General features: G+C 44.8%; 8 protein-coding genes and 1 long non-coding RNA gene across 15 annotated transcripts; 5 read left to right on the top strand and 4 right to left on the bottom strand.

The window, feature by feature from the left end:
* Nucleotides 1-10,813: 10,813 nt before the first annotated feature.
* LOC133892438 (transcription factor MYB3R-1-like) lies at nucleotides 10,814-19,813 on the top strand. 2 transcript variants are annotated; one of them, XM_062333221.1, is made up of 13 exons: nucleotides 10,814-11,220; nucleotides 12,185-12,373; nucleotides 12,459-12,513; nucleotides 13,184-13,241; nucleotides 14,018-14,112; nucleotides 14,237-14,340; nucleotides 15,362-15,490; nucleotides 16,016-17,477; nucleotides 17,689-17,873; nucleotides 18,528-18,618; nucleotides 18,825-19,016; nucleotides 19,278-19,412; nucleotides 19,527-19,813. In XM_062333221.1, exons 2-12 carry the CDS (start codon nucleotides 12,240-12,242, stop codon nucleotides 19,410-19,412), a joined length of 2,640 nt encoding a protein of 879 aa, XP_062189205.1. In that variant the 5' UTR covers nucleotides 10,814-11,220; nucleotides 12,185-12,239; the 3' UTR covers nucleotides 19,527-19,813. The 2 variants fall into 2 exon arrangements, with proteins under 2 accessions (XP_062189205.1, XP_062189197.1); XM_062333213.1 differs by lacking the exon at nucleotides 10,814-11,220 and adding an exon at nucleotides 11,835-12,077 and having other exon boundaries at nucleotides 19,278-19,813.
* Nucleotides 19,814-20,376: 563 nt separating this feature from the next.
* LOC133892454 (uncharacterized) lies at nucleotides 20,377-23,561 on the bottom strand. Its single transcript, XM_062333248.1, has 7 exons — nucleotides 22,963-23,561; nucleotides 22,537-22,868; nucleotides 21,675-22,014; nucleotides 21,368-21,516; nucleotides 21,194-21,287; nucleotides 20,775-20,846; nucleotides 20,377-20,655 (listed from the first exon to the last, which is right to left on the bottom strand). The coding sequence occupies exons 1-7, from the start codon at nucleotides 23,500-23,502 to the stop codon at nucleotides 20,611-20,613; spliced, it is 1,572 nt and encodes a 523-aa protein (XP_062189232.1). The 5' UTR covers nucleotides 23,503-23,561; the 3' UTR covers nucleotides 20,377-20,610.
* A 153-nt stretch (nucleotides 23,562-23,714) lies between these two features.
* LOC133892449 (TOM1-like protein 9) lies at nucleotides 23,715-30,975 on the top strand. Its single transcript, XM_062333236.1, has 10 exons — nucleotides 23,715-24,367; nucleotides 25,523-25,601; nucleotides 26,177-26,275; nucleotides 26,355-26,468; nucleotides 26,685-26,827; nucleotides 27,509-27,590; nucleotides 28,274-28,359; nucleotides 28,805-29,038; nucleotides 29,342-29,841; nucleotides 30,040-30,975. Exons 1-10 carry the CDS (start codon nucleotides 24,267-24,269, stop codon nucleotides 30,738-30,740), a joined length of 2,139 nt encoding a protein of 712 aa, XP_062189220.1. The 5' UTR covers nucleotides 23,715-24,266; the 3' UTR covers nucleotides 30,741-30,975.
* A 16,457-nt stretch (nucleotides 30,976-47,432) lies between these two features.
* Nucleotides 47,433-54,914, top strand: LOC133892421 (uncharacterized). 3 transcript variants are annotated; one of them, XM_062333193.1, is made up of 7 exons: nucleotides 47,433-47,631; nucleotides 48,604-48,721; nucleotides 50,542-50,969; nucleotides 51,048-51,173; nucleotides 51,252-52,369; nucleotides 52,797-54,518; nucleotides 54,639-54,914. In XM_062333193.1, the coding sequence occupies exons 2-6, from the start codon at nucleotides 48,606-48,608 to the stop codon at nucleotides 54,402-54,404; spliced, it is 3,396 nt and encodes a 1,131-aa protein (XP_062189177.1). In that variant the 5' UTR covers nucleotides 47,433-47,631; nucleotides 48,604-48,605; the 3' UTR covers nucleotides 54,405-54,518; nucleotides 54,639-54,914. The 3 variants fall into 3 exon arrangements, with proteins under 3 accessions (XP_062189177.1, XP_062189186.1, XP_062189168.1); XM_062333202.1 differs by having other exon boundaries at nucleotides 48,467-48,721; XM_062333184.1 differs by having other exon boundaries at nucleotides 48,451-48,721.
* Nucleotides 54,915-57,947: 3,033 nt separating this feature from the next.
* LOC133892390 (uncharacterized) lies at nucleotides 57,948-60,167 on the top strand. Of its 4 annotated transcripts, none has more exons than XM_062333152.1 (3): nucleotides 57,948-58,312; nucleotides 58,403-58,543; nucleotides 58,757-58,894. In XM_062333152.1, exons 1-3 carry the CDS (start codon nucleotides 58,121-58,123, stop codon nucleotides 58,823-58,825), a joined length of 402 nt encoding a protein of 133 aa, XP_062189136.1. In that variant the 5' UTR covers nucleotides 57,948-58,120; the 3' UTR covers nucleotides 58,826-58,894. The 4 variants fall into 4 exon arrangements, with proteins under 4 accessions (XP_062189136.1, XP_062189144.1, XP_062189127.1 ...); XM_062333160.1 differs by having other exon boundaries at nucleotides 58,403-58,640; nucleotides 58,757-58,842; XM_062333143.1 differs by lacking the exon at nucleotides 58,757-58,894 and adding an exon at nucleotides 59,798-60,167 and having other exon boundaries at nucleotides 57,953-58,312; nucleotides 58,403-58,495.
* Nucleotides 60,168-60,316: 149 nt separating this feature from the next.
* Nucleotides 60,317-62,764, top strand: LOC133892411 (uncharacterized). The gene is made up of 3 exons (XM_062333172.1): nucleotides 60,317-60,716; nucleotides 60,849-60,989; nucleotides 62,306-62,764. Exons 1-3 carry the CDS (start codon nucleotides 60,642-60,644, stop codon nucleotides 62,363-62,365), a joined length of 276 nt encoding a protein of 91 aa, XP_062189156.1. The 5' UTR covers nucleotides 60,317-60,641; the 3' UTR covers nucleotides 62,366-62,764.
* Nucleotides 62,765-63,289: 525 nt separating this feature from the next.
* On the bottom strand, nucleotides 63,290-85,544 carry LOC133892384 (putative E3 ubiquitin-protein ligase LIN). Its single transcript, XM_062333123.1, has 15 exons — nucleotides 84,252-85,544; nucleotides 83,884-84,153; nucleotides 82,481-82,572; nucleotides 81,176-82,372; nucleotides 80,932-81,076; nucleotides 80,583-80,831; nucleotides 80,203-80,509; nucleotides 79,995-80,119; nucleotides 79,792-79,908; nucleotides 79,586-79,717; nucleotides 79,379-79,501; nucleotides 64,153-64,263; nucleotides 63,913-64,059; nucleotides 63,580-63,828; nucleotides 63,290-63,494 (listed from the first exon to the last, which is right to left on the bottom strand). Exons 1-15 carry the CDS (start codon nucleotides 85,197-85,199, stop codon nucleotides 63,477-63,479), a joined length of 4,230 nt encoding a protein of 1,409 aa, XP_062189107.1. The 5' UTR covers nucleotides 85,200-85,544; the 3' UTR covers nucleotides 63,290-63,476.
* Nucleotides 85,545-88,952: 3,408 nt separating this feature from the next.
* On the bottom strand, nucleotides 88,953-90,883 carry LOC133909737 (bark storage protein A-like). The gene is made up of 5 exons (XM_062352296.1): nucleotides 90,564-90,883; nucleotides 90,319-90,386; nucleotides 90,030-90,185; nucleotides 89,681-89,932; nucleotides 88,953-89,587 (listed from the first exon to the last, which is right to left on the bottom strand). Exons 1-5 carry the CDS (start codon nucleotides 90,790-90,792, stop codon nucleotides 89,216-89,218), a joined length of 1,077 nt encoding a protein of 358 aa, XP_062208280.1. The 5' UTR covers nucleotides 90,793-90,883; the 3' UTR covers nucleotides 88,953-89,215.
* Nucleotides 90,884-91,293: 410 nt separating this feature from the next.
* On the bottom strand, nucleotides 91,294-92,659 carry LOC133909736 (uncharacterized). Its single transcript, XR_009908430.1, has 2 exons — nucleotides 92,504-92,659; nucleotides 91,294-91,803 (listed from the first exon to the last, which is right to left on the bottom strand). It is a non-coding gene; the product is annotated as an uncharacterized LOC133909736 (long non-coding RNA).
* Between the last annotated feature and the right edge of the window lie 17,522 nt (nucleotides 92,660-110,181).

Genomic DNA, 110,181 nt, shown 5'->3' with positions numbered 1-110,181 from the left:
ATTAAATGCAAGAATGAGATAATGGGTGAGGGTAGCAGGGAGATGCGAACATGAGCGAATGCTACTGCTTGTAGGTCCCCTCCTCGGACTGAACCTCCCTCTCCTTCCTGCTTGTACACTATGACAGTACAAAATGCTTAAACATATCATTAAGCATTTATGTTCATCATAATTGAAGTTTTGAGCAAGTAATTAATGCAATCAAAGATTAAACAAAAATGGTTGAGTTTAATAATAATTGATGCCTTGTGAAGCAACTCACAAAATTTCTATAAAACATAGGGTTGGAAATAATTTTAGAAATTATTCCATGGCAAGTGGACAATATTAGTGATTTTTCCAAATTTTTGGGAATTGTTTTGAAGCCCTAAAAATCTATGAAAGTTAGAAAAGGTTGCAACTTTGAAGAATTTTAGTTCAAAATTGGTAAGGATTTTTGGGCCAAATCAATTCAAATGGGTTGCATATGAATTATAGTTTCACACAAAATTTGTCCCACAAATTTAACAGCCTTGGAAGATCTCCAAATGGATCAGAATAGAGGAGGGAAGATATTTGCCTCGATCAGTTACTATTCATCATGGCCCACCGGTCATCCCCTCCCTCCCTCAGTCTCGGCTGAGCAGCTTCGACAGAGGCCGACCAGTGAGCCACATAGTCGGCCACTGAACCACAGTGTCGGCACCGCCTTTACCAAGATGTGGCCACCGACCTTATCTCCCCCCTGGCCGCTCATCCCTCTCTCTCGCAGTCACTTCTCTCTCGCATGCTTGAACCTTCTTGTAGCTATTCCTTGCGCGAATCCGTCGTCTCCCCATCGGATCGAGCGCGTCATTGCCTTCTTCCTCGTCTCCGGTGCCATTCTCCACCCCTCATCGTCGAGCCACCTCACTGATGCTTCTCTGACCCAACCAAAACCGTGGTGAGCTTCCCCATACCCTCTTCTTCCTTCCACACGCATAGTTTTCCCTTCGGCCCGTCGCCGATGCGGTCGTCCACGGTAACCGAGCCACCGCTGCCCGTATGTGCTCGTCGCCGGTTGAGCCGCAGCCATGCTCATCGGCCAATAGCCACGCCGTTGAGTTCGTTAGCACACATAGAAGCTCTAGGTGCCTTCGGCCGGCCGTGTCGGTGTGCAATCATGACCTCAAGGCTGTTTTGACCGAGTAAACTGGGCCCCAGCCCCACTATCATGTGTTGAGCTAGCCAGCTATGGGTGCAAAAAGTATTTAAGCAGAAAGTGCGAAATTGATTTATTGTTCAACTATTAAATCGGCTGAAACTTGTAAAATGCATAGAAAAAATGAATATAGTTCTAAAAGTAATGAAACCAATTTTGTTAGCTTCATATGATCATTCTCTACATGTTAAAAATACTAGGAGCCATGAAATATGTGCTGAGTTTTCTTTAATTAATGAAATTGGTTTATGCTTCATTAATCATAATTAATTATTGGTAACTCTAAAATTGGTCAATTCAATTTTGTTGATTTTATTATATTATACCCTATTCATTAAAAATTCTCACCCTCATGCTATGTGTAATTAACTATTGATTTAGGGTTAAGCTTAGTTTAAATCTTAATTAAATCCATAAATTATTAAATGATTAACAATAATTTAAATTAAAAAAATCCTTAATGATTTAAACTCACGTCGTAAAGCATTGAATCTCCGATATTGTCATACACTGTGGAGCACCATTCATTGCATGTCATCATACTCATTACGATGCATTGTCATATTTATTTAGAAACCGAAGATCCAGAGTGTCGCATGGTTGAAACCACAAACGAACGAGCGAAGTTCTGTGAGTGTTGCGCATGAAGCATCAGAAAAATATCTATCATATCTCTCCTATGTTTTGGTGAATAGTTGGTCAATCTGTTAGATTTTACTATATGTCATAGATGCATGTGATAAGGAGTCGATGTCGGGAATCGGGTAGATCCTATTTGTTGCATTGTACCTACCCTGATGAAGTTGTTAATACTGATCCTTGTAACCTGGATATTTTCATGACATGGTTCCACTTAAAAGTGATGCGGTAATTGCTTAGCCTTGCATAGGTCATCGGTAAAAGTCGAGCGATGGATGTCACCGTCGTTCGCGAGCTACAGAAATTTCAACTACAGTTACAAAGAATTGATATGTTGGGATGATGAGTTGGAAAAATTGAGACGAGATGTGAGAGGGTACTAGGGGCAATTCAGGAGAGGAGACCCAGGTGTCATAGACCGCTTGCATCGTTTAAGCACCGTCCGTGGTGTCATTTGGCTTAAGCACTTTTCGTACTTTCACATGTCGATCTAATGGTAAGATAAGCCGATTATCGTATGCCATGCTGATGCTTGACTTGCGACCCTATGATGCGAAGAAAAAATATGAGGAGATGCAAGGTGGCAAGGAGGACACGCTCACAGTAACAACGGTGCCATAGGGGTATATGTAGGTGGATAGTTCCGGGTATGAGAAAGGTTGTCTCGGGAGCTAAGAGGATGGACCCGAGTAATATGGGTAAAGATGTACCCCTTGCAGGGTGTAAGAACAATTCAAATTGCCGCGCTCTCGGTTATGAGTATGCTTATGTCCATTGAGCAACATCGTAGAGTTTCGTTCAGTTTGGGAAAATGAAAAGTATGTGGGTTTTCGGAAAAAGCATGTGATGGTACTAAATTAAGTTGAGCAAGTTTACTTTATTGAAGATTATATTTATTGTCAGTTTATGCTAGCGGTTCATGTCATTACATCGGTTAAAGTACTTTTCGCTGAGTCAACTTAACTTTATAGCTATTCCTTGCTATTCAACTCGAAGCATTATCCTTAGAGTCGGGATAGTATATACCCATATTGTGTAAGTCTTGTGAGTACCTTCATACTCAGGGTGCTGCCCTTAAGTTGATGCAGGTAAAGATGAACTCGTATGCGGGTACTTTTATCCTGCTGATGCTGGAGATGGCCAGGTGTAAAGATTGAATGTTTGAGCTAGTCCCAATGGTGCCTTATGAGCAATGGTGCCACTAGTCTTTTATTTTATTAATATCTTTCCACTGCGTTTGAAAACTCTGATCTAAGTAGAAAATGGAACTTGGAACAAGGTCTGTAATAAAAAGTAAAACTTTTGTATTATGTTCATATCTTGTGATGAAACTATATTGTAAATGGTATATGCTATGATCTTAGACTTTGTTGAGCATATATCGAGACTGCCGGAATTACCTCCGTTTTAATCAACTTAATTGTCAATTAAGCCAGATATAATTTGGATAGGTCTGACATACACCACTCCTTGAATCAAACCTCCTTCTCCCCTCCTTCATGCTTGACCCTCCCTCCCTGTGAGCGCAAAGCAAAAATGAATTTGAAAAATGGGAAGAACTAACCTTTGCTATATAGGTCGGCAGCAAGGAGACAACATGAAGAGGTCGCAACTCTTTTGTAGGGGTTCTGATAAGGAGCACAAAACAGAAAACTAATCTCCTGATTGGCTGACCGTATGAGCACATGATTAACCACTGAATTGATCAAGAGACATGCCAAAACAGAAGAAGCACAAAATAGGAAACTAATCTCCTGATTGGTCAATCGCATGGGCATGTGATTAACAACCAAATTGGTTGGGATATATGACGAAACAAAGGGAGCACAAAACAAAAAAGTAATCTCATGATTAGATGGCCGCATGGGCACAGGATTACCATTACAACGACTTTTAAATGTTACGAATAATATTTATTTTACCCCTCAAAATAAATAGAATACCACAAAATCGTACAAAAACTTCAGGGAACTACGGCCATTTTCAACTTTCTTCAGAGAACTATTGCAGTTGCAGGGCTACCAGAGAATGCCACTATAGCAAAAGATCATACCAGAGTCCTAGAGCCGAAGATCATCACCATTACCCAATAGAAAATAAAAATAAAGAGCTTAGCGTTGGCAAATAATGCGCATCAACATAGTAGTTATGGCCGTCTTCCATCCCAGGGTGCAAAGAGAACAATAAGGCAACATCGTATATGTTACATGGATATAGATATATGCTACATAGCATACATTACAGGGTTGCCAAGTCCATTGTGGTAGACCAAAGAAAAAAGCTACAATAAATCCGGCCATCAACAATAATATAGTGCATCTAACAAATTTCATGAGGTGATTTTGTTCCACAACAAGACAAATATATATTTGAATCCTATATTGCATAAAGACAAGAGCAATAAAAGACAACATCTTACCCAACTCTAACAATATTACCGAGTCACTGATAATGCATGAAAATGGAAGTGTAAGAAATTATGTTGAAAGATCAAACAATATCATTCAATTTTAAAGTCAATTTAAGAGCTAGAGAGTAAAAAAACAAATGATTGTTAGAGATAATTTTGAGAGAAAGAAATTGACTCACCAGTCAATAAAACTGAGATTTGTTTCGAGGAGATAAACATACACATAGTGAAAACTGTGCAAAGGTACACAATTGCAACCACAAGCAAGAGTTGAGGTCTCGAAGAATAAATCATGAAAGAAAATGAGATGAAAGCAAACCAGGATATGTACCTATCAGATAGTAACACAAAATGCCGATTAAAAAAACCAAGCAAGCTATACTGAATAGTCTGGTAACTATACAGAAGGCATATAGAATAGTAACATAAACACCGAATAAACAATTGATTATAAAAAAGATAGTATACCATGCTTTCTTTTGTGACAGTACCACAAAATAAGATCAGTATGGAGTCTGATACTCCAGTTGAATCACAGATGAAGACAACAATCACCTTTGATATCTCACCAAAAACCAGGCATGGATATGGAATGGCCTGGTACTTTGCATTCTTTTGAAATGCTCATTAAGATCCAGAAGACTAGGCTCATTGCAATGCCATAATCCCACTATATCACAAAGTGGTCGTCTTCAACAACACACTCACAAACACAAGCATTTTAGAAAAAGAAGTGCATAAGTTATTAACTTAGAGGAAAACAACATCCAATATTATACAAACCTCTGGCAGATGATTTTAAAAAACTACAAAGCAAGAACATGGGGATTACTGAAAGGAATTACTTGTATCTACAAAATTAAACAATCATGTGGTCATAATTAAGAAAATGGTATCACTAAACAAGTTTGAAAGTTAGAATGCAGACCGTTCAGTTAAGCCATATTCTGCGTATGTATTTGAAACAAGCAAGCAAGCAGTTACAGACAACGAATGTTTTTTACTTGATACAATTAGTTGGTCTAGGTGTTTAGCAATAACTGTTGCACCATATTTCTTGAGCAACTACAATATAACATTAGATGATGATTCACATTAAGAAACTGTATCTTGAAACTACCAAGGTTGAAGATGTAATAAGAAAAAAAAACATAGACACGCCTTTTTGTTTCCACACATAATAAATCATACACACCCCTTAAGCACCATCCATTTGCAATGCAAGAAAGATATTTGATCTTGACATTGAATTGCATGGACAGATGGACTCACCTCTCTTTGCTACCGCTTGTCGTCCAGGTCTGGCCTGTAGTTTGGCAGCGGGACCTTGCTTGCGGCAACGACTTTCCCATACATCTCACTAACATTCCACCCCCCCCCCACGTAAAACAGCATACACAACTTAAAGATTTAGTTTTTCCCCTAAACAAAAAAAAGCCTGATAACAGTAGAATCCGGAGGGTCTGAGTTGAACTCGGAACCTCCGGGTATCGGAACCTCTGAGTGAACCTCCGGGTGAGGGTACTCTATTAAAAATTGCTTGGATTAACCCAGAAACTCCGGGTTGTAACCCGGAACCTCCGGGTTGTAGCAGAACGCGAGTTTTTCGATGATTCTTCGATCGATTCGACTTACATGTCTCTCTAAATTGATGATAAGTATGTTCGAAACTAATGCAAGGATTATAGACCTCAATTACTCACTCCACAAGCATGAATCACTAGCTCTATCGTATCCAAACTCCTCATATTTGCCCCATTTCAACACGAACAAACGACGCTTTGCAACCACATATTCGTAGCTAAAAAACCTACCCAAAATCGAACTAAAAACGTGCATTATCCCCAAGGGTACCTAGGAGACTTACCCAAGACCCTTGCCAAGGTTTGAGACAGTCGGTTGGGGGAAGAATCCAGAGAAAAAAGCCTGGAGAAGAGGAACCAAGTTGCTGAAATTTTCAGAGGAGGGAGATGACGAAATTGGTTGCAAATTCTTCAAAACTTCATGCATGCAAGAAACGAATTGGATGGATAGAGAGCTAGAGAGATGAGGAATGCAGTGGTATAATATGCATACCTTGAATCCTTGTTTTTGAGTGGGATTTTGGGTGAGGAAATGGAGAGTTTGAGGGAGAGGAAAGAGGGTGCTGCAGCTCTTGCTCTTTGGCCGGTTGGAAAAGAGACAAAGTGGGCGTGGGGGAGAGTGAGGGGGGAGGGTGGGGCTGCAGGTGAAGGGAGAGGAGGGGGTGTGGGCTGACCAAGCTCAAGTGGGCCTCACTTGCTAGTGTTTCAAGCCTATTTCAGCTGAAAATCATTTCTATTCCTCCTCAATTTTTCCTCCCCTTTTGTTCACTCAAGAGAGGTGGCTCCAAAATTCTAAGTATTTTTGTGCATCTAAAACAAAATGTGATGAACCCAATTAAATTGGATTCACCCAAAAGCTTAGGTGAGACTTAAACTAACGATAGTGCTAACATCGGTTAGTTTCATAATTCATAGCAAAAGCCAAACCACCAATTGGAATAACAAATAAACCATAATGCTTAACATTTAAACATGATGCTAAATTATGCTTAATGACATGATTAGGAATTAGGATGTGACAAACCTCCCCCCTTAAAAGAATCTTGTCCCAAGCTTCAGGTGAGTTTAGGCGAGAGTAAGGGGGAAACTAAGAACTTCAAGTCTTTTGCGGTAAAGGAAAAATACCACGTTGTGAGAATGGAAACGAATGCATCACTCACAGGTTGGAGACAAACTCAGAATAATCGGCACGAAGCCGATCTTCACGTTCCCACGTCGCTTTATCTTCGAACGCGAACAGGATGCTCGTAATAAGAAAGATCGGGTTGAAAGTCTTGGTCACCCATTGACACAACTTCAGTTGGAATGAGGAGACACTTCTTCAATTGTGAAACATGAAAGACATTACGCACAGTGGAGAGGGATGAAGGTAGCTCCAGTTGATAGGCCAGCTCGCCATGCTTGGCAATAATTTGGAAAGGCCCAACATAACGTGGCACCAACTTTCCTTTTATTTGAAATGGAACCACGGTCGGAGACTATCTTCATAGGAACACCATGAAGACAAATAATTCGGGTGAGGTATAGCTCCGCATATTGCTTGATAGAGTACGTGGTTTTGACGGAAAGAAAATGGGCCGATTTAGTCAACCGGTCCATAATGACCCAAATCGAGTCATACCCACAAGAGGTCTTAGGCAGCCTGGTAATGAAATCCATACCGATTTTCTCCCACTTCTAAGAGGGAATAGATAAGGATTGGAGCGTACCAGCCGGCTTGAGATGTTCCGCTTTGACTCTCCGGCAAATATCACACTCGGTGACATAACGAGCGATCTCACGCTTCATGCGGGTCCACCAAAATCTCCGCTTGAGGTCTTAGGGGCCGTTTGGTAGAGCTCTGGGAGCTGATTCCGCCCCAGAATCGGTGGGAGTGCTACCAAACGCCTGCCGTAGAATCGATTCCACGACAGAATCAGAGAGAATCACTCCCACGTTTTGTATTGCGAGGTGGGAGTCAAAAAATCTAGCTTCCACCGATTCGCGGCTGATTCTCCTCAATTTCAACACAATTTTCTCTCAGTAATCACTTCCACCACTAACATACCAAACGATTTCACAAACATAATCACTTTGACCACATAATCTACTTCTACCACAGAATCACTTCCACCACAGAATCAGGAGTACATTTTGGTACTCTTTGGGTGAATGGATAATAAAGAATTATGAGCTTCATCCAAAATTTTCTTTCTTAGCTCAAGAACCTTATGAACTACTAGACGTCTTACGAACCACAAAGTGCCTTGATCATCCACGGAAAAGCATCTAGCTTGCCCTTTCTCAATCTTGTCATGAATTTTCTTCATGCTGGCATCTTCCTTTTGTGCTTCCTTGATTTGGTCGATGAGGGTGGATTTGATATACAACTTTGTAAGAAATCCTTCCAAGATCATCTTGAGTCCAAATCTCCAAAAATCATCATAAAGTGTGGCATTTCCGGACTTGACCATAAGATAATTGCACCGAGCCTTTTGGCTCAAAGCATCAGTAACGACATTTGCTTTGCTGGAATGATAATGAACCTCCAATTCATAGTCCTTGATCAATTCAAGCCATCTCTTTTGCCTTATGTTGAGGTCGGCTTGAGCGAAGATATACTTAACACTCTTGTGATCAGTATAGATATTGCAAAGATTTCCAAGTAGGTAGTGACGCCAGATTTTTAGAGCATGAACAACGGCTGCAAGCTCTAAATCGTGGGCGGATGGGCGCGGTAGTGAGAAGACTCTTCAAGGTTTGGAAAGCTCGCTCACAAGCATCAGACCATACAAACTTCACACCCTTCTGCAAGAGTTTAGTCATAGGCTTGGCAATTCTGGAGAAGTTCTCAATAAACCGGTGGTACTGTCCCGCAAGTCCAAGAAAACTTCATATGTCGGTGACGTTCTGTGGTTGCCTCCAATTACATCTTGAACATTGCTTGAGTCGACAACGACACCATTTTCGGATACGACGTGGCCAAGAAAGGCAACTTCTTTGAGCCAGAATTCGCATTTGCTAAACTTGGTATAGAGACGATGTTCACGGAGCCTTTTAAGAACGACTCAAAGATGTTGGGCATGTTCTTCTTCAGTCTTGGAATAAACAAGGATATCGTCGATGAAGATTATAACAAACGAATCCAACTCCTCCATGAACATGGTGTTCATTAAATACATAAAGTAGGCCGATGCATTGGTTAGGCCGAAGGATATGATGGTATACTCATAGAGTCCATAGCGGATAGAGAAGGCTGTTTTAGGAACGTCTTTCGATCAGAATTTTATTTGGTGATAACCGAACCTTAGATCAATCTTGGAAGAAATGAGCAGCAGTCAATTGATCAAACAAGATGTCAATGTGGGGAAGAGGATATTTATTTTTTATAGCGACTGCATTGAGAGGATGATAATCAACACACATCCTCAAGGTATTATTCTTCTTCTTGACGAAGATAGCTAGGCATCCCTATGGTGAGGAGCTTGAACGAATGAAATCCTTCTCAAGCAATTTCTTCAACTGCTTTTTTAACTCTATTAATTCATTGGGAGACATACGATAGGGCCCTTTCGATACCGGGGCCATTCCGGGTGCAAGTTTGATGACAAATTCAACATCCCAGTTGGGTGGCATTCTCGATAATTCTCAGGATAAACATCTGGGTACTCGCACACCGCTGGTACACTCCAAAGGTCCGTGGTTGCGGTACCCTCCAAAGCATAAAGATAGGGACCATCCTCTCCAAGATGGAGGGGGATCCGAACATTGGCCGAATTCTTGAGAGAGATGATCCTTCGTGGACAATCGATGAAAGCATCATTTTTGATTAACTAATTCATCCCTAAGATAATATCTATCCATTTGGTGTCGATCAAGATCAAGTTTGCGAGAATAGAAACCTCATCGATGAGAATTTTTACCATCGGAACTTTTTGATCGGTATGCATTTCTGCACCAGGCGCATCTATATGGAAAGTGGTGGAAAGAGGTTGGGTGACAAGATCATGACGCAAGACATAATCGCCCTTGATGAAAGAATGAGATGTTCTGGAATTAAAAAGTATGATGGTGAGTTGAGAGTTTACAAATAACGTACCCATAAGCATACCATCGTCCTCTTGAGCTCCTTCAGCAGTGATGTGGTTCACCCGATCACGCTTAGGAACTTGTGTAGCCTTTGATGCCTGCTAAGAGGGTTGCTCAGGTAGTGGCGGTTTTGGAGCAGCCACCACGACTCCTGGCTTCGGGAATCGACAATCTCGAGAGAAATGTTCGACACATCCGTAGTTGTAATATGGGTCGTCGGGACCACTAGTCACACTTCCCTAGGATTCGCCGTCGTCATATGTATCACCCGTGTGGGGACAGATCCCGCGTGAATCGCGATAGGATGAGCACAGGGAGGATGACTGGGGGGAGGGAGGGTGAGAGCGGGGAGGAGGGGGCTCAGTGTCGTCGACAACGGCGACACGGGGGCAGGGGTGAGGATGAACAAGGGGAGGGAGGGAGCTCGTCGTGAGCGTCGCCTCTGCAGGGGCGGGGGGTGTGGAGGGCGTGTGCAGGGAAGTGGGGAGGAGGACCGGCGTGAGCCGCGGGGCAAGGGCGGCGTGTGCGCGTGCTTATGGGGTGAGCAGGGGCATTGATTCTATTGTGGTGCCAAGTTGAGATAAAAAGACAGAAAAATATGATATATTGTGGTGGAGTGAGAAGACCGTTGAATTTTATCTAAAAAGTTGGATAGAGTGCTTGACACTAAATACATTTGTGTCTTTATAGTTTAGATCTGTGGAAAGACATGGTTAGATCACTTAATCCGGGGGTCTCAGCCTCGCCAGCGGGGTAGAAGAAGATTGAAAAACTAGCGAAGCGAGGCAAACGGACGGCCCCGATGCGGCGACGTAACCATCACACAGCGTCCGACTCCCCTCCGCACTGCCACTCAAGCGGGCGGCACCCACTGGACCCACGGCAGTATAATAGAGGGGGTCCCCCGTTGGAAGCATCGTCTCCTCGCCTCGCGTGCGTTTCAAATTTGGGGCACGCCAGCCAGGCCAAGCCGTCGAGAAGAAGAAGGCGTGGCGGCTTGCTTGCGTCTCCGGTGGATTTGGAAGCGGTTAGGTCTTCCGGCGCCTCCCTGTGCTAGTCGTCCCGTCCCCCGACGCGCACTCCCTCCTCCCGCCAACCTTGCTGGATCTGGACGAGCGGGCGGAGGGGCTCCCGCTGCCCAAGCCGAGCCACGGCTGCCCGTCGGGGGAGAAGCAGGCAGCGCGCGCGAGCTCCCGCGGCCCGACCCAGCCGCCGAGCCGTCCGCCGGGATCTGCACATTTCCATCTCACCGACGGCATGAAAGAGGAGAACCGGTGAAGGGCTCGAGAAGCTCGATGTCCACGACGCCGACTGCCGAGACATCGCGCACGCTCTCGCAGGCAAGCACCCCTTTCTGCTCGTCCTCCTCGCATCTCTCCGGTTCCCTTCGCCCGCCGGAGAGGATAGAGCTCGTCGGAGAAGAAGGTGCTAACAGAGTGCTGCACGGAGGGAGGACGGGAAGGAATCCGGTGGTATTTTTTGCAGTAGGCAATAAATATGATGTTACCGCAGCAAAACGGTTCGGATTGAGTGTTATGAGGGCAATTTTCTTATGAAAAAATTATCGGAATGTCTAGGTAGGCATCACTTGCCTGAAATCGGAGAAAATTTCTGTCGACGAGCTCTACTGTTGATCTTATTGTGGTCTCCAAGTGCTCGTCTTCCTCCTCTCCACGCCGTGCAGCTTCGCTCCGCCGGGCTAGAGTTTGGGGGTTTAGGGCTCAGTTCACCCGGGCACCCAACCTTAGAGGGAGGGAGGGAGGGGGGGGGGGGGGCGGCAGTGGCGCCACTGACCGCCGGTTGGAGGAGGGCGGCGGCCGCGGGCAGCGTCCCGGGTTGGCAGCGCAGATCGGTAAGGGCGGAGGTGGAGGTGGGGCGGAGGGCGAGACGGTAAGGGGTTCCGGCGCCGCCTTGTCGCCGGTAGCCGCTTTGAGCGGCGGTAGGGGTGGATGAGGCGGCGGCTGAGGGCGGAAATGCGTGGGCGGGGAAAGGGGCGGCGGTCGCTGGTTTGGGTGAAAAGCGATAGGGTCGCGCGATTGTAGTGGGATGAAGAGAGAAAGAGAGAGAAGGATTTGGATGGTTGGATTTTAATCCAACGGCCATCACAGAAGTGACTGAAATTTGTGGTTTTTTCAGTCAACAGATTAGGAGTCACGCCCTTAACTTATTCATTTGTAAATGCGATGTTCTTCTGAAGGTAGCTTGTGCTCCCTGTTGCTCAACAATGGCTCCAGAATGCATTCTGAAAATTTTCTGTTGTTACTTCTTGTTGATATGATCTTAATTCCATCCTTTGCGTTGCAGCCTACGGTTGCTTCTTCCTTGAAGCCCTTCCTGAAAGGCCTGGCTTGACAGTGTAATGACCGTTATTTCAGTCATGTCAAGTGATAAAGGAAAGGTTGCGAAGAAGGGTGGAGAGGCTTCTGGACTTCTGTCAGCTCCTCGTGAGGGCGAAGTCAGCCATGAGCCACAGAGACAACGCTCGCTCAACGGGTAAAAGACTAAAAAGCTTTTCATATAAACATGCACAGTTTGCTGTCCTAAATTTTCTTACGGTTTTCTGCCCATTTACCTATAGGAGGACCACTGGTCCGACCCGACGTTCAACCAAAGGAAATTGGACCCCCGAAGAGGTATGATCACACAAGCCTCGTCTTGTGTTTTTTGTTTGTAAACTGCTATTAATTATCCAAATTGCTGAATAGCGATTGAACATCTGATTTTATATGTCGATTTGCTTGATGAAAAATTTGAAGTCTGATGTAACCAGGTCTAGTTTGAGCATGATGTAATCTGATTTAATTACTTTTTGGAACTTGTGACTGAATGGTTTTATTTCAATATATTGGAACCTTGGTGTTTTGCCCTTTGGTTCTAAAAATAATGGAAAATGCGTGGATTTTTCTTTCTTTTTTGTTTTAATAAAACATTTGATGCAACATTCTGGCCCTTGTGTGGCTCATTTGGTGGTTTAGTTCACGGTTTAGTCGCACATTTGATGGTAAATGTGAGAATCGCTAGCATAGAACACCAATGGGGCCACCCACAACAACTGATGTTAACCTGTATCTGGGACAATCATGCGCTTAGAAGTCTTTAATGGGATTTCCTGCTTCTTTTTTCGTCATGAACTCATCTGCTATTCTGTTCCAATGCTATGGTTGTTGTGTAACTAGTAGCGTGTATGGTCATTTTGCTTAGTGCCTCACTGATGTGTGTTGGACCCATGCAAAATCTCACTTTGTTTATTTACTGACTGTCTATTGTCTAACATTGTGCATGATGTATGCTATTCGAATGTAGGATGCTATACTGTCCAAGGCAGTTCAGACTTACCAAGGGAAAAACTGGAAAAAGATAGGTACTTTCTACAGATCGATACTATATGTGGAAGACTATGAAGTAGTTCTATATGCTCACTCATTCTCATAGTAACTCTATCACGTCTTCTGTCTCTTCATATCTACTTTTATTCAAAATTTGTTCTATGTTGGAATTTCTTATGTGCAAACATAAATGACCATATAAATCCATGTACGATATTATCTTCAGCTCTTTTTAAAGGGGAATGGTAAAGAAGCACACCACTGCATAAGAAAGAGTAAGCCAAAAGAGTGGGCATGGGGGTGTGAACACAAAATGTTAGATGGACACGGGTTGGTGCAGGGAGCCGGCCTTTCCACTATATCTATATGCATTTGTATGACGTTTTGATCCTTATCAAGAACTGCACTTGGTACCATGATGTTAGTTTACTTGGAGTCTCCTGTTCTTTTGTGCACGTTTGCTTTATGGTTACAGAACATGCTTTATCAGTATGGAAAATTGTCAATAATGCTTGTTACAGGAACAATGTGGCATTTACATTGTATTATTATCCAGGATATCTAAAATGCAATTTGAAAAGACTGTTCTCAACATTGTTACCATAAGTCCAAGCCATGTGCAGGGTTCATGAACCAAGCTGTGTATTTTTCAAATTTCGCTTCTATATTATGTCAGCTTATGCAAAGGAGAGCATTGCCTTCTTTCGTTAACTTACGCTTCGTTACCATTTGTTTCCATTCCTGTCAACAAGAACCCCCCTGCCTCTTGCCATAAGTCCAAGCCTTGACAAAATACCTTCTACTTTTCCAGCGGAATGTTTTCCCGACAGAACCGATGTACAATGTTTGCACAGGTGGCAAAAGGTTCTAAATCCTGAATTGGTCAAAGGACCGTGGTCCAAAGAAGTAATCACTCTATTTGAATTTTTTCGTTTCAGTTTTATTTTTTTATTAATATTGATTAGACATCATATGGACACTTATTCAACATTATATATCCACACTAATATGTTGTTTTCTCTCTTAATAGGAAGATGATATCATCGTTCAGATGGTAAACAAATATGGGCCAAAGAAATGGTCAACCATTGCTCAAGCTTTGCCAGGAAGAATAGGAAAGCAATGTAGGGAACGGTATGGCATGGAAAGTTTCTTGTTTATTTCATCAAGCTTGCATCTAATAATAGTTTAATTCCTTTGCAACCATAGTCTATAAAACTTCATGTTGAACAAATGAATAGCAACGATAAGCGCATGCAATGTTGCTTTGACCCGTGATACTTTTGCACAGGATTATTAATATAAGCTGCCTTTTCTATCCCAATGCTAATGATACCGGGATCACTAGCCCTTTTGTAAAGCCAATAACAGCAGTACACAGTGGTGGCATTACTAAACTATTACACTTTTGAACTTTAGTTTAATAGAATGACATCTAAACTGTTTCCATTTTATTTGTTTATGAAAAACATTTTTGTGGGGCTCAGCAGAGTGGCAAATAAAGTACACCCTGCTGCTTTCATATGCTAACAATTAACTACTGCTGTGAGTTTTTTCACCATATAACCTAGGGCTGTAAATTTTTTTAGAAATTAGTCCATCATATAAGAAGAATATTAGTGAACTTTTCTAGTTTTTTAGGATTTTATTTGAGGCCCTAACAATTGTTAGGAGTTATAAAAGTAGCCCCTTTTTTGGAGAATTTTAGTTTAAATTCTACACAGTTCTTTTTGAGTGAATTCAATGAAAATGGGTTTCACATGGATTATGTAACACGCTCAAAAAGTTCTAGGATTTTTGGATAAATATAAGACCATTTTTTTAAGTGAATCTAATTAAAATCGGGTTTTGTGTGAAATTAGTGCGTAATACTTATAGTTTTGTGTTGCCATGCACAATACTTGTAGTTTTGTGTTACAAATAGCACAATACTTGTAGTTTTGTGCAATTCACTCTATTTTTTATATTTTAAAAATGCAATCTTATTTAACGCACTCAGCTTTTGGTATTACAAATGTCTTGCTAACTCACTCAGCTCCGTGCATTATAAGTATATCTTTGTTAACTTACTCAGCTTTGGGTATTATAAATATGTATTTGCATACCTTCTGATAACTGTAGAGGCTTTAACGTTGGACTACCATATCTGATTCAGGTGGCACAATCATCTTAACCCTGCCATAAATAAGGAGGCGTGGACTCAAGAAGAGGAAGTTACTCTCATTCATGCTCATCGAATGTACGGAAATAAATGGGCTGAACTGACAAAAATTTTGCACGGAAGGTAAATAAATGCTTTCCTTAAGATCCCCTGGTAAATCTATATTGTTGAAATATATATCCTACCAGGCCCAGCCTATATACAAAACCCTAAATTGGGTGAGTGGTGGCTGGGGATGCCGGGCTGGCTGGGCCTGGCGGTTGGGCCTGGTAGGATATATATTTCAACATATATGTATGATGGGAAAGCCCTATCCTTCTTTTCATCCAGGGGCAATTTTATCCCTGATAAATTCTCAAACTGTAAAGTGAAAATTGGAAACCAACCTATGTTCTTTTGTATCAAGTGATAAAGATCAAACTTTACGCCAAGCAAAGAACACATTATGAACACACTATGCTTTACTGCCAATTGTGTTTCTGACGCATCTTTTGGACTATAACGGCCTTGTGTTCTGCCACTGTTTGCAACCAAATGTAACTGAGCTACAAGTTACCATTGCATAAATAATTCTTATTGTTAGGTAAATAATGGCCTATTTTAGACTGCCAAAATGATTGAACTTGTAATTTCTATTTCCCCTACCAGGACGGACAACGCAATTAAAAATCACTGGAACAGTTCGGTGAAGAAAAAAGTTGATTCATACATATCTTCAGGCTTACTTGCTCAAGTCCCATGCCTCCCTCTGATTGAATGCTCTGCACATTGTAATTCTTCATCTGCAATGAACCAACAAAACAACAAAGATAGTGGTGACAATGCTGTTGGGGAGGTAGATGATTCATCATGTAGTAGTCAATCATCATTGGCCAAGATTTCTTGCTCCCAGGTGCAGAACACTAACGTGGCTTTGAGCTGTGATTTACAAGTAAATGTGGATGCCAACAAGATAGAGGCACAGGACTCTCACTCTTCCATTGTATCTTCCTCAAACAAACACTTGCAAAATGAGTTTGATCAAAGAATGAATCAGCAGATGAATACCGGTGAAGTACCAAGTAATTCTATGTTCGCGGATAACCAAACTCTTTGTAGCACAGCAAATCAGGCAAGTTCTTTGGTACCAATGGATGTAGCACAGGAAATGCCTATCTCTATGTTATCAAATGTTTCTGGTGCTGAGCAAAAACTGCATTCAATTTCTGAGGATGACTGTCTGAAATCCGACCTTTGGCAAGATATTTCCTTACAAAGTCTGATTTCAGAACCTGATACTGTTGGTGCTGATTCTTCTTCCAGACTAAATCACCAGCCAGATGTATATTCTTCTAAAGCGGACACCGATTTTTTGGCACAGTCCAATCCATCTGGCATGATGGGTATTGTGTATGAACAGAGTCTAATGACGACAATATCTCCCCCTTTTATATGTTCAGATAGTTTGTCTGATGCACCCGAACATAGATCCAAGCCAAGAGAAATGCCAGATTCTCAAGCAGAGATGATCACACACTCAAACAATTCTTTTGGTGATGCTCAGAAGTCTGCTAAACTTGGCAGCAGTGATGGCAGACCTGGGGCTTCGACAATGATGGAAATCATAACAGAATGCGGGGACCAACAGTTGACAGATGCTGAAGAACCTGTGGCCAATACAGAAAAAGAACAATCATCGAAAGACATTGAGACTGCACCAGATGAAAAGAAGGATGAGGGAGCCCTATCCTACAAACCCCTTGTCTTTCCTGGTTTGGATGATCCATTTGTCAGTTGCGATCTTGTAACACCTGATGACCAAGAATATAGTCCCTTTGGCCTTAGGCAGTTGATTCTGTCAACCATGAATGTCCCCACTCCTTTAAGATTATGGGGCTCCCCAACACATGAGGAAAGCCCTGATGTTGTGCTAAAGAGTGCTGCCAAAAGCTTCCGATGCACACCATCAATAATGAAGAAAAGACACAGAGATCTATTGTCTCCTACTCCAGATAAAGGAATTGAGAAGAAATCTGGGACTGAAAAGGATTGTAAGATGTCAGTCACATCCTGTATGAGTACTGCAGCGTATTCCAGTAATGCCACCAAAGATGATATACCAGGCAATTTAGTAAGTACATTTAAACAAATTATTTGGTGATACTTAGCCAGTTGGTAGTATCATATTTCTTTTAGAAGAAAATATAGCAGTTCTTTAGTTTCTGAGTGCCAAATGCAATGGGTTCAGTTACTACAGAAATCTGTCTCTATGGCATACCAACTGGCTAAGTAAGTTTTTCCCTTGATCTTCTTCGTAATCTTACCGATATTGTGTAATGCAGCAACCTGCAGGTATTCCTGTTGAGCACAACAGCAATAATCTCATTGCCCTTGGTCATTATGCAAACCCTGAATGTTTACCAGCCTGTAAGGAAGTAATTAGTTCTAAATCAAAGCCTGTGGAACTAATTGTTGAAAAATCATCGCCATGCATCAATGCGAATCACAAATATTTAGCTACTGACATGTAAGATTTTGCACTGGTCTCACTTGTGTTCCTTTGTTTTAAATATCAGTTTTTTTAGTTAGCTAATCACTTCAGACTTCAGATTATATGTAAATTAAGTTGTGGCAGGCTTTATAACAATTGACAATTGGTAAATGACAATTTCCTCCTTTTTTAGTTACTAGCAAGCATCAGTGTGCTGAACTATAACCTTGCAGTTTGCATACTTTTGTATAGTTGTGAAGTCTACTTAACTATGACACTGGGACCTGGCAAATTGTCATCATTTCATTTTCATGCTCAGTTTCATTCATCGGTGGAAACTTAATTAGCATGGATATCTACCTAGACACTTTATTATATGATTTGCAAATAATGACAATTCTTATATAGGAAATCAGAAGATCCTTTAACTGATTTTATCTTTCTGAAACTGAGCAAAATTTGCCGACTAAAATTATCACAAGTCATTGAGCTACTGGCTCGCCTGTGGAATTAACAGTCAATTTCGAATGTTGAAGAACATTTTAATCTTACTAATGAAAAATGTGTCTAAGACAGTACAAATTCAGAGATCACAAACATAGATGCACAACTTATGAAGTCTGAAGAACAGTACCATTTGGACATTTGTTCATTTTGTTAATTTTTACTCTGAATCACTGCTTTTGCTAGATTGGCTGATACCCCAGGTGTCAAAAGAGGACTGGAATCTCCTTCAGCATGGAAGTCCCCTTGGTACATAGATATGCATATGCACTTTCAGGTAAATTTACCCTTATTTCTTTACTTTTATTTTCTTACAGCCAATTTGTGTCATACAGATAATTTGGTGGACCATTTTACTAATTCTAAGGGCTGATTGGATAGGGAGATTTGATCCATATCTATAGAGTTTAGTTCAAATTTGAACTAAATCCTAAAAGTTTGTTTTGATTGACATCTTTGTTTGTGCCCATATATTCCTACCAGGGTTTTAGCCCAGGCGGTAGAACATTTGATGCGTTAGGGTTAGCAAAGCAGATAGGTGTTCACAGTCCTGCTGCTGTGGTGGAGGCCCGTGATGTGCTAGCAAGCGGCAACATGAACTCTGATAAGGAAAACAAGGAGAATATTGATGCCAAGACGGAACCAGGAACAAGCAAATTGCAGACCAAAATCATGGTGCTTAATTCTCACTGCTTAATTTAGTATTTTGACTATCATGAAATTAAATTATCTTGGAGACTATAGTGTAGTTGTTTGTCATTTTAATGCCCCCCCCCCCACACACACACTTAAAACTATTTTGCATAGCTATTTGAATTATCTTGCAACAGTACGTACAGCAATTCAAGTCATCGTCTAGGAGCACTGATTGCAACCATTAGTATGATCTTGTTTTTACTCAAATAACAAACATTCTAATTCCATTTAATATTGCAGGCCGAGGCCAGAGTCCTGGATTTCAACGAATGCACCACACCTGCAAGAACAGCAGATAAGAAACTTGGCAGCAGTCGCGGGAGATGTGTGAGCTCACCTATCCTTTCCTCCCACAGCCTGAAAAATTTCCGATAGGTAGACTTGTGAGAGATACATCAGATGGTTTAATAATATATTACCTGTATGTACATGCACATTCCTAGACCTCATTGTTGTCATTCATTGCTGTGTATTGTCACCGTTATGCAGCGTACAGTCTCAGCCCAGAAACTAGCTTCCAAAAGGCGTCGGGAACCGTGGACTGTTAAAACTTATGTATCATTCAATTCAATTTTAATTCTTTTTTATTGGTTAATAGTTTATATTTGAGATGTTTGGGCCCCCTTGGCATTCATTTGTACTTGTACATCATACATGTTGATGCTGGTGCAGGTTCGGTCGCTCCGAGTGTCCAGATCAGTCTACTTTTGCGTTGTATCGGTCGGTTTTGTTGTATCCTTTATGCTTGGGGTATAATATTGCGAGTCTCCTTTATTCATGGGTAGAGAGCACCATGTTTTGCAACAGAAAACCAAGATTTTGCATTAATTTTTCATATTGCATCATGGACCTTTTAAACCAACATTTGGCCGAGCTTGTGTCCAAAGGAGAAGGGGCAACGCGGTGCACCAATGTTGCACTGAGTGAACCAACCAAATGCTAGTGCCATCAAAACATTAGCCAAACGCCATTGAGAGTATGGAACTTGGATCGGGATTCTTCCCTCTATCCCAGATGTGTAGAAACAACACTGTTATGTTAGCAGTAACAGAATGTAACAGGCCACCTGAAGCACCAATCCTACGCACATAAAAAATGGATTTTCGCATTCTGATGCACATGCCCCACTTGTAGCCTCAGAATGTAACAGGCGCATGAGTTTCACCTGACGAGCAACAAATAAACACTACATCTGACAGAAATGGAACTACTCAACTTCGCATCATACCTGGGCCAGCAGTTCAGCACCAAGTCTATTTCACAAACACATACATGCAACACGATTGGATTGGGAAATGTCAATCCGAGCTTGGGGAGATTATAGCCTCTCGATAACAAGTAGTCAGCAACGAGATCATTCATGCATGTGGATATGCCCCATCCAGGCAAATGGAAGAGCCACATAAGTATCACAATTCAACTAAAAGCCTGAACGAGTTGCAAGCTAGATTTGGGCAAAAATGAAAATACAAAATGATCGGTTCTTAACTAAGTGACATGGAGTACAAAAGGCACAAACATAACTCGGTAATACCAGCCACCATTAACACCCCCTCCATGATCACTACCAGGCTCAGTCAAAATGTACTTTCTCCAATTCACCAATCATTTCCTCGAACTGTTGGACATCAAGGGGAAAAAAGTCAGATTAGATATCGGGACCAATGAAAATTTTCGTAGATATTGGAACCTGCTAGAGGAAAGAACAAATTGGCAGGAACTGGCATGCACGAATACCTTCAAAATTTGTCTCAAAAAGTAATCACCATGACGCTTAGTAGGTTTAGACTCCACAACATGAATACTATCCTGCATCATTACAAACAATGTATATGTAATTAGACATACTTAACTAGGAATATTACAATGAGCTGTACATCATGCAAGTCAAAATGCAGAGTTTTTGCATTTTGAATAGGCACAAAAAATGAGGAGTTTTAAAGATTGTGTAGAAAGAAGTTACACACATCACAAAAGGTCACGTATTCAAGTGCATCTCCATGGGAAGAGCTCACGGCAGCTCAATGTACTAGCTCAACTAACTAGTGACTTGGTGCAAAGTTAATCACAAACAACACAATTGGAAACAGCAAAAAAAAGGTTTGAATTCTGAAAAGAAAATTCCACATATTAACAGACTTGTACTAAAGCATTACCTCAATAATGTAGAAATCAAAGTCTGCATTGGATACTATCTTTCCATCACTGTCAACTGCATGCATTTTGTGCTTGTATGTCATCAGGATTGACCTGTCCAAATATTTGAGCTAATTTATCATACACAACCACAAAAAATAGCAACAAAAGAGTAAACTACCGATCATGCAGACCTTAGTGTTGCTTCATCCACTTCCATATATTGGGCAAGTTTGCCAATGGTTATTGTCGAATATAGTTTCAGATAACTACGGATCCCAGAAAGCAACTGCTGCTGCTTCACTTCATAGAGAAACAACTTCAACTGAAGACGATATGCATCCTGTTAAAGAAAAGTAAAATAATTTAACAATTGAAGATAGGCCATGGGGCTAAAGTAAAATTTACAGTGCGTGGCAACGAACCAGAAAGGTCTTAAAACGTAAATATACTCATGGGGCAAAACTACAGAAATATTGTGATTTTGATCAGAAACAGTACCTGGTTATAGTTTGTGAGCGGCTGGTCTAGAACTGGAGGTGATGGAGTAATGAACTTGGGGCAAGCATACGAAAATAGTTCATCATAAGCAGCATATGCTTCATCATCATACCTCTGCATCTTTGTCATTTTGTCATTATACTTTTCTTTCAGCTGGGTGCTAACATTTTCATCTATAAGCTTGTTCTGTGGGCACAAAGACAGGCAAATTGCCAACAGTGCATACATCTGCTCATTTTTCTTCAGTATCTGGTCATACTGAGGGGACTTCTGATGGTACTGCTTGTACTTGAGGATATACAGCAGAATCTTGTTGAATTCACGTATGGCATCAACATACCTAGATTTATGCAGAAACATTTTATATCAGCTAAAAGAATTTGCATCTTGGGAAATTCACGACAGAGAAGATCCAAAACAAATGCAGATGCTGATTTTCCATTCCAAGAAAGAGTGTTGAAATCTTGGATGCAGTTGCATGAGGATTCGAATGCCTAGGTGGCCAATTTAAAAAAATGGTCTCAAAGCATTTAGCATTGCTTAGGTACTAATGCACAAGAGGAACTAAATTAGCTGATGATGTTACTGCTGAGAATAGCATATAAGGCTAGTGAAAGACAAGCACAATGCTTCAAAGTAGTGCAACCTAACGATATGTTTACAATAGATATTTAATCATTCTCCAAACATCCCCACAGCAAGCACACCTACAAGTTTATTAGAACACATACATAAAATTTGACCAAAACGAACCACATACTGGGAGTTTCATCACTTCCACTAAGGGCGGTAAGCTAGAATGTCTAAAGCAGCGTGACTAGATATCCAGGGGTCAATAATAGTGAAGCAAGTAGGCTCTCACCTGCGCATCATAAGGTTTGCGAACCCGTAGTGATAGATCGTGGAGATGTGACTCCCAATTACAATGGTGTAGACCCCTTGCTGGTTAAGGTCAATAGGTGCGAGGCACTTCAGTCCAGTGTGGTAATCCCCGAGGAGGCAGTGTATCCTGAGCAGCCCAATCATGCTGTAGTAGCCAAGCACCTTGAGCACATTACTCCCACCCTCGTAGTCATACCCGTCCGTGGCGGTGAACTGCTCCAGGCCTTCCTTCTCCCTCTCCAGGATCTGCGTGATCATGGACTTCTCCACCAGCGCCTGGAGGTAATTGAGAACACCGTACACATTCCACGCCTGCACATTCAGCAATCACAACAAAGCTTTAGCCTTTAGGCATGCATTCATTGCGAGGTGGGGTAAGAAAACTAGTAACACATATGTCAAGAACCTTGTCGAACTGCTTGAGCTGCTGTAGTTCGTCTTCGGTCTTGTTCTTGAGCTTGGCGCGGTACTGGCAGAAGCTCTGGAACTGGTAGACGAACTCGTCGACCATGTCCCAGAGCCACTGGTTGGGCAGCTGCATGTTGACGACGCCGTGGAGGACGACGCTGAAGAGGTCGCAGTAGTTGGTCCACGACTCGGCTCGGTGCGCGGCGGTGAGCGGGGAGAGGCGCGCGTGCGCGTGGCGGTACCAGAGCTCCCGGTAGAGGAGGAGGAAGACGTGGTCGCCGTCGCAGTAGGGGGCGACGGCCTCGGCCGAGGGCCAGGGCGCGTCGCGGAAGAGGCGGTCGGAGAGGCGCTGGAAGCCGCCCTCGTACATCTGGTGGATCTCGTAGACGTTCTTGTCCCGGATGTGGCGGTAGAGGTGAACGACGAACGTCTTCACCGAGTCCGGGACGTAGTTGGGGTCGTAGGCGTCCGCCGCGCCCGCGGCGTGGGGGGGAGGAGGCGGCGGCGCGCCGTCCTCCCGGTCGTAGGGGGCCGCCATGGTGTGGGAGGGGGAAGGGGGGAGCAGGAGAGAGAGCTTAGGGTTCGGGGCTGCGGGGAGGGGTGATGGGGTTTGAGGGAAGCGGCTGCGTGGGCCGTGGGCCGGTTCATCTCGCGCCGTTTCGGCCCGTGAGGTCGCCGTTGGTTGTGCTGGTGCGGGATGTGACTGGCCTGTGGCGCGGGCGGAGGGAGCTTGGGAAGTTGCACGGGAACGGGGCATGTGATGTGGGTGTGGGAATGGCTGCCGCGCTCCCGGCAGAGCTCGGCTGCCGGGTCGCCATCTCGGCCTCCTCCCACGCAAATGGCCTCACAGTGAGCTCAAACTTTACTCGGTCGCAGATGGCTTTTGGCTCCTGGGGGGAATGTGCCGCCGACTGATGACCGACCAAGAGAGCCGCTCCGACGAGGTCATTAAGCTAAGCCTGAGCCTCTGCTGTGGAAGAGAGAAGAGAAGATTCCAAGAAGCTAAAGACCCACCCAACAGCTGCCAGATCCATCGTCACCCAACTGCACTGCACGACGGCATTCCATCCTCAGCAATCGCCACCTTTTGGCCTCAGCACAGCGCACACTGTACCTAATTCTGCACGACCCACACAGAAAGCAGCGAAGAAAATCCACCAAAGGAACGCGGCCAATCTGGTGCGGTCCTGGTGGTTTCGAGCTCCGCCCAAGTGCTCGCCGCCGATCCCAATCCGGCCAGTATCCGCCGCCGGAGCTTCGGTCGGCTGCCCCCCCCCCCCCACGTCGCCAGAGGAACCAACCATGGCAGGCTCCATGGTGGACCGGGCCACCAGCGACATGCTCATCGGCCCGGACTGGGCGAAGAACATGGAGATCTGCGACATCTGCAACCGCGACCCCGGGTACGGCCCCTGCTGCCTCTCCCTCCCCGATCCCTGCCAGATTCGAGCTCTTCGGTCCGCGCGCGGATTCTCTGTCCCCTCCCCCGCGACATTCGGTGCGTCATGGCGCAGCTCGTCTGGTCGGGTTGGCTGAGCTTGCCGGAGACGGGGTGCGTGCTAACTGCGGGGCAAAATGGATGTTCGTGCTCGTCTGGTCGGGTTGGCTGAGCTTGCCGGAGTCGGGGTGCGTGCTAATTGCGGGGCAAAATGGATGTTCGTGCGCCGGGGAGCAGTGCCCTGGGCGTTTCTGACGACCGCCGGGTTTGGTCTCAGCTGGACGAATTGCGATTTTATGTCATACAACGGCGTGATTCTGGAAATGGCGGTTTTGGTGAGACCTCGATGCAAGCGAGATGAGTCCAAACGCCTCACAGTTTCATTCATTCACATGGAATTGGGTGCTGAATCTGCTTTGCAGGATCATGATTTGCGGGTGCTGAATCTGGTTGCCTCGCTTCATTTGCATTCTGATTTCTATGAAAATGGTGCAATTTCCAATCATATAGTGGGAGTTGGTTCTGTTGTCATTGTTGAATGATAATTGGAGAGTGGTGAAAATTGCTGGTGATTACTGTTTCATGCTTAGTGCTTCATTGGGTGATTAGGTGATGTGGCAAAATGGCATTCTAGAGGCGAAGGGGCCTTCGCATCCTATCTGCTGGTTGGTTTAATTTGCCAGAGCTACGTAGTCATGGACTCTTTTGTTATCGCTCCGCATGTACCATGGGAAAATGAATCAAAAGGTCATTTTGCAGTGAGCAAAAATTTCTGTACTGGGCTGGTGGTAATCACTAGTCAGGAAACCGGTGGGGATCCAGGAAAATACTAGAAAGCAGTTTTTGTATTCCAAAGTGAAATGCTTGAATTGGACGAATGGAAATGATATTTTTCAGTTTTGAAGCTATGATTCTGCTGCCCAGTGGTTTATACTTACGAATGAAATTTGTTTTACTTAATTCATGATCAATTATTGTGACTGGAGGTCGAATGATCTAGTTAACGCAAACGAAGCATCTTGCATATATAACTAATGCTAAGTTCCTCATGCACATTTTATTTCTGTCTATTGCCCATCTATTATCAGTTATTGATGGTTCATATCCATGCTGGTAACAGGCAATCAAAAGATGTCGTGAAGGCACTCAAGAAAAGGATTGTGCATAAAAATCCAAAAGTTCAACTTCTTGCACTAACTGTAAGTCTATCTGCAATTTGACATATACTATTTAAGTGTATGGGCTATTTGTAGCACTCAGAGAAGAAATTTCTCTTTTCCATGATATTTCTATAAAATCAAACTTAACTCCCTGGCCCCCTGCTAGGTTACACATTTGCATTTTTCTTATGTGTTTCAGTTATGTTCCAGTTTATATTTGCATCGTTTGACCTATGTTTCATGGGTTACTCAGTTACTCTCATGTAATGGTACCCATACATCCTGGAACACCATCAGCATAAGTGATCACTAAGATCATGCTGAACATTGTTCCACTATTTAGTGGACGATTTCGTTTGATTCTGACTTATACATTTTGGTTTGTTTGTTGAATCCTAAAAAACATCAACACACAATTAGGACTTTTTTTTTCGATTGGTTGAAGTTCGAGAACTCTGTTACTTGTTATGGTTTTTGGAGGTCCAGGAGATCTAGCTGGTGCAGGGCTACTTTTGCAGGACATGTAGTAAACAATGTTTTGATGATGTTGTTTGTCTATTTCAGCTGTTGGAAACTATTATCATTGTCTTGCTGATGGTATTTCTCTATCTCAGCTGTTGGAAACTGTTATCAAGAACTGTGGGGATATACTCCACATGCATGTTGCAGAGAGAGATGTATTGCATGAGATGGTGAAGATAGTGAAGAAAAAGGTTTAATATGCTTTATGCTTGTATAACTGTAATAATTATCAAATGATCTGCCAACTTCTGATGGCATTTCCTTTTACAGTCTGATCCGCGTGTAAAAGAGAAGGTACTGGTGCTAATAGATACATGGCAAGAAGCTTTTGGGGGACCACGTGCAAGATATCCACAATACTATGCAGCATACCATGAGTTGGTGGTATATTTTTTAAACCCAATTCTATTTGTCAGGTTCTAATTTTTCACTTAGCCCAATTGGTCCGCTGTGACTTGTGAGAACATATTACTAAAAATGTTCTTTGACCTTATGATTGGGTTTTGAGATTTTCTAGGCATGAAATTCAATTATAATATTTCAACTATGAGCATTTGCCTTTTTGTTTGACATGTTTATGATCTTATTTCTGCCCTGCAGCGTGCTGGAGCTGAATTTCCCAAGAGGTCTGAGAGACCTGCACCTTTGTTTAACGGCCAATCTGAAGCAACGAAGAATATGCGTAGTCCTGATCAACAGGATGAAGCTGGATCTTCTGCTGCCAATGGCTTTCCTGCTTTGAGGTGTGCCTTGTTACTTTTCATTTTCCATTTCTCTGTTGACCTGTCATTTTTTATCTGTTCTCTGCACGGAAAGAGCCTCTCATTTAATTTGTTTCAGTATTGTCTTACTTTGATAATCTACAGCAATGCCAATGTGTTTTTTTGTTCCACAATGAATACTAGATTTGGATAAGGTTATGATAATGTGTAAACTTGATTTTTTTTTGGCTAAATCTTTTTGTACTATGATTTCGTATTATGAGGTTGAGCTAAATGAAATAGTAGAATTACTGTGTGCTATGATCTTCAGATCTTTTCTAGTTTCTACTTAACTTATTTGATGACTTATCAATGACTTGTTTTTGTTAGATGTATATCTGGTATACCTGTATTTCCCCATTGTATAAGGGGGGTGGTGCATATTTGCCTACCTGTACATGTATATATATGGGCCTAGAGCCCCCACAAAGAATGCTAGTGCTATTCATAGCAGTTTCATGCGCTCAACATAGCATGAGTGTTCGTGTAAAAAATTGAAATTATTAGGGGTGCTAGATTGAAAAATGAAGGGTACTATTATCTTTGAGAATAATACATCCACTTTATCCTAGTTTTGCCTGCCGTTTTACCCTCATTTCATATCCTAACCTGATGTTATTGTTCATGAATGAATTCGTACTGAATGCATGCTTATGTTTTCAGCATGTCAGAGATTCAGAACGCTCGTGGTATCATGGATGTACTAGCAGAGATGCTGAATGCCTTAGCCCCTGGAAACAGAGAGGTACCAAGTACTCTTAGCGTGCCTTCTTTTACTGAAACTTGCTGCACGGAAAAATGGAACTCATATCTGTATAGGGTTGCAACCAGCAATGGAGGTTGTTATTTCAGGGTTTATCAAAAACATTCTATCCTGTTTTGTTTTGAGAAATATGTGCTGACTAGTTTTAGTTTTAGAGATGGCCTTGTTATAACAACCTGTCTTACTGTGACACGTTAGAGTCATGAGTAATTTATGACCTGAGGTGCCTTGAGTCTCCAGGACAGATCTTACAGGTACCCAGTATGTATACCTTATATAACTTATAAGGTACCCAATGTGTATTGGATCCAAACAACATCACTTGAAACACTGTTACCTGCTATGTATGTCACCATAAAGTGTATATGGTAAGGACTGGTTCTGGAGTATGCAAAACAAATTGTAGCATACCTACTTTTAGTTTTGTATTTAGGAACATCTTTCTCTTGTTGAAATTACAAGTTGGCCACACCTTGTATTTTAGCTAATATGTTTGACCCATTTAGATTGGACTCGGAAACAGAAGTAGAAAAAAGAGTTGTAATTTAAAATGCAAGTACTTGGTTTGCTTACAATTTTTATGTCATACTCCAGTAATAATGCCCCAGCTATTTACTTAATTTGTTAAAGTTTATTGATTATATTTTCAAATACTCTGCACATAGGGACTAAGGCAGGAGGTAATTGTGGAGCTTGTTGATCAGTGTCGTAATTACAAGCAGAGAGTGGTGCAGCTTGTGAATAGTACCTCGTGAGTGGACTTCTCTGAATTTCCTTATTTTTGCATTTTGAAGGTTGCTTAGTGCAGCATGACTTATGTTAGTGAACAACATTTGCCCCCTGAGAGATGGATCATTTTGCATGGCTGAGAGATTCCTTAAGCACCCTTTTGGATGCTAAGAATCTATCTGGGAAGAGGACGATTAAAGGAGAAAGTCCAAATACCCCCACGCTGTGTTTTTTTCGTTTCTGAACCTTCACCTTTTGTGTTGTTTAAACCTTGAAATCCAGAACCCTCTACTTTGTAAACTGGTGCAAATAACCTCCAACACTGGTTTCATCTGTCCTTTTTTCTTTTTCTTTTTGGCTCAACAAGCGGTAACATGTGTATTGTACGCTGTAGATATGGGTGATGCTGAGACCACTGAACACAATAGCCGTGCTCATACTATTATGTTGCTTGCCACATTCTGCAGGGATGAGGAACTTATGTCACAGGGCCTTGCACTGAATGATGATTTGCAGCGCGTTCTAGCAAAACATGACGCAATAGCAGCAGGCATCGCAGTTCGAGTGGAGAAAAAACCAAAGTCTCTACAAGCACTTGTAGATACCAAGGATTCTGCAAACCAGGACTCTAATAAAGAGATGGCACTCGTAGATATTGAGGATCCCACAAGCCAAGATTCTAAAAAAGAGCCAAATCAAAGGTTTTAATGTTCTCCCATTACTTTTGCATATTCTTAGTTTTCCATGATGTTTATAATGATTTAAATACACGAATGTGTGATTTTGTGCATAAATGCTTGAAACATATTCAAAAGTATTGTTTGATCATATTTTGGACTCAGTAATTCTTTCATGTGTTGACCTTCATAGCTAGGCATTTTACAGTCTGAACTAACAATGCTATATAATATATCCAATTTCCATAATTTGCTTTTTGCTATTTATTAGTTCTTCCATATTACTGCACTAACTACCCTCTCTTTGCATGACCTGTCTTGTAACAGTACAAGTGACCAATCTCCTTTTGAGCAATTAGCGCTTCCGGCACCACCAGTGTCAAATGGCACAGCAACCTCTGCACCAAAAGCTGATCCTGTCATCGATCTTCTTAGCTGGGATGATACCCCAACTACAGCAGAAAATCCACTTGCTCTTGTTCCGGTCACTGATCCACTTGCTGACTCTACTTCATCAAATCATAATGCACTAGCAATTGTCGACATGTTTTCACAAAACAATACCACCAATAGCAACGCTAATGCAGCTAGCCCCTTTGGTCTCAATTCAAGTTCCACTATTCCGGGATCTCAGCCGTACAACACTCCAACTCAGCATCCTTTACAGCCACAACAGCCTCAGCAGACGGCGCTTTATCCAAATGGGGGTGCTGTGAACCCTGGAACATCTTACGATCAGGCATCCCAGTTTAATAACATGAGTTCTGGGTGGAATGGTCAAGTTGCCAACCCCATGGCACCCCCACCACAGCAAGCACCGAACTATGGTATGGCGAGTCTTTTGGACCTTTACTTTTCTGTACCTGGTTGTTATTTCTTTCTGAAGTATTACTTCATTTATCGGTGAAATTGTTTTTAAGCGCATCTTTTTATGCATCGTATCTGTCTTCAATCAGAACTTCCATACTGTTTTCATTTTATGTTCTGCTCGAAGAAATTGTGATAGTCAGATCTAAATTTTGTAGAAGATCAAAGTGGAACCCTTCCGCCACCTCCCTGGGAAGCTCTGTCAGCGCCAAGCAATGAAGTGTCAAATGGCCAATTGGGAGGTATGCAACCTCTCCCAACACCAGCCGGTCAGATCGGTGGGATGCAACCACTGCAACCGCAGATTAACCACATGGGAATCCCACAAACCCAGCCAATGTACAGCAACCAACCAGGAGTCGTGTTGCCTCAAGCGATGCAACCTGGCCAAACTGCTGGAACACAGATGCAGCCAGGCTTTGGGAACCAGTTTGGTTCGCTACCACCAAATTCCATGCCAGGCATGCAATTCACCAGTATGCAACCTCCACAGATGCTTGGATCGCAACCAGTCATGATGTATCCGCAACAAATGCCAGGTGCACAGTATGGAGCAGTGCCTCAACAGCAGCAAATGTACGGTGGTCAGCTGGCAGGGTATATGCAGCATCCTGCTGTGGCTGCTGCACATTACTACAATCAGGGAAGGCCAACGTACGGGTACCCTGGTGCGAACGGCCTCTCTCAGAGGATGTATGGTCTCTCTGTGCAGGACAACTCGTATATGGGGATGAGCTCGTCCTACCAGACAGCACCCTCCCCTTCACCCTCCATGGGGCAACCTATCAGGCCAATGAAGCCAGAAGACAAACTTTTTGGTGACCTCCTTAGTATTGCCAAGACGAAGAAAGCTTCATGAGACGATGAGTTGGAGTGTGGGTGGTCTAATATATTCTCTCTATTTTTGCGATTTTTCATGCGGTTTGATCTTACACTTGTAGCATTATTTGAATGTATAAGCTTCAGTTTTTTTTCCTCCCTAACTGTGGCCCTATTGATTCCATTTGATTCGTTATGCCGTGTGTACTGATCACGCCAGAGAGGACGCTGGTAAATGATGATTCAATAAAGAGGTGTGCAGTACTTCTCCGTTTCCTGATATGTTTGCTTACCAGCCATTCATGTTGATGTATCACATGAACAGAAAAAGATTGTACATCACTTTCTACCTTGTGTCGCCGTGAGACGTCCATTTTGTGGGTGTTCGGTCAGACGTTTCTTTGATGCGTTTGGATATCCGTGGCCACACCAACAACATGCGCAGCGCAGGCAGGTACTTGTGCAGCCAATATTGGGATCGGGCACTTTCGGTGTTCGTCGTTGATGGATGCATGGTCGATGCTTGTGATTGTGGCTCGCGAGTCTGGACCCATTAATGGGTGGGTCAGTGCGACCAGAGTGGCTCGTGTTTAGTACTGGTAGTTGTAGTTTTTTTTTTCTTTTAACAAAAGCTGCACGAACACACTCAGAGCTGTGCAGATGCACATGTACAGGACTTTTCTTCTCTCTCTTGTAAACTGGGGTACTTTCGAATTTTTTGGGACCTTGAAATCACATATAAAGGACACTGCCGTTCGTGAGCTCTTCCATTTCAATACTATATATATATATATATATATATATACACACACACGACAAGTCTAGACGTAAAATAGGCTTGCGTTGTGCCACTACAATCACATAGTCAGTTTCTTCAGTTACAACCCGCTAAGTAGATCAGTTATAACCATATGCAGATCCATCCTATTCACCAGAGCTACATGCAAGAGATTTTTTTTTTATTTGAATAGTTAAAATACAATATATCTGGAACTATGTATCCGATTTTTGATCCGTTTGAAGCATATTGTTGGAAAAAATACGTTTAACAAAATAAGATCTATGAAGGCTATATTTTGATGAAATTTTATAATCGTTATACAGTTATAACATGATAGACATCCATGCGATTTATACTATACTGCAGTTACAACTTAGGATCGTAACTATATTGATTTTGGATAGTAAGTAGGGGTGTGTGCAGAGATGAACAAGTTACGATCACATGACAAAAGGAACATAATTATGACTAGAGAAGGTATCGAGTTACGACCAGAGAAGGTACTGAGTTACGACCATATATATTTATAGTAACTGACATATCTTATGGATTACAACTATACTTCTTTTGGGATCATAACTGAAGATGTACTTAAATATGAACAAGTTACGATCACATAATAAAAAATACATAATTACGATTAGAGACAGTTACCAAGTTACGACTATACATATTTGTAGCAATTAACCTATATTATGAATCGCAACTATACTACTTTTGGAATTGTAACTGGAGGTGTGCGCAAAGATGAACAAGTTACTGCTTGTGCGCAAAGCTGAATAAACAGTATAGTTACGACCATGCATATTAGTAGTAACTGATCTATCTTATAAATTGTAACTATATTATTCTTTAGTCGTAATTAAAATGTGGCGTAACAGTAAACTGTATTACGTCTAGATACATAATAGATATATAATATATATATATATATATATATATAGATTAGTTTGATACATATACTTCATAGGTAGTACCGTGGGAGCACGCACTATCAACGAGCGATAGCACACAGGAAGCAGGCCCGTGCGGGAGCGCACGCGGGAGCACGCGACAACGCGCGGGAGCGGGAGAGCGCGACGCGGGCTCATGCAGGGAGCGAAGCGGAACACTGAGACGAGCGGGATTTCCAGCAGCGAGACGTCGGACGAGCGAAACATAAATCCGTATGCATTTTTAAGTACTATATATATAGTGGCACTCCGTACTCCGTAGTGGCTTTGCCCCCATATTAAAAATCTAGCTAGGTCGCAATTTCTTTTGTTTAGAAAAATCTAAAGCGAAGGTATAGGTTTCGCTGGAGACATACCAACCAACTCGATGAAGGGACAAAAGTCGGAGCTACCAGAAGCAAACGATGTGGATAGGCCCCTCTGCTCTACTACTCCGGCGGCCGGAGCATTATTAATTTATGAGCTCTGATCCGCTCCATCCATGGTGGTTGTCTCGGCAGCCGGCAGATTTTTTTATTTTAGCTTATTTAAAACTAATATTTTATTAATAGCATATGGAAAACTAATTTTTTATTTAAAACTAATATTTTATTAATAACACGCGAGAAACTAGATTTTTATAAACTAGTTCCGTTGATCACGTCAAATGACCTCCCACCTGTGTCACGTCAATCTATTTGGCGTGACCAAGACGCCACACTGGCACAGCACTGTGACAACCAGCCGACGTGGCACGCTTGAGTCGCACCAGTAGTTTTGGCGTGATCGGTTGTCATGTCAAGCCTATTAACGTGACTGGGGTATATACAGAGGGTCGCGCCAACCCTTCCCTCCCGCACATTGTTCTTCCTCTCCGAGGCTTGTTTTCTCACGTCTTTTCTCTCCTCCAATTGTTTCAACAAATTCAGCAATTTTGGACCCAAATCAAAGAAGATTTCACTAGAGAATATTCATTGAAGGTAAATACTCCATTCCATCCATTCAATTTCAATTTTCGCTATATTTTTAGTTGGCTTTGGGTACCTAGGGTTTGGAGATTAGTCCATATGAAAAATAAAATTTTGTAATATAAGCTATTGTTTGTTTGTTGTTGTTTAATATTTAATATAGCATGTTTATTATTCTTGTATAGGGACCATTTCACTCTTGTATGTGGTGGTGTGAAATTTACCATTTCTAATATAGTGTGTAGGATTTGTTAGTGTTGAATGTATAAATATTTGGTGCATGTTGAAATAGTAATAATTTGGTATTCATGCAGTTGTATGGTATGACTTTTAATTTGTGGCGTAAGCAAAAGTGAACACACATCGGTAAAAAAAACATCCCGATGTTAGTTGCAATTATGCCCCTGTTCCTCCCACTCTTACTATCCTGACCTATGATTGTGGCAAACATATCGTGGCCCTTCAGTCGTTACATGAAGATATTGCTAGCCACTCTTACTACCTGTGTAATGATTATCGTGTTAGTATATATTTATTTTGGGTTAGGGTAGAAACATATCTCATTACTTTTGCTCACATTATGTTTCATTGATTTGTAAGAGTGAGAGATGTGCTTCTTCTTTCAATGGATTGATGGATCTGAGATGTATGACCCCAGGATTTTGAAGGTGAAACGATTTACTCAGTATCCGAAGCCATACGACAAGTTTGTTCATTGGGTTCCTCCTCCACCAAATCCTCCAAAAATGACGGATAAAGAGAAGCGTGAAGTGCGTAGAAGATGTCTAGCGGATCTTCTGTTATGCAACTGCGGGAAGCATAGCATGCTGTGTGAACCTTCTGGGGGATCTCCTTACTTCCATTGTGAAGGGATGATAAAGGTAAAAACTGCGCATGTTTGGTGTTTACAATTTGAGTGATGTAGTATTACATATCATATACATTATATCATATAATTGAATGAAGTACTATGGTGCTAGTAACTATCGTGATTTACTGTATGATCTCGATGACGAATGGATAGAGGACCACGATCAAATTAAGGGGATAGGGTTATAGAACCATGTCATCCAAGGAAGTGCAATTGTGGTGTCAATGCTCGATACAGGATAGTATCCTCCGAACTTGGTGTGGGATATTACTGCGGGCATGTGGCTTGCAAAGATATGGTTAGTTTGATGCATATCATCTATATTTTCTGTTTTGATATCCTATGTTGGTTGTACCTTATTAATGGGAGTTCGAATTTGTTTTTGGGAATAGAGTACGTGGAGATGCTCATGGGAGAAGTACCTTGATAAAAATGAGGTGGATCATAAGATCACATGGAGGAGTTAGCGTCATCTGATGGTGCTGTCATGCTATCTGGTCAACCATAAGAAGGCAACTCGTGATTTTTACCGTGATATGTATCCCTAGCACAAGAGGAGAGTCATGGAGGTTGAAGAGGCAGTGACTAATGCGGTGCAAATGGAGACAACGAAAGCTCTTGTTGCTAATTTGCCTATGTTGTCCCAGATGATGATGATGATGATAATGATGATGCATTGCTCTATGAAGGATCGGACGATTAGTATGCGGGGTCAATTTGATGGGTATATTTCTGGTGTCCTATATTAACGTATTATGTTAGGAACTATTTGTGAACTTCATTTGTAATTGTCGTCTATTGTACTATATGAACTATATGGATTATTTTATTTGTGTCTTTGCTAAGTTTAGTCATGTACTGTTATAGTAATTATGCGTAACATCTATGGATGGTTTAGAAAAATAAAATATTCCTCGACAATCTAGACTAAGCATATTGGTCTTCGATAATATGAATTCTTCTTACCATCTGAGACAAGACACCATGAGGGTACGATACATATCAGCAATAGAGTAAATGTATCGATCTACAAAATAGAAAAATAAAAAGTGGTGAACATTGTGTCACGGCAGGTCTTTTGGGTGATTCACTGGTTATGTCACGTCAGATCTATTGGCATGACACATTTGATCTGTCACGCCAGAGGCACCCCAATTGCAGGGGCTCACTGGTATCAATGGGGGAGGAGAAGGGCCGATCGAAATGAAGCACTTCATTCCGGGATTGAAATGTGAAATTGCATCAAATATCCTAGGCACCCTTGTGTATGCCTCTTTCCAATCTCCTTACAGTAATGCCATCACATGTTACTTTGCCCTTCATGCCTTGCCATACAACACCCTGTAATTGGTAAACCCAATTATAGACTCAATTAGAGAGACCATAGTCATGTTCGAGTCTGCCCAAATGATGGTGGTGTTGCACCGACTAAAATACCTCGTTGTGCATTGCGAGTGCACTTGTTCTAGCCTTGCTGACCCACAAGTATTGGGTTGTTTCACATTTTTGACCTTCCATCTTCGGTCGTCACTTGGAATTACATGGACCCATACATACAATCCACAACCTTTCTGGCATTTGATAGTGTTCCTCTCCTTCACATAAGAATGAACCACATCGTAATACCTGTGGTATCGCACTGCATAGTCCATAAACCAGAACTTCACTTCATCAAAACTAACAAATATCATCCCCTTCTTAATAAACTCCTTCCTAGTGTTTCGCTCCTCCTCCATCGACATTAAGCTATTATCACATAGAGCTTTCTTGGTCAATGAAATATCCGCGTACCCCGACACCTCAAACATATACACATATACAGCCTTCAATATCCTCATCTCCTGCTCCGTGTAAGTTCCATTCCACCAAGCCCCTATTTCATCCTCGCTCGTTTCTCCTTCAACCTCAGGACCAACATGTCGTTGCTCAACACCAGGCATATGTTCTACTTCTTCTACCTCATCACCTTCTTCTTCACCCTCACTATCCGAAGAGAAGATTGAAATTTCTTCAACATTTCCTTGGATCTCCTCTTCCTCAAAAAAACCATCATCGAAGTCATTATATATAACATCAAAATCTAACTTATTAGAACCACCGGCAGCTATCTCCTTAACGGAGGCACAAGGTACCTTCGGTATAGTAATATCGGTAAGATCAGAGACACTAGCAACCTCTAGGACAACAATGGTAATTTTTTTGAGCCAAATGCTTAACAGGCTCCACTTCGTGGCTATGTCTACCCCACACTTCTTAAACCGATGGCATCGAGCTTCCACAAATACCCACATCAACTACAATCTCCGTACAACAGACTTGAGAACATTCATACAATCCGTGTACAGCTTCCAATCATCTCCGACACTAACTCTATGACAACATAGTGAGACCTACCACCCCGGCCAGCATCAAAGCTCCCACATATGGTTACATCATTTTCATCCACATCAAGATTCATAATTGACCTAACACGAGCAACAATTTCATTGAAACAAGGCAGACTCCCAAATTTCAACACATGCCCCCTCATCTTATCGAACTCCCCATTTGCAATAGCCGTGCCATCACAAAACACAAGAACAATCCAGTCTATCTACACAAACCATCCAAACATTTCACATATGCAAAAATACATGCAAATTCTACATATAATCAATTTCAATCTCTACTACTCATCATTTTATCACAACAATTCAAAATTACTCATATATATAGAAGAACATGCATTGCTCATATACATGGAGCCTAACCATATATGCCTCAATTACCTACGCTTAAATAATTGTATGCAACAAATTCCACACGATACAAATACCTAATTATACACCATAGCTCGATATTTAAACTCCGAGATCTAAGCCAAAACGTACGAATTTAATAGATCATCATCACAAAATACTAAACCCTACCTACCATTTCACCTAAGAATGCAAGCAAAAAAAAAACCAAAAATAGATGGAGGGAATGGATAAGCTACCTTACTAGGACACTTCCCCAGAACTCTGCTTCGAATTGGGTCCAAATGGTGGAGGATCGGCCAAGGAGATTCTCGTCGGCACGCTCGGTTTGGGGAGACGGAAGAGGAAGAACAACGTGTGGGAGGGAAGGGCCAGCGCGGCCCTCTAAATACACCTCAGTCACGCCAAGAAGCTTGACGTAACAGCCAGTCACGTTAAGACTCCTGACGCGACTCAAGCCTGCCACATCGGCTAGCTGTCATGGCATCGTGCCAGCATGCCGCCTTGTTCACGCCAAAGAAATTGGCGTGACATAGGTAGGGGATCACCTCAATACCTTTGGCATAACCAAAGAAGCTATTTCTAAAAATTTAATTTTCCATACGCTGTTAATAAAATATTAGTATTAAATAGACTAAAATATATAAAAAAATCCGCAGCCGGCCGACCGCTGCCTCCGCCCATCGCCACAGCCATGCAGCAGCTGCATGCTCACATCACATGCAAGAGTACAGTGGCTGCGAGCAGCAGTCACGACCTGTGTGTGCCATGGACGTACGGGCTGGACCAATCGGCAGCTGGCTGCACGTCGCCAACCTAGCCGGGCGCCGTATCTACCTGCAGGTCCTGTACGACGTCGCGGCGTATGCGTTGCCTAGCTCGCCTGCATTCCCGCGGGCACACGGCTCCCCGTCGCCTTCGGACGACCGCCCCTCCCGTGTCACGTAGGCATGCTGGCTGTCACGCCTCGTGCTTGCCGGTGCCCTCGGCTGTCCGCCTGCGAGGTGCACGGTAACCTCCTCCTCCTCCTCCTCCTCCTCCTGCTGCTGCTGCTGCTGCTGCGCGCAACGACGACGCGACGTCGATCGCTTTTTGGGTTTTTGGGCGCCCATGCGGGTACGCAGCGGAGGCATGTGTGAATGCATGCGTGCACATATCTGGCCGGGTACGTTCATGACCAGATCGAGTCGCCGATGGGAATAATTAGTAGTACGCATGCATGCCTTCGGACATCTGACCGCGACTTCAGTTAATTCCAACACTGCATGCATGCCAAGTTCCCCCCGGCCGCTATATGTGACCCGAATTTACCACACTGTACAACAATGATTTACGACACATTGACAAGCGATTTACTATAAATCGATGGTAAATATGATCGTAATTTATCGTAAAACATTGTGCAGTAAATATGTGCTCATATCGTCGTAAATCCCTACAGTTGTGATCGAAAATTTAGGTGGCTACTGAATAAACCTTTCGGGTGTGTATATATATAAGGTCGTTTTTGGCACGTTAAAAATGTTTAATATATATTAGGTGACGATTGATTGATTTCTTTCATGTGCATACAACTAGCTTATTCTGCGATAACCAAGACCATAAGGATTATACCGCGTATTGAATCATATAACTATGAGGATGCTTTTTTTAGATACTAAATTTTCTTTTTCAGGCGACGATTAGACATCCAACGGCTCACGGTCGTCTTCAACCTTACATTGTCCGCACCCATGCACAACATCGGCTCGTTACCCCGCCTTCGCTCTCCTCTGAATGTCTCCAGCAGCAGCTCTATCATCGGATCCGTGGCCGTCACCCCTCCCTCACTAACCTCCAGTCTCTGCTCACCTCACCCTACCCCACGCCCACCTCCTCTCACGGACTGGTCTGCTTCTCCAACTTCCTTTAAATCCGGTAGCTATGGAAAAACCAAATCTTGAAACTTCTAACACTAACCCCGCTGTAGGCCGTCGGAATCCGTAGCTTATCTCAACTTCTAAATTTCATAAGAAGTGTGTATACCTATATAACTTAAGCGCGGAAACGTTCCAGCCTTGCAGGTGCCCGCCAGCTAGCATGCATGTGTGCTTCATATATAAAGCTAGGTTTAGTGATTATTATTGCTGCCGTTTTTGTTGCTTCTTGCTAAGTTCGTTCTTGTAATTAAGTTCTCACAATTAGCAGTATATATCAGGTTAAGCATTATACCTTATATATCGAAAAAGTTATAGCAGGTCTTATCATCATGAGTTGATGAGAACAACTACAAATTACTTACGTGTCTGCACCATCAACTAGTATCATGCATGCATATAGTAACATGTCGTGTCTCTTATTTTTTGGGCTACGTAACATATGATTCCAATTTTGCATAACTTATGATAACAACCAACAGCAAGTTCAATACATCCGCCAAAAAAAATGACAGGCTCGTGTTCAGAGACTTCGTCAATTAAGCGGGGCAAAAAGATATCTTCAAAAAAATAACATAACTTTTCTTCAGACGAACAGAAAATATTACAAGAAAAAACACATCTTGCTTACTGCTTACCCTTCCAAAAAAATCGAGATATCATTATTTCACACACTAGTTATGTACAGATACTTTTTTCCCAAAAAGAAAAATACAAGCTTCATCGTTAACATATCTTCAGCAGTGGAGGACTGATTAGTGATTTACTCGTATACTTTTTTTTTATTTCACTGACATCAGTTAAGCTAGATTCCCATGTCAAGTACACTGAAAAGTGAAAACACTCTCTGTGCATGCCTGACCATGGACCAAACAAAAACCAATACCCATCAGCGCCTCGGACGTCATCTGGTCGGCTGCAGCTAGCTACTTGATTACTTTGCTGATTAAGCTGCCAATTTGGTGTAGTAAACAAAAACCAGCAATGTATATTAAGCCTTAAAAAATTGATTAACCTAATTGCATAGCCTGCATTAAAAAAATAAGCGTGTACGTGCGCATGATATGATACCGTCCTTGACCACTACTTCACATCATTACGTCAAATCAGTACGCTTCATACAACTTGTGTATATATTATTCCACCTTGCTTATGGAAAATCGTACGCAGTAGGATCGAGATCCAACGACCCATGTTTACTAGCTACCGTACCGTATTTTGATCATCGTGTACTATATGATCTATCTATTCTTGATCATCTCGAGTAGGAAAAATAAAAGAATATAATCCGTCGGTGCTACATGATTTTTTAAACAAAAGTGGTCTCTCTAGATCTTTCTCCCCTCGACAATATTTAGAGATCCACGAATAATAAGTCTAGCTAAGCTCCCTTTTCGATTTTTCTAGTCTTGTCGATGGGACGTTGCAGTTTATCTATTCCTAGGTTTTTCCACCGTGCTTTAGGTACCAAATATTGAACCAATAGTTGAAAGTTCAAACTTAACCTAATCTAATCAATTTCCTTGGATACCTGTTAAAAAAAAAAACTTGATTAATTTGAACCCAAAAACTTGATAGTTGGTTGCAAGCAGTATGAAATAATGTTCTAAAATGAATGTTCGATGGACTTGGATATCCAAAGATTAGTGTAGTGTGGCGTAATTTAGCTATATGCTGCTCTTTATAGCTGGTACGATCAATGCGATGACTCAACTTGGTTGTACGTGCTTTTATAGCTAGTATGATCACTTGATCAGTACAACGACGAAACTAGGCTCTGTAGCCAGTCTGACCAATATATTGACGTAGCAGTAGAGGTAGATGTTCGCAAAAGAGAGAGAGAGAGAGAGAGTAGATCGTCAATTGACATGTAGTCTTTTGCGTAAAAGTCCGAACGTTTAAGGAATTTACAAGATATCCAAAAAATATGGAGCTTTAATATAAACAGATATAATATTTGAATCCAACAGCCGACCGAGAAATAGGATGCATGTAGATGCGTCACAATTAGTATATATGCTTACGTAAGTCTAGCGATTCCTTAAAAATACATAAGTCCAGTGATATGTATAACCAAAATACTGTAACTCAAATTTGGATATGATATGCGTGATTTATAGCTAAATTGTTCAATATGATGACACAATTTGGCATCACGTGCTTTTATAGCCGGTATGAATGTGTCAGCGTAGCCCCAAAGGGCAAATATATCTAGAGAGATATGATCAATTGATCCACGGTCTTAATTTTGCATAAAAGCTCAAAACCGTTTGGGATGATTCACATTAATAGTCCAAAAGAAATATTAATCTTTCGTGGAAACGGACCCAAGAGTATAAATTCTAATCAAATCGATCAAGCAATGACGCTCGTGACATGTAGATGTGTTGAACCTAGTATGTGATAGCATGTTAGTGTCTCATGGTACATCATTGTATGGATTTGCAGTAGCATTGTTACACCCTCGTTGATTACGAAGAGCATTGCTAGGTTTGGATCCTTAGTAGTTATGATGGCCCTAATATAGGCAAAGTTTGTATCAACTATAGGCAAAAATGATAAACATGAAAAGTACATGTGTAGATAGCCCAAAAGAAAAGATAAATTTAGGTTTTTGCCATCATGTCAATTGCAGTTTCGGCTTTTGCTATCGCTTTTGTAATTATTTGGTTCATGCCACTGGTTTCAAAACTTGTTAGGCTCATGCCACTAGTTGGACCAAACCAGTGGCATAAACTGCAACAAGTTTTTTGGTTCAAACACTAGCATGAGCCTAATAATTAAAAAAAACAGCGACAAAAATTGAAACGGTAATTGAACCAGTGGCATATAGACCTAAATTTTCCAAAAGAAGATGACCTTTGCTCAAATATACGTTGTTTGGAGTAGTTTCACCATGGATGGATCCGCACAACACTTCACTATGCAAACAAGTTGTGCAAGCATGAGATGAAAAAAGTCGAAAGATAAGCTAAGGTCTGCGTGGGATAAGAATGATGGGCTATCTTTTAAAGAATGTGTACGTGAAGTGGCTAAAAACATAAAAGATTATGACAAACGAAAGATCGGATGGAGTTGTCGATCAAATGGTTTATAGAATTTTGTTTACAACATAGTAGCACATGCTAAGAAATTTTCATGCATTGAGAAAATGAAAACCCTGAGTTTCTAAGGTTAAATATGGTTGGTTATTGCCCTTCTTCGTTTCGATTACTCCCAAATGCCAGATCATTTCTTGTACAGAGCCCGCTAGCTAAATCCTTCGATATAAATTGTGCCAACCTTATATCTCTAGGTCACTGTTAATTTCCGCTATTACTGTGGCCAGTATAGGTTTTCTTCTGAGGTGCAGCGGTGGTGTGCGCCTAGCAAACGTAAAAAAAAAACCCAGCAGCAAACCACCACCATTATTTTGTCTTTTTGCTTGACACAGCCCCCCTCACCTTGAATGCTCCAAAGCGGGGCCCACAGGCACTTTCAATTGCTGGGCTGGTCCCACGTCTGGTTTGGTTAGCTAGGGTTACGTCTCGTCTGGTCTGGTTAACCCACGTCCTCCTCCCCTGGTTAGTGGTTAGGGTTAGGGTTAGGGTTTCCTTTTGGTGGTAGCGTGAGCATGTGGTGCGGCCGTCCGTACCTCCTGCCTGCGTGGGTGGGTGGAGTAAAGAAAGATAGTGCGATGGATGGATGGATGGATTGGGTGGCGTGGCATCTGATGCGCCTCTCACCCACCCATTCCTGCTTCCAGATTCTCTGCGCTCTAAGCTCTGCTATTTCATGTGTTGCTTGCTCACCACAATACTCTACCACTTCACTATATATATGCGCCTCACAAATAGATATCGTTGCTTTTCAAAGGGATATGATCGACGAGGCACAAGATATTTCTTCTCAAAAACTGGGTCTTGGGTGTAGAAAAAAACTTAATATTGGCACATTTGATTTGAAATAGGTGTGGTGAGAGAATATTTATTTAATTCATTTGTTTAAAAATTCACGCATCTCTAAATTTGTAACTGAACAGGTGGAAGAATTTTTTTTGCTGTAGTACGTTAAGCAGAATTAATTATGCACTAGGTAAAAAAATTTAACAACGTTTTTTTCCATTCCGCCTTATGAACATATTTTTGGTGTGGATGCGGCGACATGTTGCTTCGCATATCTTTAATGAGTTGCATATCCCTTTCTACCAGAAAATAATTGGTACTTGTACATCCACATACTCGCATTATCACTAAATGTGTGCCTCATATTATCAAATTCTCTGAGTCCCTAAGGTGATATATCAATTTCAAACTTAGAGGTGTACATGCACAAAAAATTAAGAGGTTACTTATGATTCTAGGTGCATTTCACATGACACGAGCAAAAACTCGCTTACAGAACCACGAGGATGCCATGCATGGCATCTGTAAGCATATATCTCTTATCACAGTTGTCTACCAGCTGTAGTCTAACTGGTAAACCATGAGGTTTTAATGACGTCACTTGGTTTTGGATCTAATGATGACTTGTTGCCTCGCATATCTTTAATGAATTGCATACAGTTTCCTTGAGAAAAAAGATAAATACCATCGCATCCGCTCACACGATCATGCAAGACACACCTATGTTCTGGATTCCATCAGGTAGTGATCTAACACTTCCATATTAGAGGTGTGTACGCTAAAAATACGGGGGATGGAAATTGAATGAAAAGATTACCTATGACTTCACATGAAAAGGAAAAAAAACACGATTGCAAAACTTCCTTACCAACAATGGACATCAAAACTCACATGTTATTCCCCCAACTCAAATACTTGAGTACATTTCACACGATGAGCAATAACCGCTTGCAAAACTATTGTTACTCCTACCTACAAAATCACTCAACATACACCCATACATTTTAAATTCCATAAGGTGATCTCACATTTCCAAATTTAAGATGTGTGTACGCTGGAAAACAGAAGGATGCAAGATAGCGCATGGGGATTTGTATGACTCTGAGTACATTTCACACGACGAGCAATAATTTCTTGAAAATCTTTTGTGACAAACTCACATGCATCCATATCTGTCAACTCCAATACTTGATTTCAAAACGAAGCATCACCCACTGAAAAAATCCCCAGTACAAAAAAATCACTAGCAAAATAGGTGTTATTATTATGTAGAAAAAACTCATTCTATGAACTTCTCTAACAATTACTGATAGATGTAAATTATTGTTGTTCCATCTCCAAGATTTTTTTACCATGGTAACCCTCGTCACCACAGCCGCTGGCACTAGCTAGGGATTTTTCTTATCCTGAGTCTGCAGCATGGGCAGTGCTGACCTGGTGGTGTGGGCATTGGATACACATCTCCCAAAGGAAACATCATGTCCACACAAGAGCGCCCCACAATTGATTAGTTTCCCTCCCTCCCCCATTTCTTTTTTCCCCAACCCCTCATCCATCCTCTTTCTCTCCTCCACCCTTGTCCCCCCTCCCTCCCTCCCTCTCTCTCTCTCTCTCTCTCTCTCTCTCTCTCTCTCTCTCTCTCTCTCTCTCTCTCTCCACATCTCTCCCAAAACTCTAAAGCACACAGTTTTCCCCTCCCTCCTTCCCCCAAATTTCTGACAAAGCCGCCGCTGTCGCACCAGGGAGCTGCACCCCCCTCGCTGCGATCTATCCCCCAGAGGTCACGACCCCTCCTGCCGTGGAACATCAGGTATGCCACAACGGCGATTCGATCATGTCCTTTTTTCCTTTTCCCCTTTTGGGCTTGGTTTGATTTGATCCATGAGCCTCCGTTTCGTTCATGCATTTGGGGTTTTCTCGGTGGATTTGGTGAGGGTGTGGTCTCATCGGTTAACCCAAATCTTGGTATGCTGCCTTTTTTTTTCTCGTACCAAATCTCTTCGGGTTTTCCGTCCCCTATGTATGTACTAGTTCTAGTGGTATATTTATGGTTGATTATGCTTATCACTTCTCGGGCTATCAATTTTGTCGAGAAATATCTCATCTTTGCGATGTGCGGGGGAGTGGTGGGTGGTCACAATGATAGATCCAAGAACAATTTTGAGCTAGGGCGGAGACATGGAGTCTAAGTAAGGAAGAATACAAGGTGAGATTATATACTTTTGTCCATATAATGTGGAACGACCCTATAAGATCATAACCTAAATAGATTTTGTATCCGGTACATTTATGACATGCTATATTTTAGCAGTATATGGTGAAACTATCTAGACGTAGAGTCATATTCTAATTTCTAGTTACTTAGTGTTAGTGGGGGAGGAGGTCACCCATATTTATATTATCCTTTGATGCAAGACATTTAGAATGTTGGTACGTGACACATTCCACACATTTCTTACTAAATATCTAAATTCTAGATTTTTTATTTTTATCTAAAATATAGATATTTCTTACCAAGTAAAATATTGGTAAGAAATATATATGTTTTACATATCTCTTTACTTTGCCATGAAGCATGCCAACTCTAGTCCTTTATAGTCTTCAAACTATTTTAAAGAATTTCATGTATGTATTGCTAATTCAACAATCCTTAGTTGAATATAAACTAGATTACAATTATAGTGAAAAAAGTTATTGAGAAAACCATATGGCTGGTATAGCGCATGTTGTATGTTGCCTATGTCAGATTGTGTGTGTTAAGTAACGAGTCTGATGATGTAGAGCAGAGTATGCTATTGTAATGAAAAGCCACACAAACATATGATCACCTTCTTGCAATGAGGGAACTATGCAGTTTTTTCCCTGGACTTTTGCAATGAGAATACAAATTTTTTTGCATTCCAAGTGCGTGTGCCCCATGATATGAACGTTAGTCCATTAGTCAAAGTGCGGACATTGAGTTCAAAACTGTAGCGCAGAGTTCAAAATTGGTTGTATTTTTTTTATAAAAAATTGAAATAAATCTTTTAGCAACTCTGAAAGAGAAAATGAATAGAAAGCAACCAAATCGCTACAATGAGAGCTGTCAGATCTATGATGAAGACCAGAGATGTAGATGGATTCGCCTTTCACCGCCTACCCCTGTGCCCTCTGCCTGATGCGCACTGGCCTCACGGGTTGCGCCCATGTCATCCCTTCTTCCTCTCAGCAACTCCCCATCGGTTACCTCCACCTCGATCTAGGGTTTGGGTAGTCCCATCTCCTATCCTTACCTTGCTCACTATGACGCTTACTGCATTAGCCAATGACAGTTTCAGGAAGAATTTTAAGCTAAGGCAGAGACACAGAGTCTAAGTAAAGAAGAATACCTCAATAATGAAGAGAGCATATTAATTCCCCAACAAAAGACAAAAAAAAAAATATAAACCTATAAATTAAGCAAAGGTAAAAATAGATGTATTAATGGGGAAACAATAAAACCTTGAGTAAGGTATAATAAATATTGTTACTAACGGTTATACCATATTACAAATTAGACATAAAACTTAAAACAATTTTGATATATTTCCAACAAGGTACAATGTGGCATAGTGTGCGGTTTTGAATTAAACGTTTAAGCATGATTCTACGGATAGATTGAATATTTAGTATATGAGTGTAATATTTCAATGGCAACACGCAATGAGCCACACCTTAATCTTTCATTAAGAACTGTTGGAAAATTTAGGAGGTTTTCCATAAATTTTGAATTTGAGTTTGCAACCAAATTTGAAATGTGGAATTTTTATGGAAAAAAGGAAAAAAGAGAGGAAACAGGGAAGCAGTTGGCTTAATGGGCTACTCCGGGCAATGTGGAGCAGCCCATTTAGCCCATTCGGTTGCCGTCTCCACGAATCCGCTCGGTGGACTCGGACTCGGTTGCCAGCGGATCCGATAGCTCCTCTCCTTATTAAAAGAAAGAATTTAACCTTTTTTCACTCTACCAAATGACGCACTCCAAAATGCCACCCTACCGGATTCTAGAGCTCAAATGCCACTCGACCCCTCATTCCCTCTGTGAATTGTACCCGAGAGCTAAAAATGTACCAAAAATGTGTCAATTTTTGTACATGCTTTATAATTCATAAGCAACTCATTTTAACTGGATTCACCTAAAAATCTTATGTAAAATTTAAACTAAAATTATCCAAAAGTTTCTACATCACATTAGAGATGTACTAATTTCTAAAATTATCTTCCACCCTAAGTTATAAGGTGAAAACGTTAATTTCTTTATAGTATCTATTTATTAGTAAATTAGTACATCATATTAGAGATAATTTTAGAAATTAGTATATCACATTAGAGGAATATTAGTGAATTTTTCTAGACTTTTTGGAACTTTTGTGAGGCCTTAAAATTTGTTAGAAGTTACAAAAGTAGCACCTTTTGAGAAATTTTAGTTTGAATTATACACAAGATTTTTAGGTAAATGTAGTTAAAATGATTTGCTTATGAATTATAGAGCATATGCAAAAATCTACACATTTTTTGATGTATTTTTTAAACTCTTAGGTACTAAATATAAAGTCGAGTAGCATTTTAAAGTGTAGAGGGACGAAAAGTTAAATTCCCCAATTAAAAGCGGAGCTCTCCTCTCTCTCCACCCAATCTGCAACCTCACCTTCCCCGTCTCCACTCTTCTCCTTGTCCAGCTCGATTCCGTCGCGGTTCACCTCGTCTCCAACTCCGACAGGCGCCAGCGCGTTCCTCTGCTCGTTCCGCCGCCGGGACACCTCGGGCGGCTGCCCGACCTCGCCTCAGTGGTGGATCCGCCCCCGCGCTCCTCAAGGTGAAAGAAGGTACTCGTGCCACATGTCCCCGTTTCTTCTTCTTTGTCCGCTACCTCTTCTCTCTGTACAAATGGCCGGCGTTATGGGGGGGAGGGAGGGGCGGTGGTGGTGCTGCGCCGGCCATCTCTGGCGGTCGCCAGAGCTCACCCGGGTAGTGGATCCGCCCGTGGGTGGTCAGGAAGGGACGGAGATCTGCTCGTTTCATGCTCGTATCCACCGATCCGGCGGAAAAAAAGTTGCAACTTGCGCCAGGTTCGCAGCTATCATTTCATGGATCCCGCGAACTCGCTCGTTAGGTCCGATCAGCGGTGCGTTTCGCCCAAGCTTCGGGGGGCGCGTCCACACTGTAGTACTGTTTCCCTTGCTTGCTCGGTCGCTTTGCTTCGTGTGGGGGCTTTGCCAGGAGACAGCTGTGTCTGTGTGTGGCCCCTCGGGACCTGAGCCGTAGCTTACTGCGCCCGCATGGAATCCGTGGCCGCTTATATTTCATGTCGCGAAAAAATCGGTCTTTTGCGAGGATTCTTGCAGAGACGAGTGGACTAGCATGGTCACGAGTTAATCCGTCGAGGGCACAGCTTTGCGTCCATAGACATGCATGGAGGTTAATTATGTTTATCTATCTGCGGCTTAGCTAGGTAATTAACGTTGCGTGTTTAGTTATACTGATGATACATCCTGGAGGGTTAATTCACGGTCTAGGTTGTGTTCGTTACTTGCTTTGTTGGGATGTATAGCGCTTTGTGCTGTGTTATATTCCATGAGCTAAGTATGCACACATGCGTGTTCGCGTTCACGGTCTAGCTCAACCTTTCTGTTCCTTTGTTTCAGCCTCTACTTTCTGCAGTTTCGATGACCCAGGATGTGAGGATGTGTATGGCCGGTCATGCAATGCTTGCCGTGTGTGCATGGATGTTTGAGGTGTTCCTTTCCGTTGCAAGATCACAGGACTGACGTGCCTAAGTTTTGCTGCTCTTCTTGTAGCAATGGAAAGGGTTGCTCTTAGAACTAGAGCAGTGGAGGAATTAAGGCGTCTAAGTACAGTTGCTGAACATGACAACAGACCAGCAGAGCAGCAGTACTGTGATCATTTCTCCATAAGGTAATCTTTAATTTCTATATTAGATGCCTGTATTACATCATTGTCTGGCATGCCATATAGCAGTATAGCACTGTTTAACGGTTGAGCTTGCTGTTTAATCATAGTTTTGCTCAATCTTCTGCCCTTAAACAGTTATCTATTATATATATGTGAGAGCGCACATGGGAACCGTGACACACTGATGTGCATGAAAGCATTTGGTTTAGCGTAAAATGTCTAGATCCCTTGGCCCAAATGTGTATTCATGCACATAAATATGTCTTGGATACCAACAACTTCTGAAAAATATTATGTTACTTATTTTGGTTTTTTGTTTTATCTAGTGTACTCGACATATGCTATTATATATTCTGTTATACGTGTCTGATTCTCAGTGTTACACATATGCATGTCTATCTTTATTAGTTTAGGTGCATGTTCATATTTGTTTTCCATGTGTGCAGGTGCATGCATTCACACAATGCTAGCTAATTGTAGATCTGTATACGAATTTTTTAAAGACCTTGATCGTTACTGAAAGGGACCTAGACAATTTGTGTTTGCCTCAGATCGATAGTAGTGGTATAAACTTCGTTACCATTTTTCTTATGCCAAGGATCGATGCAGAACTTGTTGGAATGTTATGCGTGTAAGGATGTGGCTAACTAGAACACATATTGCTTTTTTCAAATTTGCATCGTTTTTGTTTTGAGATCCCTATTTTCATCCATTTGTGAGTGTTCAAGGACCCTAGAGCTGGATTTTTTTTTTTTTTAGAAGTAGAGTTGGAATGCTGCATGTAAGGAGGTGGCTAACTAGAACAGATTGCTTTCTTGAAATTTGCATCGTTTTTGTTTTGAGACTTCCATTTTAGGTCATTTGGATTGTTCAGAGATTCTCGAGTTGATATTATCCATTCCCACTGTCAGCCTTTTGGTTTGCTAATTATAACCATTAACCAGTCCTTCGTCAGTTTACCCCTTCATTGCTAATATGCCAGCTGTGCCTCATTAATATATTTCTCCCACTACATTACTGAATTTTGTTTTTCACAAAAGGTAACTTTTTCATTTTTTTATGATAAAACCAGCATCTGGGCCCTATTTTGCAAATGCTATTTCTTTCACTGAAGCATAGATTCAGCATATTCCACTGGTGCATTGATTTATTCTCTGAACTACTTTGTGTAGTGTACCTTAGTATCGTCCTAAAAAAAGGTGCGTGTTAGTACACACCTAGAACTTTGTACTTGTTTGAATTGGTTCAATTTGGTCGCTATACATGAAAATCAGTCATTCAGTCTCTACCTTTGTACTCACAATTGGCACGTGTCTAATTTTATTCGTATTGAGTCCTCAGTTCAGTTTAATACCAACCAATTAGAAATGAACAAATGATTTAAATGTCTCTTTCTTATGTATTGCCGCTAGTAAGAATACATGCCTGCTCATTCATGATGTTGTTTACAAGAAGTTATATTCATTCAACAAACATGTAAATGTACTATTCATAATTTCACAAGCACTCAGAAGATGAGAGGACATGCATGTTTGTTTATAGGAATTATGTTGTATCTTGTATTCTTATGTGTGTTTGCAGTAGTTACTAGTTCATGCATATTAGAATAGGGTATTTTCTAGCCTCTCAGTTACTGCACAAATGTGCATGTTAATAAAGGCCCTTCTTTTGACATCAAGGTTTGTTGTTCAAGCTACTGTCTATGCACGAGGTAGAAAAGTGCTTTTCGATTTTGAAGTCCTTCTATCCTTGTCTTTTAATCAGAGCAAACATCATACTATGAATATATTGTGTGCCTTGTTGATGATTTATGCTCTTGTCAGGGAGTATGTTGCTCAGCTTCAGAAGAAGGATCCAATACTTTATTCTCTATCTCAGATTTTTCGTGAACAGCGACAACACGATGACCACAACAACTTGTCCCCACTTTCAGTGGCAAAGTTTCGACGATGGAATTGCTCAAATTGCTTGGATAAAGTGGAAAATTCAGATCACAGAACTACATCTAGAACTGTTTCTATGACGCAGGATGGCACTAATGATGGTTGCTCCATCTCATTTGTTCGGACAATAATGCCTACTAGTGTTGATTCCAGAAGGCTGTTTCCTTGCACACAACAATCATCTCAAGGGAATAATGCTGGTGCATCAACTTTTTCGAAGAGTGCCCAAGAATGCAATTCAAAATGCAACTCTCCTTCTGGCAGCAAAGGAGTACTTACTGAGGTGAATGTTGATCCAGCCACAAAAGGTATGGTTGAACTTGGTGAATCCGTAACTAGTAACCTTTCTTTGTATACAATTAGCTAATATGACGGTATATCCTCAGAGTTACAGGGGTCGCCCAATAATCTTGATGTGATGGCAAATATCTCTAATGATATTTCCGTGGATGTTGCTGATTTTCCTGATGTTCCTCAGATGATATCGAGCAAAGCAGGAATTGGCACAAAAGGTATCGTTGAGCTTGGTGGATCCCTAACTAGTAACTTTTCTTTGTATACAATATACTAATACGCTGGTATATCCTCAGAGTTACAGGTGTCGCCTGATAATCTTGATGTGATGGCAAATATCTCGAATGATGTCTCTGTGGATGTTACTGATGTACCTGATGTTCCTCGGATGATATCAAGCAAAGCAGGAAATGGCACACAAAGTCCGTGCAGTCCAAAACCTTGTGAAGTGCCAAACGAAGATGAAGATGAAATAACTCAAGATGTTCAGAATGAATGCAATGCTTGCACTGTTCCTAAACTAATATATGGGCACAAAGGCCCTAAATCAATATATGGGCACAAAGCCAGTCAAGTCCGCAACAGGGGTCCACGCCAAGCAGCTTCAAAAAGAAATGCTGGATCTAATAGTAAGAAGAAAAAGAACAAACCCGTTGACATGGCTGCCATTTCAGATCTCAAATTTTGTCAGAGAAAGCCAAAAAAGACTCGGCTATTATCAGAATTGATAGATACTGACAAGGTAAGGGGTTCTGCAAACGCCATTGAAGTTCGTCATGCAAGCATTGTTGTTCTCTGTGAGAATGATAAAGGCAAAATGTTATTGGAGGTAGGAAATGATAATGACACTTCTGTTAGCAGCAAGAAAGTGGAAGAAATTCAATCAGGAACTATCCAGAACAAGACACACCTCAGAGTAGATAATGTAGACGATGGGTCTTCTCTCATGAACTGGCTGAAAAAAACTCATAAGAAAGTAAGGACTGAGAAAAAAGACTCAGGACACAAGAATGTTCATTCTTCTGTTATTTCAAACTCTACTCCAGATATACCTGCTTCTAAAGATATGCATCATGATTTTCTACCCTCAGTGGGAGATATGAACCAGAAAGAAGTGCTATCTATCTCCAACGCCAAGCATGGGAATGAAAACATACAGAATTATAATCTAGAGAGAAATATGCAGAAGGCAGATGACCTTTCCCAAACCCAAAATGTGCCCGGGAACTCTAAACAGAAATTATTGTCAAAGGGAAAATCAACGATTTTGATAAAGCGGAAAGTTCTGCCTACCGCCAGTGCCCAACATGGTGGTGAAAACGCTGAGAACAGTACTGTAAAGAGAAATATGCTCAAGGCAGATGATCTATGTCACATGGCGTCTGAAAACACTGTGCAAAGATGTCTGACAAAGGTATGAATCAAGAATTATTTGTTGTTACGGATAGATACTTGACGTCTCTCTTTTTTCCTTCTTCCTAATTTTTGGGGCGTATTTCTATGTAAATAGAGAAATTGACATTGATCATAAGGGGAAATATCCTACAGTATTCTACAGAATATGTGAATAGATAATTACGTTTATTTATCTGCTTTCCCTAGTTTTGCTGACCTGTGATTTGATATTCTTATGGTTAATCAGCAGGGTTGGTAACATGTGCCCAGTATAGGATGTTTCTCCCTTTTCTTTTCTAAATTAGTATGATATATTTTATAATTGTGCAAGCAATGGACATCCACGCTGAAAAATATTAATGCTGCAAATATTCTATCTTGTATTACCTTGATCTGGATTGGCGGATATTATAAAATATTCACATTTATTTCATTAATTATCTCAGGTTTCACTGGGTAAGCGTGATATCCATAATGTGCCTGGCCTTCATCATCAGAAAATGCCCAAGAATAAGAAGAAACGGAAGCTAGAGATTCATGAGAAACAGACTGCGATGGATGACATCCCCATGGACATTGTTGAACTTCTCGCCAGAAATCAGCGTGAGAGACAACTTATGACTGGCACCGATTCTTTGGAAAACAATCATACCCGACCCAAAGTAACTGCAGATGATTGTGCCCAAATAGCTGCCAAGCATGGTTCAATCGACACATCTACGGTGTTTGACACTAATTTACAGAAGTCATTGGCATCAGAAAGGAAGAAGTCATTACAGGGCCATGCATCATCAAGCACAGAGGCTGCCAGTGTGCATCCTTTGGAGGAGTTACATACACAGAAGTCATTACAAGGTCATGCAATATCCAGCGCAGAGGCTCCCAATGGGCACCCTTCGAAGTTACAGATGCAAAAATCATTACAGGTTCACGCAGCATCCATCACAGAGGCTGTTAATGTGTATCCTCCAAAGCTACATATTCCAGATCTTTTGAAGTGCACCCAGGAACAACAGACACATTTAAGCATGGACGAAGATGTCACTATTGCTTGTACCTCACCAGCATTTTCACATCATCAACATATTGCTGAAGTACCTGTTCAGAGCTGGAGCAATAAAGGAACAAAGAAGCTAATGTGGGATTCTTTCAAGGCAGCTTCAAGGAATTCACCAACGTCAACATATGGTTCTCAATTCAGACATTGCATTCGAGAAGTTGATTCAGCTTCCACTTATGTGCTTGGAGCTTCTAATAGTTATCCAACTCACCAGCCAGTAATTGCGGCCATAGACCACTACACAAACAAAGCAGTTAACCAGGTCCAGCCAAGAAGTTTTCCAAGTACAGTATCAACCATGGGAGCTGATAAGCTGTATGATCAAAGGATTGTTGGACAATCAGGCCTGTATCCAAACGAAGCCATGCCTGCAACACATCTTCTGAGACTGATGGATTCATCAACCGCATCAGGCTTCACAAACTATGAAATGCCTCACAGGAACCAGATGGAATTTCAGACTCTCGGTTCACAATACGTGCATAATCAGTACAAAGCATCACCCAACACATCATATGGAAGTCACCTAATTGAAAAGGCTCCATTGACACTGCAAGACTTGTCACGGCATCAGGTTCACCAAAATTTGCACAGACCTTTACGCCCTCATCCTAGAGTTGGTGTGCTTGGTTCCTTGCTGCAGCAGGACATTGCAAACTGGTCTGAGAGCTGTGGGACACAGTCTGGATATAGACTGGGTGTGTCTAAAGGGATAACATCATTTGATATGAATAGAAAAGAAAATTATGAGGCCTTGAACTCAGGAATGTTTTCAGCAAGATGGAATGCCCTGCAGTTGGGTTCTGTTAGTTCTGCTGCAAATCCAGAATATTCGTTACCAAGATATGGTGTAGCTCAATCTTGGACCAGGGGCGATGGGAAAATGGTTCATCCCTTGGATAAGCTTGTCAGAAAGGATATCTGCGTGACTAATAGAAATCCAGCTGATTTTACTGTAATTAGTGACAACAACGAGTATATGATAAACCTTTGAGGCACAGAGTGTGCATAGTTCTAAAACATTTAGATTCACAAACTTCACCTTGTCAATGCTAAGCGATCATCATTGGACATTGGTAGAGGAAGGCTTTACTGAATCTTTTGCAAGGTAAACAGATATTTTCTTTTCTTTTAACAGAAATGAAGACGGAGATTTACTTACTTTAGTGATATGGTGCATGCGGGTTCTTTGCAAGATACTAATGGATGTGCTGTTTTCTGGATGCAGGACCAACAGCTACCATGGTCAGGTGCAGCCTCCAGTTTATGTTTGTGATGTAACAGGCGAAGAACTGATCTCCAGTAACTGTGGCAAACCCCAATAAACTTACTTTGCTTTGTACAAGAGAAAAAATGTAGGCATGTGGCCATAGAATGGTTTGCTTGTTTTGTAATTACCATAGGGGTTGTACAATGTTGTTGTTGTGGTTGTACAATGTATTTTTATGGTCGATTAACTAGTTCTGGTTGTGAGTTTTATAAAACATCATATTACTTTGGTTTAGTCTTGAAGAATGCTCGAATATCAGACAAGATATGCTTCTCAGTTCGCATCATTTATCGGTTTGCCTGAAGAGGCAGAGATTCTTGGTATCTCCTGTTGTCAAACACATTGGGGGTACGATCCTGCCGTGGACGAGGAGGAGCAACCAGACCAGAATAAGACTGGTGGTGGCGACGATGCAGCCATGCAGGTGTTGGTTGGGATGGAAGAGTGTGGCGCTTGTTCTTCACCTTTGCGCCGCGCTCGCCCCCCCCCCCCCCTCTCGCTCACTCAACCGAAACTGCCACCACAACCTCCTCCGACTCCGCAACCGCTCCCCCTGTCTATAAAATCTAAATCGAACCCTTTGGCTGAACCTCCTTTTACCTCTCCGCACTCACACCCTCAAATCCCACCGGATTTCATCCACCCATGAGCTTCCGAGCCGCCGTCGAACTCCACCGAGCACCTCCACCATCGCCAAGCCTCTCCGCGCAACCCCAATATCATTTGAGCCCATGCCCACGTTCCCCGCCCACACCTCATCGTCTCCCGCCGTTTCCCATTGAAGCCTAGCCACCGCACGAAGCTTTAGCCATCGCCGAAGCCATGCCGTTGAAGCTTGCCGTCGCCAGGCCACTCCGCCGCCTCCGATGCCGACGTGCCTATCAAACGGACTCCCCAACGCCCGAAGATCGTCTTCCACCGCTCGCCGGAGTTCCCCGATCGTCACAGCATCGTCGCCATCCTTCTCTGATCGTCCGCCGTCGTCCCAACCTCGTCGCCGTCAACGTCCCGAGCCAAATCCAAGGTAACCCCCCACCGTCCGATCGTGGATGAACGATCGCAATTAGATCTAGCCATACCCCTTCGTGAGCCACTAGGAAGCCGCCACGTGTCACATAATCCTAGTCAGCACTCATAGTCCACGTCAGCACCACGTGTCGGTCCACGTTAGCCGAGTCGAGCTAGTCAGCGTGCCGACGTCATGTTGACCTCATAATTAGGTTTTCTAAATTAAAATTAATCTATTAATTCTTTTAAATAGGTAATTTTGCAATTAGGTCCCTAGACTTTTCAGGTTTTACAAAAAAAGCCCATTTCAGCCCTGTTATTTTACTTTTAGCCACTCATAGTTTTATTTATTTGCAAATAAGTCCTTGGAACTTTCTATTTTTACGAATTAGCCCTTGTTGTTTTTAGAAAAACCCTTGTAGCTTAAAACTCTCATAATTTTTCCACACGAGCTCTGTTTTAAACAATTCTTGCGCTCACACTATCGTAGCAGCAAATACTATTCGTTAGTAGGCTTTTCATAGCGCTTTGCTTCTATTTAGTGTGCTGTTATTAGATATTTGTACTTGTTTGTTTCTGGTGTGCGTGATTGCATTAGGAGACGAGCAGTTCATGAATCTGCAGGACCGGACTTTTGAAGAGTTTGAGTAGCCCACTACTGAAAGCAAGTGTCCTTAATCACATTAATCCTATTGTAGAAAAGTGTGTCTTTTACTTTCTAATTGCATGCTTTGTCAATATGAATCTCATGTTTAGTGTTTATTAATACTTTCCATGATTATCCTTGTCGCTTGTGTTGTAGTTGGGTGTCAAGGGTAGAAATGTTTTGTTGTGTTGTCAAGTTGGGTGGGATAAATGTTAATTTGATTAATGGTCTATACATCATGAACCGGTTTAGGTAATTTTTTGTAGTAACATGGAACATAGGGATCAAGGTAGGTTGGTTTGGTTGGAATGGCTATTGTGTACGTATTGGGTGATGTGCGAGTACCTGCTTGAGATCCTAAGGACTAGTTCATAGACATATAACCCAGCATAACAGCACAATCACGAGGCCTATATGGGTACGGCCTAACCAATTAATTAGCCACCCTATAATTCTGTGAGCATCACTGGACGGTTAAGTGGCACAAGAGGGAGCTTCTGCAGTGATGGAATCACTATTAGTGGTGAAACCTTAGTGGGTGTTTACAGTTTGACGGGAGCTTTGTAACAGCCTGGTAGTGATCTCTTGGCGTACACCTTGAAAGTATGTAAGGTACCAACGGGTACTGGCAAAAGAATTGATCACGACTTGTGGGTAAAGTGTGTAGACTCTGCAGCGTATAGAACTAATTGATCAGCCGTGCTCACGATCAAGAGCGGGCTTGGACTTCTTCATGATTAGTAGAGATCTTGGATAATTGGTTTTGGGTAGTCGTGTGGTGGTACCCCGATAAGTTGGTAGCCGGGATATATGATATCTGGTGCGTTTGGTAGTCAGATGGAATCTGATGAGCTGTTTCTTTAATGTTGGAGTCGTCACACATAGTAAATAGAATCGCTAAATCCTTTTTGAGTCCTAGATTAGGATGATATAGATGCAGTAAACCTTAGTCGAGCATTTCTTACCTTAAGTCTTTGTATCATGTTTTTCCACACTTGCTGAGTACTCCATGTACTAACGCTTGACTTCTCCTAACCTTTTGATGCTGTTCAGAATGTGAAGACTTTGAGGACATCCCGAATGATGGAAGCTGAGTTATAGGCGGAGGAAGTCTTCGACCTGAAAACCATGTTCTAGGCTGACGCTCCCCGAACAACGACTGTACATGAATGGAAGACCCGCTATCGCTGGAAGTTATCTTAGTATTTTCTTTAAGATCTATAAGTCCTTTGTAATGAATCTTATCGCTATATTATAACATTGTTATGTTATCATTTATGAAGTCACCGTATGTATGAAATATGTGTGAAATGTATCTGATTTGTTCTTTTGAAATCGGATGCGACAAAGAGAGAAGCCTGGACTGATAGACTGGTGAGTGGCAAGTTGTTGTAGGTATAGCAGGTGAGCAGGCAGGTCTTGCTTAAACTCGGCGGCTGGTGATCTCTCTTGAGTTGGGTGTGCAGCTGCAGATGGAGCAGAGCCTGAAGCTGCAACTCAACTCTGAAGGCATGTTGAGAATTCAAGAATTTTACAGGGAACCTCAATTCTCATAGGAATCCCCAGTGGCCTTTCCTGTATTAAAAAAGGCGTGAAGAGAGAGGGTAGTTTCAGAAGCGAAAGGAGTTAGGGACTTGACAGAGCCGCCCACGCGCAGGCAACGCCAACTCGCCGAGTATTAAAAAAGCGTTGCGAGGCAGAGCAAAGCAAGCAGACAGCAACCCAAGTTGGTAGCCTCCTCGTCCCGTCAAAGCCCCCACGCGGCTCGTACGCCGACGCCGCACGCATGGGCGGCCCGTCGGCGGCGCCCCCCGCGTGGATGGCCGCCGCCGCCCGCAGGTGGCTGGAGGACGCCGGAGCCACTGGGGACGACGGGACCGGCCGGGCGTTCAACGCGCTGCCGCTCTCCGGCGTGCGCGTGGTGCTCGCCGAGCGCGGTCGCGCGCTCTGCTCGCTCCGCGTGCCCGCCCACCTCACCGTGCGTGCCCGCGTTTCTTCTGGTAGTTTCTTGCTCGGCTGTGTCTTGTGATGAATCGAGCCTTGACTTGGCCCTCGGGTTTGTGCGCAGGACGCGGAGGGGAACTGGCACGCGGGGGCCATCGCGGCGGCGGCGGACGACGTTTGCGCGGCGGCGATCATGTCCGTCGAGGGCATCATCAAGGTTTCCGTCCACTATGACATCTCCTACTTCTCACCGGCCAAGCTCCATGTGCGTACCATCTCTAATTTCCTCCTCGAGATGCCCAAAAAACCCTCTTTTTTTCCCCTCTAGACTCCAGAGAAGAAAGAAAGGCAAAGCGGCAAACGTTAGTGTTGTGTAGTCACTTGCACTAGTTCACTTTTGTTTACCAGGCGTCGACATCTCGAGTCGTCGTGTAGCCAGGAGCAATGCCGTGTTAACGTGTGTATCGAATATTGACAGGTACAGGGCGAGTCCAGTCCAGTTCAGCTTAGGTCATCTTCAAGAGAGTCCTCAAATTTGTTTTTTTAAGTGCTACAGTGCTTTTGCGGTCTACTATAGCACTAGAAATTCATCTCCAACAGATCCTCTATTCAGTGATACAATGTTGCTATAGTAGAAAAATAAGGAATGCTGTAATAGATATTGGGGGTTGTACGCATAATCCATTTTTTTTTCTGTTCTGAAACTAATCCTCAGAAAACATTATGAAGGTAGATTAATTCTTTATCATTTTTTCGTGCCCCGCCTTGTACAAAAACTCGGTCTTGGTGGACTAATAAATCACGCGTATCAGATTAGATTGTCCAATTAGGAGAGCCTACTCCTTCAAGAAAAGCTGCTTTTTGAGCACCGAGCATTTTGTTAGTAATAACTCTTTTTTTTGTCTGGCGATGTGCTTTGGAAAGATGGCTAGATGCTTTTTTGGACACCTTTTAAGCTTTTCTTATTCAAGTAGTTAGGCAAGTGACCTGCCGTGCTGGTTCTTGATCAATGTTGCATAGTTTTATATGCATCCTGCCAATGCAACTTTGATTATTTCGGCAATAGAAAGCGAACTGGTACAGATGCGAGGAATAGGACTGGCCATTCTATGACCTATGGACATGCTTCTTTTTTAATTTTATTTCCAGAAGCAACCATGTTACCCGAGAATTACAGGGTAGCGGTTAGTTGCCCTCAACGAAAGATTCGCAAACAATTAAAAAATTGTAGTTGTAGCACAATCTGCTCTAAGAACATATTCTTAGCAGGGCTCAAACTAAGCATTTCAGCATCAAGATGCTTTGCTGTTACAGTACTCAACAAAGCATTATATGTACCTTTTCACATTATGCTCTCTGCGGTTCTCATTTCCAGTATCTAGGTAGATTAAGCGCAAATTTCTCCTTTTTTTCTGAATATATGGATAAGTCGAGTCGACAAACATCCAGTGCAAGATTTTTCAGGAGGCTGTTCAACCATCTTTAGTAGGACTAAACTAAATTGTGCTGACGTGTTCAGGAGGAAGTTGAGATGGACGGGAGGGTGGTGGAGCATAAAGGGAGGATGACGGCGGTGATGGTGGAGATCCGGAAGGAGTCCGGCGAGCTGGTGGCGATCGTAAGGCAGTGGATGACGGCCTCCAGGCCGAAAGGGGCTCAGAGCAAGATTTGATGCTTCATCTTTGCGTCGATTGCACTGAAACGGCGTTGAGTGAACTAAACTAGCAGCAGCTCGAGGTAATTACTGGCTGAGGTACAGTTAGCTTCCTGTAACAGGAGATGAGTTTTATGTCTTGTGATTCACCTGGGAATTCAGGTCGATGTGTTGTGTTGTCCCCTTTCAGCATTGGCAAAAAAAGAAAATCTGAAGTCTGTCCTGCGTTGCTCTCTGGTTTGCATTGAGTGAACTAAACTGGAAGCCTCGTTTTCTGTTTGTCATCCGGCCCATTGATCGGTTTGGTGCACTGGGCCAAGTTGGGCTAGTCATTTCGTTGCTTGAATACGATGAGTTACAACGGATTTTGATGAGTCATCATATATCATCTGAGAGCGACATATACTTCTATAGTTCACATAATCTTGGATCTTTTGTTAGTCATCAACCACCGTTTTTAATAAGGAATCGCCGTCTATTGCACAATGGGACACCTTGTTAACCTCAGATAACCTCTAGAGCTAAAGGTGCGAGCAAGGAATCAGGCATCCAAAGACACCGCCGGTGCGGCGCAGGGGACAAGGGCGGCGAGGCGAGGGCGCTGCGTCTGGCCGCCGTGGCGAGGAAGTAGCTGGAGGACCCCCGCGTCGGGTACTCCGGCGACGTCGACCCCGCCGCCAACGGGGGGCAGGCGCTCAGCTCGCTTGCGATGGCCGGCGCGCGCGTCTCCCTCGCCGAGCCCTGCCGCGTGGTCTGCTCGCTCCGCGTGCGAGCCGCGCTCACCGTGCGTGTGTGTCGACAAGCCTCTAAGTGCTCGCGTCGCCCTCAAGTCTAGCTAGCTGATTCTCTGCTCGCGCGTTTGTACCATGATCTCACGTGCTGCGGTGTGTGTCCTGGGCTGCGCGCGCGCATGCAGGACGCGGGGGGGAGGTGGCACGCCGGGGCGATCGCGGCGGCGGCGGACAACATGTGCTCGGCGGTGGTCTTGACGGTGGAGGGCGCGCCCACGTCCACCGTCCACTACGGCTCGTCCTACTTCTCCCCCGCCCATCACAACGTACGTACGTGCACCACTGCGTAATTAGCACTGCCAATTTCTATCCACTCGATTATGTTCGACTGCTACGGTCTCAAGAAGAACTTCTCTTGAGTTATCAGTACCCAAAAGATGTCACAATAATTATGGTCGTAGGATCTAGATAGATAATTAAAGAAGGTGAATATGCGTATTATAAATTTCTTACGAAATAGATAGACTACTTTTTATTCACCCAACGTTTCTCAAAAATACATAAACGAAAGCATAAACTTTATAGAAACAAAGTGAGAAAGAAAGTTCTAAAGGAACTGCTATTGACCACTTTGATCCCATTGTAGAAAAATTTGTCCTTTATTTGTTCAATTGTATGCTCGTCAATGTGAATCTCATGTTTAGGATTTACCAGTAATTTCCAGATTATCCATGTCACCTATATTGGAGTTGGAGTGTGAAGGATAGACTTGCTTAGCTCTGCAGTCATGGATATGAGTGTGTTACTTAATAACATAATTAACTGTCTATGTAACATGAACCGGATTAGGTAATCTTTTGTAGCAACATGGATCATAGGGATCTAGGCAGGTTGATTTGGTTGGTATGACTGTTGTGTGCAAATTTGGTAATGTGCGTGTGCCTGCTTTAGATCCTAATGACCGATTTGTGAAGCATGTAACCCGGCTCAACAGTACAACTACGAGACTAATATAGGTAAGACCCAACTGAATAATTAGTTATCTGCATAATTCTGTACACACCAATTGACTTTTGAGTGGTACAAGATGGGACCTCTATAGTGGATAGAATCACTGTTCGTGGTAAAACCTTAGTAGGTGTAAACATATTAGGAGGCGTTTTGTAAGGATATTGTAGTGAGACCCCGGCTCTACACCCCAAAAGTGTGAAGCAACGTGGGAATCACGACTAGTGAGTAAAGTTGTACAATCTCTGTAGAGAAATAAAACTGTTTAATCAGCTACGCTCACAGTCAAGAGCAGCTTGAACTTCTTCATAATTAGTGAGAATCTTGGATGGTTGGTTTTGGTAGCCGAGTAGTAGTGACCCTAAGAGTTGATAGCTTAGATATAAAATACCTGGTGAGTTTGGTAGTCGAATGGAATCCGATCAGCTGTATCTTTTAAAGTCTTATTGTCACACATAGTAAATATGACTGATATATCTTCTTGAGTTCTAAGTTAGAATGACTTAGTTGTAGTAAATTAGAGTCAAGCATTCCTTATCTTAAACTCTCGTATCATGCTATCCTACACTTACTGAGTACTCTGTGTACTCACATTTTTCTTTTCCTTTCCCTTGCTGGGACCAATTTTGTTCAGACTCTTGTGATGAATTGGAGTTCTAGGAGGAAGACATCAATGCAACAAAATAACTTTTGAGAGGGAAAGTCAAAATCCAAGTGATTTTTGGGAGATTTTTTTTGCATTTTTCCCTTATTATATTGTGAGAAAGTCTGTAAACTCGTTTTGGATGGTACAACAATGGTGAATCATAGCTAGTGGATGATATCATGTGGTTGTTATGGTATTGCCATGCTTAGTTACGTTTTTTTATATTGTTAACATGTGCAGCTTATCTTGGTTAAGATGAATGTTTAATCAATTGTAGTTAAATAGTTTGTTAAAGCAATTCACTTACTGAGATTTTTGAATTTCATCATTGTTATCTTTCTAGATGTACTTTGAGATGATGATGAGCTTGCAGGAGAGTTAGTTGCACGTTGTTGGTACTTTCATATTTATCATTTGATTAAACTTGTCACGTATGTTTTGGCCTGTGGCGGCTTAGATGTATTATCAAGCCATGTTACTTGTTTGCTAGATTGCTAATATTGTTAGTGTGATATATATTTATCTCTCTATAATGTGTGATCAGTTATATCTTAATTTATAGTGAGATGCTACTTAATTTTTCCTTATAGTTTGGATGGCTCTTGCAAGTTGGTTTTAGTAACACTCTGGTTTGCGGTGATCCGGGTGGTACAGTTTTAGTAACACTCTGGTTTGCGGTGATCCGGGTGGTACACGTCTCCTCCAGCGACGCGGCAGCCTACGCCCTACGCGTCTGTCGGCTCTGTTTGTTGGAGTCTGTGCCGCGCGCGAGTCTGCGATTTCTAGCTCCGCCATGAGAGGTGAAACAAACCTTTGAACTTACCTCAGGAAATGGTTTCTTTTCCGTCTGATCTAATGAAGCGGATGGATTGCTATGGCACGCAGTGCACTGGGGCTGTGGCGGCCAATCACTGTTAATCTTCTTCACAGGCTCCAGCATTAGAGAATGACTCATTGAGCAGCACACCGTGATGAATGAAGCAATCAGTGCTATGAACTCAGTCGATATGTACACTGTGCAGGTCTGCAAAAGCGTCCAAGAAAAAAAAAATGATCTTGCAATATGACACTCCAAATTAATTAGCAATGTGACACTCGCGATTCCACTTTTTATTCACCATCCCTTGATCTTCCTCTGCACCCAATAATCTGCAACTTCTCAAGTCAATCCCCACGCCTGTATGTATACAAAAAAAATCCAGGTGAGGAGTGTTGACTCAAAATTAAAGAAGCGCATTTGGGAATGGCTACACGAGCCTGACCTGAATTCTGCCGTCTGATGTCCCGACGACCAGGACGTCGCCGTCGCCGTCGACGGCCATGCACTGGATGCGGCAGCTGGGACCGCCGGCCTGGAGCGTACCTATCCTGGTGAGCTTCTCCCTGGACCAGATCTCCACGGCGCCGTTCCTGGAGCCTAGGTATATCAGGTCCGTGCTGACCACAAGCGACCGAGCCTCCATCGACGACGGCATTGAGCCGACGAGGTTGTAGTTGGAGCTGTTCCACACCTGCATGCAGCAGCACCCAACCATCGGTGGATCAGAGACCTAAAGATTGAGTTCATTCAAGTGTTCAGCTCCTATCGGTAGTACCTTGACCGATGCGCCGTCTAGAGAAGTGCTTCCGGTGTAGAGCAGTCCATCATGAACTTGCAGGGAGTATATCGGGTTCGCCTTCCCCAAGATCCTCTTGTTGCCGGACTGGATTACACCCAGTGTTCCACTCGCCAGATCGATTTCCTGTCACCGAGAACAGTCAGTACTCGTTCCGTTCATCCATGCTTTTCTTGTGCTGCTCCTGATCATTTCAACAGCAAGATGAGCTATATGTACCTGAATGCTACTGTCGTTGCAGCCGCAGAAGAGCTTGCCGTGCACGAGCGCCATGGACCTCACGTACTTGTTGGGGTTGAGGTTCTTGGAGTTGCCGTTCCAGCTAAGCACCTAGAAGCACAGAACAACACAAAGGGAATTATTCTCAGCTGTCCGAAGTCTGAACATGTTGGCATGTTGCGCACAGGCGATGTTGGGGTCATCAATAAGGATCCTGATGCTCTAGACTCCGTCTGCAGGGGACCGAAGTCCACCCGGCTTCGGAACACCTCCGGAGTCTCAGGACCCTAAATTCTCTGCGAAGACCAAGGCTTTCGGAGAGCATGGGCCTCCTCAGGTCACTGACTCCTGAAGCCTTGGGAGGCGATGGGTCTTCTCTAGAAACATCAGTCGAGAAAGGGGAGGTCCATCGACAACCATCTGGCTATCACGAAGTGACCAGCACTTAATACCGGTCTAATCGGTCGCCAGTTTGACATACTGGGTATGGACGGCACCGCAACCGGCGACCGACCAAGCTTTACGGCCACTTGCTACCACTGTTGTTGCCACAATTAGATGATGTTATTAGGGTAATTAGAAGAGTTACCTGGACCCAAGTGATGGTCTACCTGGTTGTTCCTAGGTCCCCGTCGTATGGTAAAACTTGTACACTTATACTCTAAGGGATCTATAAATACCAACCATAGGCACGGTGCAAGGGACATATTTTTACGATCACTCTGGGTAATCATTTTCTCTCCTTTTCTTGTCTAAGCTTGAGCCACTCAGCTGGTTCTCGCCGCACCTTGTTCGTGAAAGGCAATTTCTTTTACTAACAGTTGGCACCATATGTGAGGAAGATACATTATAGAAGACTAGGAGCACTAAGAGAATGCCACCAAAGAAGAAAACTACCAGGGTGGTGGCCCAAATGGCCAGCACCACAGCCACCCCTGTGCGAAGATCTGCACGGCTGCCGTGACCAAGCACCCAATACGCCAACACTAGTCTCACAGCCAAGCGGAGCGAGGGCCGAGCGGCCACCACCGATCCGACCGCTACCCTAGCTGTGGCTGGAACGAGGGGCCCACTGGTTCAAAGCCCCTTCAACAGCAGTATAGCGAGGGCCTTGTTGTACCCCTAGGGGCTGCAATCGAGGCCACGACTATATAGGCCGCCACGATTGGTCAGCAGGATCACGTGGTAGCCCTTCGGGATTAGCTGGAGGAGCTGTAGGTGGCCCTACAGGGCACGCAGCCATCTGTAGACATAACCGTCGCCGCTCCAAAAACAGCTGACGCCATGTAGACCCAGGCTCCGAGGGCCAGTGAGGGCATCATCTTCGCTACTCATCATCTCCAGGCACCTTCGACGATCTATCTGTAGGCACCTGAGCCCCGGACTCGATGGTGTGAGGCTCCGCTTGTAGACTCTGACTCCCCCCTACAGGCAAGCCTACAGGCCGTGCCCTTCCCCGATGGGTTTCGAATCCCAAAGCTACCTAAGTCTAGAGGCGAGTCAGACCTAAAGGAGTTCGTTCAATCGTATGCCCTCACCATCGAGGCCAGCGGGAGCGGACCAGCCACCATGGCCAAGTGCTTCCCCTCGCCTTGGAGGGAGTAGCCCATTGATGGCTATGGGCACTCGAACCCAGGGCCATTTATGCTTGGGCCTAGCTACAGGACACCTTTTGTAACAATTTTCAGGGAACATTCGTCAAGCTGGTGACCTCCGAGAGCCTGTTCGCCATCAAGCAATAGCCGGGCGAAACCCTCCGGGAATATTTTTGGAGGTTTGCGCAAACCAAGGCCCAAATAAAAGGCATGTCACAATCAAAAAGTTGTAGCGCATTAATTGTTGGAGAAGCATAATCCATTTCTCAAAGTAATGGAAACCATAAGTGGATAAAAGTATGCTATATAGGTTGAAGCTATAGAAACAAAAGGCTACTTTCTAGCCCCGAAATCCGCTGGACATCCCAGCGGCGGGATTGGATACCCGCATCAGATCCCCATTACGGGTGTGTTACGCCATAAAGGTTAGTAGTCATCGTGGCAACCCAGGGTCTGGCCTCCGGGCCCCTCTTCGATTGACTGCATCGGCACCCGGTGCACATGGTGAGTGCTCTCATGAGCAAATTCAAGGAATATGCTCGCGTAGAGGAAGAGAGTGAAAGTACATCTAAGACCCCTCTGTGGGTTTTGGATAATTGATGACAAGCGATTAAGGGACTAATAAATTTTAATGATTTATAAACATGTATTAGTCCCATGGAAAAGTTAAAAGATGCTAGGGACCCTCAAAAAGTAGAAGAGAAGGGACATGTGGATACTCAATAGATTTACATTCATTTTAATTTGAATTTGAGTATAGGTATATCGTACTATCAAGAGGGATGCATATAGATTGTCTTGAGGATGCCTCAGTGTTCAAAGTACCTATTCAACCTAAAGATGAGAGACACAAATCATCCCACGAACATCATGAATCTCTAAGTTATTTTCTATATCTAGATGTTCCGAGTGCAATCCGAAACATCCGAGTTGCTGGAACCTCCGGATGAGGCTCCAGACAGGGGTGCTCGGTCTGGTTTTTCAAACCAACCAGGAAGTTTTGGGCTGATTCGGAAGTTCCAAGCAGCCGGAACCTCCAGATTAATTTCGGCCTGGGGTTCTCGGGTGCTTTTTTTGTCTGGACCCAGAAGTTTCGGATGGGTTCAGAACTTCCGGATTCTAGTGATCTTTATCTGGACCCTCCAGATGGAATTCCAGGTTGGGGTCCTTTATTGCCTTGGTCTCGTGCGAATATAAAAGTTCTGGGTTATACCCGAAAGTTTCGAATTAAGCCAGAAAGTTGTGTAACAGCTAGTTTTTGAGGGTTGGGTATAAATACCCCATCACCCATCCACTCATTTGTTGTTGACCTACCACGAGACAAGAACACTCTAAGCTATTTAATAGCTCTCCCCACTCCCTTTGGCTTCAATTCTTGCAAGGATTTGAGAGTTGGGTTGAGAGATTGAAATTGAGTGCTAGTGAGCTTCACTCCCACCTTTGAGCACTTGAGTTCTTTGTCAACCCGATCGATCCCACATTTGTTACTCTTGGAGTTTGAAGCTCCTAGACGGCTATGCATCGCTTGTGAGCACCCATGCTTGTTGTGTTCCGCAAGTTCATTTATGAAGGCTTATCTTCGCCTCCGCAAGGGAAGAGGACGAGTAAGCCCAAACTTAATCTTGGTGATCGCTTGGTGAGGAAAAGGGTTGAAAGAGACCTGGCTCTTTAGAGCTCCTCAACGGAGACATAGGAACCTCATTGGAGGAGTTTGAACTTCAGGAAACAAATTCTTGTCTCCTTTTCTTAGTCGTATTCGTTCTTGTGCGTATTGACTTTTGGGTAATTTTCCCTGATCTACGTGGTTGTGAGTTTGTGGCTGCATATGAATGGTGGAAAGGTCTCGAGACATCATTTAAAACCTCTGGCAAAACTTAGAATCAATTAGATTTGCTTAGGCATACTTGAATTTTGAATCCACGCTCTATAGCCGAAAAGTCCAGGTTGAGCTCGAAACTTTCGGTACCCGAAAGTTCTGGATTGAATTTAATCTACCGCGAAGTATTAATTTGTAGGAACCCCTACTCACCCCCTCTAGGCAACATCTTGACCCTTTAGAGGGGATCTGTCGAAAGGCCATGAATGCTACAGCGGCCCCTGCATCAAACCCTCAAGGTTGACCTCACAAACCGGATCCTCGCACATTCTTCCACCCCCTTCAGCAAAAAGGGGCTATGAGGGGGCCATGGGCTCCGAAACCTGCAAACCCCAGCAATGCCAATGACATGGCATCAACAGAATTTAGCATGCATGAGGGGCTCCGAGCCCACCCCGTTCCAAGGGGTGTGGCCAGGGGTGCTCTAGCTCCTTCCACCAGTGACCGCGCGCTTGGGCCGACAGCAAGAAGAAGGATACTGGTGCACCTTGCATGGGGTTGGACATGCCCACAACATCGAAGATTGTCGGACCCTCATAACCTTCCAGAGGGGTACCTTGGGAGGTAGGCATCGCGCGCAGTGGGGGATAGAACTGGTAACGAGAGGCTAGGAGGCCGAAGGCCTAAGGCAGGTCACCAGGTGGATCACCTGGCCCTACTGAACCATCCTCAACTGGCTCTACCCCCTCCGTTTCCGCCACCAATGGTGTAGCACATCAATGACAGAGACCGTGCCAGGCAGGTGGTCATGGCCATAACAGGAGGGGGAACCTCTGATGTATCCTCGAAGTAGCAACGTCAGGACTACACGCGTGGGGTCAACCATGTAGAGGTAACCAGCGGCCGCCATCAGGTCCCTTGATGGACCGAAGCCCCTATGACCTTCGGCCTCGACTACACTGCGGGGGTCAACTTCCCCCACACCGACGCCCTCATCATCACCGCTAGCATTGCCGACGTTGAAATCCGAAGGGTATTGGTCGACAGAGGAAGTTTCGTGGATCTTCTCTTCGTGCATGCCTTTGACCAACTCCACATTTCGCGGGGGCCGCTCACCCCGGCTCAAGGCCTCTTCAGGGGTTCAATGGGGCCCTCCTCAATGCCCTGGGCTAGATAAAGCTTCTAGTCACCTTCGGCAAAGGCTCCATCACGAGGACCAAGATAGTCACTTTCGACATTGTGGACGTACCCTACGTGTACAACGACATCCTAGGCCGGGGCACCCTGAACAAACTCAGAGTGATCCCCCATCACAACTATCTCTGCATGAAGATGCCTGGACCCCAGGGGCTGATCTCCGTTCACGGTGATCAACACGTGGCTAGGCGCATCGAATATGGGCACCCGGCCCCTCTCAACGGTTGTCATGTGCATAATGTGGTCAAAGGGTCCCTCGAGGACTCCCCTTTGGCATACCTCTGGCATCATGGCCCTCTAAAGCCTCTGCCGGAGGGGGACGTGAGGCACGCCCCGTTGGGTATGTCGGACCCCAATCGAACCTTCTAGATCGAGGCAGACCTGGCTCGAGAACAAGAGGCCCAGCTCCTAGTCGTCCTACGGGCCAACCTCGACGTCTTCGCATGGTCTTCGTAGGACCTCCCTGGATTTGACCGACGCATCATCGAGCACGCCCTCCAAGTTGACCCGTAGGCCCGCCCTGTGCGCTAGGGGCTATATAAGCTATCCTCGGAGCTGACAGAGGCCACCAAAGAAGAAGTCAAGAAAATGCCAAAAGCCGGCGTCATCCGGGAGGTCATCCACTTTAAGTGGTTGTCAAATCCTCTCCTGGTCAAGAAGCCTAATGAAAAGTGGCGCATGTTCATTGACTTTACGCCACTCAACAAAGCATGTCCTCAAGATCCATACCCGCTACCTCGCATAGACCAGCTAGTAGACTCCACTGCTGGCTGTGAGCTGTTGAATTTTCTAGACACATACTCCGAATACCATCAGGTGTGGATGTCCGTAGAAGACAAGGGCAAAAATAGCTTCATTGCCCCTTTTGGGGTATACTGCTACGTTCGGATGCCTTTTGTCCTCTGGAATACCGGAGCCACCTTCTCCGACCTGGTACACAAGATTCTAGAGCAACAACTAGGTCGCAATGTCAAGGCCTACGTTGACGACATCGTAGTAAAAAGCAAGCTCAAGGCCAACCACATGGCTAACCTTCAATAGCCTCTGGACCGCAGGTGTGCGGCTAAACTCGGATAAGTGTGTCTTCAGCACCAAAGCCGGAAGGCTGCTAGGGTACCTTGTCTCCAAGCGGGGCATCAAGGCAAACCCTGGCAAGATCCGTGCCATCACATAAATGCCCCCCACCAACACGAAGGGGGTCTAACGCCTGACCATCCGCCTCGCAGCCCTCGGCCATTTCTTCGCCAAGTCCTCCGAGTGCAACCTTCCATTTTTCAAAACCCTGAGAGGCTCTGAGCCATTCAGATGGATGACGGAATGCCAGGATGCCTCCGAGGCCCTCAAGACCTACCTCTCCGACCTCGAGACACTCGCAATACCCCTCCCTGCCGAAGGGCTCCTCTTGTACCTATCCACCTATGCCTCCGTTATAAGCGACGTCCTAGTACGAGAAGAGGAGAACGAGGACCGCTCCGCGCAGATGGTGGTTTACTATATTTTGGAGGCCCTATTGGGAGCTAAAACGCGCTACACTGAGGTTGAAAAGATAGCATACACCCCCTGGTGGCCTCCCGCAAGCTCTGGCACTACTTCCTCACCTACAACATAACAGTACCAACCTCATACCCACTGGGCGACATGTTTTGTAAGAGTTACGCGATGAGGTGTATAGGAAAATGGATTGTGGAACTAGCACCCTTTGCAGTGAAGTTTGTAGCCCGGACAGCCATCAAGTCATAGGTCCTGGCTGACTTTGTCACTGAATGGACTCCCCCACCCGCAGGACCCCCTGCGACCCCTCCTCAGGATGTATGAACAATATTCACTGACAGAGCTTATGGGCCCAACAGCGTGGGAGCTGGGGCAGTACTCATCTCCCTGACTCGCAACGAGCTACGTTTACCGCCCGCTTGGAGTTCAAGACAACCAACAACATCACCGAGTATGAAGCCATCTTCTTGGGGCTCCTCAAGGCTTGAGCCTTGAGAGCCACCAGACTCAACGTTAAGACAGACTCACAGGTTGTGACAAAACCTTCTAGGCTCAACATCCAGACTTTTGTTGAAATACCTCGATGGCATCCACAAGGCCAAAGGATTCCTCTTGGGCATATCAATGGGAAGCATACCATGCACGAACAATCAAGAGGCAGATGTCTTGGCCAAAGCTGCTATTGGGAGCGGAGTCCTCCCATCGGGGGCCTTCTTCGAAGTCCTCTACAAGACAATAATAGGTATCCCTGATGGGGCTATCACCACCATCCTCCCCATCAAAGTCATGGACTGGAGGGCCCCCATCCTCTCCTTCCTGAACAGAACAGAGGAGTCGGACGACCCTGTCAACCTCCACCGCATTAAGAAATACACCAGGGGCTACCTGCTGGTTGACGGAGCCATATACAAGGCTATAGTTTGCATCCCCTCCTCTGAGAGGTTCACAAAGGACTCTGCGGTATGCACCTTGCGCCCTGCGCTTTTGCAAGAAAAGCACTCCGTCAGGAGCTATATTGGCCTACGATCATGACCAATGTGCAGGAACTCGTCTACACCTGTGAAGGGTGCCAGTGGATGGGGCGCCGAAGCCACCAACCTCCGACTCCCTACAACCAATCGCTCCCATCTGGCCCTAGCACGTTGGGAGATGGACTTAATCGGACTATTCCCTCATGCCAAGGAAAGCCTACGATACGCGGTGGTGATGTTAGAGTACTTCTCCAAGTGGATCAAGGATGATCCCCTCATGACAATTACATCCAAGAATTTCCATAAGTTCTTCTAGAAAAATATAATATGCCACTTCGGTGTCCCGTGATAGCTCACCATTGATAACAACACATAGTTTTACTTTGTCCTATTTCGAGAGTTCTGCGTCGAGCTCGGCATTGAACTGTGCTTCGCCGTCGTTCGTCACCCACAGTCCAACGGGACCATCGAGCGTGGCAACATGCTCACAAGCCTAAACCGGTGCCTCGTCGGCCTCTCTAAAGGCCCGTGGGTTGAGGAGCTTCCAAAGGTGTTGTGGTCCCTCCGCACTACGGTCATGCACCCCACTAGGTTTACCCCCTTCCGCCTCCTCTTCGGCGATGAGGCAATGACTCTAACAGAAATTTAGGGACGGTCACTCCGGGTTTAGCTCTCGGATATCGCCAGGGAATGAGAGCTCTTCCTCGACCTCAACGAGGGCATGGGACTCCATGTCATCCGCAACCTCGATCGCTACATCACCAAAACCAAGGCTTGGTATAATCCCAAGGTCACGTCGCGCACCTTCGCACCTAGAAACCTAGTCCTCCGGCACGCCCTAGCTCTGGGAAAATTGCAGAACAAGTGGAAAGGCCCCTACCTGATCCTCAAGTACAACAGGTTTGGCTCCTATCGCTTGGTAGACATGTAGGAGACACCCCTCGAGCACACCTGGAACACGGAGGCACTCCGTAAGTACTATGTATAAGAAGCATCTCCTAGTATGTGTAAGCAGGGAGCTGATATGTGTAAGTGGCAATGTATCCTGTCCAAATCGTTGGTTGCATTTGGTAATACACGGAGCATTACCCAATGTTGTCCCAGCTAGCTCGACCTTGAAGGCCGCAGGTCTTGGTCGCATCAAAGTACAAACCCTCCGCACCTTGAAGGCCTCAGGCCTCGGTCACATCGAGGCTCGAGCCTACGCTGACAAGAAAACCCAAGCATGCAGACTCGTGTTGCACGACTCGAAGGCCATCAAGACTCCATCGACGGGGCTTAAGACATGCGAGGTACACCCTACCGTTGCCTTTTCCAGTTCAACATCACTGTTATTTTTTACCTTTACATAGCATGCTAAGCGCCTTGTTGGCCATATTCTAAGTGTAGCCATTCGAGCTAGTTATATTGTCTACTGCATTTAGCTACTCATGATAACAGTAATCACAAAACTTAAGTGATATCTCTGCTCAATAGTGCCACATGCCACACAACTAGCAAAAGCTCGAGCGATGGCATCAATAAGACCATCGCCATGGCAACCCTCCGCCAATATTTTACACATCAATAGGAGCGATCGGAAAAAGATAGTGAACGGATCCATTAAAAAAGTTATAACATAACTTCTTACATCCAAAAGACACTTGCATACCCCTCCAAGTTCCTAGTGTTTTGAGACACTTGGGAGAAGAAAGAACAAAAGGAAAAGAATACTACACTGACCTAACAATGGCGCAGGTGCTTCAGGCGCATCCCGCTAAGGAGGCTAATGCAGAAGCCGATGCTCGGGCCGTCGTAGCCGTTAGAGGAGGAAGAAGTGCTGCCAGATTCATCCTTGTCCTCCTCCTTCCTTTTCTCCTCCTCCTTCCCCTTTTCCTCTCCCTCTTCCTCGTCAATCTCTTTCTCCAAAAGATCCTAGTCGATCTCGTCATCGGAGATGTCGATGATCTCGATGGGAGCGGCTAATTGGGATGAAGATGGAGCAGCATCAACAAGAGATGGCAATACCAGTAGGGGTGGAAGCACTATCACCACCAGGCATAGGCCTTCTCGCTCATCCTTCCCCAGAGGTCACTCGCACCCAGAGTGGGAGGAGACACCATGGTAGATGGGGATCGAGTAGTGGAGGAAATTTTACCTTACACAAAGGTAAGAGGGTCGTAACGCAAGACACTTCTTATAAAACCTTATTGCGACTACTCTAATTGCTACTCAGGGATACGTGACCATGCCACAATAAACCCTGCAGTGTTCCAAGTTCCACTCAAGTACCCTGGTTTTTCGCACACATGTCTCCTCATATTTATTGCTTAAATCCCTTTCGGCGTGTGCAGGGACAGTTAGCGCAAGGCCCCATGAGAGCTGACACGTTATCCCCTACATTATCATGAACTTGCACCAGGAAAAGAGGAGAATATCACATCATCACACATAATCTCTGCTATGATGATTCAAGTTTCAAGATACTTGCCACCACAGGGCATCACCACGCGTCGAGGTCCAAACCCTCCACCACCTCCAAGGCATCACGCTTCGTTGGCGTCGAGGTCCAAACCTACTACCACCTCGAAGGCATCACATCTCGGTCGCACCGATGCCCAAACCCTCCATCATCTCGAAGGCATCACGCCTCGGTCACATCGAGGTCCACACCCTCTGCCACCTCGAAGGCACCACCACCTTGAAGGCACCACACTTCATTCACGTCGAGGTCCAAATCCTCCGCCACCTCGAAGCCATAATGCCTCATTCGCGTCAATGTTCAAACCCTCTTCCACCTTGAAGGCACCACACCTCGTTTGCGTAGAGGTCTAGACCCTCTGCCACCTCGAAGCCACCACGCCTGGTCGCGTAGAGATCCAAACCCTTCGCCACCTCGAAGGCACCATGCCTCAGTCGCATCGAGGCATAAACCTTCTGTCACCTCGAAGGTACCACGCCTCGGTTGCATCGAGGTTCAAACCCTCTGCCATCTCGAAGGCACCACACATCAAGTGCGTCGAGTTCCAAACCCTCCGCCACCTCGAATGCATCACGCCTCGGTCGTGTTGAGGTCCAAACCCTCCACCACCTCTAAGTCATTGTGCCTCGGTCGCGTCGAGGTCCAACATACTCGATCACCAATGTGAGGCCTACTTGCTCTAGTCGCACTTAAGACACCTAAGAGTACATCTAGTCGCACCCTCCGTCTGCCAATGACCACAACATGTGAGGGGGCCAAGAAAGGGAAAGCTTTCAGGGCATAGGTGCGAGAGTAAAATTAAAGACAAGAGGTAAAAGTCAACACAGTACAATCTAATCCATGCACATAAAGTACGCTTGGCAGTATGCCTTACAGTCAATCCAGATGTAACAAGCGCGCTAAGCCGTTGTGCCTTCCCGAAGTATGGTGAGATGCAGAGGAACGCCTCTGCCCACCGGAACCACCAGTCATGCACCCATAATGATGTAGTGAGTGATGATGCGGATAACCCCAGTGTGAAGACCTCCTATCAAACATAGAATCTCCTTGAACCTGAGGAGATCATGGTCCTACCTAGAAAGGGATGGTAGTTGAAGGTAGTAAAATCTAGCTCCACCGACGACGATGCTGCCTCCGCATCCTCTGTCTTGACCCGGGACATGACATCCTCAAGAATGTCCGCTGGAACCGTTCCGTCAGGGCCTCGTGGGAGGATAAAACATTGAGAGTCACAATGCCAATGACCTGGCACCCTCGCTTCCCGACGACCCGGGAATCCATCGGATCTTTCCATGCCGAAGCTGCCAGTCCAAGGTGGGAGCAAATGCAGTTATGCCTCTCCCAGCTCCATACGCTGGTCATGCTCCACAACGGAGGGATGGGCGAGAAATTTCTCCACAATCTCGACCGCTTGGTCCAACGTTAGACAATTCCCTGAAAGAAAAAGACATCTCACATATGTGGATTCAAAGCTAGACAATGGAGAGGACTCACCGAAGCTGAGGGTCGGCCCAGAGTACGTGCATGGCTCACCCTCCTCACCTTGCTCAAAAGCGTGGTCCAGATCCGCCCGAAGGGGCTAGATGCTCAGCATTGTGAACTCCTCTGCAAGGTCCCGCATGCTCATCCTCCGGGCCACCCTCCGGAGAAGTGCCACCTGCGACGCCAGCTGAGCCTCGTGTCGGAGGGTGAACTCCTCAAGCGGGGATCCGGAGGGACCCCCCTTCGAGATTCGGCCGGGGGGATGATTCTGAATCCGCCTTGGATGAGTATACACGGGAACTGGTCGGGCCGGTGGACAAGGGAAATTTATATAGGTTCGGGCCGCACGGAGGCGTAATACCTTACTCCTATGTGTGTGTATTGTATTATCAGGGCTCTTGGAATGCCCTTCTCTGGATCTCCAACTCTCTAGAGCTGGTATGTATTACAAAGGTATTTCTGTATATCTATCTTGAGCCCGGGTCTTCAAGTGCCGAACTCTCTGAGCTTGATGAACTTCCTTCTGAGCTTTGTCTTCTCATCCACTCTCCAGCCAGAGACCGAGAGAGCGAGAGAGTCCGAGCCTAAGTCTTCTCTCGATCGATCCCCCTTTCCTCCATGAAGTGCTCCCCCTCTTATACAACTGGGGGAGGCTTGCGTGCCCAGCATGGGGCATAAGTCCCCATAACCATAAATGGAGAGCAACCATCATGGCGCTACAGTTTGATGTTACAGAGGTTGACAACACACCCTATGAGCTGTCCCGTCGGCCTTCACGTCCCAGCTTTAGCAGGCGCAGGGGAGGGGGCCCGTCGGATAGCTTTTGAGCCGTCCCGCACGCTGCTCGGTCAGAGTGAGTCTAACACAGCAGGAGGGCAGGCGATAAGCCTTGTTGCATTAAATGTCCCCACGTCTCCCTGCCAGACGATGGCAGGGTCTGACGATAGGCGTGGGGGAAGTGGTCGGAAGTGACAGGCCATGCTCCTGTTGAAAGCAGCATCGGGCCTCCCACCGATTGACACCTCACCGCTGAGCCCTTGTGGGGTCCAGCAGCAAGGGGCTTCTAACGTCGTCGGGGAACTGTGGGTGCCCGGGAGCCACGCCCCGAGCACCCCCTCCTGGTACTGTTCATCTTGGGTCGTCAGGGAACTTGGGTGCTCGGGGGCTACTATTCTCGGCCCCGAGCACCCTCTCTCGGTATTGTTGGCTTTGCGTCCTCGGGGAGCTCGGGTACCCGGGGGCCACGTGTCCGTGGCCCCGAGCACGCCACCGCCTGGAACTATCTTCCTCAGGTCCTCGAGGAACTCGGGTGCTCGGGGGCCACTGTTCATGGCCCCGAGCACCCTCTCCCGGATATGCCTTTCCTTGGTCCTCGGGAAACCGAGTGCTCGGGGGCCACTGCTCGCGGCCCCGAGTACTCTATCCCGGAACTGGGTAATTGGGTCCTCGGGGAACCGAGTGCTCGGGGACCACTGTTCATGGCTCCGAGCACTCTCTCCCGGAACTGTGCTTCTCTTATCATCGGGGGACTTGGGTGCTCGGGGGCCACTGTTCATGGCTCCGAGCACCCTCTCCCGGAGCTTGTCTTCCTTGGGCCCTCGGGGACCTCCCGGGGAGATGACCCCTAAGGCATGGCGCCATGTGGCACAGCTGCTGACCTGGCCTCAGGAGTCGGGGACCCCCCGATCCCATTTCACCGACACCTCTGGAATATGGACCACTGAGGTCTGGACATAACGGATGTCCCGATTGGTTGAGCAAAGGAGGGATCCAGAGCCCACGTCATAGTAGAACCATACCATCATCCATCTAGTGTACCACCTATCGTTAATGGCCTTTGCTAGAAACGCACCCTGGTACTCCTGCTGGAGCTGGAAGTTCACACTACCAAAGTTGAGGGCCTTTGTCTCCTCACCCTCCATCCGGGTCTTCGGCGAGCACCTTGCTTCATGCAGGATGGCAAAGAGCTTCGCTCGTCCCTCACAGCCTTCCACCCTCATGGCCCATTCAAAGACAGCCAAGCGGGCGATGGCATTGGCAGAATGTTGGGGCAGCTCCACGTGAAAATAGCAAAGCACCCCTTCGAGGAGCAGCATGGCTGGGAAGTTGAGGCCCGCGTCGAAGAAGGCCTTGTAGACCATGGTCTCATGGCCCTGCGGGGCTGGGATGACCTCCCCCTCTGGGACGCAAGCCATGGATCAGGAGGGGATTTCCCCTTCCTCGACCATTTAGTCGAGCTCGACCTCGGTGATTGACAATTCCCACATCGCGCTTGTTTGCAAAGGGTACTTCTTGCTGGCACGACGGAGGGCCTAGGTAGTGATGGGGGAGTCATCACCTCCATGGATCCCGAGGTCGTGCGCGCATCAATGACCCCTCCTGTCACTAGCTCTCGGGCGGCGGCGGTGGCAGTGGATGCTGATTTCACCTGAGCGGCTGTGGCGGTTGAGATCCCCGATGCGACGGCAGGGGTCCTGGAGGACGCACGGTGCTAGAGCGAGTCATAATGCCCGGGGGATATAGTAAAGGATGGCTCACCGGTGAAGGAAGGATGGGACTGCCGGAGCCGGTGAGGGCGGGCGCCAGAGCAAGGACGAAAAAGGGGCGAGAATACAAATAAAGACGACGTTCGCCCGAAACCCCCGCTTTATTGACCCGAGGAGGAGTTGTTGCCTTCTTGAGGTGCGTGCACACGTCCTGTTCAATCTCTTCACCACTATCATGGGGAAATGGAACATCTCTCCATGATCCTCCAACGCTGAGGCGACACGTGTTTCACTACCTCCTGACCAGTTATTATTCTCCATTAACCACATGTTGCATTTAATACCCTCTAAAGCAGGTGACATTATGCTTTTTGACTCGTCTGGTGGGCCAGCCCTTTGAACGGTTCAGGCAATCGAAGAACCACGGGCCACCCAGTAGCGAAGCCCAGGATCGTCGGAGGTCCTGCTCCGAAAACCGGGGGTTCAACTGCTCTGCTGTCCACCATCACGAGGGGCTACTATTGGGGGTCGCCAATAAGGACCCCTGATGCCCTAGGATCCACCTATAGGGGACCAAAGCCCACCCGACTTCGGAACACCTCCGGAGTCCCAGGACCCCAAATTCTCTCTATGGAGACCAAGGCCTCCGGAGAGCGCAGGCCTCCTCAAGCCACTGACTCCTAGAGCCTTGGGGAGGCGATGGGTCTTCTCTAGAAAGATCAGTCGAGAAGGGGAGCACTGATAGCCATCTGGCAGCCACAAAGTGAACGACACTTAATACCGGTATAATCGGCGGTCGGTTTGACACAGAGATGGCCAAATGGGCGGCCCGGCCCGGCACGACACGGGCCCATTGAGGCACGGCCCGATAGCTAAACGGGTTGTGCCGCGCCGGCCCACGTGCCGTGACTCCAGCCCAGGCACGGACTATTTAAGACCGGGCCGTACCGTGCCGGCCCGCGACACGGTAGGCCCGATGATTTTTTTCCCTGTCAGCCCGCGGAAAATTGGAGAAAATCACAAAAACTTGCTTTCACTCGGAATCGAACACCCGACCTTTCTACTTGTGAGTCAAACACAATACCATTGCACCACATATCATATATGGTATTAGATCTAAACAAATTATATAAAATACTATAAAAATATAAACAGTTAAACAGGCCGTGTCGTGACGGTCTGTCGTGCCGTGGCTCCGACCCAGGCACGACCCAAGTCATCGTGCTGTGCCGTGCCTGGGCTGGGCCAAAATGGTCGTGCCTCGTGCTGGCCCATTTGGCCTGACCCACTTGACCATCTTTAGTCTAACACACTGGGTATGGATGGCGCTGCAAGCGGCGACCAACAAGCTTTACGACCACTTGCCACTACTATTGCTATCACTGTTAGATGATATCATTAGGGTAATTAGAAGAGTTATCCGGGCCTGAGCTATGTTCTACCTAATTGTTCTTAGGTCTCGATCATATGATAAAACATGTACACTTATACTCTGAAGGGCTCTATAAATACCGACCATGGGCACGGTGCAAGGGACATATTTTTACGATCACTTTGGGTAATCCTTTCTTTCCTTTTCTTTTCTAAGCTAGGGCCACTCTAGCGAGCTAGTTCTCGTCACACATTATTCGTAAAAGACAATTTCTTTCATCAACAGACTACATATACCGAAGAATGTGGCAAAAACCAGGGTCATAGTGCAATAGGATATGGTTCGTGTCGATCACCTTAACGCCTGCGCCTTGCGGCACGAAGCAGGCCATGGCGTTGGCGACGGCCAGATTCTGCACCGGCTCTCTCGTGTCGTGGATCTCGACGCAACGGAGGAGGCTGTCCCGGAACTGCCACACCTGCTCAGACAGTGACACATATTAGATTCTGGATTTATCCAGTGCTCTATGTGGCCTGCTGTTTGAATCTTGCTAGAAACGAACCCTTATAGTTCTGTCCAGGGATCCACTGAAGATTTTCTCCTCCGAGTGTAGGACTGCTAAACTGGTGATTGCTTTTGTGTGTTCTTGAGACTCATGGACGAGGCGAAGGATGTTTTCACTTCCCTCCCAGACCTGGGTGTTCAAACAAATTCAGAATCTGAAATGGTGTAAGAGAAAAATCAGAGTTGGAATTTCGGAAGAGCAACCTTTAGTATTCCATCAGAGTGGCCAGAGAAGATGTAACTCTTTAAGTACACAATTGATGTTACTTCACCATTTGAGCTGCAGTCTGCTTGGCTAAGCTCCTTATGATTCCACATGTCCTGCAACGTGAGAAGACTCGTTCAGTAAATCTGAACTTTGTGCAGTGAAAATTACAAAATGCACTTGGCAGCAAGCTGTGCATTACAACGCTGGATTCTTGGCCATCTGATAGCAGCTTGAGCATCTCGAACGCGAGGCCGGACGATTTCTTCAGCTCCCTCAGGGTCTTGAGCACATCCTTGATGTACGTCGTGATGTCATGCATCCCCTCTGAAAATTTTATCACTTTGTTAAAAACAGAGGAAAAAAATGTTCAGCACTTCTATGACAAGAGGCGATGGCCATCAACCAACCGCGGTCGTTCATGAAGCTCCTCAGCGCCACCATGGCGAGGACCCTGTCGCTGCCGTGCTTCGCGGACCGGAGGACGAGCACGAACTGGCGCAGCAGGCAGACCCTCGCGGCCCCGAGCACGCCGGTGTCGGGTAGGAGGGAGAGCATGTACACGAGCCAGGTCGCGCACACGAGGCTCGTTGTGAACAGCTCGGCGTTCTTGCTCGTCAGGCACTCGGACAGGGCCTCGAAGACCAGCCCGAACTCATGGCTCACTAATGCGTAGGCCGTCTTCCTCTCCCATTCGGAGGCAGCCTTCTCTTCTTCCTGTAAATTCAGAAGCCGACCTGGAGCTCAGACACTGAAAGTTCGTATGCTCGGAAAAATTCAGAGAGCCTACCATTTCGTCTTCGCCGTCGGCGCGAACAATGCTCAGCTCCTGCGACTGCCGGTACCTTTCTTTCACCCTTGCCAGCTTCAGCAGCGCCGATCGAGCGAGCGGCCTCCCCGACGACGAGAACTTCCCGGGGAGGCTCATGATGGTCTCGGCAGCAAGGAGCTGGCTCCGAGGGAAGTCGGTGTTCTTGAGGCACTGGATGAGGATATCCATCGCTTCCTCGCGGTACATACTTATCTTCCTCGGCTCCACCTGTGGCACGGAAAACCGACGAGTTGCTCCGAAATTCAAAATCAGAGGAGTTATAATTCTGCAGGCTGAAGTACTGAACAAGTGTCATAAACATGCTCACCAAGAGATCGAGCTGAAGGAGTAGTCCTGCAACAACAGGGCTATATTCCGGTGGCGCGGATTGCAGGTACACGAGAAGCGTGTGCATCATGCTGAAGGAGCTGCCCTCCTTGATCGTCCGAAGAACGCGCTCCGCCGCCGATCGCCTGAAGAGTAGCATACCGAGTTAGACGAATGTGAATTATTTCTTCGTACCGGTAGAGATTGCCGGCTGGGGGGACAATTGAATGGCATTATGAAAGTACTTTTTCAGCTTGAGCAGCTCATAGAGGAACCGCACGATGTCGAACTTGTCCGCGTCGCCGACGACGTGGAAGGCGTCGAGGACGGCGCCCAGGGACGACTTCTCGACGATGCTGCTCCGGCAGTGGCCATCCTCTCCGATGCACCTCAGTAGGATCCGCACGGCGGCCAGTCTCTCCTCGACCTGCTCGGCTTCCAGGCTCACGGCCACGCTCCGTATGAACCTCTCGGACAGCAAGGCAGACCTTGGCACCGGCGACGTGGCGCTGTCGGTGCCGCCTTCCACGAGGATCTGGCTGAGGAGGATCACCGACGCGGCCTTGGGTTTCACGCACATCTTCAGCGGGTTCTCGTCGCCGCGCCGGATGGTGGAGACGATAGCTTCGGCCATGTCCATCTCGACGAGCTGCTCTGGCGTCGGAGACAGGAGGAAGATGAGCACCACGGCCTCCACCAGGCCTTTCTTGAACAGGGCGACCAGGCAGTCCACGTCGGAGTCGACCCTGGTCAGTGTCTGCACGACGGCGTCGTCCCGGAAGGCGAGCTCAGCGAGGATGAAGACGGCAACCTGCAGCACCTGCGCGCTGACGGAGTTGAAGAGGATCTCCACGAAACCATTGATCACAGCGGGCCTGGCCAGCGCGGCGAGGACGACCTGGTCGGCGCCGGCCTCGCGCCAGAGCCGCTCGATCTTGAGCACCGACTTCTCGGACTCGGCCAGGTCCTCGGAAGTGCAGAGGCAGGACACCGCGGCGCGGAGCTCGCCGATGGCGCTCTCGAGGGAGGCCTGCGCGATGACGCTAGTGGGCGATGGCGCGCTGGAGTGGCTGCTGGTGGTGTCCGGGGATGGCGAGTTGATCTTGAACGGCGCGGGGCTCTCCATCGTCCCCGGGGATGTAGCAGCGCGCGTGGGCGTGGCGGCCGGGGACGTCTGCTCCCGCCAGGCGGCGATGAGGCGCTTGAGGACGTAGTTGGTCTTGGGCAGCTGCGCGCCGTGTATGCGCTGGCGCGTGATGGGGCAGGTGGCGTTGCCGCGGTCGAGCCACTCCTGGATGGCGCGGCGCTCGTAGGTCTGGCCGGTCTCAAGCGTGACGGGGTCGTCGAACACCTGGCTGGTGATCGGACACACGAAGTCCTTGGGCGTCGCCAGCGACTGCGTCGTCCCCACCACCGGGTCAGCGTCGCCGCGCATCGGGGAGCTGTATTAAAATGCGGCACCTCTCGGAATCATCATCGTCGCGATCGAGAAGACAGAAAGGGACGGCGTTCTGGAGGGAGGGAGGCAAGGCAAGGCAAGGCTTAATTACCTGGCGGGCTCCGGAGACAGCCGGCCGTCGTCGGCGCGTGCTCGTGGCGGAACTCCGCGTGGCTTGGGCAGTGGCGACGCCGCGCGCTGTTCCTAGAGGACAAGGCAGCGGCATTGGTAACAACTCAAAGCTTTGGAAGCAAGTTGTCAAGCTTTATCACCCTTTTCGTAGCATTGTTTGATCAGCCGGAGAAAGGAAGTGCCCTTTTCCATGAGCACGAGCAGTAAGGAGATCTTTTTTTAGCTAGGTAATCACTCATTCGTAACGAATTTTGCCATAACACTATTGACCAATTCTTTTTTTTTTCCTGCAAAGAAATCCTACGTACTGACTATTTCAGCAGCACATGTTCCAAAGATAATCCAAAGTTTGCAATTTCGAGGAGGCAGCCTAATTTGGTTCTTCTTGCTATGCCAATTTGGTACTTACTGAATTAGGCAATTGGCTAGTGCAGTCCGACTAGGCGGTTGTATTTTTGGCATATTAACACATAATTGGGCTATACTGAATGAAATCATAAATTTATTGATTGTGTATATAATTCGCAAAAAAGTGATTGTGTATATAATTCGCAAAAAAGTGATTGTGTATATGATCTTCTCACACTAGCATATTTAAAATAATTAAAGAAAAAGAAAACATGCCCTTCGGCTTGTAAGAGATCTTTGCAATAATCTGTCACTAAATAAAATTTACTTTTTACAAAAAAATAGGTTTACACCTTTCACCTCTAGTTTCTGTACCAATATATTAGGTTGTTAGTGAAAACTTAAAATAATTATAATAAAATATTTTTTTATGTTCGATGCACTACTCATTTCGTTAGTCAATGCAAGTTTTTTTGGTCTACCAGTGGTTCAAATTTTAAATATATTTGTCAGCATTTGTCTCGGTTATCCATAGAGCAAAGCAACATTATTTTCCAGATATCAGTGATTGACTAGATTTCTTTTCTTTTTTTTTCTTTTTAGCTCTCTGTGCACTACTCTTTGTTTTTCTTTTTTACTATTAATATATAAACCAGTAAGGGCTTGCCTTCTCTAAAAAAAACCGTCCAATGGTTACCTTTAACCATGTTGTCTTAAGATTTATGCAGTGGCCCCGAACTTTTATTTATGACTAGTTTGTTCATTTTCTTGATACGGCACAACAGACAGCCCAATTTCAACCTAATGCCACTCTACAGTCTACATACATTGATACATGCCATTTTGCATCGTTTTACTTCATTTTGATTATTCTTTTTTTATTTGAAAAAAAAACTGGTCTGCATCTCTAATCATTCATTGAGATGCTAATCTTTTCTGGGACACCAGTTTGTATATTGAAAGGTCTTAGGCATGGAACAAGCTCATTAGCTAAGCTCTTGCGTCTTGCTCGACGCCAAGTTTCAGAGCACGCACCTCTTTGCCGGCCCAGAGCTCGGAGGAAAACTCCTCCATGCTATCGTCGGAAGGCGCGGCCGGCGACTGCGACTGCGAGTGCTCCGCTCGGAGCCTTGACGCCGGGCTTCCACTGCCCATCGGCGGCGACTGCTGCTGCTGCACTATGAGGTGCGGCGGCACGCGCTGCGGGTACAGGCTCGGCGGCCTCATCAGGTTCCTCCGGCCCTTGCCGCTGCCCTGGCGCCGCGGGTACAGATCGCCCTGCTCGTCCCCGTCCGCCCACATCGGCTGCAAAACTCACCGGGAACTTGTCACTGCTTTGAAGACTCTGTTTACCCACATACTTGAACGGAATGAGAAGAACGGAGCGGAGCGTGTCGCATTACATTGTACCGTACGTCATTCTGCGAGCTGACAGCGTCGTTGGTCTCCGGCGTGGAATCCTCATCGCCGCTGTTCTCTTCGCCGTATCCGACGCCGAACGCTAGCTCTGGAGGAGGCGACGGTGGTGATGACACCGTCGACATCTCGCCGGCTTCGAGGATCTTCTTCAGATAGAGCGCGTACGCTTTGCAGTTCACGTCGAGCACCTTCTCGTACTCCCGCTCCAGGCTCCTCATCTCCTGCGCCTGGGCGCCGCTCAACAGCGACAGCACCCGCATCGCCGAAAGCGCCGCCGTCTCCACCGACCTGTCATCGTCCCCATTCGCAGCGGTGGAGGCGGAGGCGGATGCGCGGCGCGCCGCGAAGTGCCGCATCACTGGGAGTAGGCGTGGCGCGAACAGCGCCTCGAAGGCCGCGGGTGCGAGCTCGTGGCGCGCGAGAGCGGGGTCGATTGCGAAGAGGTCGAGAACGGCGGCAGCGGCCGGCGCCCCGCCGCGGCGTCGCGCGGCGCACGCGAGCGCGAGGAGGAGGCAGGAGAGAGGGGTCGGCTCGGGGAGCGACTTCAGCAGGCCCTCAGCGGCGCGGAGAGACGACGGCGAGGGCGAAGCGGAGGCCGCGGTGTCGAGCGCGTCCGATATGAGAGACAGCGCCTGGAGCGTGCCCGCCGGGTGCTGCTGCCCCCCGCCGCCGTCCGCGGCCGCGGCAGCGGAGAGTAGGTGGCGCCGGAGGAGCGGGTCCGCGATGAGCTCGGCGAGGAAGGCGGTGGCGTGGGCCACGATGGTGGAGTACGTCGGTGTCGGCCTGGCCATGGCGCTGCGGTGATCGAGCACTGGCTGCGAGCGCACGGCGACGGGGACGGGTTTGTCTTGACCATCTTGGTTGGGCTTGGCAAGCAGGAGGCACGAGGCAGAAATGACCGAAACAGGCACGGGAGACAAGGCGATCACCATGAGCTGGAGCAGGGGCAGGACAGGTATTTTGCGTTTTGCTGTATTTAAATTATGGCGGGAGGGGAGGCGGACTGGTTCCCGGCCGGCGGCCGGCAGCGCGGCGGCGTGACGCGTGGAGCGTTGGTCCGGTGATGGACAGCGTTTTGGAGCGGTTCGCCGCGGCGGTAGGGAAAAAGTCAGATCTGGAACTGTTCGCGACGTGTTTTCTAGCCGGCATGATGAGGATTGAACCCTTTTTTTTTGGACTAGATAGCAGAAATTCTTGCCTTGCAGTAGTTTTCAGTTACCAAATGGATGGAGCTACTACTCCAGTTAATTGAGAAGATTAAGAAAAGAGAGTTTGAGATGGCATGGCACATTCCCTAAATTTTAAGTTCCAGTGGGGTAGGCGAGGCTTGGGTCTCTGAACTCCTTTTGGGCTTACATCTAGGCCCAAGCCCAAGCTTTTGCAACTGGTGGCTAAGACGTTAATGTTGATATTCCTTCAACTTGTTGTTTGATGTCAAGGCGTACGTTAATGGCATCTTATCCTAATAATAAGCACATCCGATTATTCTATTTTAACTATTACACATGAAGGATAAAAAATCAGATTAAAGTCTTCGTTCTTTTTTATTACCTTCCTCACATCGTGGCCTCCGCCGTCACAAGCCGCGCAAGCGAGGTGGCCTCCGAGTCCGCCTGCGCCGCTGTGGGAGCCCAGGTGGGCATCCCAACCATCATGCGCATCGCAGGCGGGACCAAAGCGTCCGCGGACTCTATCATCTTGTGCCCCTCCCCACTGCCGTGCCAGATGGGCTCCTCATGGCCGCCATCGAGCACCTCGAGCAGGAGCTGCAGCTCGTGCTCGTCTACTTCGCGCAGAAGGGCCGTGACGCCTACTGCATGCTCGAGGTCTTTGACTGGCTAAGCCGTGCCAACCGCGTCAACGGCGAGACCATGGAGCTCATGGCCGCCATCGCCGCAGCTGGATCGAGCACCTCATCAGGGCGGGAGGGGAGATGGACTGCGTCGGGCTGCGTCCCGGGTTCAGCCTCTCTAAAGCTATGAAGCAGGCCCTCTCTTTCAGATCAAATTCTCATGCCCCAGATCGAACTTGCTTATTTTTTTATCCCATGACCTGATTGATTTAAGTTGAAAAATACATGTTTTGCTTGACTATGTGCAGGTACATTACTGTTGGCCACTCATTCTTCTCTCCACACATTGGCTCGACAGAGCCCCAGGGATAGTAGGTCTGATATCGCTTGCACTTCGAATTTCTGATCATTCATTTCGAGTTAGCTGCGTAATGGCTAGAAAATACAGTTTGGGTGCTGTGTAATCCTTGCGTAAATCGATTCCATATGGATGGTTGACACTAAGTGCAAATTGTGAACTTGTGTTAGTCGTGACTGCTAGAAAAAAATTGCAATCTCACTTTTCCATGATTTGGAACATTCCACTGCTGATTTTGTAATACATTCCACTGCAGACTTTTGCAACTGTATAGATGTTTATTTTGATGCACATTTTCCATTGTAGACACTGTCTTCAACAGCTTTCATTCAACTCTAGCCACTGATTGACAGTGTTGGTAAGATTCTGAAGAGAAATATTTTGAGTGGCATAATACATCATTTTGAATGTCAAGGTATGCATATTTCCAATGCAAAGTATGTCTATATTTTCTCAATTTGTAGATAAAAAAGGTCCTCAGGGGGTGTGAGGATTAAAGTAACACACCGAAGAGATGCACACACATTCTTCCAGATCAGTTCCATCCTTTTGTATTTCCTAACTGTGCTTGAAGCTATTTCCCCCATTGTCATGTATGTTCAGTTATTCTACTGCTACATTTGTACTGTGTACACCATTTGTTTTCTTGATGGCGTAGAAAAATTGACGTTTCTCGATCAATCAAAACTGGATTGCTTTTTCCCTATGAGGTTGCAGCCTCTCATTTTAAACATTGTTAGTATACTGATTTATTTATATTGTTAGCTCATATTGAGTAAGAAGTGTTCTTCCTATTAGATGCATGTAAGTCATCAAAAACTTGAAATAGCACTGAGAAGTAAAGCACGAGCTTTATGATGGAACATGCTTCACAATAGTTATGTGTGGTATCGTAAATTATGGGAAAAAGGTTGTATTCATGTGTGTATCTGTAAGCATATTTTGCTATTATCATCTTGTGTTTGGATTCATGTATCTCACAGTTTTCTAGAACACTACAAACATTTTTGGAGCGATTTGCAAGCACTGTAAAGCAGTGGACACGAAACTCAGTATTGGTTGTATAATTTGAGAACCGTTGCAAAGCACGGCCCAGGTGAGAAATTATACCACTGGAACACTTGTTGAGTTTGATTTCTGAATTTCTGACCACTTGTGCGGTTGCAGGATGTAGGAGCAGCTGGTGTGACTTGACAAGAAATAATTATTTATAGCAGGTAGTAAGCATTGTAATTACTGAAGTAAACAATACTGAAAATGCTGATGCCACTTACTGCTGGTGGAGGAGCTGCTACTTATCAGTGGAAATTTTAAACTTGCACGCACATGATGGTACATGCTAAGTTTTTATTAGCTCCATGCCTCACACAGGAAGTTTTGCATGATTGCATGGTTTTTGATAGGGTCGGTAGTAATTCAGAGTTAAATAATTTTCTTAGGGATTTAACATTCTTTTTTATTCTGACTGATATAATTTTGCATAGGTTTGCCTTTCACCTGATCATGGGGCGTGTTGGAGCCATTTAGAGTACCCATGTTTTGCGGTATATATACTCATGATGTATGCAAATTTGTATATGTTCATTCGAGGATAATATATATTTTTCGATGTAAGCATTGATGTGATGTTAAGATAGATCCATGAACTTCCTATAGTACAAGGGTGATATTGTTTAACACTTCAACTGATAAGTTTGTATTCATGGTTACTTTTTCCCTTCTATATGTTTTTGCAGATTTCACATCACTAGCAAATTATATTGATAATTTTTTTGGGTGTTGCTTCTGCTATTGATGTCGTTAGGAGGTCGTTAGGAGATATTCTGTTCATCCTATAATTTCTTTTTCATGTTATCTGTTTCATTGATAACTACCACTGTTAGGTACTTTTATGAATGTTTCTTTCTCTTTTTTTTGGGTATAAGACATGAGAAAATAGATGTCCATATTATGCACCTGTGTTGATGGAGACATGAGAAAATAAAAATTCATTGGTGATAAAGTGTAGCCGAGATGAAAGATGTGAGAGCTCTTCACTTCTACGAGTCGGAGATGAGTTACCTCCTTTTGATGTGATGTATATCTCCGAGGTGTAGCATTCAAGTCTATAGGCCCTACACTCGCACTGTAAATATATATGCGGGCAACGAAGAGGCTGGAGAATTAATAAACTAAAAAGATCAAATATATTTTTGTTTTTTTATGACATCTTGTTTTTCTCACGATACGATTGAATCAACCATAGAATTTTGACATCTTTGAGGGGCATGACTGGAATGACTACATGTTCATCTGGTTGCCAAACTATCTAACACTCTTTTCCTGGCTGATAATCAAAAATTAGTTTTCATAATATTGGGTATCTCTGTGGTAAGATTTAGGGTTAAACGTTGCTACCTAAATCTCTATGGACGATGGCTCACCTTGAGTTGCTTTTGAGGGGAAAAAATATATTTTATTGGTATATTGGACGTCGGACTTTGAAGCCTTTTTAACTCACTGACACCTTACTAGTCTTGTAAAAAAAAGCTGGCATGAACAACAGGTGCGCGGCTAATTATTCCTCCGAAATGACCGAATTCTCGACAACGATACAAGTTGGGACACGAAATTGAAGTAGCGCGCACACGTACAATTTCCTAACCAGCCCATGTGCCAGGCCAGTTGGATTTTCGGAAGAAAAGAAAAAACACGAACAACGGCGGCACGACACGGCTAAATTATTCTCCCAGCATCGGTACGCTACAAGTTGGGCGTGGAATCCATGCAAGTGGCACGCCAACAAAGTGAACACCGTTCTACATGTCGTAGCCCAGGCCGCCGGCGTGCTCGCCGCCCAGGAGGGGCACGAACTTGAGCATGACGTCCACGGCGTTCTGCGCGGCGATGCTGAGGAACGTGCCGGCCTCGTTGCCCAGCGCCGAGCCGCCGCCGGCCAGGTCGGAGAGCGAGCGGATGGTGAGGAAGGGGACGCCGAGCTGGTGAGCGACGAGCGCCACGGCGGCGCTCTCCATCTCGACTGGGGTGCACCCGAACTTGGACCGGATGAACTGGCGGTAGCCGGCGTTGTCGAGGAACACGTTGGCGCTGCAACCCCTGCTCACGCGAACAACCTTGGGCGCCCGGGGCAGGCACGTCGTCGCGTTCACGCACGCCGGCAGCTTCATCCCCTGCATGCAGCATACGTCGATCAGATTCATGTACGTATGTAAGTATCGAAACGACGGTCGGTGATCTTTGCTGAGAATTATATTAATTATTACCTCGAGCTTCTGGGCGAGGGAGTAGTAGCGCTTGCTGACGCTGACCCAGAAGGCGTGCTGGCGCTGCTCGGGCGTGCCGGAGGCCGGGAAGATCTCCTCCGGCTGGTACCAGATGCTGTTGAGCTTGTTCTCCGCCAGCTCCGGGTTGCCCTGCCCGACGGTGTAGTCGGAGAAGTTGAGGAAGCCTAACTTCCTGGTGTAGTCGCCGGCGGCCTCCAGCGACAGCTCGTTCGCTGGCCCGTCGCCGTTCCGCTGCATGTGCGTACGTTGTTAATTAATCGCATCACCAACCAGATGTGAGCACAGATATAATTCGCCTTGCAATCGAGTCGAGATATGATGTACATACCTGCCAGTTCCAGAGAGAGAGGTGGGCCCAGTACTCGGGGATGGTGACGTCGCCGATCTGGAGGTCCTTGTTGGCGTTGCCCGCGATGCCCCAGTGCACGATGCCTTTCACCTTGAACAGGCTCAGCAGCAGCTGCGTCGTCAGCCCGGCGTTAAGCTGCACATACGTGAGTAATGAAGAATGTCAAAGTAATTAATCAAAGTAGGCATGCAGGCAGGCTCTGAGCCAAATGTACAGAAATATATAATGCATGCATCTATGATCTATCTATCTATATATATATACGTACCATGCTGAGCCCTGTCATGACCATGACAACGTTTTGGTCTCCGATGCTTCCGAACCGAAACCTTCGCCCTTAAAATCATATATAGCGACAACAAGAGCAGCAGTAATCGTCAGACGACCGTACTATATATAATCTGCACATATACATGGGAGATCGATATGATCGAGATGGCTTGCTCATCGATCGATCGATCTCTGATTATTATCTCATGTGTCCTAGTCTATGTATAAACTGTACGCACGTACCTTGGACGTCCAAGATGGGGATGTCGTCGCTGGGCTTGAAGCTGGGTGACTTGAGGACGGGGTCCATTTCGTAGGCGTTGGGCACGACGAGCCCCAAGAACGGCGCGCCCTCGCGGTTCGCCCGGCGTACTGCTCGCCACGTCTTGGTCGAAATGAACCCCTCCGCCGCCGTCGCCGCCATGAGCGCCACCGCGAGCCCGACTACGAGCTTCTGCCTAACACCAGCCATTGTATAGTATCGTGTCGTGGTCACACTCGCCTTCCGTGTACCCTTATCGGGATCTGACCACGCGCTCTGTGTGCTGCTGCGTTCGTTCGTGATCAACATATATAGATGGAGAAGAGAGATAAGCAGGTCGCTCCATGTACAGTACGTGTATGGCGAGCCTCGTGTAGATAGGATCTTACTGTTAAAAAAAAGTACTGGTATGGCTGGCTGCATCGATCGTGCAAAACTTGCAGGCAAGTTGGCATGTGCTGAATTGAACCACGCCAGTACCACTTGGCTGTCTTGCTACTTTTGAAGTGCCCTCGTGCACGGCAAGGGAAACGCGCGTAATATATACTAGGACGGAAGAAGCACTACGTCGCGCCCGTCATGCACCCATGCATGGCAGCGTGGGAATACTGAACAGGGCCATTTTGTTTTATATATGCCTATCATAGTGGCACTGATCATGTTCACATCTGCGGCATTATCCAAAGGCTTGAAAAATTGGAAAGGACAATCAATAACAAATGTAATGAAAAAATTGCTTCTTTTCTACATTTTCAGATGTACAATTGTAATAAGCCTAGAAATAACCATACAGTCTTTCTGGTTAGTTGTGCTAAATATACGAAGTGATACACCATGAAGGATTAACCATGTAGAGAATATAACTTTATAAATGTACCTTCTACACAGATATTTCATAGTGCTTAACTAAGAAAAAGCCATAAGTAACACCGAACATTCATGCGTCCACTTGGTTTGAAGCAAGTTATGGACAATACATTGTTTCATGCAGCCATCTCAATATAAGCTCCATACTTCTTTTAAGAACAGCAAAGCCTGTGATTTTAGATAACCAAATATATGAATAAATGCTGATAATCAGCACGTGTTAGGCCTAAATAAAGGCAAGAATAGTAAAATAACAGAGAAAAACTCACCGCAGATGGCAAGATGAAACTATGTTTAGGTAGGCAATGTAGCCATAACAATCCCAGCAACAATCACCCTCGAAAGAACTGCACCCTGAAATGTTTGGTCAAGAATCATTTGATCAAAACATCCAAATATATTGTATATATGAATCATCCTTGAAGCAGCATACAATGTAAGGCCAGGTAGGAGTGAAGATAATTACGCAAAAAGGAAAACATATAGCAACTTCAAGCCATATGATCAGTAAGCGGGCAACTATCTTTTCTACGATAAAATCCAAGCATACCAGATTAGTATATTCTATTCAAGTATTTGAATAGTGGGATATCACTGAACCTGGAGTTGGTTGGAGTAACATCTTTTATATGCCAGGTAGAGAGAGATACTGGTAAAAGATGGTACGAAATTACTCTACTACAAATCAACACTTGAGTACTTCAATCATTCTGGGATTTTAGGCTAACAATTAAACACAATACATAATATATTGAAAATAACTTTTTGACTCCATTCATTGAAGCAAAGAACGAAACAAAAAGGGAGTAAAAAAATGAAATATTATCAAAGGGAGCAAAGAACTATTCCAATTTATTAATCGTTAGAACTTTGTTCTTAACTATTTGCACAGTTGAACCATTCAATAACAAAAACTAACTCTATCCATGCATCAATTTAACACAGGAGCTCCATGCAACCACGCAAGTTGGAACCAGTTTTCTGGCTTTGCATGAAAGTTAAATCACTGAACCTTACAATGATCTGCAATGTCCTAACCCAGTGATAGGCTTACCTAAGAAATCATACGGCCAACGTTGTCATAGATGGGGATTCATCATTCGGGTTGCCTAATGTGGGTAGAGTAACCAGCAGCTTCAGATTGCATATATTGAGGCATCTGGCTCACATTGAAGTAGGCACAGTCGTAAGATACCTGCAACAACTTACATGTTACTGATTCATAATCTCATCATTAAAATCCACCGGCAGTAAACATAAATGAGCTAGTGAACCACGCCAGTACCACTTGGCTGTCTTGCTACTTTTGAAGTGCCCTCGTGCACGGCAAGGGAAACGCGCGTAATATATATATATTTAGTCAGAACAAGAAGTTGTTTTTTTTTTAAAAGATGAAAGCAAGAACTTTGTCAATTACTCACAAGATTTTCGAAGCCAGTGAGTGGTAATTGTTGTTTATCGTCTTATCTATGTTTTGTTGTACTTTTTTTTTATCATAGATTCAAAACGGATAGATTCGGGATGAATCATTTTAAGGAGGGAAGAATGTAATACCTGAAAATGTGAGAGTCACTTGTTGACCGCGGGACCCACAAGGAGTATAATTTTTGACCTTTCGAACCGTTACTCGAATAGATGATTGGAGACTGTGGATGCGTAGATCTCATCACGACGATTCCATTTTACTATCTAACAATGTGTTTGGGCATGTGTGGGGATACTATCTAACAACGTGTTTGGGCATGTTGGGGGACGCTCTCACGTGCCCCTTCGAATGCTAGAGCGAAGTCCTTTGCGGCCACTGTTTACTAACAAAGATTACAGTTATCATGAATTTGTCATGTTGCAGGAAACCTTCAGATCTGCCGAAGGTGCCTTGTGGGTTCTTGGCACCTCCGAAGCATGTGCTAGTGTCGGGATTGGCGAAGCTAGTGTGGGGCCTTCGGAAGTTCGCCAAGGGCTTTCGTTGGGCTTTGCGAGGGAATTGATCGAAGGGGCGCTGGAAGTCTAGTCATGGGCAAAGCACTCGACGAACCTTCAAAGGTTAGACGAAGGATATCGCACGATGCCATGAGGAGATCGAACGAGAGAGTGCCAAAGGTGCCATCGACCATAGACCTTCGTGAACCCAGACGAAGGGGAGGACCTTTGCTAATAGCTAAAGACCGAGAAGGGCATGATTGTAAATAGAACATATGTGCTTAGGGATAATACCGTATTGCCTACGAATATGCCAGGAATGTGGCAGTTGGAGGGGTATTACGGTATAATGTAACAGAGAACGGTTGGGTACGATATATAAATAGGGCAGCACTGTACCCGAAAAGACAAGTGATAATTAATAGCAGTGCCATGTTCCCTAGATTGAGTGCGCTTTCCACCAAGCCTTTTGGCTCTCAACCCAAGATACGAAGGCCCACCACTTTTTTCTGTTATGAAAGTTTCTAATAGTTGGCGCCGTCCGTGAGGATCGACACATTCAGAAGCCATGCCACCCAAGAAGAAACCGAAGGACGTCAAAGAATCATCGTTGCAGCAGAAGCAATAGCTTTCGGAGAGGGATGCGACCACGACTGCCCCTTCGGCCACTGTGGATCCGAACGTCACCACAGCCGAGGCAATCAAAGAAGTCCAACAAGAACAACATGAGGCAGCTGAGGTGATCGAAGGGGAGATTCAAATTCGCGAAGACCCAACTCACCAGGAAAGCGCAAATCCTTCGATGCGAAGGATTGAAGAAGGCATTTGCACTCATTTTGAAGCTTCAACAGCTGTGAGGGGGAAAGCCCCTCAGGACTTCGAACACTTCAAAGAATAAGAAGAAGAAGAAGAAGAAGAAGAAACTGAAGCAGAAAGAGATGCGCGACTAGAAGCCGAAGACCTAGAGAGGAAAATCACATAGAAGAAGCATATGCTAGAGAGCTTGACAGTAAGTCAGAAGGCAGCTAAATATCGCAGGCGAGCTGACAAAGCCAGAAGAACCCTAGAGCAAATGCAAGAGCAAATTAACATGCTACAGAGAGAGGGCGAAGAGACGCGGAATGTTATCACTCCTTGGTCAGCGTTTACAACATGACCTATGTATGATCTTCGTCATAGGTCACGCGTAGACGGTCCAGAATCACAACTATCCATTAGCTTGCAAAATTAGTCATGGCCTTCGGTGTTCAAGATGCCGAAGGTAGTGATGTTCGATGAAGAGTCAGACCCAAGGGAATTCATTATGAGTTTCAAGGCAGCAGTTGAATCTGCTAGCGAGGACAACACAACGTTGGCGAAGGCCTTTGTGCTGGCGATAAAAGGGATAACAAGATCTTGATACTCCGCCTTACCTCCAGGGTCCATATACTAATGGGAGCAATTGTGTGATGCCTTTTTCTGCAAGTTTCAAGGCAATTGAGCCGAAGAGATCACAGCCGGTGACCTTTTCACTGTAAAATAGTAGCCAACAAAGTCACTAAAACACTACATGCACTGCTTTGTATATGTGCGCTTTCAGGTGAAGGGCTTGAGTGAGGACACAATTATTGATGCCGCTATCCAAGGCATCAGAGGAGGGCTGCTGGCAGGAAAGCTAACACACAAGAGGCCGCAGAGTGTTCACTAACTCTTCAACAAAATGGAGGAGTATGCAAGGTCTAAAGTGGACCATAATCGAAGGAGAAGCAATATGGTAGCATTGAAGATGACAAAGCCTTATCCCTCAAGCAAGGACGCAAACGCTGGTCAGCCGAAAGACAGGCCGAAGCACTCGAAGAAAAATGATACCTTTGGGTACAACTTGAAGCAAAAAGAAGGCAACAGGGGGTATTTAAAGTCCAAGGTGGGGGGAGGGGGTGCAGCGGTCAAAGCAGTAGAGGCCGTGGAGGTCAAGGTGGCCTAGGTGGACGGGCACCCCATGACCCAAGCACATTGTACCATGAGTTGCATGACAAATGTGCTGGTCATACAACCAAGCAATGTCCGCATGTTGTTGCCATAAAGGAAAGCTTAGGGAAGCAACCCTTAGAACCTGCTAGGGTAGTGCATCACGTCACACCATACAGACCAGGCAGCCCATGGTAGTGTTAGCAGACCCAGGGCCAAACCCTTCAGGTTTTGCCTCGAAATGGCGACCAATGGCTTCGGCACAACCATATGTTCCAATATCTTTGACCCCACCGGATCAAACCTATGGTCAGTCAGAGGCTTTCCAAGTAGCACTCCCACGTCCTCCGCCAAGGCTTGCAATCGAAGCTCCCCTAGAAACCAGTAGGTCAGTAAACACAATAACCTATGGCTTAAACGTGGTCTTGGCAATCATTGGTGACTCTAACAAGGAGACACAGTCATCAGAAGACACAATCCAAGAGTCAGCAAAAAGATTATATGTGCGAAGGGTTAACCATGTTGGCGTAAACCCTCCCTACATCCACTCAAAGTTGTCCCACGTCCCCATCATCTTCTCACATGATGACATGAGGGTCTTAGATTATCCTCACACTGATGCCTTCGTCATTGCTGCTAACATCTTAGGAAGCGAAGTCCACAGGATCCTGATAGATGGCGGAAGCTCAGCAGATATCATCTTCACTGATCCCTTTGATAGAATGGGATTGGAGCAAAGTTTGCAGTGGCTGGGTCTCCATTGCTAGGCTTCGGTGGAAAATCAATCGATTCTTTGGGCAAGGTAGAAATACCAGTTTTTTTGGCGAAGGATCAAATTTTTGGACTGAATATAGCACCTTCGATGTTGTTGATATAAACTATCCATACAATGCCATCTTTGAAAGAGGAGTGCTAAACAAGTTCGACACGGTTTCGCAACATGGTTATTTGTGCATAAAAATGATTGACCCAGGAGGTGTCATATTAGTGTTGGGAGATCAACAAATGGCTTGCAGAATCGAAGTGGGATATACTCTGAGTGTCATAACGTTCATGTCGTAACAGAACCTCTGTTAAAGCCCCAGGAAGTCAAAGGCCCTCTCCAGGCACAATGAGCTCTGAGGGCCAGGCCCGAAGGCCAGACTAAGAGTATCCTGCTATATCAGGATAGACCAGAGAAATCAGTGGTCATAGGAGCATAAATGGTAGAAGAAGATGAGCGAATGATGACAGAATTCCCCTATAACAATGAGGATGTCTTTGCTTGGACGTCGAAGGATATACAAGGGGTCAACAGAGACATCATCGAACATACCTTGAATGTTGACCCAAATGCGAAGCCAAAGAAGCAAAAGCTTCGAAACAATTCCAAAGTAAGGGGAGATGCGGAGAAGGCTGAGGTGCAGAAGCTGCTCAGCACCAGGGTCATGCACAAAGCACTACACTCTGAGTGGTTAGAAAATCCGGTGTTAGTCAGGAAAAGCAATGGCAAATGCAGAATGTGCATTGATTTCACAGACCTTAGCATGGCATCTCTAAAGAATGACTTTCCTTTGCCACACATCGATCAATTGGTGGACTCCACGACCGGCTGCGAGATGTTAAGTTTTCTGGACACATACTCGGGATACCATCAAGTCTGGATGGAGAAGGAGGACAAAGTAAAAACAAGCTTTAGAACTTCCTTCAAAATATATTGTTACATAAGAATGGCCTTTGGCCTTTCAAACACTGGAGCAACCTTCACCAGATTGGTTCAAATTGTACTGAAGTCACAATTGAGTAGAAATGTGTCTACATATGTTGTTGGGATTTTTGGTGTCAAAGAGAGGCATCGAAGTAAACCCTGAAAAAAATTCAAGTAGTACTTGATATGAAGCCTCCACAAAGTCGAAGAGAGGCACAACGCTTAGTGGGAAGGTTGGCAGCTTTGAGCGGATTCATAACTAGGTCTGCTGAGCGAAGCCTCCCTTTCTTCAAAACTCTCAAGAGCTCTGCTCCTTTTAGATGGAATGCGGACTAGCATAATGCCTTTAATGAACTCAAAGAATACTTGACGAAGCTCACATCTCTGACTAGCCCAGATCCGAAGGCTAAGTTATTGTTGTACATAGCAGCTTCCCCTTCGACAGTAAGTGTTGTGCTTGTGCAAGAAATCCAAGTCAACAAGAAATTGCAGCAATGTTCAGTGTACTATGTGTCAAAGGCATTGTCAGGGCCGAAGAGGTTATATTCTGAAATGAAAAAAGTGGCCTAATCCATGGTGATGGCTTCGTGGAAGCTTCGGCACTACTTCACAGCTCACAAGATAACAATGCCTACCTCTTCACCCCTTCGTGACATATTTGAAAATCACGAAGCTACAGGAAGGATGGAAAAATGGCCAATGGAGCTTGCACCATTCACGCTAACTTTCATCATGCGAACGATGATAAAATCATATGTCTTGGCAGAGTTTCTGGTAGATTGGACACTGAAGGCCAGAGGCCCGGAAGAAATACCATTAGACCCAATATGGAGCATATATTATGATAGAGCTTAGGGGGCTTTGGGTGCTGGCACAGTAGCAGTTGTCTCATCACCTTCGAGAGTGAAGCTGCGATACATAGTTAGACTTTATTTTCGATTGACAAACAATGTCGCAGAATATGAAGCGGTTCTCCTCGGCCTTCATAAGGCGAGATCCCTTGGTGCCCGAAAGGTAATGGTCAAGATAGACTAAGGTGGTAGCAGGCCAAATCGACAAAACATTTCAGGCAAAGCAGCCGGAGCTGGCTAAGTATATGGCAATCGTGTAAAGCATGGAGAAACATTTCTTGGAATTCACTGTCGAGAATATATCAAGAAATGACAATTATGAGACTAACAACCTTGCCAAGGCTGCAACACAAAATCTGCCACTCCCTCTAGATGTTTTTTTATCAAGCATTGAGGACACTAGTCATCGAAGCCCCTCAACAGGTGGTACATAGTGTCACTGTCATTGAGAGCAAAGATTGGCGCTCTTCTGTAATTGCTTACCTTCGGGGTGATTACGAGCCCGAAGATCAAATGGAGGTGAAGCGTATGATGCAAAGAGCTAGAAACTACAATATTGTGGGGACTAACTTGTACAAGATAGGAGTCTGTGCATCGATGCTTCGATGCATATCCCAATCAGAAACAACAAGGTTTTCTCAAGGAAATACATAAAGGGTTATATGGCTCAAACATCGGCACTCAGACACTTATCGGAAAAGCATTCAAGTAGGGATTCTATTGGCCGAAAACTATCTCGGATGCAGAGACCATGGTGCGAAGATGTGCAACATGCCAATACATGGCCAAGGGCTTAAATAGACTTTCGTCAACAATACAGCTTATCTCACCAGTTTGACGCTTGTTTCGCTGGGGAATTGACATCATTGTACAATTACCAACTGCTCCGGGAAACCTTCGCTATGCTGCAGTGGCTATTGAGTACTTTTTCAAATGGGTGGAGACAATTCCATTGGCAAAGATAATGTCAAAAAATATACAAAAATTCTTGTGGCAAAACATCATCTGCTGCTTTGGTGTTCCTCGTGAAGTAGCAGTTGACAATGGGATATAGTTTGACAGCAAAGGCTTTAAACAATTTTGCAAAGATATGGGAATCACTTCGCTTCAGTATACCATCCTCTGTCAAATGGAGCTATGGAGAGAACGAATGGGATCATTTTTATAGGAGTGGACAAGTCTGCAAGGACTGCCGAAGGGAAAGTGAGTCGAAGAGTTGCTGAAGGTCTTGTGGTCGATCAAAACAACATCAACTAGGCCAACGGGTTTCACGCTGTTTCATTTGCTCTTTGGTGAAGAGGCTATGGCACTAGAGGAGCGAAACAAAAAAATCGTTCCATGTAACAATTGAGACAAATCAAGATTAAGAGCTAGTAGCCAAGGATGCACTAGAAGAAATTAGAATGCAAGCCGTTGAATATTTGGTAAAGTATCAAGAAGAAACAAAAAGTGGAGGAACAAGAACATATCTCTGAAAGAGTGCTCCGGGGATCTTGTGCTTCAAAGAATACCCAATGCTTCGACTGTGGGAAAGCTGTGGAGTAAGTGGGATGGACCTTTCTTGGTCAAGAGTTCGAAGAGGCAAGAGTCTTACCACTTGACTACTCTCGAAGGTGAAGAAGTTCCACATACCTGGAATGCCGACAACCTTTGCAAATACTATGTATAATCGAAGATGTCAGCAGGGCCCTTCGCAGTGATAGATGAAACTCCTGTAATAGATTTACTTTCATGCATTTTTAATTTCAGCATTTCAATTCTTGTACAGGTGTTGTTCTCTTTTCCTCACAAGGGGAACCCTTCACTGGGGTGTGAGGTTTTTAATGAGGCAGACACCTTTGTAAAACCTTATGATTATAAGTTACTCCCACTCTTGAAAAACACTTGCTTCGATAGAGTTAATGCATAATTCTTCATCGAAGTGGTGCAAGCCTTCGATTGAAGGATGCACACCAATCGACGATGAAAGGCAGGGCACAGCCAGTGAGTGCAAAGTCAAAGCAAGGAATGTCAGTATGACTGATACCTTACCCTTCAACTTAATGACGGGTACACACCCACAGGAAAGAGCCGATGTGCTGCTTGACCTTAAACAGATGTAGTGCACCTCTTGAAACAAAAGATGAGGGTTAAGAGTGGCTACCCCCGCTCAGGAGAATAAATCATATCTTCAGATCATGAAAAAGACGGGAGCTAAGAGTGCTAGCCCTGCACCGAAGTCAAAATAGACTTTCGGGAATGTAAAAAAAGATGAAGTGATGCTAAACCAAGAATAGGCTAAGCACCTACGCAAGAAAAGCCAAAGTATCACTTTACCTTAAACAAAGGCAGTGGACCTCTCGAATAGAAGCAATAGATGGGAGCTAAGAGTGCCATCCCCGCACCAAAGACAAATCATTTCTCCAGAAGAAAAGACAAAGTATTGTTAAATCTATCATGGGCTAAACACCTTCACAGAAAAAAGACGAAGTGCTGCTTGGCCTCAAATCAAAGCCAGCACACCTATCAACTAAAAAGGAAAAAGCCAAATTGTGACTTAACATTAGGGCAATGGCAGCACATCGTCGGCTTCAAGGGCAAAATAACTACATAGCCAGGCCCAAGTGGGGGCTACACGCTTCGACATAAATGAAGCCAAAACATACTAGGATGTATTATGAGTAGTATACGATGAAAGAAAAAATCTAACGTTTATCACAATTGCAATGATAAATACACTCTTCGGCCATATGGTTCATGTTGAGACAATGATCAAAATAGCATGAGAAAAAGAAGATAAATCTATCGAAGCAACAATCAGCTGCAATTTGCTGCCAAAGGTCCCTACGGCTTAAAAGTCAGGGGGCGGAATTTTTTGATCTCTACTTCATGAAATTTGTTGACGAAGGTCCCTACGGCTTAAAAGTGGGAGGGGGAGTGTTTTTCGATCGACGCTTCACACAATTTGCCTCCGAAGGTCCCTACGACTAAGGTCAGGGGGGACAATGTTTTTCATCGACGCTTCACGCATGTTGCTACCAAAGGTTCATGCACGTTCGAAAAATGAAACAAACAACATCTTAATCTGCAAATTCATCAATGTCAAGATCCATAATGTTTTTGTACATTTCACTGCATCCAAATTGAAAAACAATACCCCACCTTGGAAAGGACTCTGTCAAATCTAGTGGGGAACTGACGTAACTATCTGAAGAAGTTTTGGCTGAAGATAACGACTGATCAATATCACCTTCGGCAGATGTAATTATTTGTGATGGCTGTGGCTGCCACCGGTTACAAAACTACCGATGTGAAGCGAGGTCATACCCTTCATCAACTGGCTCAGCCTTCGACTCGAGAAGCTCCATCAAAGGAGCAAATTCTCCATGCTCTATCCTACGTGCTGCTCTCTTGGGCCTTTGGATCTGTAAGTCTGAAGGCCGAAACATTTCCTAAAATGCTTTTGAGTTAGTGTTACTGACGTCGTAAGCCCTAGCCTTCGCTCGCCAATACCGCTCAAATGGAATGTAAGGATGGCAATGACGAAATGATTCCTAGTAAGCCCATGACATATAATAGTTATCCCGCATCATAGTCAGGGGAACAACATCTTCGGCAACCTACACAAAGTCCGAGGGAAGGACCTGCGCACGAAGCAAGGACTGTCAAAATATTTTGAAGAAAATTTATATTACAAACGCTTCAAATAACATCAAAGCATCTGCAACTAAATAACCCTTCGCTCACAATTACTCTACACCTACACTTTGTGCTCCTTCAGCCGTCGGTGAAGAGATAGGCACTAAGGTAGGATGGGCTGAGGTCCCAGTTGTGGTCGAAGCATTCCTAGCCTTCGTGACAGCCTACAAAAAAAGTATATAAAATGTAAACGAGAAGATAAAGTAATGTTGTCTCGAAGTGAAGCATCACTTACTTTTCAGCAGTTAATCTCCGCCTCTTAAAGGACGAGGTCGTGCCCATACTGACACTAGTAGTTAGTGGTGAAGGCTCTCGTGGAGGCTTTCGACGCCCCTGTCACCGCATCGATTGACAAGTCCAGTGGGTAATGGAACAAAGGTCTTTGAAGCGTCATGCGGTGGTCACAGCACGTCATCTCCAACGTTTGGATAACACTTCGACAGAAGATCATGGCACATAAGTCACCATACAAATGAGCTGCTTGCCGAAGACCTCTGGAAGACTCAGGAATCCAACCAAGAAGTCTACTCAAATCAACTTGGTTAAGTGTCAGAGGCATGGCCGAAGCACCCAGCTCTTCAAGAATTTGCCCGATAGCTTTGCTGGCCAAAACAGCCTTCGGCTCCATAACGTTTACTCGTTCATTAACGGCATCGTGGGAAAACTATTTTGCTTCGTGCAACGCTTTGGTTAGGCATCTATTCTCCATCTGAATTTCTAACACATTAGCTTCAGATGCTTCAGCGCAATGGCGAAGGGTTGCCACCTCTAGTTCTAATTTTTTAGTGCCTGAGCGAAGAGTGGTCGCTCCTTGTTCAAAATTGTTAGTACTTGAGCGAAGGAGTCTGACCTCTTCTTCTAGCTCTCAAGACTTATACTCGGCATCCTTCGCCCGCTGGAGCATTTCTCTTTGTCTGGCTTTGACCTTTTCAGCTCTCTATTGGAGCAAGGCCCTTAGTTCCTCCGCTCCTTTGATTGCGAGCTTCAGATTGTTCTGCATTTCGACAAAGGGCACGTGAAAGAAGCACACTCTATAGCAACCATAAAACAATATAAGAATGATAGTGCAAAGGAAAATCTGGTAATAAACAAGAATACCTTTGCGATTGCCATGTCAAAGGTGTCGATAAGGTCAGTGGCACCTATCCACGCAAGTGGAATTTCGACCTCAGGGAGGGCGAAGTTGTCAAAAATATTCTTCACGTCCTTCACCTCTCCGACGCTCGGTTCAAACGAAGACAATTTTAGTGCTTCTGCATTGATAACTTTGGCGCCATGTGAGGTTCCAAGTGACATTAATTTTTGCTGCCACCAAGGCACGGATGTGGCGATTCATTCCCTTCATTTTTGCTCCTTGCGGAATGGCTTTGGGAGGAGTCTAAGCTAGAGCTACATGCCTCAGAGTCGGTGTCCTTAGAGCTAGCCTCTTCGCCACCCTATCATGCTAGAACATGGCTTCATCTACAACAACTTCTGTGACAACCCACGATTCTAGCAAAGTGTCATCGTCTTTTTCTTCGTCGCTCCAAGTGAAGATATGAGGGAAGGTAATTGGCCCATCATTTGCGAGGTGTTTTGCAGAGATGACGACCAACTCCGCTACATCCTTCGGGGGTGCTTGCCAAAGGGGTGTCATAAAGATGGCATCGGGAGCCCCAAGGTCATCATCGCCTTCGACATCGCCAATGGGACTCTCATCAGGGCGAGCAACCTTCTTTGGGACACCAATTTTTAGCCTTTGAATCCCACAGTCCGAAGGATTTGTGTCCTTCCTTTTTCCTTTGCCTTTGGCATCATCAGCCTCTTCAGTGCATCCGGTCGATGGCTTGACGATGTTCGGCATGGCTCTGTAGCTAAGGCCTCAAAACTCAAATATCTGATTGAGCCAGCGACCAAGGGTCTACTCAGTGCAAACTTTGGCTTCGGCCCCTGTGAGTTCTCCCAAAAGTAGCCGGGCTTCGGCTTCCACCTTGGAAAATGTTACAGTTGTCACAAAGCACAAGCAAATAAGGAAAAGTAAAAAAGAGAAGGCTAGAAAAAGTTGCTACAAGGTACATACCAAGTTTTCCTATGAAATTAAACTGGGGACGAAAAAGTCCTTCTGATCCTTTCAGCCCGAACGACATGATGACACACCCTTCGCTGATCGGCCAGATGTCTGTGGCTAGGAACTCCTTGACAAGATCACGGGTGCTCAGCTACTTCGCACACCTTGTGAACACTTTGAAGGTCTCCCGCTGAGTGCCCTTCATCACCACATCTAGGGCGCAATTTACCTTGAGCTCCTGGCACTTTGACACAAGGTACTCCTTGTTCTCTACCTTGTGGTAGAACCACTATTGTGTCCAATGCTTTGGCCACTTGTTCTTATAATCTACAACAGACGTGACCAGCGATGGCGCTCAGCGTTAGTTGATGTAGAAAACCTCAAAAAAAATTAGGACCTTTGCCACCATCTTGTCGCATGGTAGGCGAAGTCCATCTTTGAAATAATATGCAAAGACAATTACCTCATCATCTGCTAGCTCTGGAGTCTCCTAATCTTCGGGTAGCCTGACCTTCGACATGTCACTTATCAGGCCTTCTCTACTTAAACTGACCAAAACTTCTTCATCTACCTTCGACTTCCGAATCCAGTATATCTTTGGCCTGCCAGACTTGCTCTTTGGAGCCATCGGGTTAGGCTATCTGGGTTTGGTCCAAAGGGTTAAGGATGCCTTCGTGTAGGGCGTGAAAAGCTATGCACACAAGTTTGAAGCAAGAGCTGGCACAGTGAAAATGACCTACGGGGTCACATATATAATGGTAAATTTTTTGTTGATAGTTGACAAGATGGCGGTTCGGGATCAAAACTATCTCCTTTATGGCAGTTAAAATGTCAGTTCAAGACCCAAACCCCCTCTTTTACGACAATCAAAACGTCTCTTCGAGATCAAAACTGTTAATGGCAGTTGAAACAAGAACAAACCCATGCCTCAAGATTTGAACTGCTTCGCCAGAAAATCCACTACGACTAAAAGGATAGACCCTTCGAGTGTGCAAGGTGGGCTTCTTGGTCGAGGGTAAACTGTAGGGCGTGAGTCCTTCGACGAGCTGAAGGGGATAGCGTTTGGTGCTACCATCTGGTTCACGGGTTCGGTCCCTCAAAGAAGAGCATTTTTCGTGGGGGTTGCTGTTGAGGGATGGTCTCACGCCCCTTCAGATGCTGAAGCGAAGTCCTCTGCGGCCACTATTTACTGACAAAGATTACAACTGTCATGGGTTTGTCATGTTGTAGGAACCCTTCAGATCTACCAAATGTGCCTTGTGGATGCTTGGCACTACCAAAATGTGTGCTGGTGTCGAGATTGGTGATGCCAATGTGGAGCCTTCAGAAGTTCGCCAAGGGATTTTGTTGGGCTTCGCGAGAGAATTGACAGAAGGGGTGCCAGAGGTGTCATCGTGGGTGAAGCACTCGACAAACCTTTGGAGGTCAAACAAAGGCTATCGCACGATGTTATGAGAAGATCGACCGAGGGAGTGCCGAAGGTGCCATCAGCCATAGACCTTTGCGAGCCCGGTGAAGGGGAGGACCTTCGCTAATAGCTGAAGACCGAGAAGGGTATGATTGTAAATAGAACATATGTGCTTATGGATAATACCGTATTGCCCACGAATATGTCGAGAATGTGGTAGTTGGAGGAGTATTATGGTACATTGTAACAGAGAAAGGTTGGGTATGACCTATAAATAGGATGGCACTGTACCTGAAAAGGCAAGTGATAATTAATAGCAGTGCTCGTTCCCTAGATTGAGTGTGCCTTCCACCAAGCCTTTCAGATCTCAGCCAAAGATCCGAAGGCCCACCACTTTGTTCGGTTACGAAAGTTTCCAACAGGGCACTCGGTGAATCCATAGAGAGCCCAATAAATTTGCACCATTGGATTTAATGAAAAGAAGAAAAAGGAAAGAAGATGAGGAAAAGACCATAGCCGCCACGCCTCCTGCCTAGCCACCTTGCCACTGGCAGAAGCACTGCCGGCTAGTGGGCGCAGGGAGGCGTGGAGAGGAGGCTAGGAAGAAGGGCCAGTCGGCTAGGAAAGAAGAGGAAGAAAAGAATAGAAGAAAGAAGAAAGGAAGGAAAGAAGAAGAAAGAAGGAAGAAGCGGAAGGAGGAAGAGGAAAGGGAAGAAAGAGAAAGGAGAAGGGAGAAAAAGGAGATCTTCTGTGAGTTCATCGATTTTCTTCGTCGATTTGTGATTCCACTCCAAAGGTGACTCCTCTGTAGTCCTTAGGTGCTTGTAAGAGGTTGAGATCGGTCGTCGTCCATGTCATTGGTTGAGTGTGTTGTTGGTCCGGTTAGTGAGTAGTGTGTCAATTCAATTTGAGACCTAATCGTCCACATCATCGGTTGAGTGCGTTGTTGAAGTTCCGGGTTGAACCCGAAAGTTCTGGGTTGTCCAACACTAGATTATCTAGATCATGTCCATGAAATCCAAATCTTGTTCAATCTTCTCCCTATTTCAGCATATTGTTATTGTGTGTCTCAGGATAGTGTGAGATGGAGCGTGACAAGTTTGATACTCAAACTTATCAAAGGAGAACAAAGGCTCGGTTTGATCCCCACGCGCAAAGCGATGTTCCATCGCAGCAACCTGAGTCTAGTGGCAGTGGTGGTGGTGGTGGTGGTCATTCTCGCATAGCCATTTGTAAGGTTCCTTTGTCTTAGTCAGGTGGCCTTCACATTGATGAGATGGCCCAAACCACTAATGTGCCTTGTGGCACAACTTTGCCACCTAGGAGAACAAAGAAGACAACAGGCAGAGGGAAAGGAAAGGCAGTGGCCTTCGGATCTAGAGTGCATGATGAAGAGATTGAAGAGGATGTGGGGCAATAAGAAGAGAGGACTGTTGTGCAACATTTGAAGCTCCGTAGACCCTAGAATACATATACGAGTATAGATGGGTTGAGCAAAAAAGTGATATATTACATGAAGAAGTCCGGCAAATGAAAGAAGGAAAGATATGAAGATCCTTTCATATATGAGAAGAATATATCGGATCATCGGTTTTGGAATGACTTTCAAGCTGATTTCTATGAAACCGTGATCCTTTAGAAGAAGAAGCTCGTCACTCCCATGCAATGGATAGATTGGAAGTACATGGCCAAGAAAAATGATCCAATATTCAATGAAATCATAGCAGCTTGTGAGCACAAGAGGGTAAAGAAAATCATGGGGATGAAGTATGATTGGAGTGAAGAAGTCATAGCTCAATTCTATGCAACACTCCACTATGATCATGAAGAGAACAAAACAATGCATTGGATAATTGAAGGACAAAAATACAATATCAAGTACAATCTTTTGGTTGCTTGTTTGGATTTGATGTTCGTGATACTAACAAATCAAGGATTCACAATGAGGAACCACTTTCCACCGATGAATTGAATTTCATGTATGATTATCGTCTTGGTGAAGTGACATATGGAACAACTAAGGACATGAGGACATTTTATAAGTATCTCAATTCCTTGTTTCGTGCCACTCTAACTCCTAAGGGTAGTGGTGCAACCAACTTGCAGTCAATCATGAGAAATTTGATTGCTAGTATGGCAAATGAAGGTGATCCTTTTAGTGTGGTTGATTTCATTTGGGAAGAGATCCACATCACATCCCACACCCCCAACAAGAGTTGTACCTATACTCCCTACAACATATTTATGATTGAGAAAGTGACCAAGAAAGAGTTTTTCAAGGAAGTAAATCATGAACCTTTAAGAATTAGGTTGGCGAGCTCAAAATCAACTCCTATGTTGCCTCCTCCTTCCCGAGCAGAACATAGGAGAGCTTCTTCTCCTCCTATACATCGTTCTTCATCTTCTTCATCGCCAATCTGTGTTATGCTCAAGGCTATTTTCAAAGTACGCACTAGCAATGCAGTGAAGATTAAAGAGCATAAGGATCGCACCAAAATGAGGCTAAGAAAGCTTGAAGCGAGACAAAAGGAGATTCATGCTCATTTTAGAATTGAGCCTCCTTGCTCTTTGGTGGCCCCCAAGGAAGTGGAAAGCGAGCCTGAGGTGTTTGAGGACCCTTGGGCTTGGTACGATGCTGCCTAAGCTACAATTGCAGGCACAACCACTTCTGCTTCTGACCATGTTCATGTTAGTAGTGACGAGGAAGCTTCCAAAGAAGAAGAGGAGGAGGATGTTATAGGAGCCAAGGATAGCTCCAATAATGATGGTAATGACAACTATGGTGCTACTGGAGATGGCGACGGTGACTACAAGGAGGACAGTGACTAAGTCTTCGTTTCATCTTCTCCTTCCTTTTTGGTGTCTTGATGCCAAAGGGAGAGAGATATTATCTGCTCTCTATTCTTCTAGCCTGAACCTGAAAGTTCTGGGTTCTAGCAATGTCAGTCTCCTTTCTAGCTTTGTCTTTATCTTTTCTGATGTTGGACATGTAAGGCTATTTAATATAATTGGATAATGAATAATGTGTGGTGTACTAGATGAACTTTAAACTTGTAAAAACTTATTTGTGTTAGTATGAGACTTATGTGATGTCAAACCATGTGATGCTTTGGTGTAATATCATTATTTTATCTTCTTTGTGTGCTCTATCTTGTCATATGCATCACAATTTTATGTTCGCTCATACTCGTTGCACCCCACGAATACTAAGATATAGGGGGATCTCTCGTAAAAATCTTTTTAAATATGTGCATTTGATATCAAAATAAAATTTTAACCAATGCACATATTTAGGGGGAGCTTACCATATACCAAAGGATTCAATTATCTTTTGTAAGCTTTAATTGTGTTGTCACCAATCACTAAAAAAGGAGATATTGAAAGTGCATCTAGACCTCCTATGTGGATTTTGGATAATTGATGACAAACTATTAAGAGACTAATGAGTTTAATGAGATTATGAACAAGTTTTAGTCCTGTTAAAAATGTTAAACGATGTAGGCGTCCCTCAAAAGGAAAAGAGAAGAGGCACATGGGTACTCAATAGTTTAAATTGATTTTATTTTTTGAATTGAGTATAGGTATGTCGTACTATGAAGAGGGATGCGTTTAGATTGTCTTAAGGATGTCTCAGTGCTCAAAGTATCATTTTATTTAAAAGATGAAAGACACAAATCATCCCACGAACACTGGGTTTTTCAAAGCTGCTCCGTGTACCCGAAAGTTTTGGGTATCCGGAAAGCCGAAACCTCCAGGTGGAGCTCCAAGCAAGGATGCTCGGTTTGCTTTATTAATCCAACCTAGAAGTTTCAGGTAATCGGAACCTCCAGATTCTTTCCGAGCGAGAGTCCTCGGTTACAAAGTCTTGAGCTAACTCGGAAGTTACGAGTTAGCAGAAAAGCTGCATAATGGTTAGTTTTGAGGGTCGGTTATAAATACCCACTCACCCCTCCCTTATTTTGCTGCTGAGCAACCATGAAGATAAAAAAGCATTCATAACCATTAAATAGCTCTCTCACTTCCTTAGGCATTAAATCTTGCAAGGTATTGAGAGTGGGGTTGAGTGATTGATTGCTAGTGAGCTCCATTTAAACCTTTGAGCACTTGAGTTTGTTGTCAAGTTGGTCGATTTTGCGTTCGTTACTCTTAGAGCTTTGAGCTCCTAGACGGCTAGACATTACCCGCTAAGCACCTAAGCTTGTGGAGTATCACGGAACGTTTATAAAGGTTCATCCTCACCTCCGCAAGGAAAGAGGACTTTGAGTAAGCCTAAGCTTGATCTTCGTGATCGCTTGGTGAGGAATAGGGTTGAAAGAAATCTAGTTCTTTGTGAGCACCTCAACAAAGACGTAGAATTGTTGGGTCTAAACTTTGGGAAACAAAACTCGTCTTCTTTGTTTTCTTTGCGTTCTTTGTTGTTCTGGTTGACTTTTGGGTGATTTGTCTCGATCTACGTGTTTGTAAGTTTGTGGTTACGGGTGAAAGGTGAATAATATTTTACACTTATCTTGGAACATCTGGTAACAACTAGATTCAACTAGAAGTACCTAAGTGTTGTGTTGTTCGTTTTCAATTTTGTTCTATTTATCGAAATGTCTGGGCAGAACATATCATAGCTTTAACCTATTATTTGGTTGCCCCTATTCTTTTAATTGCAATGCATATCACTAATATGATAAATTGATTATGAGCTTGTTACCCTGTTACTTGCCTTTCAGAAGTTTACTCGGTTCTTGATTTATGAAATGCAGTAGGTGTGATATATCATTTGCAATTGTTTTTTACTATATTGTACAATTTTGAAGTATGAAGCATATTGTAGAAATTATGTTGTTGGCTATGTATGAAGTATATCATACATATGCATCTCATGTATTGAAAGTTATGTCGTCATCTTATGGTTGTGACCGTACCGATACAACGTCGTACGTTGCCCGTTGATGAATAAGAGTGAGGAAGAGCATTGCATGTGCACTCATACATATTCATATGATGTTTCTTATTTGGATAACATCAATGTGTTATGTTGGAAGAAAGTCTTTAATTTTGCATATATATGATGCGGTTGTGAAGGATCAAGCTGGAGGATGTTAAAATTGTTGATGTTGCTACCGGTCTAGCTTAGCCATTTTCTCTAGTTGTTGTTAGTTTGTTCTTCTCCAGTTTCTATTAAAAATAATTGATTAATCAACTG

The sequence above is a fragment of the Phragmites australis genome, chromosome 2, assembly GCF_958298935.1.
Source record: "Phragmites australis chromosome 2, lpPhrAust1.1, whole genome shotgun sequence".
NCBI lineage: Eukaryota > Viridiplantae > Streptophyta > Magnoliopsida > Poales > Poaceae > Phragmites > Phragmites australis.
Note: the sequence above shows the minus strand (reverse complement) of the source record. Positions and strands in the feature narration are given on the sequence as shown.

Excerpts from the sequence above, each read along its gene's own strand:
- LOC133892449 (XM_062333236.1), top strand. The coding sequence starts at position 24,267 with ATGGCAGGCTCCATGGTGGACCGGGCCACCAGCGACATGCTCATCGGC. Across the intron at positions 27,591-28,273 it reads TAGCCCCTGGAAACAGAGAG|GGACTAAGGCAGGAGGTAAT; the intron begins GTACCAAGTACT and ends CTCTGCACATAG. Across the intron at positions 28,360-28,804 it reads CAGCTTGTGAATAGTACCTC|GGATGAGGAACTTATGTCAC; the intron begins GTGAGTGGACTT and ends CACATTCTGCAG.
- LOC133892384 (XM_062333123.1), bottom strand. The coding sequence starts at position 85,199 with ATGGTGATCGCCTTGTCTCCCGTGCCTGTTTCGGTCATTTCTGCCTCG. Across the intron at positions 82,573-83,883 it reads AGCTCTGGGCCGGCAAAGAG|GAACAGCGCGCGGCGTCGCC; the intron begins GTGCGTGCTCTG and ends CTTGTCCTCTAG. Across the intron at positions 80,120-80,202 it reads GAGCTTCATGAACGACCGCG|AGGGGATGCATGACATCACG; the intron begins GTTGGTTGATGG and ends TAAAATTTTCAG.
- LOC133892454 (XM_062333248.1), bottom strand. The coding sequence starts at position 23,502 with ATGGCGGCCCCCTACGACCGGGAGGACGGCGCGCCGCCGCCTCCTCCC. Across the intron at positions 21,288-21,367 it reads GTGGATGAAGCAACACTAAG|GTCAATCCTGATGACATACA; the intron begins GTCTGCATGATC and ends ATATTTGGACAG. Across the intron at positions 20,847-21,193 it reads TTGATTTCTACATTATTGAG|GATAGTATTCATGTTGTGGA; the intron begins GTAATGCTTTAG and ends GTAATGATGCAG.
- LOC133892390 (XM_062333135.1), top strand. The coding sequence starts at position 58,121 with ATGGGCGGCCCGTCGGCGGCGCCCCCCGCGTGGATGGCCGCCGCCGCC. Across the intron at positions 58,313-58,402 it reads GCGTGCCCGCCCACCTCACC|GACGCGGAGGGGAACTGGCA; the intron begins GTGCGTGCCCGC and ends GTTTGTGCGCAG. Across the intron at positions 58,544-59,797 it reads TCTCACCGGCCAAGCTCCAT|GAGGAAGTTGAGATGGACGG; the intron begins GTGCGTACCATC and ends TGACGTGTTCAG.
- LOC133892421 (XM_062333193.1), top strand. The coding sequence starts at position 48,606 with ATGGAAAGGGTTGCTCTTAGAACTAGAGCAGTGGAGGAATTAAGGCGT. Across the intron at positions 50,970-51,047 it reads TGTTGATCCAGCCACAAAAG|AGTTACAGGGGTCGCCCAAT; the intron begins GTATGGTTGAAC and ends GTATATCCTCAG. Across the intron at positions 52,370-52,796 it reads TGCAAAGATGTCTGACAAAG|GTTTCACTGGGTAAGCGTGA; the intron begins GTATGAATCAAG and ends TAATTATCTCAG.
- LOC133892411 (XM_062333172.1), top strand. The coding sequence starts at position 60,642 with ATGGCCGGCGCGCGCGTCTCCCTCGCCGAGCCCTGCCGCGTGGTCTGC. Across the intron at positions 60,717-60,848 it reads GCGTGCGAGCCGCGCTCACC|GACGCGGGGGGGAGGTGGCA; the intron begins GTGCGTGTGTGT and ends GCGCGCATGCAG. Across the intron at positions 60,990-62,305 it reads TCTCCCCCGCCCATCACAAC|ACTCTTGTGATGAATTGGAG; the intron begins GTACGTACGTGC and ends AATTTTGTTCAG.
- LOC133909737 (XM_062352296.1), bottom strand. The coding sequence starts at position 90,792 with ATGGCTGGTGTTAGGCAGAAGCTCGTAGTCGGGCTCGCGGTGGCGCTC. Across the intron at positions 90,387-90,563 it reads CCCCATCTTGGACGTCCAAG|GGCGAAGGTTTCGGTTCGGA; the intron begins GTACGTGCGTAC and ends TATGATTTTAAG. Across the intron at positions 90,186-90,318 it reads TCATGACAGGGCTCAGCATG|CTTAACGCCGGGCTGACGAC; the intron begins GTACGTATATAT and ends ACGTATGTGCAG.
- LOC133892438 (XM_062333221.1), top strand. The coding sequence starts at position 12,240 with ATGACCGTTATTTCAGTCATGTCAAGTGATAAAGGAAAGGTTGCGAAG. Across the intron at positions 14,113-14,236 it reads AAGGACCGTGGTCCAAAGAA|GAAGATGATATCATCGTTCA; the intron begins GTAATCACTCTA and ends CTCTCTTAATAG. Across the intron at positions 19,017-19,277 it reads AATTGCAGACCAAAATCATG|GCCGAGGCCAGAGTCCTGGA; the intron begins GTGCTTAATTCT and ends TTAATATTGCAG.